Below are 116,177 nucleotides of genomic sequence, written 5' to 3'. Positions count from 1 at the left end.
GCCGACAGCCACAACCAGGACAGCAGAAGCCTACTACTACTGGAAAAAATAGTGTGAGGTTCACTTTTTCCCTTTGTAAAGAGAGGCAGAGTCCACCCATATCTACCTCCTACCGGATGGAGCATCCTCCCAGAAAATGGAAGATAGGTGGGAGGTTTCCAGTTTCTTTTCCATTTGAGTGATCTCAAGTCCATGTTTTCCTTTTTCATGTCCCACATGATGGAGGTGTTCATGCTTTGAGCCCTCCACTAGGAAGAAAGGAACAAAAGAGTCAGGAGATCAGGAAAAAAAAGCACAAGCCTCACTCTGTTGATTAGTATATTTACTGAGAAAGGAATACATATATTCTAATCCAACAACAAAGGGTGTCCCTGTGATTTTTTTATGATTTTTATTATATTAAAATATAATTAGTAAGTAGTGCTGGGAGCAGGAACTCCATCTCAGCCAGGTCTACTTCCATCCTGAATCACTGACAATACTTCAATGGCTTTTAAATTTAAAGCTAATGAAAGCACCCCACAGCTATTACATAGATGCAGTCAACAAGGATCAGGCAAGTTTATAATGTTTTACAAGAAACTTATATCTGTCCCAACTGCCATTTTAAGATCCATCCTCTGGAGGGGGTGGAAAAATTCTGAGGGCTCTCCTTTCAGTCAGCAGGGAGAAGAATGCTCTTCTAGAGGTGACCATGAGCAGAAAGTGTACCTGGCATGTCTCCAGGGCACTCTGTCAATCTCCAGCTTCTCAGCTTCCCAGCTTCCCAGGGGTTAAGTATTTTTGAAAGAGACTTTACCTGAATGAAATAATTATAACCATTTGGTTATTAACAATACACACAAAAATATGCACACACCTAATATATCTATGTGAAATAATTGTGGTTTTATATTAGAATTTCTGTAGCTAGAGAAAGGATAGACAAATAGCCATAAAACAAATAAGGGACCTATAAGACCTATGCTGTGTTCTCTGCTTTTTTCTATTTGACCCAGGCAAATATGAAATATACCATCCAGCTCCCACTGGTCTCCATTATTCCTTTTCTCCCAGAACATTAAAGATCCCATCAGGCTTAGACCTTTGTGATCTTGCACCTCTTAGCAGCTTTTCAGTCTTCAAACACATGCTATTATCTTCCTATCTAACCTCAGTGAGTTATTGCTATAATAACTATGTTAAACGATTGTAAGGTGAACAAACACTATGTTAATAGTTGAAGGCAAGTGAAAAAAAAACCTTTCTTTTTTTTTTTTTTTTTTTTGACAGAACTCCTTTGTAGAAAGAAAGATTTTAAATTCCATTTAAGTTAGGGGAAACTGTGACTAAACCCCAGCCAATCAAAAAGAAATAAATTGAGTTCAGAACGAGTTCTTTAAAAGAAAAAAATATAAATTAAATTCAGGCTATTTCTTTAAAAAAATAAATTAAGGAGATCCACTAAAATTTTTTAAAGCATATTTTTATAGTGAAGAAAACTAGAGATATTCTGGTTGAATTTTTTTTGACAGAACGTCTTTCAGCAAAATGCAGTTTGTTAAAATCAAAGTGCTGATTGTGGTGGATTTTTCAAGGGAAAGGTGTAAAAATGATTCATTTGACATCTGCTTGTGCTGTAGGACTGAAGTACATGCTAATAGGAAACAAAATGTCTCTTAAAGTTTTCTAAGTGGCATTGGATTAGATGTTAATTTTGACTCTTCTTGCTGCCTTTGTTAAGGTCACATCTTGTTGCTCATAACTAAAAAATGGGAAAGAGAACTAGTGTTTTATAAAATCAAATTTCAAACTCTTCTGCGAATGTGTTAAATTAGCAACTGTCTGTAATACATTAATGCATTTTATATAAATTTTATTATATTCCTTGGTATCCAAACATGGATCTAGATTTCTCCCACCCAGTATATCCGTTGAAGTGGGACAACTAAATTAGAAGGTAACCTGCTGGGGGGAGCACACTTCCTGAGGACCACTTTTGGGTGGGTTTTGACATAAATAGAACTTGGGCAGACGCTGTTGGAGATGGCAGTTTTGGTCAGAGGGCCTTATGCCCCACCTCGGTATCAAACCAGGCATGTAAGCCCTCATTTGGATCTGGGCCACGTTTTATCTTTAGGCAGAGGTATAATAGTTTTTCACCAAAGCACAAAACAGCTCTGTCGAATTGTTTTCTTCCATCAAGAGAAAGAGGGGTTTTTTGCCCTAAAGACTCAAATAATTTTTCAAGGGCTATTCTGCATTCAGAGGAAGGCCTCAAACTCCAGGTTACACCGAGAATTGTAATTCTTAATTATTACAGCCCAGGTAGGCAAACAACAAATCACAGGCCACTGTGCTTTGCCAGCACAGGCCAGTTTCATTAAACTGGGCTTTCAGATATTCCAGAAGATTCTGTCAAATTTCAATCTCTCTCCCTCTCAACAGTATTGGCAGGCCAGATGATTTTGTGAGAATAAAGTAGCAAGGATCTTCAGCGTGGCAGCGACCACCTACAGGATGGTACACTGGTAAATTCTCAAACCACAGCAGGGCACCCCTAATGCAGAGTCTGTTCTCACAGGGAAAGCTGAACCAGGTGCTCCTTCTGACTCCCCTGCTAGCACTCCTCTCCTTGTGAAGCTGGACACTCAGGCTATGTGAAATCTTCTGTAGATTCACATCAGCTGCACCTCTAAGATCAAACCGCCTCTCCTGTTCTCCTGTGAGGAGCATTACGGATTTCCAGTTTTATATCTTCTTTTTTTTGTTTTGTTTTCTTCTCTTTGTGTTTTCTGTTGGCTACGTTTTATGATCCTTGACTGATTTGCTGGTATTTGCAAATTTATTTCCTGGGATCTAACTGTCGTAGAGCATCCTATAAAGAATTAGACTGCTTAAACTTTGGACTGTGGGTTCCCCTCTGGTGTCCAAACCCTTAAGATTTAGTCATGCGAAAACTGAGCATTATGGTGACTAAGTTATTTTATAGATTTCAGTAGGAGTTAGGCACCTAAACAGGCCTGAGAACCCATGCCTGGGCTCTCAGCAGCTGCTGTGGTTAAAACTGTCACACATGGTATGTAGAATGTAATGCAGCATGTCATAATAAAACTGATGGTGGAAAAATTTATTCTAGTTGTGGACTTTTTCCCTGCAGGGGATTAGAGAACATATTATGTTATTACACCTACTAAATAGTGATAAAATTAACTAACCTCTGTAAATTCATGAGAATGGATGCTTTTAAGTATAATAAACACGCTTTCCCTAATTATAGTACAAATTGGGAATCTTCCTTTCATGTTTTGAGAGTCTGAACATTTCTTAATAATATCATGTGAAAATAATAGTATAAAAAACATAAAGATCAGAGGAAAGTCAATAAGCGCAGAAATACTTTAGTCAATGCTTTTGATGGTCTGATGCAAAGCCATGTGAAGGTCAATAGTAAGCTTCCCTTGGTTTCAGTAGGCCTTGCATGAAGCCGGGATGCCTCCCAGGGAATTACAGCACAGGGTCTTGAGAGCTTGATAGGTGCCTCTTCCATGCTAGAACATTCCTAAAATAGATCAGAAGGCATGCATTAGAAGCAAAAACAAGTTTTGAAGAAGCTTATGTAAGCACCTAAACACAAAAGATCTGTAAAAAGCATCTAAAAGACCTTATTATCTAAGTTGTTAAAGGTTTTGATAAGCTACTAAGCATTTAGATAACCAATAAATATCCTATGTGAATCTGTATTTAACAATATTTATTGGTATAAGGTATGAGAATAACCTTAAATGTTCTTTCACCTAGCCAAAAGTTTAACAGTCAGCCAAAAATATGCCTGTATCTCACTAATAATTGAAACCATGTACAAATTTCTGTCTTTTTGCAGAGGCAACCAAAGTTATTGAAATGGTTTTGTAGTTGTGAATGAGAACAGGACATAAGGAATACTGCTCTGACATTATTGCCTGCTGATCGCTCTCCTAAGCTCTTCCATGAGTCACTTTGAAATGGGAAATCAGATACTAATTATGAATTTCACATAATTTGGAGCCTCCATTTGTAGTATTCTCTGGTATTGACATACGGTACCACAGTTCCCTCTGGCTTTATGTTGATAAAGATATCTTCTCCTTTTGCTTCTATTTACTGCCATCCTGGAAAAGGACAGATATTTGAAACTGGCACCTGGTTGCAGTCATACCATGAAGTGGATGGAAAATTCATGGCCTTGTTCCTTCATCTAGATCCAATCAGGCAAACCCCATCTGCATGTGTAGCCAGTTAGGAGGTACAGATCCAAATGACAGCAAGGTTAAGTTAGTGTTTCAAATTAAATCAGAAATTCTGAGCTGGTGTAGGCAGCCCTTGTCTCAATCATTCCAACTTATTCAGTACTAAACTGTTTTCCTCCCATTACCCTCGAGGCAGCTGAAGGGTGATGCTGCACCTTCTTGCCCATTTCTGCTGCTTGATCTTACAGACAGGAGTTTTTCTTTATCACTCAACCAGTTCCAGATGTCAGGTTGTTGATCTAAATCCCAGGCTGGGGCTTTGCTATAAATCAGTTTGACAGCCAAGTACAAAACAGATTTGCCTTGGCATAATTCAGGTGCCTAACTCCCTGAAATGATGGTTAAATTCAAAGCAATAACACTATTAAATACAGCATTTTTAACACTGTACAGATTGTATTGCGCATTCATTTTTAATTGTATTTTGTATTGAAATTGATGGCAATAGGGCTCCTAAATGCACTTAATGAGTCAGATTAATGGTTAGGAGTTTGTTTCTATTATTCTCATTTCAATGTAGAGGGGATTAAAGAGAAACTGCCTATCTGTGCCCTGGTACTCTCAGTTATGACAGATTAATTTATGCTTATATCGAATAATTTAATCACCACTGTCATTGTATTGAGAATAGCGGAACAAATTACAGATCTCTTGTGTATTTTTGCATATACTTCTACCTTGTGCTCCACTGGTGGTAGTCTGAGATATGTTGTTTTCTGAAAATTACAGAATTACATTTAAATTTTAATTTATCTTGAACCCTAACCTGCTGAATTAGTACTTGAATTTTCTACTGGGCTCCCACTTTATCGCAGGATTTTCTGAACAGGCCCATCTTTAAAATAAAAAGGCTCTAAGCAGATTCAGAGGTATTGTGGCTTTCGTCTGCTATGTGAACTTAGTCAAGGGGGTTGCTTACTCAGATCACTTTTCAGGGACTGGTATACCCTATGAACTCCCTACAGAAAATGAAGTCTCAGCTACACATAACTTCCTCAGTAGTTAGAAGTGAGTTATTAAGTGTTTTTACATACTCCTGTTCTGATTCTTTGGGAATTTACGTATGTGTTTTGCCTACAAATGTGTTTTGAGAGGGTGGGAAAGGAGAAATACACTATGAACTAGAACATCTGATAATCACCTATTAACACACGTGGCAGGACATTTGGAATGAAGTTCTTTCCTTGCTTTGGCAGAGGTGTCAAACCACCATCCTATTCAAAAAAGACATTTCAGAATCTTACTCAAACAAGATTTGTAGTTCAGCCCATGCCTGTCTATAAAGTAAAGGTAAGCCTTCTGAACAGAAAGTCAGCGCTCTGCTATTCCAAGGATAGTAAGGCCATATGTCTTAACGATGGCAATGAATCTAGTTTCAGCTAGAACTCTGGGTAAACAGTAATTCTTGAAAGCAGGAGCTTGTTAGATCTTCCTGAAATCCATGCTTCTGTAAGGATTCTCTTTCAGCAGACAAGCAAGATTATGTTGAAATCTGCCAGGACTGGCTGCAGTTACACATTAGACGTGACTACAGGAAATGTGGCTCGCTCTTTAACCCTCACTGGATGTGGTCGGCAAAGGCTTGAGCATTGGTCCTCTGAAGATTTGTGCAGATCTGGAGCAGCTCTGCAGTTTCCTGCTGCATGGGGAATTTGCTCTTCAGCAAAGAGCAGCCCAGCCTTTTTCCAAATCTTCAGGCACAGGCCATTGAAACGATCACTGTACTGAAGGTAAAGGCTTTCCTAGTCATCGCTGCATCTATTAGAGCCATCTATGTTAAACAAACGGGGCACTGGCTTGTTTCTCCCAAGAAATGGGAGGAGGGATAGCAGCTGTGCATTTATGGGAAAGTCGTCCTTTTAAACGACTGGATCTCTGAAATACAGACTGCTACCTACATGCTTCTGCTACCAAGAAAATCACTCTTTATTAGCAACACAGACTTAACTAGCACTCAGTTAAGGCAACACGAATATAGAAGATTTACTTGTAACTCCTGGGAGGGAAGATGTGGGTGTTTCTATAGGTGGTAAAACCCTTTTCACTTTCTGAATATACTGCTTTTATTTTAATAATACACATTTTCTTACACTTTTTTATATTCTGCTTTGTGATTTATTATATTCTAAAAAAAATCGGATTCTATTTAAATCAGAAAAGGCTTTGGTCATGTTTTAAATTAATATAGGATACAAGAAAATGTGTAATTTACATCCTGGTCTTGCCTTTATCTAAGTGATTATTAGAGTTTCTGGCCAGTGAAATGAAATATCACCACGCTACATCACAAATATCATGGTCTTAACTCGATAAAATAGAGACTTCAGTAGCAGTGACTTGCTTGCACAACAACGTGGAGCAGATGGAGAAAACTTAGTATGGCTGTACTTATGTCCAGAAAGAAGATGCATACACTGAAAAGCAGCAGTCCCAAACCAGTTCTGCTTCTTTAGGCAACTGAAGGAAACATAGGAAAAACCGCAGTCAGAATTACCAAGTTTAAAAAAGTTTCCTAAAATATATAGATGTTAGAGGCAGGCCTGACATTTGACGTCCCAGAAGTTATGAAACAAGTCAGGGCAATGTTTATTTTTCTCCTAAGACAAAGTCTTTGTCTGTTACCAGAGAAAACACAGATTCTGGAGCTTCCCTCACCTTCTTTCACCACCCAGATTCTCCCAAAGCCATTCAGCTCCCAGGCCTTTAGTTTCATTAGAACATTTGCCTGGGACAGCAGTGTGTTGAATGTTTTAAGAGGCAGAACTGAAAAGAGAAAGGGAACAAAAATGCAACAACTGTGCTAAGCACATAGGCGATATCCACACCTGCTGGGGAATTGGGCTTCACAAGGGAGCCAGTCCACTCCCGAAAGCTAGCAAAATCCTTCCAGCCACTTTGACAGGAGTGTCAAACTTCCATCCAAGAGAAGTGCAGGACTGTTAAAAGTTAATTTTGATTCATTATGATAACTAACACACATCTGTAAAGGAAAATAAGGGCTCAAAATGTAAAAATTTGGTTCCACATCTTGACTCATTCCTAAAACTTATGTTGATCAGGTCCATATTTTTTTAGTTGTGGGTTTTTTTTTTAAATCTTCAGAATGTTCTCTCTAGCACTGGTATTGATTATATCTGGTCCATAAGGAATACTTCATGTCAAAGAGCATTACAGAAAATGTCCTATCTTTCTGAATTTTAGCCAGACGTTTGATGTATAACATTGGCAACTTAAAGCTCCTGCTGAATTTTTAAACCATTTGGAAAATAAATCAGAGACTTCAGTGGGACTTCTCCAATTTACACCAGCTGGGAATTTGACCCTGAGTGGTTTAGAACAGGCTAATTGCCAATCAATAGGAAAAACTTTCAGTTGGTATGTGAAAAATAGCATTCCACTGCCAGTTCAGTCCCTGGCTTTTCTGGTGGAATTTTTGCAATGAAAATTGGCTCCACAGTTTCAGTGGCTGCTCAGGTAGCGGTTACAGGTCCTGCTCAAAGCAGCTGCTCTGGCCTCACATGCTTTTGGGGTGGGGGGAAGGAGTCAGGAAGTACGTGAAAGGGGAAAAATGGGAATACAGCCATATGGACTTGTTTGCTGGGATCATTTCTCTCAGCAGATGGGTAGGGAAAGGCAAAGGATTGACTGTCAACACGGAACTAAAAGAAGGAGCCTGGGTGACTGTGTCAAACATGTCATCCTAGGGGTTGCTATGAGTCAAAACAGGTCTTACTTATCATAACAGTGTGCCTAAAATTAACACCAGCTCTTTAATGCTAACCAGATTCCTACATAGGCACAAGAAGGGTAACGCCAGTGAAGGCTGATCTGTGTAAGATGTAGAGGTACTAATGCTCAGTGTGTGGACCACGTATATAACAAATAAACAGCAAAAGTCAAATACCCAACTCGGACAAGTTGGCACAATGCTGGCCAACACGTGCCCCCACTGAGGGTCCACAGCATCACCTGGGTACGGGCTCCTACCGGAGGTGCTGACAAACATCTTTTGAGTAACAGCCTCAAAAGCATTTCTAGCATTTGCTATAAATGGTTATAGCATTTGCCAGCAGCAAGCTGTAGAATTTAGCTTTCTTCTTGCTCCGGCTGTCTATAGTCCTAACATTTTATCTTGCTGACTTTAGATTAGGCCTATGATTGCATGATATTTTGGGTAAAACAGAATGTTCAAGGGCAAAGAGAAGACCTAAAATAATCTTAGGCCTTGTTTTGTAGTTTTCTCCGATGCTTGTACATATGAGGCTGCTGGTGAGCTGCTCTCATCAGACACCCCAAAACTGACACAGTAACCCAGTAATATTGTTCATCTGTTCTTGTTAATATTTTTTTTTAGTCATATGGAGGATGGATGGAAAAGACCGTTTGAAAGATGGCACATTGGCATCTCCCTATCTTGGATTCCTACCTCTCGGCAGCTTGGCTTGTGCAGCAGGTCTGCTGTTCTCGGCCGGGTCCGGAGCAGCAGGCCCAGAAATGGCCCAGGTGAAATTATCTGTTTTTAAACTGACTTCTGCATCAGCAGAAATTGGAAGCTGATCTATAACTCCAAAAGAGCATCACATCTCTCTTGTACCCACTCCCACATCAAGCTTACATCCTATTTCCCTGAGGTTAAAGATTTACTCAGAAACATCAGCTCCAGGTAGAATGTGCCTTCATTAGTTACTGCTGGCATAGCATACTGAAAGTGGAGAGTGTAACACAAGCAAGTAATAACATTACTAATATCTACTGTTATCTGCTATTATTAAGTCTATTAAAATACCAACTGGCATTGCAGAAAATTTGTTGTCATTAAATACATATTAGGGCTTTATAATGAACTATCAGCATGACCAGTCCTGTGCAATCTTGGCAGACAGAGTTTTAGAGGAACACATTCACTTCACAGCTTTGTAGCACTGGGATTGTACTCTGTGGTGGGATTTGAAGGCAGAGCAGCAAGGGCAGTGACGAGCATCACCATGGAGGCAGGCATCAGGTGCAGTGTGACAAGCAGGCTGTGCTCCGCGGGACTGCCCGCACCCTGGTCTGCCTGTACCCTGCTCAGTGACACTGCCACCCTCCATGTGCCAGTGAGCCCCTGAGCAGGGAAAGGAATGGCCAAAACATGCACCTGAGCTGTGTCCAAATGGAGCAGCTGAAGAGTGCAAAGCTTTGGAGGAAAGGGGAAGGTGAGGTGCGACTGCTGGGCTCTGTGGCCCCGACCGCTCTGCACTGGGCTGAAGCACCGGTAGGTGAGTTGCGGGTTTACTTGGTGGATGCCATCAGATAACTCCTCAGCTGGTGTATTGGCATCCAGCTTTGCTAACTCCTGCACATTTACTATTGTTTGCCAGTACCTGGAGGATTTCCTCCAGTGCTGGCTGGCAAAATATAGAGTACAGAAGAAATAATAGCTTTCATTTATGAAGGAGAGCATTTGGCTGGGGTTAGCTTACAGACAGGCTTCTCCAAGCATGCTTTCTTTTTCTGGCTGAAAATTTTGTCTGGGATTTCTCTTCATGTTCATGGCTACGGATGAGAACAGATAAGTGACACCTGAGCATTGAATCTGACCCTTTCAAGAAACAGCACATTCATTTAACGCATGCTGCAGATCCAATGTATCTCAAACACAGTATGTGTTCTCTGCAGATCAACTATAAAACTTCTGCCCAAGAAGGCCAACACTTCCCAGAGGCACTGGGTCACTGCTCAAGCCACATTAGGTTTAACCTATGTGGTGTGGAGAAAGAACTGAAATCTCATAAAGCCAAATGTCAGTAAGAGCATAATGCTTATTGTTTTTAATAGTGGTTTTTAAGTCACTTGCATAATGATTCCTATAAATACCTGCTCTTTTATAGTACATCCAACCTATGAATCTTGAAATGCTTTGTAAAGGCCAGAAACAACCATTTTACAGATATTCAAATTATAGTCCAAAGAGACCAATTATCTTGGTTCATCTCGCATCTGGCTGGTAGCTGAGCCAAGACGAGGACAAGAGCCCCTGGACCCCAAATGAATGTGCTACCCCCAAAGCCAAAGGATGAACAGGATCCCTTGTTAACACAAACTATTGCAACTGTACACCCTGCAAAAGAAGACACCCCCAAGCACAGCACAGAGAAGACCCAATAGATAAATGGCCCTTTCTTTGCCTCAGAAATCTATAATGATTCCTCTGGGTTCTTGCTCATGCTTTTTTCAGTGCTTGCTATTCAAAGCACTGGCATAGTTCTTGTCAAGTTCATGCAGTTGTAGCAGTGTACATCTGTTGAACCCCTGATCCTATCTGTTCTCACCAAAAGCAGCTAAATGCGAGGAAAGGTTCCAGAAATGACCTATGGCCTATCTCTACTGGGCACTTTCATTTATTCATTAAAAAAAAAAATCACATACAGGCTTGTATGAAACAAGAATTGCAGTCAGCAGGGGGTTTCAGACTTTGCCAAGTGAAGCTGTGAGCAGTTTATCTGTCTTAACTGGTTTAGCTAAACTACATCATATTCTTTCCTGAATACTTTTTAGCTGGTAAAAGTAGCTTTAATTCATCCTGTCTCCCTTTACTCCTAGAGTGACTTAAAGCAACTTGAGCAAAGGCCCTTACTTTTGACTAGAAGTGCCACACAAGGGTTTTAATGCAGCCAGTCCCACTCATTTTAAATGCACAACTTTAGCAAGTCCACAGCAGCATTCCCAGCTCCCCGCATTCGTCTGCTCCCAGTTCCAGCCACTGACCAGAAAAGTCCTAAATTACTGACTCCTGAGCCTGTGGAAGCAAGCCTTAAAGCATGGTGCTCAGGCTCAAGATCTAGAAAGGAAGGAGGGACTCAACTGAAAAGCATAGCTAAAATCTCTGCTACACGAGTGGCTTTGGTGGCCTGCCTCGCTGCCACAGGCTGTTCACAGGGACCAGCGCTGCTCTTGAACAGCTTGGTCTGTAGCGGTGGCGTCAAAGCCTCCCTGGGCACACATCTTCAGGTGTACGTCACCACGGGAGAAGAGCTGTGAATCTTCCACATGGTCACATGTTAATGTTTATTTAGTTCACGGTATTAAAACTCGAGTTATAGACAAACAAGCACTCTGAGAACTGTCTGAGAACTGTCTGAAAGTGTTATTGCGTATAGAGAAATCAACAGAAAGAACTATGGCTTATGAAAAGATATTTTTTTATGGTGCCACCAAACCTATGAAATAGAAATGTCCTTTAGCTGTCGCAGATTAGTTTTATTTACATGGTTTGCCTGCTTCTTGAGTAAAACCCAGTATCCGAATTTTACATTAAAATCTTTAAAATTCTTTGTTCTGTCCTTTTTCAGGGTAAGTTGACGAATAATACCCTGAATAAAACCCACAATGTGATTGTGTTTTCTGAGTGACTTGATTTTTCTGACCAGATCAATCAAATTCTTTCAATCAAGCTTCAAGGCAACTGTTAATAGGGAAAAATGTAAAATTTACATTTTAGAAATTTTCTCTCCTTTCAAATAAAATTTGCTGTTTCCTCAAGAGGTTCTTTGAAGAAAACTTGCTCATTAAAATATTAATTGGAAACAGACAGAACAGGGTCATGAACAGTCACATATCTATTGAAATCTGCCTAGAGGAATGTGATTACCTAGTTTCTCAAATAGATTTTGTAGCACTGATCAATTCATTGCATTGAAAAACATGGCAAAAGAACCCTTCTGATCTCCTCTTTCCTCAGCGAAAGATTTGATGGTGTAGAAATGAACAAATATAGTGAGAGTTATGACTTTTTCATATTATTTCCTGGGAAAGGACCACTTCCAAGATAAGCCAAACATTTCTGGTGGTCAAAAATAGAAGAGTGGCATCGCCTTTCCTTAATCCACACTTTGCTATGGAGTATATATTTTCACACAATGCAATCCAAATCTTTTGTCAGGATGACTCAAGTGATAGGAAAAAAAACTTGTTTTCTGATTTTGCTTGCCTCGGTAACTCTGCATCCCGCTGCTGGCTTCCAGGGCTCTGCGTCCCTTCCTGCACCATGGCATTGCGGGCAGGAGCCCGGGCAGCTGGTGAAGCAGCACAGCAACAGGGTCAACAAACCAAACTCCTCCATGCGATTAGGCTGGCCACACAGGGAGAGGGAACCCGAAATGCAGCCTGTTTACACTGGCAGTGGTGGGCTCCATTTTGTTTCGCTCCTGCTATGAGGAGCAAGATTTGTACAGCTCCTTGGCAGCTCTGCCCTGCTTCTGCTGGACGGGGTTTCAGAGTAATCAGAAAAGAACATTTCTGGGTCTGCAGCAGCATACTGGCTCACGGGCAGAGCTTTCATAAATGTGCTAGGGCTGCCCAAGCATCCCCATAGCCTGCTCTTCTGTAGCACTTCTTGCCAGTGAGCTATGTCTGGCTTGACTAGGGAGGCCTGGTGCACTAGTTCAAGAGAAGTCCAGTAAAGGGTACAAACACACTCACTTCAAGTCTCTGTGTGTCCGTCACACTTCTGACTCGTGCCGATGTTTCAGAAACTTGCAGATTTTCCAATGGCTGGTTTTCATTCTCTTTACATCTCTGATCAGGGACTTCAGTTTTCACAAAGCACCGAGGGCTTCCGTCTGCATACCAAGAGCCCTCACATCTCCTGATTTCAAACGCTGGGAGGAGGTTGGGATCGCTTTGTTTACTGTGCCAAAGAGTACATGCTGTAACAAGTGAATGTGGGCATAAGTGGTGTGCCACAAACTTCACTCCGTGCCACTTAGGGAAGGACTGGAAGAACTGGATTTCTGCCAGCCAGTATAAAGGTAAGGTAGCCTGGGAACAAGCAGTTCTGGTAGCTCTCTCCTGCAGAGCCTTGTAAGCAGCAGATCTCATCAGAACCAGGTAAAAAAACTATGCATGAATTTGCTTATTTTGGTTTAAGCCTGCTACTGCTTAGGGTCATTCCTAAGCCAAGGGTGGTATTCAGCTATCTCTCACCTGGCCTCCAGCTGCTGTCCCAGAGGGACATGGGACTCCTGTGCATCCTGTGTCATACCTGCCAATCCCATGGAGATACCTGGGATAGAACAGGGTAGTTATGATGTACTGTGTATAGACAAGTAAATAGTTGCCAACTGTTTTTACAACTGTTTGCACTGTTGGTTTTTTTTTATTTTAGTCTGCATAAATTTGCATTTAGAAAAGAAATGGCTGTGTCCTAATGCATGGGGACACTCACAAAGATGGCTTGTTTTCCTATGCTTACTACTAGATGTGGACTTGTAGCAACCACAATAAGCCAAGATGCTTACATCTAGCATGCAGATGTTACCAAACCGCTAAAAAAACCTCTGCTCAGGTATTTCCTAGAGGTCTAGACTGCTACATTCCTTCAGCACATCAGGCTTTCCTAGTAATATCTCATCACTACTTGACCCCTCTTGCTGCCTGGCTACTTGGAGACCTACCTCTTTCACATTTACAATTTGGTGGGATTCTCTGGAAGTCTTATATATCTGACCAGAAGAGTGATTTGCTAAGTGTCTTGGAGCAAATCTCCTGGATACCTGAGGGAGAGCCAGCTGATATTGATAAACCCCGACTCTATCTCATTTTATTCAACAGCCTAGTATTGTAGGAAATGCATTTGAAAGACGGGTTTGCTGATCTTGTTTGGGAGCAGAGACTTAAACCCAGGCCTCCTGCACTTCTAACTAAGCTTGGTGAATCTTAATTCACCAAGCTGATTGGTGAACTGGATCAGTTCATTCTCAGTGATGCAAAAAATAAGAAGTACTTTTGCTGAAATGTTACAGTGGAAAAAATGGGGAGCTTTTGTTCTTTGTACATACAATATGATTGTTTTCTCAGAATAGAGAGCCAAAGATGAGGGTGTTGGAGCTGTAAGGGCTGGCTGCTCCAGGAGGGACAGGCAGCTGAGAGTCACCTCAGCATGGGCCATGCCCTCACCAAAAGGTGCAGTCCCATGGGGGCTAGACATGGTGGGCAGAGCCAGGTGCTGGTAACGGGGACCACTGATAGACCCAGACAAAGCCAGGTCCAGGGGCTGTCCAGAGAGCCCAGTCAGGAGTAGCAGGAGATCGGCCAAGGCACCCACCCAGGAGACAGGGCCAGAGACAGGGCTGGACAGGCACCCCTGCAACGTCTCTTGGGAGAGGACCGACAGCCCCAGGCTGAGCTGAAATGGGTCTCCTTGGCTATGGGCTGGGGTGGAGGGAGGCCCCAGGGGAGGCTGGGCAGGGACAGAAAGGCCATCAGTGCCTTCAGGATTACAGCAGAGAAATGTTTGAACCCGTTTTGTCAAACAATCACCAAGACATGGAAGATAAGGGCTCCAGGCATGAGATGAGACAGATCTATGAGGAGCTTTTGATGCTGTGACATAAGTACCTCTCCTAACATCTTGGTGCAGCAGGAAGAAGGCTCAAGTTCCCTAAACTCCCAGCAATGTGCTCTAGCAGGGTGTTTATTATGAGAAAGGCAGGGCAAGAGAGTTTTTTGAAGCCTACATTTAGTACACTTAAAAACAGATCCCCCCCTGTAAGGTGAGGGCTCTGCAGGCCATGGATGATGTGCTGGATTAAGACCCATTGTAACTGCTCTGGCTTCTATCCTTAACATATTTTGTAGCCATATGAAAGTATGTGATTGTTTTTCATCTTCAAAAAGTTTCTTAATTCATCATCTTCATGACATCTGCTGTGGAAATACTAGTACCAATTAATCCTAATACAGTTTCTTTTTCTGACTGGAATGTACGTATTTATTAAAGCATTGTCTGCCTCATTTAACCTTGGGATTGAATAGAGAGATATCAGGAATGTAGAGAAACAGAAATACAAAGAAAATGAAAACAGATCTGAGGGAACGTCCTTTGTTAACAAGCTAAATTAAGCAAAACAGTAGCTCTACCACACAGATTCTCTGCTGACAAGCTTGGAAAACCCTCCAAATCAGTTAGCATCTAAAATGCACAGTCCCCTCATTTTTAGCACATTTTAGCACAAAGCTTCTAATATCCTAACTAGCAAAAAAAAAAAAAAAAAGAAAAAGGCAGGGGGGGAGTTTTATGCACAGAAGTAGCAAGTAACTTAAATACACATTGCTTCCTGTGGGAAAAAAAATAACTGAACTCTGTGAGAAGTATCTACTAAAAGCTGTTCTCAGAGGATACTGAGCATCATTTCAGAAATATATTGCTCAGTCTGTCAAATTTATTTATACACACACAAACAGGCCTGCTATAAACATTACAGCATTGGTTACTGCTCTTAACAGTGTTAGTGTTGATAACAAGACTGTGTGTTTGAGTTTTATTGTGTACATTAATTCCCTCCAGTCTGGCATTGTCTAGGGTAAAATATCTACTTAACAGACATAAATTGGGGATACAATATAAAAAATAACCCCCACAATTCACACATACTCAAGATGATGTCTTCCTACTAAATTAATGACAATAGTAATAGTAGTGAGATTTCAAATGTCACGTCCTTCTCAGAGAGACACAGTTAGGGAAGGAATGTGATGCTGGCAGACTCCATCAGTACAAAATGGTAGAGCCTGTTAATCTTTGCCAGCTCACTGTGTTTGCACATGCTAATGGCAATAAAAAAATTGCTGTCACTTGGAACTATTTATATCAAGGTACTACAATCATCTTTTATGCAGTTGAGCAATATACAAAATAGAATTGATTTTCAGCTGTTATTACACCACCTGTTTTTGATGTAAGAGAACACCTTACAGCCTGAGCAGAGCCTGCTGTACCCCCATTTACCTGCACAGTGGGGGGCCATATGTTACCACAAGGATGTTTTACCATTAGTTCAACTCGTAAGCAGCATAAAGCTGCCCATAAAACAAAGCAACAAAACAAGATTTTAGGAGTAAGAATGCAAAGGGGTTTTTTTTATTAAACCATAAATAAAGTTTCACCTGTCAAAATATACCTCCTCCTTTTCCTAAAGAGATGAGTAGCAAAAAAATGAAAGTGCAACACAGAGGGTAGAAATGCAGGCAACGGGTTAGGAATTCAGTTGCTTTTCCCTCGGATTAATGCCCTGAAGGGAGAGGCTCTGGCCATGGCACGACCCCAGCTCAGAGCACCCACCAGCTTCAGAGGAGCACCCCAGAGCTGGAGCTAACCCTGCGCCTGCTAGGGGTGAGGTGTCAGTGCCCTGGGCCAGGTCTGACCCTCAGAGCCAGGGCAGCGCCAGGGCTTCTGAAAGAAACCCACAGGCAAAAGGCAAGGCCTGGGGAAAACAAGAAAAGATTTTGAACAACTGTGAGAGATCTTTATTTTCAACTGCATTTTTCCAGCAGTTATGTCCCCTTATTTCCAAGGGATTCAGATAATGCAACCCAGATGCTTCTCTGGCTATCAATTTAAAGACTCCAAAGTTTTTTTTTCAGTCAGGAAATGAAAATATCCTTTTATAGCTGTTTCATTTCAACAAATGATTTTGCCTTCAGCTTTTTAACTTCAAACTAAACACAAAATCTAAATGAAAATGAATAGTCATTTTTAAGTTACAAACCAACTTTTTTCCCCGAATATTTTGATATTGTTGCAACTTTCCCCTTTTCACTGAGATTTTATATTGGAGAAAAAAGTAAACAACTTAATACATCTCAGAAATATGTTTAATTAAAGGTAGTGCCTTTTTTTAAAATGCAAAACAGCATTTCTACCTGCTCTACCTCTTGCACTTTAAATACTAAAGTCAAACTACTCTTCAAAACATTTGCTCAATGCATTCTGCAGAATGCTAGGTATCATTTGCTTGTTTCCACCCATGCAGAGAGTGTTTAACATCTTAAAGCCTCAGATATTTAGAATGGAAATAAACTGGGGATGGGGGTATTTTTTTCTAACATTTATACTGTGGGCTCTATGATCCATGTTTAAGAACGTATTTTACCAACCAGTTCCAACTGATTTAAATAGAATTCAGGCTTTGAAATACTTTAAATACTTAAGTGGCTCTGTGGGCCTAAACCTTACTCCCTCTGGTCTAATGTATATTGATAATGGTAATTCAGGGATTGCAGCACTGAAAATAGGCATGAGAAATACCACCCAAATCTGAATAAGAATTGGGGCTAAAGAAGAAGGTTCAGTAACAGTCACCTGCACCTTTCAGTGATCCTTGCCCAAAGCCTAAAGAAAACTAAGTTTGAACTCTCAGGGAAAAAAAAGGAGAGCGCTTTGTTTCAGCCTGTTGTCACAGTCCATGCTCTTTGCAATAATTTAATTTTTTAAACTGGAAACAGAAATAGTACAAAATGCCACAAGATATCCTACGCTAATGATCCTACCAAAATCAGGACAGAGAAATTACTGGAAATTGCATTAGAAAACCTCACCTAGGAAAGCTGCCTTGTTCCAGAAACTTAGATGAGTTTCAGTTGCAGCTGGACAGCTTTTTACAAGCTGAACAAAGCTTCTGAATACTCTGGTCTCTGAATTTCTTCTAATTTATTAAAACATTGGATTTTTTATGTATATAAAATCAGATTTTATACTTTAACCAACAGTTTAAGCAACATAGAAAGTCTAGCATGTAAAAAGGTCACAAACCCAGCCACTGAGTTTACTGGCTTTGGGCAGAATTGAAGGTTCTTCCCTTTGGGGCTTGAATGTTGTTAGTTTTCCACACTGCAAAGTGCAAATACCTCAAAAAATGTCTCCTCTAAGGGTCACAGGCCAGCTGTTCCTTTCTACCACCTATAAGCTGCAAAACCCAACAACACATTGCTATCCCCTGCTCCTGTTGCATTTGCTATTGCTTCAGCAAAACTATTCTTCCCCCTCAATTTTCTGCTTTGTTTCTGCAAGAATTCTCTGTACCCCCTATCAAGAGGTTACATCCAGCCGAGTTCAATGATAGACATTCACCCATCGGCAAGCACAGCTGCTTCTGAAATTCTGCTTGGCTGAAATATGTCCCTGAGAGGTGAACAGGATAATAAGGTTTTCTTTCTTGTAGCAAAACCTTTGTGTGAGTCTGTTCCATATCGTCCTGCAGGACTAAGCTAGTTAAGAATACCAACAACAGCCACAATAGCTAACAGGCTTGTAAGCGGATTTGCATAATGAAAAATCTGATTTAATGTTAACTAATTAACTTGGAAAAATTACATTTGAAAGAAAACAAATTTTTCCCTTTGGAAAAATAGTAAAATATGTGGAAAGTTCTTATGATCACTTTATTGCCAGAGAGGCTGAGTATCAGGCTAAAAGTGGGGGAAAAATTAATATTATTGTATCATAAAGTATGGTGATCCAAAAGAAAAAGGTAGGTCAAACGTTAGGAAAATTTAACCACGGAACCAGTAACATTGTGAATTCTTTGTGCAGTTCTTTAAACTGTTATTTTCCATCCAGACATGTCAGAGACATGGCTATCAACTGTGCAGGGAATTCAGCTTACTCAAGACTGCAGGCTAGTACGGCCAGATTTCTAAACATGGAGCTAGCACAGAGTGAGCACTGGGGACAGGACAAGTAGGCTAATCCCTTGCACCAGGACACATGCCAGCCTATACCTATATTTGAGGGATTTTACACACTGGTGCCCCATCACTTCCCTCCATAAATATAAATCACACACTATTCAGCAGTGGATTAATAGTTGGGATAACTCCTGCAGTTGTCCACAAGGACAAAGATGGAATAATGACAAGACTGGAGGAGGAGTGGAACCAGAAAGTTGGGGTTCAAGCAAGTTTGGAGAGATTCTCTTCAAAATATCTTACACTTTGGACCCTGAGAGGGCAGGAAAGAACAGGGGTTTTGTCTGCAGCCCTTTTGTACGTGACCATGTGAGGAGGCGTGAGTTTACCTGCTCTGCCTGCCAGTTCGTCTGAAGGGAGACGAAGGAATGCAATTACAGGATGGGTTGCACTGTATACCCTGGCTACCTGATCGAGCATCTGGGCCATTAAAATATAGCAGCCAAAAGGGAGAGGGAGTGGTGCTCTGCCTACTGCCTGCATTAGTTGTCTCTGAAATTGGTACTCCTGGGTAGCCTCCTCGTTGTGGTAAAGCAACTTCAAAGAGCATCCTGTCTCCCCACCCAGGGGCAGCTGGCCAGCATGGACTGTGAAAGACTCTTGAATCTTTGTGGCTTTAGGCATTTTGCTGCCTGACACATCTCATTTTTACTGACCTAAATTAACGTTTTTTGCAGTTGCTTCAGGGCATTCACAGAAGGCTGACTCCACTTTGAAGATGGAAATGTTATAAATGTCAAACATCCCTGTGATTATTTTCATGCAAATTTACAATGTATCAGTCATTTACATTATAGCAATCAAAACAATAAGGTCAGAATTAAGCAAAAGGTCAAAAGTCAGCATTTTCTGCCTGAAAAATATTTGACCAACTCTCAGCTGAGCTCAGGTAAAATGATTGATAGATATTGCACCGCCTTTCCTCAGATATTGGACATGAAGCTTTCAAAATTACAGTGAAGTTGTTCCACACTGCCTTCCTGTGGCTCCTGAAAATATTTTCACTCCAAGTTTCACCATAAAAATGCAACACTGCAGAGCAGTTGATCCATTTACAAAGTAATCCCCTCTCTCAGCTCATGTCAGTTTAACAGCCCTATTCCACTAAACTCTTTACTTTCTAAATCTTTAGGTAACTCTAGAGCCTGGTCCTACTCATAATACAGTCAATGAAAAAACAAGTATGTTAATTTTGATGGCACAGGATCAGATTCTTAGGCAAGGCATTTTATCAGCTTTTTTTTTTTTTTGAGAAACTGTAATAAATGCAGTAAATAGATATATTTACCTGACCTCCTCAGTCAATACATATTTCTTTTCTTTTTTTTTTTTCTATTAGCAACCTATAATTTTTTTAGCATTCGGTTGCCTTTTTTATCCTCCCATCCTATTTCTGAATTTCTCCTTAATTCTCCCATATAAGGCCAAGTTCTCTTCCTTTCTCCCCTTTATTAAGAAAATTTGTGGTAGAACAGGGCACTGATACTTTTCAACCTATATTTCCATTCTGCAGTGTTTTAGTTTTACCTTGCATGAACAAACTCAGAGTTATTCACAAATAAAAGCAAGAAAAGATCTGTCTCTTCTTGATATTCCCTCGGAGACAAGAAAAGCCACTGAATAAGTAAATTGTAATTGCTGGGAACCAGAGTACATTTTCTGCGTTAGCAGCCGTTCTCAGGGAATTAGTTGTAGTAAATTGCTCAAGTTTCACAAGCTGGTGGGCACAGGGTAATCTTAGCCGTAGCAATCGGAGGAAAAAATCTTTCTCCCTCAAGGAGCGAAAGATAGTTGGAGAATTATATAAAGCATTTTCTCAGTGAAAGAGCTGTGTCTAGGAAAAGAAATGCTAAAGAGAATAAAAAGTGTCAGTGGCTGACTAACTAGTGGCTTAATCTAACTCGGGAAAAAAAATTGAAATTTTATGTGGCAGTGTGACATCATGAAGCAATATCCCTGCATTTCCAATATTGCACACTGACCTGAGCAGGACCCCACCCCAAAAATATGGTAAGCATTATAAGTAATTTAGGGAAAAATAACATGAACAGGCATTGAAGAGACCACCATATACATAAAAACAAGATAAAAATCACTGATTACAAAATGATTCTTGGTAAAAGAGGACAAAATCATAGCTATAAAAAAATTGCTGTAGATACAAGGAAAGGGAGGATCTATCTTGCGTGATGTCAAAGGTCATAAATAAAAACAATGGACTAAACCTAGGAAAGGAGGTCAAGTCTGGTGAACGGTGAACATTAGGGTAAAATGAAAGTTGTAAAATTATTTTGTTCTATGGTAAGTATTGAAAAAGATATTTGAATTGTTAAAGAACAGAACAGGTGACCTATTAAACTTTATCTCACTTCTAAGACTCCGACAGCTCTATTCGGAGAATGAAATGTCATTAACCTCAATATCATTGACACTTTCAGTATAAGAAGTTAATCTGGCACCTTGTTACTGTATAAGAAAAACAGAAAATATTTAATTTAATATTCAAGTTATAATTGTCTGAATTATTTTGGATGACAGCTGAAAGAACTGAAGCATTTTAGGCCATCACAACTTATTCTGCAGTTTCCTAATCCCTGCTATGTGATGCAGAGACATTCACTTGCAACCGTAGCGCCATTATCTGCAAAAAGATGCCAGGTCATTTCATATCGTCCATCTGAACTCTACCATTCTCCCTTTGCAGGAATGATGGAGAGAATGATGCTCATTGTCAAACGCACTTCCATGTGCTGGGCCAAAGTTAATTACACGTGACTTAGGCTGGCTTAGACCTGCTTAGGATCTAGCACAGGACAATGCTCACCATGTCGGGAAATGAATGATGGGCACTACCCTGCTAATGCAGGATGTAACCATTAACTCAAGGGCAGTCACGGAGAAAGCTATAAAGGAGGTAAAATCAGTAGAGCATAGACACTATTTGCTAAGTGCCAGCTGTTAATCTGGGGTAGTGAGTTAATTTTTAAAGGAAGAATTTGCCATAAGAGAGTCATGCATGCTCCCGCAGCTCCCAGAAGGATTGCACCTTGCTGGGGCATGGAATCCAGTCTGGGAGCAACGGCGAGGATGGTGCATACAATTTTTCTTCCTGAGCTTGTCTGTTGTCATTACCTATTTTGCTACATTTTATGACTCCTGCTTCCAGATGGCAATTTATAGCTTAGCTGAATAAAAAACAAAACGGTAATTTCTCTCCCTGTTTTGCAGATATATTCTTCCATTTTGAAATACAATGTATATCACAGTAAATGCATATTGTGTTTCCAAGTACTGCTGAAAAGGCATGGGCAGTAGTGATTTTTCCCTATGGTGCAGAGAACAGACTGAAGAAATGCCAGCTCCTTTCTTCCTCCTCCTGCTTTATGACTGGCTGATACAACACACATTCATTCACACTCCACAGCCATGACTGTATGGAAGGGCAGCCACCCCATATGGAATCATAGAATGGTTTGGGTTGGAAGGGACCTTAAAAGTCACCTAGCTCCAACCCCCCTGCCATGGGCAGGGGCACCTTCCACTAGACCAGGTTGCCCAAAGCCTCATCCAACCTATACTTGAACACTTCCAGGGATGGGGCACCCACAGCTTCTCTGGGCAACCTGTTCCAGTGCCTCACCACCCCCACAGTGAAAAATTTCTTCCTTATACATAACCTAAATCTACACTTGTTCATTTTAAAGCTAATATCCTTTGGCCTATCACTACGTGATCTTGTAAAAAGTCCCTTTCCAGCTTTCCTGTAGGGCCCCTTCACGTACTGGAAGGCTGCTATAAGGTCTCCCCACAGCCTTCTCTTCTCCAGGCTGCACAACCCCAACTCTCTCAGCCTGTCTTCACAGGAGAGGTACTCCAGTCTTCTGATCATCTTTGTGGCCCTCTTCTGGGCTCACTCCAACAGGTCCATGTCCTTCTCATGTTGGGGGCCCCAGAGCTAAACACAGGACTCCTGGTGTGGTCTCACAAGAGCAGAGAGGGAGAATCACCTCCTTCCACCTGCTTGTCACACTTCTTTTGATGCAGCCCAGGATACGGTTGATCTTCTGGACTGCAAGCACACATTGCTGGGTTGTGTTGAGCTTCTCATCAACCAACACTCCCAAGTCCTTCTCCTCAGGGCTGCTCTTAATGCATTTTCTGCCCATGCTGTGTTCGTGCTTGGAATTGCCCTGACCCATGTGCAGGACCCATCTTTGGGTAATCAATCTGTTACGCAAACCAATTCTGAGCCGTTTGCTTTAATTATGTTATGGGGAGATGAACAAGTGCTTGGCAATGGCATTCATGAAGCACTCAAGATTTGTTATCATTCCTGATTTTCTAAAACTAGTTTTCTAGTTTTCTAGGCCCACTGGTATAACTAATTAAAACCAAAGGGTTTGTACATGTGCATGCTTGTAGTGGTGTCTGCATTTGTCTTCTTTGAGTCACTCATTGAATTTGGCCCAGTTGCTGCTCAAGCCCTACAGATGACCATGCTGATGTCCTATAGTTCTTTATACAAATAACTTTGCACAGTGTATTACTGCAGCAATTTGATAATATTTTTTTACATAGTGGACATCTTTAGAGCTAACCTGGTACGGGCAATGCTTTGATTAAACTGTCTAATGCTGTATGCTCTTTGGAAAAGTTATCGATATCCAGGATTTCATTTTACTTTTTGTCTTGTTTTTTCCTTTTAGGTAGGTAATTATTAGAAATTATCTTTATATAATTTCTAATGAAAATTAGGCTAAACATCAAGTAAACATCAGTTATGCAGTATCTTGGAGAAGATGTAGACGAGCCTCTACACCAGACAGTTGCTACTCCAGTGGGACCCTAGCACACCTTCAGACTGTGTACTGACTCAAATTGAGTAATTTTGTATGATGATGTTCACATTGTCCTTTATCACATCCTGAGTAGTGCAATATAGCACAGAAAGTGCTTCCATCTCCTAGGGAGAGAAATTGCTTTCTATTTTCTGTGTGAATGACTGACTATTTAGGTCTTGAATTCATCTACATACCTTACATTTCAGGTGCTAATTAGAAGCCTGCTCTCATTAGGTACCATCTGCAGGCAACGGAGAGAGACAGGCACTTCTGCAGGGCAACTCCTACCCCCTCAGCCACCTTTCAGGATTTCAGAGGAACTTGAGAGGTTCCTGCAGAGCAAGTCTGTGATGACTGCATTCCTGAAGTAGGCACCTCAGTGAAATGCCTGAAGTTACCTGGGTAAACTGCACTGTAGCATTCAGTCCTTACAATTTTAACCATTGATGTGTTAGGTCTGTGGACCCAGCTATGTATCCATGATTTTCTCAGTCATTAGAAGAAGCAGGTATCTCCTGGCAAAGATATATCTGGTAGATGGATGTTGTACATAGATTGGATGGTCATGCTCTAGGGGCTTCTGTCTTTTTCTGCCAATGATAAAGAGTGTCTGGAATAACTGACTACCTTGGAGCAGAGACCTAAGTTTTAGATGACAGAGAAATCCCATCCTAAGTGATAAAGGAAAGTATCAATTTGGCAGCCCAACAGTAATCTTTTAGATTATCCAGTAGGATAAAATAGGCAACAGGATGCAATTTTCTGTGTAACATTCTGTATCATTCAAGGTTATTAGGCTCTGATTTGCCTGAAGAGTGGGAAAATAGCTCAGTCTTCATTACCATTAACTCAATTACTTTCAGCTGTACTGCAAATTTTATGACAGAGAGCTGAGCAGTCACTATAGCAATTTTATATCATGCAGCAGGTAGTTAAGATACTAACCAGATAGACTGTAACTGAACTTCCAACTTAGTTCTGATGCCATGATGGAGGGAAGAAATAGATTTAACTGTAGATACTTTGGATCCATTAAGAGAAGGGATGGAGAAAGAACCCGTGTTTTTAAGTACAGGATAAATGTTATAGATTTCAGGAAGATTTTAATGTTCTCAAGTCTTGATCATCTATTTTTGGTAACAATGCCCATGACGAATTCTTAGTGATTTTTATATCTTATGTTTATAGAATTTAAAGTACTTTAGAAGTCCTAATAATTATGTAACCATATTGCATGCAAGCATGAACAACTGGCTGCTAGACTTTAAGATGCCTCACAAGGCTACACAGATCAGCCTTGGACAAGTTGCTTAGTAATTGGCTTGTGCAGTCTTGGATGAATTCTGCAGTGCAGAAGCAAGATCAAGTGTGAGTTTAAAGTTTCGGTCATTCTAGTGTTACTGGCTGCAGTGTGCAGAAATTCCAAGTTTTGATCAAGAAGGAAATAAATGACCCTAAAACCGATGCTTTCATCTGGGCAATTGGGAAAAAACATGGGCCTATATTTTTAAACATAGGCATTAATTCTGTGTGGTGCAATGTCTAAGTACCTGTCTTGAGACTCTACAAGTTAAAATTTCTGAATTAGGCTTATACTGACTAAGGCAGTGTAAAGAGCTTTTAATGCTTCTGGAGAAAAATATGTGGCACCAGAAATTAGAAGCAGCTTTCAAAATGGGGACTTCAGTTCTCATATTTCTGTACTGGTTTGCAGTGAAAATATGACAAGCCTTTAAAGGCTTTATCTAGCAAACAATCCTGCAGTGTGTCTCATCTCATGAATTATAATGTTGTCTGACATATCTGCAGCCTAGAGGTATTATGTATCAACCAAACTAAAGAAAAAGAATTCTAAGTCAGAGATGTTTAAATGCTACAGAATTCAGAGTACACTCTTCAAAGAGTCCTCCGGAGATCATCTCATTATCCCTTGCTTTCCAAAGTTAGGATTAATTATACCTATAACTTCCTTGAAAGATTTCCTAACTCTCCTAGACAACACACTCTACGGTTTATCTGCTCTTCCTGCAACAAAATTTTCTAATATTCAATTTAAGTCTTTGCTACTGTGGTTGAGATTCATTAGTCCTTGCCTAACCCCTAGTGGATGTGGAGAACGTGAGTGTTCCTTCACCCCTTTTAAATCCTTCCCCCCGCCTATTAAAACTATTACCATGTTTTCCTAATAATCTCTAAAAACTAAAAAAAGGTCCTTCATTCCTTCAGTCTTACTGTGCTATATTTCCTAGGCCTCTATTGATTTCCATGTTCTGCTGCATCTTTGGTACTCTACTCAGTTGATTTCTCAGTATTTACTTTACTCAGTACAATTTTTTGTATATCTCTACTTAGCTGAATCCAGCATTTTCCAGATCATTCCTTACGTTTCAGAATTTTTTTTTTTTCCTCATCCTAGGCCAGACCTCTGGCAGACCTGTAGGCCTGTCCTGGTCTCAGCTGGGATAGACTTAAATTTCTTCACAGTAGCTAGCATGGGGCTATGGTTGGGATTTTTGCTGGAAGCAGTGGTGATAATGTGGAGATGTTCTAGTTGTTGCTAAGTAGCGCTTACACTGGTCAAGGGCTTTTTCAGCTCCCCGTGCTCTGCCGGGGGCACAAGAAGCTGGGAGGGGACACAGCCGGGACAGCTGACCCCAACTGACCAAAGGGATGTCCCACACCATATGGCATCATGCTCAGTATATAAAGCTGGGGGAAGAAGGAGGGACTTTTGGAGTGATGGCGTTTGTCTTCCCAAGTAACCATTATGTGTGATGGAGCCCTGCTTTCCTGGAGATGGCTGAACACCTGCCTGCCCATGGGAAGGAGTGAATGAATTCCTTGTTTTGCTTTGCTTCCACGCGTAGCTTTTGCTTTACTTATTAAACTATCTTTATCTCAACCCATGAGTTGCCTCACTTCTACTCATCTGATTCTCTGCCCCATCCCAGCAGGGGGGAGTGAGCGAGTGGCTGTGTGGTGCTTGGTTGCTGAATAGGGCTAGACCACGACAAGGCCACACTAAGCAAAAAAACCCCCACTTTTCTGAAGATACAGGTAAGCCTCTAGTAGGATTTGGAAGAGGCTGTACATGCTGAGATGGCAAGTAATTTTAGGACACACCACTACACACATATATGAACATACACACCTTTCTGCAGTTTAACCCGTGATACATACACGTACATGTCACACTAACTAGAGTCCTATTGCTGCATGCCCCTAACAAACAGCAGCTACTAATTGGGCATTCCCATCTGAGGGTTTTTTTACATCTTTCTAACGCCAGAATATTTTCTTGATAATTTTTCTCTATTTTCTTGGCAATAAATTGCTTCAGCATAATCTTTCTGCTCATACCTCACCAGTATGGAGATATTTACAAGCAAGAAGCAGCTGTTTTAGGCCAAAGGAAAGCTATAAATTAATAATCTCATAATTCAAATGAGCAGCATGTTTTGGATTCACAATTACTCTGTCCCAAAGAAGCTGACAGACTGAGTTTACGCACAGTAAGTCAGTAGCTCCAGACAACTTCTAATAAAAAGACCACAAGGCAAGACTTGGCTTTCTCTCTCTGCTATGGATAGGTGCTGCATGTGTTAGTATTAATCATGTAAATGCTTTCTCCTGTAAAAAGCTGCAGCAGATATTTAGGGCAGGATCAGAGCAAGAGGTGTATTAATTGACTCTAAAACTATCCCTGAGATATCCAGCATTGGGTTATAGAGAATTATGTGTTATAAAACCATTTGAAGTAGTGAATAAAATGTCATCTACTAAGTATGGTAGCAAAAAAATTGTGTATCCTGTGGAATTGGAAGTGATTGACTTTGAAAATTGATTTTGAAAATGAATTATTATTTCCATAATATTTCCTTGAAAAATTAGTATGGTAAAATCCCAGTTTAAGAAATAAGAGACTATATACTGTCTCTCATTATTACTATATTCATTATTAAGTTCCTCTTTTATCTGGGAGCATGTGAATTCAGAAGTAATGTGACAGGAGAAAAAGAGATTCTTCCTAACATTTTTACATTGCTGATATAATACTCAGCGTGGAGCTCCTACATTTGTAGGATTTCCCCAGCTTGCAAGATCTTTGCCCTTTTTCAGTAAACATATCGTTTCCTTTATGTTGAGAGAAACACCTCTCCTAGATGATTTACGCCAAGGTCGCTCAACATAGAGACAAGAAATCAGCAAAAAATGCCACCATTTCAAATAATCCTACATAAAGCTTTTGAACTTTTTAATCTCCATCTCACTCTCCTGTTCTGTTTGTTTCATAATGATCTAATTACAAGTAGTTTTGTTACCAACTTCAAATAACTGTAATAGGGGTCTGAAAGACAGAATTGAAAATAAATGATTAATTCTGTTTTATATAGGCATTCCAGAAGTTCATATATCATCTTTATACAGACAGTTTTCACACAGAGTCAAGCATAGAAGAAACTGTAATGGTTCTCAAATGACTAGTTGAAGAATATAAAAAAATATCCTCCAGAAATTCTCTTTCTATATTGTAAAGAATTAAACTTCTGAAAATCAAATATAGTCTAGACATTAAATTCTCATGGAAATTGCTGTTTCCCAGAGCTATTCCTTTAGGGCCTAAAAATACTGGGCAATGCCATGTTGAAGTGAAGTGTAATTTTTATAACATTTTAAGACTATGCAAGATAAATAATCCACAAACACTGACACTGCTGCCCAGAACCGCCATTTCACTTGCCATGGGTCTTCCTGAATTTGTTTTGGCACTGGTCTTTATGACTCCAAGTAGATCTTTTTATGTCTTTAATATGTAGATTGCTAGCCTGGGAAGACACTTACCTTTGCTATACTGCTTTGCAATCCAAATGAACTGCTACGTCTGCAGCTTTCAGAAGTCATTTAAATTTGTTTCACAAGCAGGTGAAGTAGTTCAGAGGCAGTTTATAATGCAGATTTTCTTTAAGGCCACATTCCAGCTGTGTTAAGTGTGGAAACTTGCTGCTGTAAGAGCTAACTCATAAGCAACCTTCTATCCCAGCCCCTGTGAAAAGCCATGACTTCTTTGGTTTTAATTCAAATTCAGGTAGTCATCTTCACACAGAACGTTTATGAGCTACTTTAATTAGCACTTTTCTCAGCAGAATTAGTAAATTTGGTTATTTTTTGTTGTTGTTGTTGAAGGTAACAGGCAGGTGGATTTGTTTCTTCAAGCATTCTAATAAACAAAGATTCCTATTTTTTCAGAGTTATTTTACAAGTGCATATAAACTTTGTCAGACTGGAATTACAATTACTTGTACTATTGTTCTTAATATGGAAATTACAAGGAAAATTCCCTGGGTCTGATTCCTCTATTGTTCTGGCACAGACAAGTAAGGAATGCCCTCCGGTAGTTTGTGCAAGATAGACCATTTCTAGATAGATCCAGTTAGGCATGGGTACTATTTCTGATTTCTACAGAAGTGATATGTACGTCAGCAACAGGTAAATAAAACAAAAATGTTAAGAGAGAGGCTTCTGAAGCCCTTGAACTTCTTGTAAAACAGGGTAAAGGTTGATGGTAACCTTTTAGTACCTACATTTCACAACTTCCTTCCAGTCCATGAAGTACTGGTGTGCCTGCTCGGGGCTGGGGCAGCGCAGGGCCTGCCGTGTTTGGGTAAGACACGGCTGAAGATGATTTTGGCTGAGGCATGCTGCCTACAGCTGTGTTACATGTCCCAGCTCACAGTAGAGAGCTTCCAGCTGAGAGGCAGGAGGGCAGTAGGGGACTGTAACACCTTCAGTAGTCCCAGCCAGAGCTGTGAGCTCATTTCCAGGCAGTCATCTCCTTCCTCGGCTCTTGTCTGCCTCCTTTTGCACACGTACAAAGCAATAGCCAGGAACCAAAGCCTCCTCCCTCATGAGCCTTGCATGTGCCTTTGCCTGGGGCAGTGATATATGTCTCTGTGTTTGGGGTGAAGGTCAGCGTAATTTACCAAAGATGATTTGGTAATTTATGGGGGGATTTCATAAATACCTATAAATATCTAAAGGGTGGGTGTCAACAGGATGGCACTGGATTTTTTTCAATAGTGCCCAATGACAGGACAAGGGGCACAAGTTGGAACACAGGAGGTTCCAGCTAAACGTGAGAAAAAACTTCTTTCCTGTGAGGGTGTCAGAGCAGTGGCACAGGCTGCCCAGGGAGGATGTGGAGTCTCCTTCCCTGCAGACATTCAAAACCCGCTTGAATGCGTTCCTGTGCCCCCTGCTCTAGGTGTCCCTGCTCAAGCAGAGGGGTTGGATGAGATGATCTCCAGAGGTCCCTTCCAACCCCTACCATTCTGAGATTCTGTGATTTATTCCTGGTCAGTATCCAATGTAGTATTTTCTACCCCATATTATTCTCTGTGACTGTAGCGTGGTTAATAGAAACATCAGCGTTTTAGAAAATGTGGGTGGAGAACATTAACATGGATGGATTTTGCATGTCTTGCAAATGTCACAGAAATGATTTCCAGGTGGGTTACTTTTCCATAACAGGAAAAAGGTTCTGGCCCATAAGACACATTCTAGCACAAAAGAAGTCAAGCCTTGCAGCTGAGCACAAGAAGCAGGATTTCCTGGGTTCCGGTGGTCCCAGTATCCTAAATGGCAAGAACTTGGGAGCTCAAGGAAGGCTGGTAAGTGCTCCTTGTACACTCTAATGGCAAGAATGCAGAGTGGTTTAGCTCCTTTTCTGCGCCATTGTGGTGAGCATGTGTGCTCCTCTCTGTTCTCCCCACATGTGCTTTGAACCTGCCCGTGTGGAAAGGATCACTTTGTAGATGTGCACATCAATGTATATGAATAGCCCAGTGGGCTTACTCTTGCTAAAGGCATGATCCCAAGCGTCCCCTGTATTAATGAATGTGGGCTCATTGGTATAAATTCACATAGATGCACCAGAGCTACCTGTGCTGCATGGATTTTTGTTGGTGATAACTGGGGACTAGCTAAGCTTCAGAAACATCCTGTGCTATTGCCATTGGTTTAATCTGGAGTTTAGTTTCCCAAACCTTATTGCACTTGGGGCGCGTGAGAGAAGGCTGTCTCTTTCTGTACTCTTTTATTAAAGCTGCTGCTCTCTATATGCACACATGACACGCAGGAGTATTATCTTTCTTGACATAAAACCATTTCATTCAGATTACTTTTAGCTTTCACTTTTGAAGATATAACTTGAAAGTGCCTTGGCATAGATTGACATAAAAGACAATGAGACATGAAAGGCAATCAGGTAAATAAGAAAATTCTTATTTACTAATTTTTACAGCGCTTATTGTCATGGCAGCTTGGCAAGGGATTAGAAAGATTTAAATGTAAATTATATATGTCATTCTCAAAATTAAAATGAGTTAGTTATTCAAAATTGTAGGGGGAAAAAAAGTAAAGAAAAGGTAAAAGAGCCTTCTGTGTTGCCTTTAAAAGCCTACATCTGAGTCCTGGAAGGCACTGAGCGCAAGCCACATTGTAGGAGGCCTCCCAGGGGAGTGCCACGCTGCCCATCACAGGATTTCTTTAGTCTGCACAGAGGACCGCAAGGCAGAGGTAGCCTTCTGTATGCAAGTATGCCAGAACAGGAAAAATCAGAACTGCAGGAGTGTGGTGCTGTATCCAAACTAAAAGCTCTGCAGAGACAGCAACAGCATAGCTGCTCTGCAGAACCCAGAGTGGGACTGAAACCTGCCGGTTTGATCCATGTGGGCTTTTAGGCTTAGATGATGCAGTACAGAAAGCGCAGAACTATTCCACGAAGACACCAGCTCAGGTCCTAAAAGTAGTCCAGACAAACTAAAAATGTTCTGTGCTGAATAAATATGCTGCATTTCGTTGCAGCACCTCTGCGTTGCGTTGTACTGTGCAGGTAAACTGCTTTATTTGGAAATAAGAGGAACCTCTTCTTTGGGCTCCATTACATGATACAGACATACCCACAAAGTATTCAAATGCCACAGTGGACAAGGGGAGTTTTCAGAATTACTTTAACTGCTGTAATACATAGGGAGCTCTGGCGCTTAGACCCCCCTGTCTTGCCAGCATTCAGGAAATACTTCTACCTGGAAACTTTATGTACAGGTAGGAAGGAAAATATTCTCTCAGTTGAAACCACAGTATGCTCCTGAGCTCCCTGTTTTTGTTATATGCTTAACCGACGTCCTGGGCAAGGCATGGGAATACACAGATTTCCATGTCCCTTCCTCAGTGCCCTGGTTTCTATGGTAGGAAAACCTGGTGACAAAGGCCAGAATGAGACCTTGCAAATTCAGGTCAGATCCCTGACACAGGATGTCTGTAGTACCTGCTTGTTGATAAGATCTCATGCAGACCTCAGCCTTAGAAAAAGTAAGACAGCGTCACTAACACCTAAAGTGGGTCCTTCAAGCAAAAGATGTTTATGATGGCCCCCATTTGTGGATAGCTGAACCCTGTACCAGATGGGGGGCTGGGTGGAGTTAAGCCATAGTTCTCCAAAAAGCAGTCTGAATTATTTAGGCTGGAGCTGACAAAGTACTGTGGAAAATACCTAGAAAATCCTGACTAAAGAGAAAGAAGTGGTAAATTGTGACAAAGGCACATGACACAGTCATGTCTAAATGGGGAAGGCAAATCCCAGATGTGCACAGGGCATGCCAAACACATGTGGTGCTAACCAAAACTACCAGTGCGATGCGAGCTCCCATAGCTTGCCTGCGGGGGGTACAACACTGCCCGGGTCTGGCTGCGGGTGAGGGCAATGCATGCCGACATGAAGAATCCTGGGAGTGAGTTAGGGAAGTCAGCCCCAAATTGTGACAGGTTGAAGGAAAACAGCATCCTGAGGGATGTAAATTGGAGGACAGGCTCTGTCCCATGGATGTGGTGGGTGAGCATGCTAGAGAGTAGGTCCTTCTGCCTGGGGAATGCGGAGGTTAAGATGGGCACTTTGGAGAAATGAAGGTTGGAGGTGGGGAGTCCCAAACTGTGCTGGAACAGAGAAAAAGAAGGGGACATCAGTGAAAGGTGGGCTTAAGAGAAGGGGATATGGTGTGTGCAGGGTAGGATCTGACACGTGTGACTGAGGCTCAGAGGACAGGTGCCTTAATGCCTTGCTCTGCCAAGGGATGAAGTACCAGGGAGGCAGGTCTCATCTCAGTGGAATCAGACTGTCTGGAGAGCAGGGGAGGTGTGGAGAGAAGGGAGCCTCAGCTCAGCCCCATCTCCCTTCACTCCACCGAGCGCCCTTAGCTTTGCAACCCGCTCTGCCAAAATGACAATGTTGAGTTTTGCCATTGATTAATAATGGGATCAATTCTTCCATGCTTCATTCTCGGGGCACCAAGAGTTCAGTTTTTGCCTACAACGGGCCACCTCTGCTTTTGCACATTATACACCTATTTTTTTATTTGTAACATTCAGAGATATAAACTGGGTGGTATCTGCATATCTTTACCAGCTTCTCATCTGGCTTCAGACATCTCCTCGCTTATTAGCTGCCAGCTGTGGCTCTTCTATTTTTCGATCTTCTCCTGCTGCCCCACAGCCAGCAGGAACACCTTCCAATTTGTGTTATATCGAAGAGAAATCAGGAGCCACACAACAGCCATACCCTTATGGTTTGGAGGAACACAGAAACATTTAGCACCAGGTTATTGGGCTGAATCCATCTCATTGAGTAGCAACTGGAAATGAGTATCTGCTGATGGGCTGGCAGCTGTAGGGTGTAACACTGGTGGCTCTTTTCCAGTTTCTAATGGACAGACAGATGTCCACATCATAAAAACACAAACAAAATTAAGGCTTTTGCTGGCAGCCTCAGCAGGGGATATATTCAGCGGGCAGTAAGGCTGTTCTTAAGGCAGGACAATGCCCACAGGGAAGCCCAAGAGTACTGGAGTGAATAACTTGCAGACTGCCCCCCATGCTGGGCTTGTTCTGGGCATGGGAAGCTTCTGTACCAGCGACTGCAAATCTTGTTTTAAAAGAAATAGTTTGATGATAAAAGCCAGAGGGGATGTTGATGGATGTCCGAGACAAACTAGTAGGTTAATGAGGTGTAAAGAATGATTTGGTCATAGTTCTCTGCACCTCTTCTCTTTCGTTTCCCATACCTCTGCAGACCCATGTCCATACCTCCTCAGACTCCAAGACTTCTATTCCACACCATCACTTCCACCAAGCATGGTAATACCTCCTTCAAATGTTGAGAGTGATTTATTTAATACTGCAGCCAGCATGAGCTGGCTTATTCTGGGAGGAAATTCCTGTTTGACTAGGGAAGCAGATGCTAGACCACAAAATGAGTGCTAACGATGCTGGACGAATTCTGGCTGTAAGACTCCTGTGGAGTGGATCCCACACCACGAAGATGCCATGTTACAGGAGAGAAAACCGCTGCTACAGGTCAAGTGGAAAAGCCTTGTAGTCTAGAGCTTGGGCTGAAACAGCAATGGCTTTTGCTACCATGAGTCTCTCAACAGTAATTTGACCTACATAGTCTCATTATTGTGTATCTTATTTTCCTTGTTCTTCTGGCACATAAAGTTGGCTCCATATTATCCATGAAGAAGGATATTTTCTTTCACAAAAATAGCAGGTGGAAGAATTCAACCCAGGTGAAAACAAAGTTTAGCATTAACATTTAAAATTCCAAAGCTTTATTCTAATTTTTTCTAGACTTTTACCAATCAATATTGTTTTAAAATTCATATGTAAAATAAGAGTAACGTACAGTAGTGTATTACTGAGGAATGATAATGTGAAAATATATATTTTGAAAAATTCTATTCCATCTTCTTTCTTCATCATAGCAAACTGCTTTAGAGTATTTTTTCCTCATAATTTTAGAATAGCTTTATAAACTATTATTTTTGAACATTTTTTCGAAATTTTTATTATAAATAATTATTTTAAATCATTGTTCTACAGCTGACCTTAAAAATAAGATAACTGAATATTTTGACTATTTTGTCATTTTCTGGATTTATCATTATACATATTTAAGAGGGATATGTCATGGAGTACTAAAAACTTAGTAAAAATATTACACAAGAAAACATGTATTATGACATTTAAAATTATAAAAGTGTTTCAATATTGAAATGAAAGTCTTGAGACTGAAATCAGCTGCAAGGACAAAATTGATTTCCTGCTGAGGATGAAAAGAGACAGATTTTAAATTGCCATATTGCAAATATAACAGAGGGCCCACAGCTCAAAACCCCTGCACGGCTCTAACCCGTGGCACCTCCTGCCACCCCATTGCTGTGGGACGCCCTCAACTCAAAGCCCTGTGTGAGCGTGGTCAGAGCTAGGGGTTTAATGACACATAGTGGAAGGTTGTTCAATTACCTTTATTTCTCGCATGCATCCAGAGAAGGGCAACAGAGCTCGTGAAAGGGCTGGAAGGCACGTATCATGAGCAGCAGCTGAGGACTTTGGGCTTGTCTAGTTTGGAGAAAAGGAAACTGCGGAGCGACCTCATTTCTCACTACAGATTCCTGAGGAGGGGAAGGGGAGAGGGAGGTGCTGAGCTCTTCTCCCTTGGATTCATTGATAGGATATGTGGGAATAGCTCAAAGCTGCACCAGGGGAGGTTTAGACTGGGCATTAGGAAGCATTTCTTTACCAAGACGGTGGTCAAACACTGGAACAGGCTTCCCAGAGAGGTGGGCAATGCCCCAAGCCTGTCAGTGTTTGAGAGGCATTTGGACAATGCCCTTAACAACATGCCTTAATTTTTGGTCAGCCCTGAACTGGTCAGGCAGTTGGAGCAGATGATCATCGTAGGTCCCTTCCAACTGAAAATATTCTCCTCTTCTCTTCTAATGCAGGTATTAACAAAACCTACATCAGCATCCGCTAGGGATGCTCCAGGGTGGTCTTGCCTGAATCTCTGTGCAAGCAACCAGAGGGCCAAACACGGTGCTTAGTTCAGTGATGGCCAAGCTTAGCCACCTCAGTATCCATTCCAGTGGAGGATCTCCTGAGGCCTTGCTTCCTGCCCAGCACGGATGCACCACCGGGGGGGTACGCTACGCTTTGGCAACGCGGAATGCAGTTTTGCCCCTCCGCCTGCCCCTGCCCTATTTCTTCATAGCCATAAAACCCCATTTTACCTCCAGTGGTCAAACTACTTCTGCATCAAAAAGCAAAATTAAGTCATATTATAAATATTTCTTACTTTAGAAGAAAAGAGATCTCTTTCAGAGCATTTGTTTGACGTTTGTTCAGCAGACTATAAAACATGGTGTAAGATCTCTGACAGGTAATGTGTTGCTACGCTACTTACTGCAATCAGCTGTGACAGGAGACACCTTTAACCAACTACCCTATAATTATGCTGAGGTTTTCACCAAATGACAAATCCCAATTGGCTGGCCCAGAGCCCTGCCTTTCCAGACAAGGCTAATTATTTTGTCCACTCACCTGTTCATTCACTCCAGCAAGCCCTCACCTGTGGAATCATGTAGGTAAGTATTTACTGCTTATTTTTATGTTGCTTAAATTTTTACTATTTTGAAATGTAAATCTTGGAGAGGGAAGGTAAATTTTGGTAAGGCTTCCTGGAAAGGTTGTCGGGGATTGTGAGGTGTAACAACCACTGTTAAGAACCATGTGTGATACTATCACTTACTTCTCTCTCAGCATGTTTTAACTTTTTTCTATTCCAAGTGATTCATCGAACTCTTGTAACACACAAAAGATCACTTATAAAGTGTAACTATATAGCCGTTATAGGTATCGAGTAAAATCTATTTCTCCACATCAACAAAACTGCTCAAACAATCTTACTTTAAATAACATTTGATTTAAGCTTCTTATGTTAAGTTGTTAGTCTAGGCAATTTTTCTCTGGGAGTGGGAATAGGGAAGAGTAGTCTAATATGGATTTTTGTTTCTTTAGGAGTATACTGGAATAAACTTATGCTTGGGGAAGTTTAATAAGAAGTTATTTGCCCCTAGTGAATTCTTCTAGTCAGGGGTGAAAGACAAGTCACCTGAATGTTTTCAGCCTTTCAAATCAGCTAAATTATATGTTGCAGTGTAATAGTTATTTTTTATATGAAGCTATAGATGGGAAGGCAATCTACAAAATGTCTGAGGCAAGTGGTTTGAATCACAGTTGCTTATAAACAATTGAGCACATGCTGGGCAGCCCCTGCACAGGTGTGGTTGGTGTGGGTCTCTAATGAAGCCTCCAAGGGTGGGTCTCTGAGAGGGTGAGGATGTGGGCAACAAGAGCCAGGCCTGAATGCCACATGCTGTCCAAGTCCCAGCTCCCATGGCAAGTGGTCCACACTCTCGCTGCATGCAAGACATTAAGGACTTCTTCCTTAAAAATAGTAGACTTCATTGTGTCTCTCAACTTTAATCTTTAGCCAGAATTTGTGAGGGTTTGCAGGTTATTTCAGTTAGAAGAAGACACAGTGGTGAGGCTGAATATCCTGGCTGTCTGTTCGTAAGGACCCACACCAGCTCTGCTTCCCTAGCAGTGGCAGGTCCAGACTAAGAGAAACTGCTGTTTGCTCAGAGCTGCAAGCCTCTGCCTTCCAGCTCCCTCTCTGCAAATCCTTTTCCAAGGGTTATGCTAATGTGCCTGCTCAGGCAGGTCCAACTGCACTCCTTCTGCTTTTCAGATGAAACTGTTAATTCTTTGCATAACCATTTCCCAAAACAGTGCTCGATAATGCAAATGTCTCCTTTATAAATCACCAGTGTTCTGCATAGCTTTGTAGTCACCTTTGTTTTGAGACTTTGATATCTGCTTACCCATCTCTCTCGCTTATCTCCAGGGATGGGTGGCAATTACACTGGCTCCTCAGTATTAGTAGGTTTATCAAACTAACAAAAGACTATGAGGATTGTTAAGAAACAGCAGGTGAAAAGGGACACAGCAAGAAAGAGAAGTTATTCTTGAGGGAAGGTTTATTACTGCAGTTTAATATTTTATTCAGATTGTATTTATTTATACACAGTCATGTGGGAGAAGGTATATGGAATGAATTACAGTCCCAGGAGAGGAAGTTTTAAAAAGAGACCATTCAGGTAGAGCACAAGAGAACTTGAAACCACACACTGTGAAGACAGATGTTAATACATAAACTGGTACTGAGGTTAATAATTCATGTTTATTTCCAAGGATAATTCCATTTGAGGACCGCCCCCCTACCTCTGTCTCCTGTTGCTCTGTCTCTTCTGCAGACGCCCTCTAGAACAGTCTTGCTTCTTTCAAAGGCACAGCTACTTTTGTAGAGTGTAGATCACTTTTTTCATATTAATCCCTAGAATAGGGTAATGATTTGCTGGGGGGAAAAAATATTTTTAACGCAGATATGAAATGCCATCTGCTTTGACCAAAGAAGTATGGGCTCCCTTTGATACTGCCTATACACTTGTAGGTATAACATTGACTTGTTTGCAAGAGCTCAGTGAAAAGTTTTAGTAAACTGCTTAGGAAGCCTGTTTTTGTACTGTAACTGTGCACAGTGATTTGCACTACAGCTTTTTGTAAAAGTTGTTGTCCAAAAGAGTTTAAAATGATACTGGAATGCAAAATACAGTTACATCAAAAACAACCCCAACCAAAACCCACACAGGACATCTTAAGTGGAATTTCAAAGCATTATCTTGATGAAACCATTCAAGGATTATTTAATTTAATTTACTCAGTTGATGTTCCCACAGAATAAGGGGATCAATTAAAATTTTGCCTACATCTTTGTCAGGTGGTCGAAAGAAAGAACAGGTTAAGTATACATGCTAAACCAGAGAAAACAGGGGTTGGGTTGTTTCTTTGGTTTTTTTTTTTAAGGCTTCTAATTAGAATTCTTCAAGAGTGTTCAGTGGGATACAGTGAAAAAGTATTTGACTAAAAATAAACCAAAGAAAACCACTAGCTGCTTTTAAAAATTGGGCTGTGATTTGCCCAATGTTCTACATTAGGGTAGCAGCAGTGTAGTACAGAAATGTGATCCAAGTATACTCCCAGGTTGATCTGTGCTTTAATTAACTGTATACTAATCAATATTAGTGGTAGATATATATTTTTATATGATATTGACAAGTAATGCGTATTTTTATTGATTTCAAATCTTGCTATAGAGAGTATGTTTGGGCTCTTTTTGCCATAAAACTCTGGAGATTCAGCAGACAGTGAACATTTTGCAGAATAACCTTAGCGAGATGGAATACTCTGCAAAGCGACACGTGACAGATTCTTTATCTTGTCCCTGATTCCTCTGCAATGGAAACTGTCATTACAGAATCTGAGTTCTGCCAAGCCTAATTATACACAATACAGCACAGGAAATTTTCCAAATACTCTTGGAAATGTGTTCAGACAGTTTATTTGGCTAACTTGCTAAAAAACAAATTAGAATGTCAATAAACAGGCTGTTAGGATATTGAGAGTTACAACTTGCAAGAGTAAAAAATGAGAATGAAGAGGAGAGAGTTTTTCCTAACGTGAAATTAGTCACGGAACACTGCAGTGGTCTTCATAAGACCATAAAAAATAATTGGGACATATTACTAAAAACATATAGTGGATTCATGTTTAAATATCTGAACACTAGCTTGACTAAATCTTTTGCATGTACATTTTTAAGGGGGACCGTCTACAACCTGGATGCTCAGCTCCTGACCTTTACATCATTGGCATATTTTGATTTCTTCCACAGGCAACAGTCAGGAATGCCAGTACAACAACCTCTTTGAAGGTTTTCTCAGGCTTCAGATCCTCATGCGCTCATTGCCCTCTACTCGGAACAGAACTCAAGAAGGGGAGTAAGCAATGATGAAAGAGATGGTTTGGCAGTTCTTGATGATAAGGTTCTGATTTCGGCTGGGACAGAGTTAATTTTCTTCGTAGTAGCTGGTACAGTGCTGTGTTTTGGATTTAATAAGAGAATAATGTCAATAACACACGGATGTTTTAGTTGTTGCTAAGTAGTGCTTACGCTAGTCAAGGACTTTTCAGCTTCCCATGCTCTGCTGGGTGCACAAGAAGCTGGGAAGGGGGAGGGGGCACAGCCAGGACTGCTGATCCAAACTGGCCAAAGGGATATTCCATATCATATGACGTCATGCTCAGTATATGCACTGGGGGAGTTGGCGGTGGACAGCAATCGTGGCTCGGGGACTGGTGGTGTCGTTCGGTGGGTGGTGTGAGCAGTTGCAGCACTCTCCCCACCCCTGGGTTTCGCCTCTCTCATTGTTTTCACTTTCATTACATTATTATTATTTATTATTATTATTACTACTACTATTTTATTTCAGTTATTAAGCTGTTCTTTTATTAGCCCATGAGTTTTCTTACTATGACCCTTCCGATTCTCTCCCCCATCCCACGGGGTGGGGGGAGCGAGCGAGCGGCTGTGTGGCGCTCAGTTGCTGACTGGGGCTAAACCACAACAGTCCTTTTTGGCGCCCAACAACGAGCATGAAGGGTTTGAGATAATAACAGTTGTTGGTCACAGCATTGATTCATCTGCTTTCAATATTAGTTTATCTGATCTGCACCATGCTCTTGTTTGTGCTGTACATGTTAAAGATTGGTGCTGGGTTTTGCAGTTTTGCTGTGCTCTGCAGTGATTAGCTGTGTTTTGCCTGGGAGAGTTGTTATTCAAACACCGGCCTTGAGCTTTATCTGGTATTTGGGTTTTGTACTGAAGCCATTACTGTACTTCCGGTACCACCTCATGGAGACAATTAGCAATTATACCTCCTCCTCTGAGAGGCTTTTTATGGAGGAAATACAGAATGGCATCTTAGCTACCTTCTATGATGTTTCCTCCTTCATTACAGTAACTTCTCAGTATCTTGAACGTTCTTGGGTAGTTAAGATACTCCTATTGGTATTTCTTGGGAATAGCTTGGGAGTATTGTCTAAGTTTAATAAGCAATTTAAGAATATCATCCAGACATCTGCCCCAAGGCTCGATAGTTATGAGTGGCAGGGTATGTGGGGTGGTATGGGCAAATACCTAGGATAGTTGGTACCTCCAGTGTTTTGGGACTTCACCCCTGAACAAGTGCGGAATCCTGAAAAAGCAGAGTATTTGGAGAAAGCATGTTGTCACACTGGCAACTCCAGAGAGCCACAAACCACTGCAATGTGCTGGGGCCTGGGCCAGCACTGAACACTATTCAGAACCCTCAAGGGGAAAAGATGGTCTCTGGATCTGAAGATAAAATGACAGGCACCGAGGCCACTCCAACCTCGGTGACAGGCACTGCAGCTGAACCAGAGAACCAACCCATTTTGGTATCAGTCGCCCCTATACACAAGAAGTAGTTTTGGAAGTGAAAGTCAGCTTGTTTAGAAAGAGATGATGGAAGAACAGGGCCATCACGAGGAGAGGAGGAGGAAGAGGAAGAACTCATAAACGAGCGGAAACCACCTGATCCCTATCCTTGAGTGAGCTGTGAGATATGCAAAAAGATTTCAGCCATCATCTAAGTGAGCACATTGTCACCTGGCTGCTCCGATGCTGGGATAATGAGGCCAGTAGCCTGGAATTAGAGGGTAAGGAAGCCAAACAACTGGGATCCCTTTCTAAGGAAAGGGGAATTGATGAAGCAACTGGAAAAGGAACACAAGCCCTCAGCCTCTGGAGGCAACTCCTGTCCAGTGTGAAAGAAAGGTATCACTTCAAGGAAGATGTTATAATTCGCCTAAGAAAATGGACCACCATGGAGAAGCGTATCTAGTACCTGAGGGAATTAGCTATGCTGGGGGTGATTTATGGTGACCTGGACAATAAGCAGTCATCCAAAGATCCAGATGAAGCCCAGTGCACATAACCCATGTGGTGGAAGTTTGTACAGAGTGCACCACGTTGCATGTAAACTCATTGGCAGTAATGTCTTGGAAAGATGAAGAGGCACCACAGGGGATGTGGCAACAGACTCCAGGATTACAAAGCAAATATTTCTTCCTCCCTTGTCTTGGCTGTGGAGAAACTGTCCTGGGAGGTTCAGCAAATCAAAGAAGATATATCCTACTCCCCACCTGTATGGACCAGCATCTCAGCCATTATGAGTAAGTGTCCCCCTGCTCAAGAGAAAGGATACACACCATGGGCCACCCTATGGTCTTACCTGTGTGACCATGGAGAGGACATGAGGAAGTGGGATGGAAAACCCATCTCGACCCTAGAGGCATGGGTATGTGAGTTGCGAGGAAAAACAATCACAAAAGGGGGTTCTTCCAAGAAAATTGCTGCTCCAGTTTCCAGTGAGCAGTTCCCCAGACATAGCAGAAGGGCTGATTTTACTTTTGATCTTAATAAAGGGGCTTTTGATTCACATTTACAAGATGTAAGTAGTGAATACTATGATCAGGAATAGAGGGGCCCTGCCTCCAGCAAGGCGGAAGAAAGGGGCAACTGGGTTTACTGGGCTGTGTGGATTTGATGGCCTGGCACATCAGCCCACAGAAGTATAAGGCTTTAGTGGACACCGGCGCACAGTGCTCCCTAATGCCATCAAACTATATAGGGGCAGAACCCATCAGCATTGCTGGAGTGACAGGGGGATCCCAAAAGCTAACTGTATTGGAGGCTGAAGTAAGCCTAACTGGGAATGAGTGGCAAAAACACCCCATTGTGACTGGCCCAGAGGCTCCGTGCATCCTTGGCATAGACTACCTCAGGAGAGGGTATTTCAAGTACCCAAAAGGGTACAGGTGGGATTTTGGTGTAGCTGCCTTGGAGAGAGAAGAAATTAAACAGCTGTCTACCTTGCCTGGTCTCTCAAAGGACTCTTCTGTTGTGGGGTTGCTGAAGGTCAAAGAACAACAGGTGCTGATCGCCACCACAATAGTGCACCGGCAGCAATATCGCACCAACAGAGACTCTCTGATTCCCATCCATGGGCTCATTTGTCGACTGGAAAGCCAAGGAGCGATCAGCAAGACTCACTCACTCTTTAACAGTCCCATATGGCCAGTCCGGAAGTCCAATGGAGAGTGGAGACTAACAGTAGACTACTGTGGCTTGAATGAAGTAATGCTGCTGCTGAGTGCTGCTGTGCCGGACATGCTGGAACTTCAATACGAACTGGAGTCAAAGGCAGCCAAGTGATATCACAGAATCACAGAATGGTAGGGGTTGGAAGGGACCTCTGGAGATCATCTCATCCAACCCCTCTGCTTGAGCAGGGACACCTAGAGCAGGGGGCACAGGAACGCATCCAGGCTGGGTTTGAATGTCCCCAGGGAAGGAGACTCCACAGCCTCCCTGGGCAGCCTCTTCCACTGCTCTGGCACCCTCACAGGAAAGAAGTTTTTTCTCATGTTTAGCTGGAACTTCCTGTGTTCCAGCTTGTGCCCATTGCCCCTTGTCCTGTCGTTGGGCACTACTGAAAAGAGCCTAGTCCCATCATCCTGACACCCACCCTTTAGGTGCAGGACCTTGCACTTGCTCTTGTTGAATTTCATGAGGTTCCCCTCGGCCCAGCTCTCCAGCCTGTCCAGGTCTCGTTGGATGGCAGCACAGCCTTCTGGTGTATCAGTCACTCTTCCCAGCTTGGTATCATCAGCAAACTTACTGAGGTTACACTCTATCCCATCCTCCGGATCACTGACGAACATGTTGAACAGGACTGGACCCAGCACAGACCCCTGGGGAACACCACTAGTGACAGGCCTCCATCCAGACTCTGTTCCGAGTTCTGTTGTTGAGCCAGTTCTCTGTCCACCTCACTGTCCACTCATCCAATCCACCCTTCCTTAGCTTGCCTGTGAGGATGTTATGGGAGACAGTGTCAAATGCCTTACTGAAATCAAGACAGACAACATCCACTGCTCTCCCTTCATTGACCCAGCCAGTCATGCCATCATAGAAGGCTATCAGGTTGGTCAAGCATGATCTTTCCTTGGTGCATCCATGCTGACTGTTGCTGATAACCTTCTTGTCCTTTACATGCCTAGAGATGACCTCCAGGATGAACTGCTCCATCACCTTTCTGGGGATGGAGGTGAGGCTGACTGGCCTATAGTTCCCCAGGTCCTCCTTCTTGCCCTTTTTGAAGACTGGGGTGACATTTGCTGTCCTCCAGCCCTCGGGCACCTCTCCTGTCCTCCATGACCTTTCAAAGATGATGGAGAGTGGCTCAGAAAGAACATGCACCAGCTCCCTCAGCACTCATGGGTGCATCGCATCGGGGCCCATGGATTTGCGAGGATCCAGTTTGCATAGGTGATCTCTGACCCAGTCCTTCTCAACCGATGGTAAATCTTTGTTTCTCCTGATTTGTCCTCTCTTCTCTGGGGGCTGAGGTGCCTGAGGGCCAGCGTTAGCAGTAAAGACCGAGGCAAAGAAGGCATTCAGTAACTCCGCCTTCTCTGCATCCTGCGTCACCAGGGCCCCTTCCCTGTTCAGCAGTGGGCCCACTGTATCCCCAGTCTTCCTTTTACTGCTGATGTGTTTGAAGAAGCCCTTCTGTTATCTTTGACATGCCTTGCCAGATTTAATTCCAAGTGGGCCTTGGCCTTCCTCATCGCATCTCTGCATACCCTGACAACATTCCTATATTCCTCCCAAGTGGCCAGTCCTTTTTTCTACATACTGTGTACCTCGTTCTTCCATTTGAGTTTCTCTAGAAGCTTTGGTCATCCATGCAGGTCTCCTGGCTCCTCTGCCCGACTTCTTCCTCCTGGGGATGCACCGATCTTGAGTTCGGAGGAAGTGGTCCTTGAGTACTGTCCAGCTTTCTTGGGGTCCCCCTGCCTTCCAGAGCCCTAGCCCATGGGATTCCTCCTAGCAGGTCTTTGAAGAGGCCAAAGTTGGGCCTCTTGAAGTCCACAATTGATATCGCTAATGCATTTTTCTCAATCCCTCTGGCAGCAGAGTGCAGGCCACAGTTTGCTTTCACTTGGAGGGGCGTCCAGTACACCTGGAATCAACTGCCCCAGGGGTGGAAACACAGCCCTACCATTTGTCATGGACTGATTCAGACTGCACTGGAACAGGGAGAAGCTCCAGAACACCTACAATACGTTGATGATATCATTGTGTGGGGCAACACAGCAGAAGATGTTTTTGAGAAAGGAAAGAAAATAGTCTAAATCCTTCTGAAGGCTGGTTTTGCTGTAAAACAAAGTAAAGTCAAGGGACCTGCACAGGAGATCCAGTTTTTAGGAATAAAATGGCAAGATGGACGTCATCAGATTCCAATGGATGTGATCAACAAAATAACAGCCATTTTTCCACCAACTAGCAAAAAGTAAACACAAGCTTTTTTAGGTGTCGCGGGTTTCTGGAGAATGTAGATTCCAAATTACAGTATGATCGTAAGCCCTCTCTATCAAGTGACCCAGAAGAAGAATGATTTCAAATGGGGCCCTGAGCAAGGACAAGCCTTTGAAGAGATTAAACAGGAGATAGTCCATGCAGTAGTCAAGGACTTCTCCACTTCCCATGGTCTGCCGGCTGCACAAGAAACTGGGAGGGGACACAGCCAAGAGAGCTGATCCAAACTGGCCAAAGGGATATTCCATACCATATCACATCATGCTCAGTATAGTAACTGGGGGGAATTGGTGGGGGTGGGGGTGGTTGAGGGGCAGCAATTGTGGCTCAGGGACTGGCGGCATCAGTTTGTGGGTGGTAAGTGGTTGTAGCACTTGGGTTTTTTTTTCTCTGGGTTTTGCCTCTCTTTCTTTCTCTTGTTGTTTTCCTCTTCATTACATTGTTATTATTATTTATTTTTAGTATTTTATTTTAGTTATTAAACTGTTCTTATCTCAACCCACAAGTTTTCTTACTTTTGCTCTTCCGATTTTCTCCCCCATCCCACAGGGGTGGGGGGAGCGAGTGAGTGACTGCGTGGTGCTCAGTTGCTGACTGGGGCTAAACCACAACACAGCACTGGGGTGTAGTCTGACAAGCATTTCTTGAATCAGACATGCTGGCTAAACTAGCCAGTCTTGCTTGTTCATGTACTTAGTCATAAGAAAACCCTTCCTCTCTTTTCTTTTGGCTGAGGTATTTTTAACCTGAGCAATTCATTATGTGGCCTCATAAACAGTTGCCTGAGCCCAACTGAGAAGATGATACTGAAGTGAGGGTGGAGTTTTTGAAACCACTGTCAAAATAAGCGCTTACCAAATTCTGACTTTACAGACAAGTGCAGCTTAATGCATTCATAGAAACAATGAGGCTAAATCCTACTATGCAAGGACCATCCTTCACACTTAATGTTTGATCTCATTAGACTTGCCATCAGCTGTGCAGCACAGATGGATCATAGTTCCAGAGGTGGACCTTCTTTCTGAGGAGCTTTCTATTCCTCAAAAGTATTAATGTTATCCTCACAACACCTGTGTGTGTTTGTGTTAATTGAATATCATTGCCTTCTTTTTTAGAAATGCCAAAATGACCGAAGTGGGGAATGCCATGTAACTACCAAGTTATTCTTCCCTTTCTTCTGTGGCTGTTTCATGGCTCTGACACCTGTTTGTAATGAACAAAGAGCTTCTATCCCAGGACATGCACCTCTAAAAAGAGCAGAGGGTTTAAAACCTTAAGTTGAAGTTCCAGCAGTGATACTGTTCCCTTCATCTAGAAGGACCTCCTCAGAACAGAATGTAGGAGAATGGGGCCATTTTTCACAATAGCACCATCTGGGGCACCCAAGGACAGGGCAGGAGGGATGTCAGATGCATTAAGTATTTTCCACTGATCTGTGAAAAATACAAATGTTGACCTCGGACAGCTCTTTGCTAGCAGTGCAGGCTGCTTTGATCCTATTCAGTGAAACTAAGTGTATGGACTGCATCAGTATTGCTGGTACCTTTTTTTCTTTTTTAAAAAAAAAGCTTTGGATTCTGCTTCAGGTTCCAAGTCTAGGTATGTTAACACTTAATTAAACATATCCTTAGTCTGTTCCTCTGCTCCTTAGGAGTCTATTCTGTTTCTCTGTAGGACTTAATCAGTGCTGATCTCTTCACAGAAGCTGGAGTTGAGTCTTTAGACATCTTTCACAACTTTATATTTTCATAGCTTTTAGATAAAAGAAGATACAAAGCAGCTTGACCTAAGAACTTATAAAGCTACACGGTCTAGTGCTACATTTTGTGTATAACGTTGTGAGTTATTTTTACACTTACATAGCTAGTGCTTATATGAAAATGAAAGAATAGTGACTAAATCCTCAATATTGCAGTTCCATCTGCATATTTGACCACATATTGTATACCACAGCTTTACAGGGATTTAAAGACTTAAATTTAAAGAGCTAGATTTTTCCGCCCCATCAAAAAAAAAAACAAAAACAGTTTCACATGCAGACTTCTGTATCCATATTTCCCTCAGCACAGGGAAAAGACCAATCAATTTTCACATTAGTATTTTCTGTTACGATTTTATGTCATTAATTAATAGGTAGCAACACAAACATTGCGATGCAAGAAACAGTTTATAAAAACTTGAAAACTATGTCATCTATAATCTAAAATGGTAAGTACACTCATGATCTCAGGCTTAGAAGTATTGCTCAACCAGATACCACAGATCAGTAAGGCTTGTCTCCTCCCTTGGAAGTCACAAAGGGCGCCCCTGCTTTCGCAGTGTTCAAACTAAAACAGAAGTGTGAGATTTTATAGACTTTTGCTTGAAATTTGAGAAGTGTGGTTAAGACTATTAACATAAGAATGTCAGATACTGGTTGTGCTTATTGGCTTAAGTATAATGTTAGTGGATCTGACTTGAGTAAACGATATCTAATTATTTCAAGGCTAAACGTGGACTCTCATGTCTAACTTTCATAAAAAACCCAAAGCTGAATTCTTCTAACATTTAGTTACACTTATTGAATATAAGCCAAATGGCATAATGAACTATTTTTGATGGGACACATCATCTGCATAATATTTGTGTGAAGTTCAATAATATGTATACTACTCCCTTTTATTTTCTAACTGTCTTTGGCCAAGTGGGGCATTTTTTTCAGGGACACGTGGCATGGCCCAGATCTATGACTACCAGCTACCAAAATATGGGAGCACCTTGCATTTTCAATTCTGTGTGTTTCTGCAGTCCAGTTTATGCTGGAAAAATGATGAAATAATTAAACCAAGAAAATTAATATAATTTCCTTTAATATGTAACTTTTACAATGTAAAACAGAAGCTATTTCCCTAGATTCTAAGGGCATTTAGATCCATCAGTGCATACTGCTTGTCAGGTAGCCCCAGAGCAATTAGTGTCAATATATTGTAAAGATATTGACTTTTTGACAAAGACAAGGGCAACTTTATGAGTCAGCTTACTTACACCAACATTCAAGGAGACTGAAGACAGTAACATTTATCAGAGCTGTCATCGTTAGGCTGGGCCAAAGGCAATTCTTTTAACCAGAAGCTATCAAGTATAATAATCTATTAATTTATACTCAGCAGAGTATATTACAGCAAGATTTAGAGGAGAACCATTTCCCCACAATCAGTTAAACCAAACTTTTCAAGATTAGCCAATAATAAATGAGTTCTAGATAAAGCAGTAAATATAGTATTCAAAACAAAGCTTTCCTCTTTTCTTCTACATCAAATCAGCCTATTAGTGAAATCCACTTATAAAAAAAGCTTACAAATCAAAAATTGTGTACTGTAGTTTTCTGACTTTGATGGAGGCAAGAAATCTTTCATAACCAGAGCCAGAGACATAGTAAAAGCTGAACTAGTCCTACAGCTCCTTCCTGAAGTGATCACATTTTGTTGTGAAAAAAACAATTACATAAAGGATCGCTGTCCTGGCAAATAGCAGTGTATCTCAGCTCTTTATGTGTGATAATTTTATTTCATTTCAGTAAGCTGGAAAATATTTCCCCCCAGAATTTCTGTATGGGATTCTCTTAGTTTGTCTTGGACGTCTGTCTGTCTGTACTATCTCAGGAAATCTCACTTTGGAAAATGTAGGAGCCAGCAAAGGGAGATGTTCTGTTGGACCTCATTGTTACAAACAGGGACGGTGAAGGTTGGGGACAGTCTTGGCTGCATTGACTATGATACGGTGGAGTTCAGGATCCTGATTAGAGGGAACAAGGCAAATGGCAGGATCACAACCACTGACTTCAGGAGAGCACGCGTTGGTCTCTTCAGGGATCAGCTTGGAAGAATCCGATGGGAGACAGCCCTGGAGAGGAGTCCAGGAGCTGGCTGATTTTCAAGAATCCCCTTTTCCAAGCCCCAAAACAGTCCATCTCCACATACAGGAAATCAAGTAAAGGCAGGAGGAGCTCCTGACAAAACTTATTACATAGAAAGGAAGCACATGAGGTGGAAGCAGGGACACGTGAACTGGGAGGAAAACAGAAACACTGCCTGACCATGTAAGGATGGGGTTAAGAAAGCCAAAGCCCATCTGGAGTCGAATGTGGCAAGTGATGTGAAGGGCAATATTTACAGCTTCTACAGGTCTATCAGCAGCAGAAGACCAGGGGAAATGTGGGCCCAGTGCTGAATGGGGCAGGAGATCTAGTGGCAAAGGACATTGAAGCGGCAGTGGTACTCAATGGCTTTTCCACCTCAGTCTTTACTGGAAAGACTGGCCTTTTGGGATCCCAGGCTCCTTAGACCCATGGGAAAAATTGGAGGAAGGAAGACTTACATTCAGTGGGGAAGGATCAGGTTAGGGAACATTTAAACAAACTGGACATATACAAGTCTATGGGGGCATGATGGTACGTGCCCATGAGGAGCTGTATGTGCTGAAGAAGCTGATTGATGTCATTGTAAGGCCACTCTAGATAATCTTTGAAAGGTCATGGTGATTGGGGGAGGGTTCTGAGGACTGAGAAAAAGCAAATGTCACTCCAATCTTAAAAAAGGCAAAAAAAATGAGGATCCAAGGAACTATAGTCTGGTCAGCCCAGCCTCACCTCAAACCCTGGGAGGCTGACAGAGCAAATAATTCTGTAAAACATTTCCAAACTCTAAGGACAAGAATGCAACTGGAAGTAGTCAGCATGGATTAACAAAGAGGAAATCATGGCTGCCCAACCTGACAGCTTTCTACAAAGAGATGACTGCCTTGGTGGACAAGGGGAGAGCAGTGGATATTGTTGATCTTGATTTTAGCAAGGCTTTTAACACTGTCTCCCATAACATTCTTATTGATTATGTACAAGCTAGATAAATGGACAGTGAAACTGAAAACTGGCTGAACCGCCAGGCTCAAAGGGTTGTGATCAGTGCCAGGAAGTCCAGCTGGAGACCCATCAAAGTCCAGCTGGAAGCCTGCTTCTAGTGATGTATGCTAAGTGTTTGTACTGGGTCTAATACTATTTAACATCTTGATTAATTATCTGAACAATGGGACAGAGTGCTCCCTTGGTAAGTTGGCAAACAATGCAAACTTGGGAAAAGTAGCTGATATGCCAGACGATCATTTTGCCATTTAGAGGGATCTCTACAGGCTGGAGAAACAGGCTGACAGGAACCTCATGAAGTTCAACAAAAGCAAATGCAAAGTCCTGCACCTGGAGAGGAATAACCTCATGCACTGGTACAGGCTGGTGGGCCAACTGGCTGGAAGGCAGTTGCAGAAAAAGTCTAGGAGATCGGGGTGGACACCAAGCTGACTAGAGTCAGCAATGTGTCACTGCAGCAACAAAAACCAATGGCCTCCTGGGTGGCATTAACAAGAACATCCAACACCAACGGGTCAAGGAGTGTGTTTATTCTCCTCTATTTAGCACTGTGATGCCACGCCTGCAGTGCAGTGTCCACCCCTGGGCTCCCCAGTACAAGAAAGAAATGGACATACTGCAGCAAGTCCAGGAAATTGCTACAAAGATGAATAAGGGATTATAACATTTGTCATATGAGGAGAGGCTGGGAGAGCTGAGATTGTTTTGCTCAGAGGAGAGATGGCTTTTTCCTGCTGTCATTTCTGGGCAGCTGAGGGAAGTACGTGAACTCCTTTTTGCTACAAGTCTCATCAAGCAGATGCCATGCAAATTGCTCTTGGAGCAATTTAAATGAACAGATCATACCTTCTTTCCTTGTGACTGGATCTATGATCTAAGTCTAGCTTATGAAACTGCTTTTTGGCAGGGTTTCTTTAGTTATCACATCAGCATCTGTGGAATGGTGAAATATCTGTATGGTTATTTAGACTTCAGTCCAACTGCTGCTTCTTTAACAAGAACTTGTCTGCCTCTTGTGATTGATAAGCCTTTTGTAAGATAAAAGTGAAATGGACCATCGAAGGCCAGGTGAGGGAATCCAAAACAGAACGGTGAGAACTCCTGTCTACTTCTGCTTGTTCATAGTCCCAAAAGAACCAAAGAGCTTGATCATGAAAGAGGATCCAACTTTTTTTTTAAATTAATATGAAAGCAATAAGCAGTCATCATACACACCTCTTGATCCCAGGGTATCTGCAGTTTCACTTTTCCTTTACAGGTCTTGGCCTTTCTGACTGGTAGTTTAACCTTCAAACCATTGGTTTCCATTTCTTCCAAAATGTTGATGAAAATCTGTCCATTGAAGAAAGAGTGAAAATCTTTACTGTGAAGGGCAGGGTCAGGGGAAGCTAAACCAAACAAAAAGGTGCAGAACTACATTTGACCAGGGCTCAGCTATTTGTGAAAGGCCATGGAGAACTCTTTGCAGATACGCACATAACACTGTGGACACTCAAGTGTGGTGCAAAAGCAATTTCTATTAATATGCTGAGGGAATGAGGATGACGGCCAAAATCCTAGCTGAAGGTTTGTGCTGGTCTGTGGAATAGAGGTGCTGATGGCATTCCTGGTAGAGAATGTAGAATGTACTTTAAGTTCCTTAACTTGTAGTCAAGGGACCTGGGCCCAAGGGGCTCGGTGGCAGTGCAACTGAGGAGACAGGCACTGTCATGGTTGGTGGGAGGAAGCTGTTGCAGTTCTAGCTCTGCTGTATGTTGCACCTCACCACCTATGCTACATTTTACTTCCCTTCCTCACCTGTCTTTCATATACCTGCAGGTAAGTTCTGAAGGGGTGTCTAATACTGCACAGTTGTACTTTCTGCTCCTTCTGCTTGCACTTCCTACTCCAGGACGATAAGGTTCTGTTTTGAAAAAAAAATTCCTCCTCTGCTGCCAAACCCTCTTCCAAGAATCCTTGCTATTGGTGCTTGTTTGCTAGTCTTTCAGCTGTGCGTGCTTGTGTCTTTGAGTAGCCAGTTTCATTCACATGTGCTGGTACCTCTAAGCCAAGAAAAACTGAATTGGCTGTTGTTCCCTCCTCGGCTGGGTTGGTGACCCAGCACACGGTATGGCTACCAGCTCTGTGCTTCTCCACTGACACAGTGACCAAAAGCTGGCAACATGCCCAGGAAGAAAAAGAATAAAAAAGGGAAAAAAAGGAAAACATCCTTACTGCCTGCTGGCATCCGAAGTGATGGAGGAGGAAGAAGTAAAGTGGGGTCTGCTAAATAGAATTGCTAATCTGAGAAGCTAAAGTGTCTGGGTTCTGGCATTTGTTGAAGGGCCCTGTAATGCAAACCCCCTCCTCTGGGAAACTTGACCCCTAGAGATCTCCTCCTTCTGTACAACTTTTCCGTTTGTCCTTGATTTCCTTCTAGTCCTCAGAAGAGGTAAGCTACTCTCAAATGAAGAATTTCAGAATCATCTCTAGGCAGTGTTATGTCCGTGACCAGAGGCAGGATCTAGACCATTTGTTGACATAAGTTCTTTCATTATTTTGGTCCCTCAAAGGTCTAGATTTCACCTGGAGTTTTCAGTAGATTCAGATGTGATCAAACTCAGTGAACACACAGGAAATCTCATTGTACTACTACTACTATCCCTGCTGTGAACCTGGCTTGAGGCTGGATTTAGGAAGGTTCAAGTCTCTGTTAACCTCTCATTATACTGCCAAGGTTTTCTGGGTATGCAACAATTTGATGGATGCAGGTGTTCTGCCATTTTATTGAAACAGATCAAAGAAAAATCATGCAGCCAGAGGGATGATGAAAAAAATGCAAATGGATAATAACTGCAACCTGTTGTCTGTATCCACTGTTGGGTGAAGAGAGGTTATGATTCTGTGCCCACAATGCTTACAGATTTTACACTAAGTAGTCACAGAAAAGATAAACAGCCAGAGATAATTCAAGGTGTAGGGACCAGAGATTTGTGGCTTCTGCTCCTAGCTGAAATCAGTAAATGCAAACCAAAATCTTGTTTGCTTTTTTTAATCTGTCCTCAGAGATTTTAAATTTCCAGCCACCCTGTGGCCCACTTCATGGTGACTCCTATATTTTCCTGCACACTCTTACATACTCCTCAGGTACTCTATGGACTCATCATGAGGTCTCTACCTCTGCTGAGGAAAGTGACAGATCCAGGTTTGAACCATTTCAAAATCAGGAGGGAAGTGGATTCAGGTGAGTTACTGCACAAAGGAATGTTTCAGCTACTGGGCTGCTATGCAAAAGTTGTTGACTGCACCATGACTACCACCCTACCACTATGTTCTCGAATAAAAGTGTGACTGCTCACTGTGGGTGTGTGGACAACCTCAGCTTTCCTAATGAATTACGCTCCTGGGCACACTTGGACTTGGGGTGACTTAATCTGTAGATCTCAAAAGGCCTCAAGTAACATACAGATGGCCATATAGTCAGATGATACACAGCTTTTGAACTGTTTAAAGGAGCTCTGGACAGAAGAAAGAGTACCTATATTTCAGATACCTCACTGAGTTAAATGAGTGTACATTGATTGTTTTCCTGCATGTGTAAAACAGTCCAGGTTCCAGGTCTGTGTTATCTTGTATTTTCTCTTAAGTGCTCTGTAAAATTAGTGAAAGACCTAGAACTTTATTTTGAGATAGGTGAGAAATATTACATATATATACACAAGATTACTGTTGATTAAGAAAAGACATTGTGAGACTCCTCACGTTTACAGACATCAGTCACTGGCGCAATCAGGACTACTACTGAGCATACTCATTCTGATCCATGACTCACTGGATACCATTGCACAGTCAGTTTTATATCTACTTTTTATATACATACAATTTTATATAAAGAGAGTTTATTTTCTCTATGATTGTACATTGTGCTTTTCCTTCAAAGGGGAGTTTTATTCAGACTACAATGTATTCAAAATCACAAATCCTGTTTTCTTGCCTGGCTAGAAATGAAATATTTATCATCTCTTACTTTATCTACATTTGTTTCTTTTTCTCCATTAGGTCTCAGAAGTTTTTGAAAGGCTTCCTGCAGTCTGAAACGACAGAGAGCCTCATGTAAAGGACACCACTCTCTTTCACCTAGGGAATATTGCTTAATAGGTTTTAATCTGAAGAAATATATTGTATGGAAAAGCTTTTGACAGACTACCAACCTTCTGAACACCCACAGAGCATTTAATTTTTGTCTGATCAGAAGCACCTAATGTCACTGCACATGCTACAATGGAAACTCTAACACAAATACAAAATTTTGGTATCTGTATTACCTGTATGTATCCTATAGCATCTGGTATGGTATTTGCCACCCTTCTAGTCTCTTGCTGCTCATCTCTGAACGTAAGAGCTCGTCCACTTCTTTCTAATTCACCTTTCCTTTCCATTTGGAATGCTCCTACAGAACTTTGTACTGAAAGGACTGGAGTGCAGCTGGACATGAAAATTTTTTCTTTCATTGGAAGCACACTGAAGACATCCATTGGGCAAAACATCACTCTCTTCTATCCAGACAGGCTTGGTTACTATCCTTACAAAAATGAAGTCACAGGAGAGGCATTCAATGGAGGGCTCCCACAACTCTCGCTGCTGGAGATACATTTAAAAAAAGCCAAAGAGGACATCCAGTTCTATATTCCTTCAGATGAACAGTTTGGATTGGCTGTCATTGACTGGGAAAACTGGCGACCCGTGTGGATAAGAAACTGGGGATCAAAAGACATTTATAGACAGGAATCCATTGAACTGGTTCAGCAGAGAGACCTCAGTCTATCAGAAGCCGAAGCCAGGACTATAGCTAAAATGGAATTTGAAGCTGCAGCAAAATCAATTATGTTGGAATCTTTAAAGCTGGGCATAGAAATGAAGCCAAATCGTCTGTGGGGATATTACCTTTATCCAGACTGTTATAACTATGATTACAAACAAAACCCACATAATTATACAGGAACCTGTTTAGATATTGAAATAGAAAGAAATAATGAGCTTAACTGGTTGTGGGAGGAAAGCACAGCACTTTATCCATCTGTCTATCTAGAGACAGCCTTAAGATCCTCCAGAAATGCCCAACTCTTTGTTCGCAACAGAGTTCAAGAAGCCATTAGAATTTCGTATGTCTCTAATTCTACTCATCCCCTTCCAGTTTTTGTATATACACGTCCAGTATTCACAGATGTCTATGAGGAATATCTCTCCCAGGTGAGTGGAGCTAGACCTGAAATATTTCAGATTTAAGTGGAAATAAATTACCAGGTGACACGTACTTAGCAAATATGCTAACTCATATCAGAAGAGAGATGCATAGATTTTGTATAAAAAATTAATCTGCCAAAGAAATTTGATCAAACAGAACCCTAAGAAGTCTACTTTCAAACCTTCCTCATGATATTTATCAAACAGTGTTTTATTCTCTGAGTAGTTCCTACATGTAGCAAAATATTACATAGCTAGAAAACATATTAGTATATTAAGTCAGAGGAAAGAAATTTGAGTAACTTATTCCAAAGAGAAAAAGTAAAACTGGGCTAGACTAATGTCTGCTTTTTAGGTTATAAGAAAAAACATTAAAAGGGATTCTTTCTTTTCCTTAAAAAAGGGTTTAAAAACTTGTGAGAAATTTCTGTCTAGTTGTACGCAAGTAGCTTTCCAAATGGTATTTCAGCATCTCACGGGCTAGTCAAGGTTAGGGTCTGATTAAGATCTGATCATCTTATTGCAGTTCTGGCCACACTCTTCCCTTCACGTTTATATATACACCCACGCTGTCAGAGATACCACCAATCTGGGGAATCTCTTCCTCATCATCCAGGCCATGAGGAAGGGGAAGTTAGAGGTTGTGGTCCTGGTGACTGCACTGTGTCTGGTGTCCTCTCACACCCTGGACAGGGCACCACCAGGCATTGCCCTGCAGCTCTCAGGGAGCAAGGGGTGCTGCCAGGGTCCTTGCTGGGCTCCTAGTTAATAATTTAAATCCTGTAATCCTTACATTCTTCCTTTTCATGTGTTGTGCCCTACAGTAAGTTGTTCTTCCCTTATTCTTTTTCTACCCATAGTCCTCTCCCATCTCAGATGGGCTTTAAGATTTTGTTAGGGCTGGGCTAATAGCTGACCCTAAAAGGAGAACTGAACAGAAACAAATTTCCCAAATCAATCTCTGTAAAAGACCAGAGCCATTCTCTGGAGAAAAGAGATTCCTGTTGGTGAAAGCTCTTTCTCTTGCTACTTTTCTGCTTTAGCACTTTCTGGTAACTGAAATTAATTTTTTTTTAAAAAAAAGCTATGCTTTCCAGCCTGTTTCAGGCAGCATTACTGAAACCAGTCACTACCAACTCTGAGCAGCCAGGAGGCAACGCAGCAAAATAAATGCTTGGAGGAGTGTATGTCATATGCCTAACCACTGGCTCAGTTTTACAGCCTTGTTTTTCTAACCAGATGACATTTATAAATTGGATATAGTTGGCAACATTTTCTGGCATCACCTGTACAACCCAATCCTAGAATAAAATGGTGTAATTGGGAACAGAATGTTTGCGTTGTGTGTAATTGCTTGCTGTTTTCAAAGTAGTTATTCTGGATATGTAATTTACTATATATGTATTACACCTTATGCCCTTATGTTATAGCTTACTGACATTAGTATGATTCTTTGCACATTTCCTCTCAGGATGACTTGGTAAACACCATTGGAGAATCTGCTGCACTGGGTGTTTCTGGAATTGTGATCTGGGGTGATATGAATTTAACACAAAATAAGGTATGCCAGATTAATTATTATATGACATTTTAAAAAAGCAATAAAGTGAAAAGGATATAAAGCATCATGATTACTTACATCATATCTTCTACTTTTAAAATTATAATTCCATATTGACAGCAGTCTTCTCTAGTTAAGAAACATGTACATTTGAGGCTTATGAATATTGTCATTGACTACACAGAATAACAGTTCAATCTTTTAAAATACGAGTGTTGGCTCTGAGTAACGGGACAAGCTACCACGATAACTGTGGGCAAGTTAGCACCTGTTTAGTTAATTTAAGGAAAGAATTCCTATATCTTCATTACATTCCAGTCATGAGGTACAGAAAAAATTACTTGTGCTTGCCCAGAACAGTTTTTAAAAGACCCTTCTGCTTTTTAAAGTGGTGCACTTAGCAATAACATGTAAAGTGCTAGGAGGCGTCAGTCTGTGAAATTTCAGCTGTAGCCTGTTCTTTGTGTTCTAAGTAGTACTTTGATTAATTTCATTGTAAGAAAGATATGAGTCAGAAGAGGAAAAAAAAATCCAATTTGTTTTAGGAAGGTCAAATACATAGTTTGGGAAACAGTGTTATAAGGATGTTCGAATAAATCTTTTGAAGTAGCTCCTTCATACTCTGGCAAGTTAGATACAATAAACTGCTATGCGGGAAGACTCTTCTGAAGCCTTCTAAGAGCAAAGAACTAAAACTCTTCAGCACCGTTGGGCCTCCTGTCACAGAAAGCATGGCCAAATAAACCTGCACAGCTCTGGAAGGGTCAAATTCCCAGAAGCATCCCACTTTGACTCTTTTTTGTATGTGCCTGCCTTTAAGAAAGCGTATCAGTCGCACCTGAAGCGTTTTTGCCCATTGCCCCAAATACCAGAACATACAGGAGCAACAAGTTTTCTTGCTTGAATTTTGAGATTTGTGTGAGCAAACAGAATTTTCCACAGCCCAGTCACACTATATATTTGTGAACTAATCAGAGTTCACTAATCACAGTTAGTAGCCTTTCAGCAATGAAATATTACTGTGAGCCTCACTTCTGCAAGAATTGCATCAACCAAAATTTACAGGCAGGGTTTTTATATATACCTAAAAGAAAAACAAAAAACCTACATATACCTCAGATTCACTGAAGTGATGTCCATGGGTGTAAATATTAGTTGTATCCATGTGTGGTTATTAGGCACATGCCCTAAGGAGACATAGTATCAGAAGAAGGAGCTTGCAAAGCCTCTGGTTATTAATCTGTGCCAAGCACACACAGAATGTATGCCAACTTCATGATCAATTAGAATGATCAATTCTCTTGGCATACCTTCCATTTGTCCATCCTCCCAAAATGCCTTCCATTCAAAAATGCTGTGAAAGCTCCCTACTCCTGCAGCCTAGCTATTCAGGTCATGGGAAAATTGAGAAGTCTTACAGAAATGATTGATAGAAAAATTGTTTGTTCAGGCTGGAGAAGCGAGATTTTTTTCAAGATCCATTCAAACCATTCAATACATAAAAAGGAACTTTGATCCTTCATGTATCGTCTTTAAATGCATCTGATTCAAAATGCTACATGAAACATACAGATAAAATGGAAGTTTAAAAGTTGTTTGCTTTCTGACATAAATGCTTTTCATAACATCTCCCGCAACCACCCAACATAAATTGGCTGTGATCCTTGAACTATATAGCAACTTCTCAGATAAACTTGCTTCCAACAACCAGTTATAACCATTATCAAAACCTCAGGAGAAACATTCATAGCTATCCACTACAGTACCATTATTAGAATGACAGTATTTTAATAGTGTCCATACTAAATACTGCAGATATGATGGTCTTTTCACAGAACACCTGTAGGACTCTGGACAACTACCTTAGGAGGACTTTGACCCCATACCTCATCAATGTCACGATGGCAGCCAGAATCTGTAGCCAAGTGTTATGCCAAGACTCTGGTGCTTGTGCACGGAAAAAATGGAATTCCAATGACTATCTTCACTTGAACCCTGAGAATATTGTCATTCAAATGACAAAGGATGGAAAATACACTCTGCAAGGGCAACCAGCATCTCAGGATCTGCAAACATTCATAGAAAAATTTGATTGCCACTGTTATGCAGGGCACAGTTGTGAACCTAGAGTCGATATAAATGACATCCATTACCTCCATGCTTGCATTTCAGAAGATATTTGTATTCACATATCCTCAAATTCATTTTCTAATATAGAAGCCTCTGAAGAAAAGGTCCTGTCTAACAGAACTCCATTTTCATTCACCTCTCAGAGTAACGTGACATTATCTACACATCCTGAAATAGAAGATTTTCAATCTACCTTTGGAAATAATATACTCAGTATAACAATGGCAGAATATAGCACTGTCACAGCTGCCACTGGATATGATTTAGAAGCAAATGAGACTCGTATTTTCAGCAGTTCTTCATCCTATAAGATAAGGATGTTTACTCTGTTTTGTTTAATTCTAATTTTGAGAACCTTAATATAAATGACCCCAAAAGTGTGAATATTCTTTTCCCTGGTTGTGTTTGAAATTCTAGGTTTTATTTACACAAAGAAATCATTCCTGAAAGGCATAAACCAGCTGCAACTCTGTGGTCTTATCTGTATGAGGAAACCTTTTCTATTCCATATGTGACACTTCAGCTTGAATGTATTTCTTCAGTTTAGTTCTATAAACTGTTTGTGCCAAAGGTATACTGGTGTGTATATACTGATTTTACCATATGAAAGGATAATCCAGAATAAGGAACTTTTTTTATATACAGTTTACATTTTAGAGAGTTATATTAAAAAAAAAAGTTGTTGGTAATGCTGTTTTGAATACTTCAAGTTAAGGCAGTTAAATACATCTCAACCTGTATTTCATTGAGTCTCGGTCAACAGGTTTGATGCTCTATGCAGTAATTAATTTAATTCCATGTGAAAATTATCTTTTAAAAATATTTGGCTTAACATTAGATCAGTGGAACTCTACAGCATAAAATTTATCAGATTAATGTAATGTTTCTCCACTTTTCACAATATCTACAGGGACGCTGTGGTTTTTATTTTAATTATTCATAACTCTTCAAAGGGTTCTAACTTTAATGTAAATGTTGACTTCAAATATTACAGCTTCATTATTTAAAATTTGACCTGGAGTGCTTTATCCTTCCTTCTTCTCCTCTTCTTCCCCCAAGCCTTTCCCCTTATTTCAGATGTCCCTTCCTTGGCTTTCAGTTGTTCTGTCTGGCCAACAACTCACAGAATCACAGAATCCCAGGTTGGAAGGGACCTCAGGGATCATCTAGTCCAACCTTTCTGGGAAGAGCACAGTATAGACAAGATGGCCCAACACCCTGTCCAGACAACTCTTGAAGGTGTCCAATGTGGCCGAGTCAATCACTTCCCTGGGGAGATTATTCCAATGGTTGACTGTCCCCACAGTGAAAAATTTCCCTCTGGTGTCCAATTGGAATCTCCCAAGACCAACTTGTGTCCATTCCCCCTTGTCCTCTCCATGTGACGCCTTGTAAAAAGGGAGTCTCCATCTTTGTAACTGTCCCTGAAGTACTGGTACACGGTGATGAGATCCCCTCTAAGCCTCCTTTTCTCAAGGCTGAACAAACCCAGTTCTCTCAGCCTATCCTCATATGGCAGGCTTCCCAGTCCTTTGATCATCCTGGTGGCCCTTCTCTGGACCCCTTCCAGCCTGTCCACATCCTTTTTGTATAGAGGGGACCAGAACTGTACACAGTACTCCAGGTGTGGCCTGCAAGTGCTGAGTAGAGTTGGGTAATGACTTCCTTCTCTCTGCTGGTGATGCCCGTTTTGATGCAACCCAGCATCCTGTTGGCCTCCTTGGCCGCAGCACCACACTGTTCGCTCATGTTGAGCTTCCCGTCCACCAGGACCCCCAGGTGCCTTTCCACAGAGCTGCTCTCCAGCCGGGTGGATCCCAGTCTGTGCTGCACTCCCGGATTATGTTTTCCCAGGTGCATGATCTTACACTTCTCCTTGTTGAATTTCATAAGGTTCTTGCTGGCCCACTCCTCCAGCCTATCCAGATCTCCCTGCAGAGTTGCTCTCTCTTCTGGAGTGTGTACTTCCCCACTCAACTTGGTGTCATCAGCAAACTTCATCAGGCTACGCTTGATCCCATTATCCAGATCACTTATAAAGATGTTGAATAACATTGGGCCCAATATCGATCCCTGGGGGACCCCACTTGTGACAGGTTGCCACTTTGAAAAAGAGCTATTTACCACCACCCTTTGGGTGCGGCCTGTCAGCCAATTCTCCACCCACTGCACAGACCACTTGTCTAGGTCATAACACATTAATTTCTCCAGGAGGAGGCTGGGGGGGGACTGTATCAAAGGCCTTGGAGAAGTCCACGTACACAATGTCCATCGCCCGCCCCATGTCAACCAGGCAAGTCATTTTGCCATAGAAAGCCACCAGATTTCTTAAGCATGGTCTGCCCTTAGTGAAGCCATGTTGGCTTTTCCCCACTCATCTGATCTGTCTCTGCACTCCCTACCACCACTGGTCAGCAGTCCTAGTTTCTCTGCCCAGCCAGCCCTAGCAACAGGATAGGGCTGTCCATGCCATTTGGACAAAAGCCTGTGAGTGTGGGACTTCCCCTATGCCTGAATATTTACTGAGCAGTCTCTTTGGTGGAAACCAGTTTATTCCTTAGGAATACTCAGCAGTTTAGGCTGCAAGATGCAGTGATGCTGGGAACCTGGGGCTCCCTTTCTTCACTTCAGTGCCCCTGATCCCCAGTCTCAGGACCACCTTTTCCATCCAGTATGCTGATGGAACTAAGACTGTTTGCTTAATGTTATTTCATTGCCAAAAGCAATGTTAAAGTAGCAGAGATACCTCAGAAGAAAACCACTCCCAGTTTCATATTGAGAGTCCAGTGTATAGTCAGTTTAAGCATTTAGAAGCAATTAACTGTAGCTCATTTGATAAAATATCCTTTCCAGATTATTATGTCAGATGCTTAATGGACAGCTGGACTTCTGATGGGTGAAAAGTGGCTGCTGGCATGGACAGATTAAAAAAGTCTTCCTAAAGCTAGGCATGATCTGCTTAAATAAATCACTACCTCCCACAGATACAACCTGCCTCACTAATGGATATACCAGGGATTTCAATATAGTGGCCCTTTATGAAAAGTTAATGCCTAAATTTAGCAAAAACCAGATATTATATCCACTGCCTTTGAATTTGCAGGTTGTCAGTTGTAACAGACGTGCAGAAAAATAGGTAAAGGCTTTAGATTTAACATGGAGAAATAATGTTTTATTGCTTTTGGACAACAAGTTATCAAGAGGAAGTGACAATTTTCTCATCGCAGTTATGGTGTTGAGTCCACAAGTCAAAGCTGTTTCTGCTATCAATGTTCCAAGCAGAATAATGAATAAAAGATATATATGTAGCAGACTGTCCAGCACAAAAGAAGCCAGCTGGTTTTGATCACCTCCGTAAAAACATAGTTTCTTCACTGCAGCTTTGATTTTGGTTATTTGATCTTGGATAAACAAAAGCCATGGTATGTCTTCCGCATAATTCCTGTACCTGATGTCCCTTGCTTTCACACTGGACTTGTGGTAACTATCAAAGAGTTTCTAAAAACTGGAAACGTCACTGGTAGTGTCTTAGTGTACTTTGTATTACTTATATGAAGTTTTATGTTTTCAGCTTTAACACGGTTAAAATTTTATGTTGTTGCACAGAGTTCAGTTCAAACACTGCACTGCTTTGTTAAGGCACAAATTGGCAAAGTTTCCTGAGGTTAGGCTTGTTTGTATCCAGTGTTCTGAAAGACACTGGTTCTACAGCACTTTCTGACAAGAGAGCTTGTGGGTTCACAAAATCTACAAGTCTTGCCGTAAATATTTTTGACTATCAGCCAAGCAATACCAAGCAGAGCATTTGTGATGAGGAAAGCATGAAATCACCAGCAAAGGAAGAATGAGAAGTTAAAATCACAGAAGAGTTGAGACAGAGCACCCAGGACCCCGCAGTGAACGCAGAGGAAGTGAACTGCGCAAACGAAGGAGTGAAGCAGTAGGGAATGTGGACAGACCAGTCTCTTCCCATTCAAGAGTTTTTATCTACCTGGTATTTAATACAGACAACTTTCCCCTGAGGCTCACTGTAAAGATAAAGGGACTCAGTAACTGTTAGATTAGACCTATCCATGTGATCCTATCTCTTTCTTCTTGAGAACAGCCAGGACCAGAAAAGTAGAAGGAAGGTGAAAGGAAAGCAGACTATTACAATAACCTGTCCACAGAAATGTGTCTTCCTAGGTTCCATCCATAAATATAATTTGATGTATTTATGTTACCTCTGTGTATCTGCAATTCATACTTTAAATCCTACAAACTTGTCATAGCAAGATTCAGGCCAGCTACACGCTGTGCAAAATTACAGTATTTCCCAAATATATTATTTTGCTTTGTATTATATTTGCCTTGCCTATATTCTATGCTAAAGAGTCACCATGGAGTGAGTGAGTAAGGAAGGAGAAAAGAAGGAAAAAGGGTGCCATGCCTTGCATTGCTGGTGACCAGCTCATGTTCAAAGCTAAACTTGTTTTCTCCTAAAGCAACCCCCCCCGCCCCCCATATATTCACCTTCCATTCACTGCATTTCCTGTAATCATTAGTTGTCTCTGTAGCCTTTTAGTTTCAGTTTCTTATATTCTTGTATTTTTCAAAATATTAAATACTAAAGGAACATTAATTTTGCTTTGATTGCATTCGTTATCTTGTACTTCTCCCTTCTAGGTAGAGTTCAGGCTGGGAATACTTAGGGCCTGGGAAATGCTAAAACAGGTTTGATGAAGTGGTCTAAATGAAAGCCGTTTAACAACCTCCAGTGCCCTCCTTCAATGTCTAGAAATTCTGCTAAAATTTTAATTGAAATTCTGCTTCTCTATCTGAAGAATCTTGATCTGGTTTATTTTATTGCTTATGCTGGGACACGCAAAGATATTGGCCCTTTTAAGAGAGATGGCTATTGGCACTTATAGACTCTGAACAGAACTGAAGTCATAGCCTAGTCCCTGCCTTACAGTTTCTTGCTTCTCTGTATTAAAAATAACAACATGGAGAGAGATTTTGAGACAGGTCAATAAGGCTGCTTTGTAGACAGCCTAGGACATGACTAGCATCCCAAGGAGTTGAGCAAAATTTGCCTTAATCCCTGCATCACACTGAGACACCCTGTTGTATATATATCAGCAACGAACTGTGTGGAAGATTTCAGACCTGTGCAATATGCACTAGACAACTCCCAGACACAGATTAGATTTGTACACGTACCTATCCATCACTTTTCAATACAAACAACAAGAGAGCAAAGGCAGTTACATAATTTTAAAGCATATTCAGTTATCGAGCACTGATGACCTTTTTAGGAAGACAACTAAATTCCATCCTTCAAGCATACACACCTAAAGCTTACTTGAAAGGTCTTTGCAGTGTGCCTGTGCACTGCAGATACCTTTGCACTGGCAGATACCCATTCTGCCAAAGCAATATGGCCTGCAAAATTAGGGTCTGGGATTTCAAGACAGGGTCATGAGTTTCATTCCAAAGAATAACATTGATACAAAACAATGTTTATTGCACGGCTTAAAAAAATTTACTGCTTTACTAAACAACAACTTCATCTTTCTTAACAAAATTTCTTTTTTGTTGTTCTTTCTTGGCAGTTTTTTTCCTGTCTTATTGTATAGGTGGCTGGAAACAAATTCAAAAAGCTTATTGGTCTAACGTCACCCCTTCACAATTCTAAATGTTTCTTGATGTATGGTTATGCCAGACTCTTCTGTTTGTTCTTTTGGAAAGACTCCACTGAAATTTAACCCAGCATCATGGTATTTTTCTTAATGATGATAGTCATGTAAAGATAACAGTATTTGAGATCAAACCTAAGTTTCTGCATACACCAGTGAAGGATCTGGATCTTTAGAGAACAGTTCTTTCATTGTAGGTGTCCTGAACCTTTTGCAGCTACCTTTCACTGTCAGTAGTACCCAGGACTGCAAGGTCTTCCTGCATTTGTTGTCCCTTTGTTACATACAAGAAAGTAAAGGGCAAGGAGGTAAAGGGCACCTCTTAATATTAGCATCCTTAAGGGCATAACTTTGGATTTCATTATGTTCATTAATGTGTTACCACCATCATGGTGCGTTATCATTCTCCTTGGCCAGTGGTAATTAGATGACATTTTTCAGTGTATATTTGTATACCCCTTAGTTTATAACTGATAAGGTATTTATCAATCAGTAATCAGACACAGACAGTATGAAAATTTATGTGAATCACTATTGTTTCTATTCAGCCAACATTTTCTTTCTGTGCATGTAATTCCATAGTGTGATGTTCAGCTTTATATATATGATGACATCAGACAATATGCAGTCACCCTTCTCTGCCTCTGTTTTCATCTCAGAAAATATATTTATTCAACAGAACTTCAAGATCCTGCAGAAGAAATAGACCATATGTTAGCAGTCTCCTTCTGGAGCACACTGCTCCCTCAGGCTACTAGCAGGATGAGAGAAGATGACAGCTTGCCAGTTTCAAGTGATGATTTCCTGAGGCAGGGACCTAACAGCCATCCTTTCAAAGGGAGGCTAAGGGCACCCTGCAGTCCCATAATGATAATATTGTTAATGTCACAACAAAGCATGAAGTACCTTACTGCTGGGATTAATAATACAGACTTAGGCTGTCTGTAAGTCCGATGCATTGTTTCAGTTTTCATGCTGCTTATACCCAACTTAGGTATCCAAACTGCAGAGTTCTTGAGTTAAGAACCTTAATCTGCCCCATTCTGTCAGTGTAACAATCCTTACAGAGATCCTTTTTCACTCTTTCCTTCACTGGAGTGTGAGGAAAATTAAGATACATACCAAAGAGTCTCTGACACTCCAGCCAGCAGAGGGCACAGATGATGCACATAGACACTGGCGGGTACATTACAATGCCTTCACTGAGAAATTCAATACAGACTTTCTGTTCTCTTTAGCAAAGCAGCTGCTTGACTCTGACCTACTAACAGAAAAGACAACCAGTGTCTCACCAATGCAGTGCCTCATTAGCAGAAAAGATGTATGCCTTATTCTACAAGGGTTTTTTCCCAAGCATCTGGTATATCAGGACAAACCTGAAAATACCGGAGTCAGACATTACCTCTTCTCATGCTCTCTGGAGATTTCATTCAGCTGAACGCTTCTTCTCATTAAGATCTTCAGCTATCACTAAAATCCATGCTTAAACTACAGATAGAATCATAGAATCATTAAGGTTGGAAAAGACCTCTAAGATCATCAAGTCCAACCGTCAGCTCAACACTACCATGTCTCCTAAACCATGCCCTGAAGTGCCATGTCTACAGGTTTTTTTGAACACCTCCAGGCATGGTGAATCCACAGCCTCTCTGGGCAGCCTGTTCCAATGCCTGACCACTCTTTCAGTGACGAATTTTTTCCTAACATCCAATCTAAACCTCCCTGATGCAGCTTGAGGCCATTTCCTCTCATCCTATCACTAGTGACTTGGGAGAAGAGACCAGCACCCACCTCTGTACAAACTTCTTTTCAGGTAGATGTAGGGAGCAATAAAGTCTCCTCTCAGCCTCTTCTCCTCCAGAATAATGTAATCTGATCTCTTTGGTAGTACTCCAAACTAGAGATGTGGGTCCCAAACATCCTGTCTCTACCCAAAAATTGAAATATCTGGATATGCAGTGTTGGTTCAGGTCAAGTTTTGCTGGCTAGGTATTTATAGCGTCACTACTATCGTCATCTGAAATATAAGATCCATTGTTATAATTTTTTTAGCACAAATAAGTCTCTGCAGTGGAGTAAGCTGCTTTACTTATCCCTTCACTTTACTTATCCCAAGAGCACTTGGAGGACTCCATATACTGAGTGCTACATGGCCCTGTTACAATGCTAAACTGGTCCTAAAGTGTGTAAATCTCAAGAGACAAGACAGAAGAGTGAAATATTTTATCAGTGGTTAAAGGTTTCCCAGAAGGATTATGTGGCTTGTCTACAGTCACACGAGACAGCGAATTGTGGCCTTCTGTGCCCCAGCTCAGACTTTTAGCTACAAGAACATACGTCCTTTGAGCTGCTAACTGTAGCAAAGTAGCAATATGTATACATACAATATACTATACCAAGCAGTGTGCAAAATAAAGAACTGCCTTTCATAATCATATAGTTTCGCAAAAGATGTAACAGATTTTAGAACAATATTACAGATCTTTGGACTTGGACAAACCCTCCAAGACTTTTTCATGTATTATATTTGACCCCCTAGAAACTGTAAAACACTTCAGTCAGTGTATAGCTGAATTCATGTTTTAGAATTTATGTTCCCATCCTCTGCTGGCCTGTTAGGAGGATATGACTGAAATGTACTTTTTTAGAATATGTTACTGTATCTGCATTATATTGTTTCTTTAAGCTTCCATCACTATGAACCTTAAGAACTACTGCAGAATTTAAAACTTCCGGTAAAAATTCTTGCAGAAATAGAGACTGCTCTATTTTATGTGAGTTTTCCCCTGTGCAGTAATCGGAACATCTTCATTCACAGAAACCACTCTTGCAAATGGACTGTCTTTATGCCACACATCATCATCTGGGTGATAGGTGGAGATGGGAGAAATTCTTATATTTTTCAGCTTGAAGGCAGCCAGAAACATTTCACCTCTTCACTCAAATTTCAGTAATTTATTTGGCTGAAACAAGTTTTTAAAAATATCAAGCTACACAGCAGAAAAAGAATAGTGTTTTGCCTGTGAATTATTTCCTGAGGTCCTTTCACCCATCCAACAGAATTACCCATTTCTTCAATGTCAACTTTTCCACCCATGTCTTCAGTGACTCCTCCCCCCACCCGCCCTGCCATGTTTAGGGTAAATGGTAATCAGTCAGTAAATTTGTGATGGCTGTCTGAGCTGCTACCAAGAGGCAAGTAAAACTGCAGCAGAGTTCTGCTACACTCTCCCTCAATGCAGGACCTGACCACGTTCCTCTCTTTCACTGTGCCATCAATTTTTAAGAAACTTTGAGAGCTGTAATGTGCTCTGAAACTGCTGAAGACACCATCAATGCCTCAGTTTCAAGAGTAGCATCCAAAATTCTGACTCTAACCCAAACCACCAAAGCTAGGGACAAAGGGAGTATCTGTATCAAGAGCAGCACCGTATGCTACTGGAAAAAAACCAGACAACCCCAAACAACAAACCTCTTTTTGTTTGTTTGGGACTCAGCACTTAAATCTGCATGCTTTCCACCAGGTTTTATATTAAGAGAAACAATGAAAAATAATTCCCTAACATTACCATTGGGTGGCAGGACCATCTCCAGTGTCCAATTTCCTTCTGGAAATGTTCAATTAAATTTACAAGGGTAAATAAATGAGTATCTGTAAAAAAAAAAATCTCAGAATTACACTATGAGTCATTTTGGTATCTACAATGCAGGCATGAAAAAGCATAAAGTTTTTCAACTTTACAGCTACACTTGGAACCAATTGCTCTTGACAGCAGTGTCGCAAGAGCTTCCAGTCTTTGTGGTCTGACTTGACGTAACCAATGAGGCTTGTCACAAATTGCATTCTCTAAAATGCTGAATTATGTCTCTAAAAAGAGCACGAAAACCAGATTTCAGAATGTTTTGATGAATTTGCTATGTTTCAACAGTAGAAATATCAATACTAAATTTCTGAAGTGCCTTGTTTATTCCTGTATGAAAGTCCTTCATCAGCCAATGCCACCGGCATTGCAACCTTCTAAAGCATCACATATAATTTCAGTGACAACTTCTGAGACTGGCAGACAGATACAGCTTAAGCTTTACCTCTTTATTTATGGGGAAAAAGAAGCCCTTCTCTAATGCAGTCTGGCAAGGCTGTACGCTAAATGTTGCCTATCCAGCACAGGCAGGAGATTCCTGGTGAAGTGGCATCTCCCGTCATTGCCCACTATACAAAACCACTGTCACAAGTGTCTCTTGTTGAGGCAGGGAAGCATGCTAAGGCAGACTCTCCACAAACTGTCAGAGAACCCAAATAAAACCAGGCTAAGCCCTGGATGTGAAAGGCTGTCCTTACACGATGACAATTCAAGAAGAGTTTCATGGGAAGAGTGGGGGTCCTAGGGGTGTGAGAACCGCCACCACTAGAGGTGAAAGACCTATCAAATCGATCCAAATCGATCCTGTCATGGAGACTAAGTCCACCAACTCTCACAAGCCCGTGCAGCAAACGAGCCCTCGGCCACCGCTTGCCGGGCGCGGGGTGCCGGACAGCCAGCCCACGGAGGCAGACGGAGGCCGGGCCGCCCCGTCCCGCCACGCTCCCGCCGGGGACCAGCCCTTCACCTCACACCACCCCTGCGGAGCCACACCTGCCCATGACGGTGCCCGGAGACACCCCGCTGCTCCCGGGGCTGCCGGTGCCTTCATCCGAACGCCTCAGCCCCTCCGCCTGCCGCCCGGCCCCGCCCGCCATTTCGTGTGGGCGCCGCCCCGGTTGCGGAGGCGGCTCCGTCACCTCACCTGACGGGCGCCTTCCCACCCGGCCGCCCGCCCCCGGCCGGCGCCCGGCCCCGACTCCCTCTCGCCCGCCCGGGCCCTCCGCAGGGCGCCCCTGCTGCTCCCTCCCCGCCCCCAGCCGGGCCACCTCACCCCACCCCCCCCTCCCCGGTCTGCAGCAAGTGGCAGCGGAGAAGGGCGGTGGCGCCATCACGTGAGGCTCTGCCTGCCGCTCGCCTCCCGCGCAGCCTCGCCGCCGCCGACCCCCGGCCCCGGCCCCGGCCCGAGCCCCGCCGCCGCCTCTCCTCGTCTGGCCTCGCCCGGCGCTCCCATGCCCAGCAGCGAGGCGGTGCCGCTGGGGCTGGGCGCCTGCCGCAGGTCGGGGGCGCTGGCCGGGATGCTGGCGCTGGTGGCGCGGCTGCTGGAGTGGCTGCGCTCGCTGTTCTGGAAGGAGGAGATGGAGCTCACCCTGGTGGGGCTGCAGTACTCGGGCAAGACCACGCTGCTCACCGTGCTGGCGGTACGATGCCGCGGCCCGGCCGCCCAGGGGCAGGGGCAGGGCGGGGGGCGCTGAGGGCGGCGGCCGGCGGGAGGGGGCTCGCCGCGGGGCGGTGAGCGGCGGCCCTGCGGGCTGCCGGGGGCGGAGGGGAGCGGCCGCCCCGAGCCGCCCGCTTCGCCTCGCTTCCTCCGGCAACAAGTGCGGGCTTTGCCTCCGCGGCCTGCGGCGAGGCCGCCTCCTGCCGGAAGGTCCTGGGGGGCTGCAGAGGGAGGGGGGCGGGAGGCACCGGACAGCGCTTTCAGCTTTTACAGCCTCGGGAATTGCACAGCAGGCTCAGGTGGGTGTGAAATTGTTTTAAGAGGGCAAAAGAAAATGTCTCCTGTGTCTAACTGCAAGGGGTGCCCACCTCAGAGCAGATTCCTGAGCACGGATTCTTGCCTGTGACTCAGAGTTCGCTTTTCACAACCAGTGTATCCCAGAATAACGTGGAACATATCGTGCATCCTCCAAGGCCACAACTCCCCTGTCACTGAATTCTCCCCTCCCATCAGTTGCATCAATATTAATGCCTCCCACAATTCTTTGACAGCTCTTTCCCAGCATTCAAGTCTTGAGTTTGGCATTCCCTTCCCGCCATGGCGATGGCCTTGCAGTCTGGGTCTTCTAACGCTGATGCCTACCGTGATGTTTTCCATTTTGTTGCCATGCTGAAATACATCTTTGTTCACTATGCTCTCTGTCCTTCTGCAGTTGGGTCCATCCCAAAGATTTACTTCCCATCAGAAGATGGAAACAAATATATATGTTAAACGTCGTTAGTACTAATCATGCAACTTCTCAGTGCATACATTTTTCTGTGAGGTGATCACTGCTGTTAGATGTATTGCAGCTTCACCTGCCATGAGGTATGGACTTCCCAATGTTCTTCAGTCCTTATCCTGAAAAGTTACTGGATCAAGAATCAAAACCACACTGGGAGGTATATGGCCTAAAGTCAAAGAGATTGAGACAGCGATGAACATGAGTTTATGAAATGTCTTGTTTGCCCTCATATATAGCTATGGATTAAGGGAAAATTAAGAGATTAGTGCAAGTGAAGAAGTAGAGAGAGAGGAGGAGAAAGGAATGGGGTAGCGAAAGTACAGAAAGCAATGAAAGCATGCATTGAGGGACATTACCAATCAATAAACAGAAAATATCTGGAACTGGTGGTGTAGTTTGTTTGGCACTGTGGTGGTCTTGGTAACATGGGCCTCAGCACTCCTCATGCCTGTTGCTAGCGTTCATCTCCTGAGGGCGGGCTTTGCTGAGGAAGGGGGAAAAGGCCTGACAAATTCTATTGCTTCTTGGATTGATTTCTTAAATGGATCAAAGAAGAACACAGCAGTTCAGAGACCTCTAACAGCAGTGTGTGGTATTAGACTTTTGTGTGTGTAAATGTTTGCCCACTCATTTATACTATACCACCTGTGGAATGGCATCATAAGGTGTTTGTCTCTCGTGCTAATTAATATCTTGAGTGCCAGAGCACTGCTGTTACTGCAGGTCTGATCTTGCCAGCAAACATACCATGTAAGAATATGCTACATGTTTTCTGACATGGGGAGTACCGCAGATTGCAGGTTTTGTGGCTTTTGGATCTTTCAGTCTGGAGGTGACACACCATGATAATCACTGAAGAAGGGTGGCTGAAGAGTTGGGAGTAAGTCAATGGATAATAGTTTACTCCTGAATACAGTTGATATGGGATGGCAAATAGGTTGAGAACTCTATGTGCGTTTGTGTGTATGTGGTTAGAGTGTGACAAGATGAAAATAACTGTCACAAAATAGTGCCTACTTAAAACGCAAACTGCTGTGGATCATAAAAACAAATGGTAGGAAATTACTATTTTTTCCACTTTGCAACAGTATTCAGCAATCCTGTCATGCTAACACTGAATAAACACCCTTTGAGACAGTATCCTCCCTGAAGGGCTTGAGCCATATTTAGTCCTCTGTTACTAGTGGAAGCCTTGGGTAGCGTCACTGCCTTTTACTGTGGATGTGCACTGATGTAAGGGAGTAGAATCTGGCCCATGGTTGTTATGGTAAGGGATTACAGCAGTATTATCAGTTCAATATTCAGCAACGTTTAAAAAGGACATTACAAACTTCTTAGTATCAGTTGTTTTCACATGTGTTAGGATGTAATATCTTTTTTTTTACTGAGCTACAACAATAAACTTGTTTGCACATCTTGAATGGTCACAAAAATAGGTAATTTGTCATGTAAAACTTCATTAGAAAGCAAAATGGAACAGGGTTTTTACTTTATGGTGCTTACAGTACTTGAAACAAAACACAGTAATTGGAGTTCTTGGACTAATGCGAACAAAAGATTCAACATATTACTTTCTTTTCTTCATTGTATAGGAAAAGAAAGAACTGTAAACATACTACTTTCTTTGTGGCTGGTTCCATTCAACCAGAATGAAAAGGTTTTAGAAGAGAAGACCCATAAAGGGAACACTAATTCTTTGCATTCTATCCCCAATACCAGAGCAGTTATGATGGTTTATTTTTTATTTTTGTCTTTCAGTTTACCATATTACATAAGGTGTATAATTTGCGAACAAAAGTGGAATCCTGACTTTCTGTGAGGTTGTTTAAACAATAGCCTTTTGAGTCGGCTGGCAGTTCTTTCAGGCATTCCTGTGCTTGAGTAATGATGTTACATTCTCAGGGTTTATGTGTTCGTATGTGTTTATGTGTCTGTCCTCCACAAATAAATGTACTAAATATTTTAACAAATTAGGCCGCTGCCTGCTACAAGAGATGGTTACTGATTGGCTCTGTCTTACTCCATCCAATAAAAAACTTCTGTCACTGCTAGGTACGAGTATTTATATGAAACTGCAGGTGCATTCGTCTTCACTGTTTTTTCCTACTGCTGTTGACAAGTAATTGAAGCAAGAAAAGAGGAGGGAAAAAAGAGACTAACAGAAACAAAAGATGGGGAAGATGTATAGTACAGAATTTAGCAAGAAGGTTCCCATAGGTAAGGTTGAACAAGTAACTGATGGAACTTGTTTCTTGCCTGAAGGGTCTAATTCCAAAGCCCAAAATCTTGTGAGGGGATCAAGAACTGTCAAAGGTTATACAGCTTTTAAAGTCCCAGATAAAAAATAAGTAATCTTAGTTTGTGAACACAAACTGGAGGCATGCTCTATTCCCACCCCACCATAAACTGCAAAGAGGAAGGTTGCAGAAAGCATATAGAGACCAGCAGTAGCATTAAGGGCAGCTGGTGGCAATGTGTGCAATGTGAGGCACGTAGCTGCTCTGAAGCCCTGATCATCCACTTCTCAGATGGGAGGGCCCTCTTGAAACATGCCTGTTTCAGTCCTTGTCTACATGTCTGTATTTTCTTCCAAAAAAACCCCAGGGCACGTGGCATGATGAGATGGATGAAGGTAATATGGGCAGATGGATATGGAAGGGCCATGGCAAGTCCAGAAGGTCCTGCTCTCCTTTCTGGATGACTGGAAAACCAGGTCTACTGTGTATGTTGCAGAGAGTGCCTGGGCCTCCCGTGTAGACATAACTTTTAAGAAACCATCTGCATATCTTAATGCACCACTCCTAGGAGACACAATACCATATTACTAATACATTTTGAAAAGGAAGATTGAATGATGAGTTATCTATTTAGATGTGAGTTTCACCTTTATCCTCAAAAGCTGTCTTCTGTAGTGGGTAGATGTGTGTAAGGTTCCTTTTGGCATGATGACAAGCGTCTGTCTTGTGAAAATATTTCTCTGAGCTGGGGAAGGAGGCAGCAGTTTGGTTTTATGTTTTGAGTTTATGGTGTGCTGAGTTAATACCTTATATTTTTCTTTCTTAATGATGTTCTCTTAGCTTCCACAGCGGGACTCCTCTGCTGTCACCTACTCAGAAGGAAAGGGTCTGCATGTAATACTCTCCACATGAGTAGTCCTTCACCATTTATTATATTTGGAGTTAGACTATTGGTAACAGTAGTGAGAAACTACAGGGAAAATCCTGGTATAGTGAGTTTTGTCATATTGGGGGTTGGACTAGATGGCCTTTAAAGGTTCCTTCTGACCCCAGTCAGTCTATGATTCTGTGATTCTGTATTTTGACCATGCTGCTCTCTGGTTCGCTTAGGGATCAGATGAAGAATTATCCGGTCTCGTGGTTTCTGGGGTGATCTTTGTTAACGGAGGAGAATAAAAGAGTGTTTAAAGGGACGGAAATAACAGCCTTCCTTGGCTTGACAATGCATTAATTGAAGTGCTGGCCAGTGCTTTTGTAGAGATTTGTCATATTTTACAGTGATGTAAAATAAAAATTTTAGATTGCAAACAAGAAAGTAATCTGCTGTGTACTATTTTATAATAAATATAATTTTTTGTTTGTTTGTATTCTAGTCAGGGCAGTTCACAGAAGATATGATTCCTACAGTAGGCTTCAATATGAGAAAAATAACAAAAGGAAACGTTACCATAAAGGTAGGTGTGCATGTTTGAATTAATACAGAGTGAATAACCAATAGACAAAGTGATTTCAGCTTGGAATGTGAAAGCGTAGGAAATTTCTGATGATAGGATCATTTATCTATTTTTCTAGGTCAAAAATAACTTTTTAAAGGCATATAGTTCTGTATTTGCATTAACCTGTTTGATTTCATGATATCCATGCCAGGCAGAAGCTTTGCTGCACTCTTTTGGGTTAGAAAGGTCATAAAATTCTGAGATATTCAGGGAGCTGAGTTGACTCTTGGAGTTGCCTCTCTCTCCTCTTCTTTCTCTCTCTCTCTCTCCCTCCCCCTCTCGTAAGTGTAAGTGAAATCTGCAGGAACTTCACTCCTAACTTTTGCATCTCAGTGAAGAGTGCAGTTTAGCTCACGTAATGTCAGCTATGTGGAAATAGAACATCTAATATAAGTCAGTTGTCAGGGAACCATCTCTTAGGCCTATAGAGAAATATAGGTGAGGCCGGTTCGGTTGTGATTCATGCCGTGGGCTTCAATATAGAAATACATCACTCCAGTAGCATTAAGGCTTCCTCTGGTGTTTGATCATGAAAGGAGCCTGGCTGATTAGTCTAGATTGCATTCATAACTTCTGTGAAGGGAATATAAGTTTTTGCCTTTACCTTGACTTTTCCCTCCTTTGCCTTCATTTTCTCTTCTTTCTCCCTCAGTTCTAAAGTTATTCTTTTTCTTCTGGTTTGGTATGACTCCTAGACCTAGGGACGATTTTCTGTAATGACTTGTAATGTGAATATAAGCAGTTATTAACTGTCTACCCGCTCGCTCTAAACAGTGAGCAAGTAAAGGATGGTAGAAGGGATGATTGACTTCTGTTGGCTGGGAGATGTTAAAGCTGAACTAAAGAAACCTGAGCTTAAAATGACCATAGGGATATAGATACTGTGACTGCCTGTCTGCTTCTGGTCTTAGTATCTTGCTATACTTTTTCAAGATTTTACATGACCATAGGGCTTTCAGCTGTATGTTTCACTTGTGTGTCTACTTCCCTGTTATAAGCTTGCAGAATAATCAATAGGTTCCTCTACAACTGCTTGTATGTTACAGTGTCTAATAAGCCCTTTGAGATCTATTGAAATGGAAAATCTAATGTCGGCCAACTATTTCCTCTTATCACCCCAACTCTCCTTCCTGTATACGCTCTTGAAATCCATGTCAGGTTTGGCTGAATAAAAACTCCTAACAACGCCCATGATTTGGTCTGATTTTAATGTCCCAGGAAATTTTGGTAGATTGCCAAAAATAAATGTTGGTATCTTAAAACTAGGTCCACAGTAAAGACTGTAAAAGGCTTGAAAGGAAAATGGAATAAAAGTGAAGTAGAGGAGAATCATTATTGCCTTAGTAACCTCAACTTTCTGACTTTGTGCACGATCATTATGATAAGTACATGATTAAAGCCTACTTAGGGAGCGAATTTGACCTCAGTCTTACCATAGAGCAGGGGAGCGAGAAGACAAAGTAGCATCATATAAGCTTATTTAATTCATGCATTTCTTGAAAGGTAAATGATTGATAGAAGCCTAAACTTTTTCTTCAGTGTAGATGATGTATATGTGTTTGTGAGTTTTAAAAAAACCAAATTGTCCACGATGAGCACTACAATACTCATTGCAACATGGCCAAACTCGTCTTTGAAGTAAAAAGTGTGTCCTTCCAGGATGTAAAAATTTCAGCAGAGAATTTTTTTCAGAAGGGAATGCCTTTCTGTAGCCTTGAATAACTAGCTTTTGTGTGATACTAGGAGAAAATGTCCAATTTAATATTTTAAAATAAATACAAATTATTATACCTTTATTATATTTGTTGTTAAAATATATTGTAGCAAGAAAAGCACATGCTGCAAGAGTTACAGGAGTGAAACTTGTGAAATTTTGAGAGAACACCTTCACTCTGCACAGGTAATGGAAGCAGAAAGAATTTTTGTCATGATTTCTTACTTTTTATAAGCTCTACAGGGATGAGTTGAGAGCTGCTTGAATTGCCAACATCTACAAATCTGAATGTGTGTTGGCTCTCATTTTACAGTTTATTCTCAAAGATCAATTTTTTCAGCACTGTTTTCATGGAATTCACTATTAGTGTGTCTAACAAACCCTTATATTCATCTGCTGCTGACTAGCGTGAGGTAAATATGTAGGAGCTAATGGCGTCAGGGTAATGAAATTCAGTTAAACTTTGGTGTTTGTCTACTGGAATAGGTAGTCAAGACTAGCATTACTTTAAACAGTGGACAGCTCTCTGAAAACGTGGAGGAATTTATACGGCAACATGAGTAAGCCTGCATCAGTCGGACTTTATCTGGGTAAAACATAGGTGACCAGAATCAAAAGCCTGTCATCACTAATTCTCACAGCCAACCCTGTACACTCAGTTTATTTTAGGGACACAGGAATCAGAAAGAATAAAAGGTAACTGAACTGTCTTTCAGGAGAGAGAAGGAGGGCACAAGGTGTGCGTTCTGCTGAGTAACAGTTACACAGCTTTCTCTTGTAAATGGAGGTAGTTATTTCATCATGCTTTCTGTTAGTTCTTACGAATGCTATGTTTGAAACTGGTGAAAAAACCCAAAATGTCACCGATGATGAGGTTTAACTTCTGGTGTTGGCCCTTCTTCACCTCTTTTGTCAGTATATACAGGATCATCCAAGGTCTCCCTCATCGCTGCTGGTTCATTTCTCTGTGGCCAGCTCTGCTTGTGTTAGTGTGTACACTACATGTAAGGTAAAGAAAAATTTTAATTTACAGGAACATCTGCTTTGATTGCAGTAGGGCAGTATTCATGCTGCATAACAGGAAGGTGTACTGATAGGCACAGAACCATTTCCTCTCTTTCCTTGCTGTGGAGTTTCCCTCCAACTCTCCTCAAGCCCATTAGCCTGTCCTCATCAAACATGTTCTCCTCTTCTACTGCCTGGTTTCTTTGTGCCTCATCCCTTCGCATATACATGCAAAGGCCAAACCCTGAATACCTCCGTCCTCAAAATACCTGCTCTTGTCCCTTAAAGAGGAAGCAACAAATGTCCTCGTTTAGTCCACGAGCATGTTTGTCAGTGGATGAGAAAACAAAAGAAATGCTAGTCTTGGGTCCCTCTGGTGAATGTGTCTCAACAACCATCCACGTGTTGCTAGGCAAAGAGCTGAACTCTGTTATATAAAGAACATACTTCATCCTAACAGTAGCTTGGTACATTCCTGTTTTATCTTCTCCCAAAAGAAGAGGCTTTTTAACCAAAGTGAGAACTTCTGAATATTTTTGCCTTTGGGGCCCAAATTCTGCTTTCCAAACAGAATCTTTCTTGTAAAGGAAGATAAAACCAGCCTCTCTTAAAAAAAAAAAAACCAAAACAAAAAAAACCCACAAAAAACCCACCTCATAAAATAACCTTTTAATACACCTGGCTTTCTGCCGGTGGTAGCACTTCTAAACCTCAGGATGACATTCCTCATGCTGGGGACAAACTAGACTTGCCTTCTGGGAAACCTAAGAGGGAATCAGGTCAGACTAGCGAGGGTGGCAGAGATTAAAGGTCAGCTTTTACAATCAGTTTAAGTAGATCATGATGTGAGGTTTTACATTCTACTTTAAGCCTGGTCATGCACCCTTGCACCCCTCTTCCATCAACACCAGCGATCACATGGCAAAGCAGTAGTCAGATCAGTCAACTGATCTAAATGAAAACAACCTCTAAAAAACCCAACAACCAGCCAAACCAAACCTGCACCCATGCTAGTTTCTCCCCAGTTGAATTACCTAAGTAGTGTACTCCCCAAACAGCTGCCTGATTGCTGGTGCCACCACAGTGTGGGAAAGCAGGATACAGACGCAGGCAAGATAATGCATTTTGGGGGCACCCTGGATAGATTGATTTAGTTGCAAAACACTGTATTTAGAGCACAGAATCTCAACAGGAAGAAAGCACTCCGTCCCTTTGGTGAGAAAAATTAAGTTTTCCTTCATCCTTCTGCTCTGGTAGCTGCAAACATTTAAGCACAACTAACGTAGCCTGTTGCTAGAGGGCTGCCAGAGTTATGGGTTCAATACACATAGACTGATAGTGGATTCAGAACGATCAGTGACAATATTTTAAAAAATTAAATGTTTAATGCTATATTGCTAGGATTTATGAACTTCGGATGGTGTTAAGTTTGCTAGTCCCTAAGAATAATTAATGATTCATTAATATTAGTTATGAAGCTGGAACACAGGAAGTTCCAGTTAAATATGAGAAAGAACTTCTTTCCTGTGAGGGTGCCAGAGCAGTGGAAGAGGCTGCCCAGGGAGGCTGTGGAGTCTCCTTCCCTGGGGACATTCAAAACCTGCCTGGACGCGTTCTTGTGCCCCCTGTTCTAGGTGTCCCTGCTCAAGCAGGGCGGTTGGATGAGATGATCTCCAGAGGTCACTTCCAACCCCTGCCATTCTCTGATTTTGTGAGAGTTGATGGAGAAGTCATATGGGCATTGATATCAGAAGAACAGTCTGATTGATGTGCTAATTGTATAGATTTTCTCCCTCAACATTCTGTTTATAATACACAAATTAACATGTACGGTAGCTACGACAGCCAACCAAATAGTGTATTTACAGCAGGAACGTCAGAGGTACTGCCTTACAAGTGCAAATGCATCCTAAGGCTATCGCATGCTTTCTTGACCTCTTATACATCAATGGCAGATGTGCAGGAGAATGGGACCAGTGGAAAAATTGTGATTAGCATTGTGATATGAAGCAGCAAATGCAGACTCAGAAGCAAAAGCTGTTTTTTCAGTTTAAGTAGTCAAACTGTCTTAAGTTTTCACTTATTCAAAGATGTATTTTTTCTGTTCTTTCAGGCATGCAGGTGTTCTTTTTCCTCCTGCCTGAGCCCTCCCTTCTATTTCAGAAGAGTGCATTTGTACTGAAGCAGTACCTTCCATCTGAGCTTTATCAATGCTTCCCAATTCATCCAGGAGAGGACTCTATTTTAGTTATTGCTAAATGTCAATTTCATACATTTTTTCATCATATCTGCCTTGCTTTACCACTGATGAAAGAAGTCCACAGATGCCATCGTCAATAAAAAAGTTAGCACATTCCACCGTAGTTCATAAATAATCCACAAGATTAGGAATTTCCTTTCCTGTTATTAGAGTTGTTAAGAATAAGGGGGTAATGCTAACATTATTAATATGTTTCTTAGTTTCAAAAACGATACTTGATTTGGAAGCCAATCTGCACAGGAAAATAATTTACCTTAACCAGTTCACATGGTCTCTCTGCTACAACAGCATACAGTGAGAGAGATGTAAGGGAATATGGCTCTTACGTATAGATGCTTGTTTCCTTAAAAGCCTGTCAAGGTGAAGTACTTGTATGTCACTATTGCTGTATCTAGGTAAGCTGTTAAAATCTTACAGCCTAATTGCTAGATAAAGTTTCCAAAACTATTTCAGTGTGAGAATGCCATAATTTGTTGGTAAGTTGATGACTGGAGAGAGGTGAGGGGGAGGCTTCCTGCTGGAATCCTTTGATGACCTATTTGCAGCTCAGTCAACAAGGATTCGGAGTGAAATTTTCTTTAACCTTTTTATCCCAACAAAGCAGGTTATCTTTCTCGTAGAAATATTATGATATCCAACTGTCAGCTACTATTAAAATTCCTGGATAAAGTGTTACATTACTAAACCTGTGCAGTCTTTAGCCTGTGGCAGGAATGTTCTTAATGGTAAGCGGATAGGTCTTGCATCTAACCTTTTTCAAAGGTCCCAGGGGACACTGCAAAACAGAACCCCTTAACCTTAATATAAGACTGAGGCTGAGAAACCATCTGAGTCAAAAAGTCATCAGGTGAAAAAATGGCATTCCAGAAGGCTAGGACTGATCACCTTAGGCAAAGAAAGTTGCAACACCAACAAATAGGTGATACTAATCCTTTATCTGGTTTTTGCCAGAGTTTGGGGTAGGCCACTAAGAAGGCAGTACTATGGTAGTGCATTGCAGCATCACTGCCAGGTTTCTTGACTACAGTTCTACGTCCATGTTACATACAATTCCAGAAAGCGACAAGAACTAAGAGGCCCACGGTCTTCTTTACTTTCTTCCTATTTTGGCAGTCGTTTCCAGAAACTAGCGAATTTACTCTCATATTTAGTCTCTAATCCTAGAGTACAAAAGTATCATCACTGGCATGCTTGTATGTATTTATTTGAACCACACTGAAAGAAAAACACTGATTCATGCAAGCCTAAACATTTTGTAGGAAGATGCCAATTTCACATGCTCTTTAATTAAAGTTGAGCGTGATCAGAAATGTAAAGCTCTCAGCTTTAACCATGAATTATCAAATTTTGGCTTGTCAGTGTATTTTATAACTTTGTTACCTATTATTTCCAGAAAAAAGAGGAGGCAAAGAGAAAAGATTTTACCAGGCAGCATTTGAAGTCTAAGCAGGAAACTTCATAAATTGGTAGGTTGTGGTTGAGGTATTAAATTACAAGATGATTTCCAGTATCAAAATACCTAATGTACTACAAGTTATGGAGCGGTTACAACTATTTTGATGGAGTTCATAATGAAACTGATGGTTATTGCTTCTTTATGACAAAAAAAAATAATCTATGAGTGAATTAATTTGGGGTTTTAATTCCAAGCAGGATTTGCTTCCTGAGTGGTCTGATTTTGATGGGATTGCTCTGGTTTTAGATTAGCTCAGTATTAGTCATCTTTTTGCTTTGCGGAGATTTACTGTTCAATAAGCTAAACAGCGGCTAAAAAGTTTCTTTTAACAAACCAAATAATCAGAGCCTCCGAAGACATGCATCACAAACTGTTATTTTAAATGATTGTGAGGCTCCCAAGTAATCAACTGTTGATCGTCACAGTGGTGGTTTTAGGATAGCCTCAGGTATGAAAAAGAAATAGAGCAACACAAGACATGCATACAGTCAGGCAATGCAGCAACTTCATTTTCCTTGCTCTTGCACTTCGTTTATGCTTGCTCTCTTAAAATAGCACTGCCAGCCAATTTCTGCACCCCCCCGCGGATATTGCAGTCCGGAGGGAGCGGGCCTGGAGCTACGGAGGTTGGACTCTGGTCACCCCAGCTGTCGCCACTAGAGGCCAGCGTCCTTCCACGGGAGCTGCCGCCCGCGCCAGCGCAGGCCAGTCTGCTGGAGGGCGAAGAAAAGCTGTTTGCTCTGATGTGGCAGAGTGGGAGGAGGAGGATTATCCCAGCTCTGTTCATTCCTCTTCCAGCTGTCTTCATTGCAGCACCCCTCCCTGCTCTGGATAGTAGAGTTTCCAAGTCTCCAAACATCCGCATAGAAACAGAATCCTCTTGCTTTGTAATACTTCATCCTGCTATTCAGCAGCAATTAAGAAACATTATACCTGTCATGTCACCATCTCATGTGTCATGCAGTAATACAAGCCTCTGTGTGTACTGCCTCAACCTCTTGTCCTATCACCTGTTACTTGGGAGAAGAGACCAACACCCACCTCACTACAACCTCCTTTCAGGTAGCTGTAGAGAGCAATAAGGTCTTGCCTCAGCCTCCTCTTCTCCAGACTAAACAGCTCCAGTTCCCTCAGCCGCTCCTCATCAGACTTACGCTCCAGACCATTCACCAGTTCGTTGCCTTTCTTTGGATGTGCTCCAGCACCTCATGAAGAAGCTTCTACAAGATCCCTTGTTTTGTACAATGTTCTTTCACTCTAAGTGTTAGAAAGCTTTTTTTCCTAATATCTGACATGAGTTGCCATCATCACAAATTGAGCTGCTTTTTATTTCTCTTCTATATCTGGCAGCCGTTTCCTGGGAAACCTAATGGTTTTGCTTCCCCCTTTATAGGTCACATTTTCAAGATCTCACCATTTCTTTTCTCATCTGGACTTTTTTTGATTTGTCTGTGTGTGTTCTACAGACTGGTGCTCAAACACAGAGCCTGCCTGACACTGAGGACAGGGCAGTACGTACTTCCAAAATCATACATAAGATGCTTCTGCTAGTACATGCTGATTTAAGATCGGCAACACTGTTGAAACATGTATTTAGTTTGTGAACTGCTCAAGCTTTCTGTCCTGCACCTCTACCTGGTTATCCGTTTTGTGCTAGTCCATTTGGTTCCCTCTGTCCAAATGTAGCATTTTGAACTTGTGTGTGTTAAATTTCAGCTGCCTTACTTCAGACCACCCCTCTAGTTGGTCTGGATACTTCAGGATTCTGATTTTTTGTCTTTTTATCTGCTCCCAGCTTGAAGTTATCTGTAGTTTACATACACATATGTTCTATTTCAACATCCTGTTGGGACACGTGGGAAACGTAAATGCTGCCCCTGGTTAGCTCTGTCCTCAGCAGCTTTGCCTCTTTGATAAATGCTGGGAATCTGTCAGGATTGCTCAGACTTGAGAGGTAGAGGACAAGGAGGACACACGAGGAGAGTGCCAGGGAGCTGCTCTGAGGGGTTAAGTCTGTCCTGGGAGAACGTCCTTTTCTTGTCTAATCTACCAATATTAGATTACCTTTTCCCAGAATACACACTGTTGCACATGATCCTGGCTTTTCTCTCATATTGAGCAAATACTTATTTTTGCTTTCATTGTTACATGTTCTTCAAGGACAAGCAAAATTAATAATCACTACAGTAGTTATTGATTGGCTGTTTTGAGCTAGCAGTGTCCTTGCCTCTGGTGTCCTCGCCCTCAGTCTTCCAAATGCAAGTTCTGCCTACAACTTACAACCTCTGTATGCCTACTTTCACCAGAATCTCTTGGACTTTGAAGTCTAGAGGCTGATTCGTGATCATATGAAAAGAGGGCACAAAGGACTGCACGTGGTCACACAGGATCAGGGCTTTTTACTTTTGGGGAGGAGACAATATTGAGGCTAGGATGGATTGGCTCCTTCTATTTAGAGGTGTGTTACGTTTTGATTGGAGGGATTACAGGCTTATCTCTAAAGCTGGATTCCCTGGTGCTCTTCTGCCTTAGATCACAATGTGGAGGTAAGGAGCATGAGGTTCAGAAAACAGTTTCTGAGAACAGACTTTGTTTTTGTATCCTTTTTAAAATCCACCTGTTGATCCTTCCAACATGGTACCTTGTGTCTCTGATAAAATGGCAAATATACTCTGATCACTGAGAAATACACCCTCCCATTAGAATGCCTCTGTGCTTGTTTTCAGGAGTTGAAGATACTCATCCATTTAGTGTTGCAAGTCTTAAGTCCATTTCCAGTTCTTCAGTGAAAGTGCTACGATTAAATTAAATAGCTATAAATGGTGAAGTCTGCATATAGCGTTTTTCTCCTGTCTGACGTGACTAATATACCTAGTTGCAAAAAAATGTTTAAAAGTTGGACTCTATCGCCAGTGAGGAGTGACAACAAGGTTCTTTAAAGGACAAGAATGATTTCAAAGAACACAGTGTTCTGGGAAGTATTGCCTGCAGGAAATGTAGCCACGTGACATATTTTTTCAGCTTTAAGACCAACTGTAAAGTCGATTCCAAAACATAGGATAATAGATTTGAAGGTTATTTGATTTAGTTCTTTTTATTCTTCCTGTTTATTAGACGGGGAAGCTGAATATTACTAGTTGAAGATTCTAGTCTGGAATAGGTGGCTGTTTAGGATTTGTCTCCCCTGAGCCAGATCAAAAGGAGGAAACCAGCCTGAGTCAATTGTCTAAACTCGGTGGGAAGCAGTGGGTGCTTTGCAAGAATGGTTCACCTGGTAGGCAAGGTGGGTAAGACAGATGCAATCGTTTCCTGCTGTGGGTGCCCTCTGAGCTCTTCAGTACCCACAGAGGAATTTTAGTCACTTGGATTACATGCCTACCTTTTAGGTGGCTGAAGTGGAGGGAAATGAATCCCACCCTTTCCAGTTACTCCCTGTCATTACAGATTGAGTTGGCTGTGAATGCTGTGACTGCTTGCTGTGTATGCATGAACTCATTAGTCACATCTCAGTATACGTGGACTTGTCTGTGTACAGCATGGTGTTGGATGTTGCTGGTGCTACATTATTCTGCCCGCATACTTATGTGTGTTGAGAATTTCCTCACCTGTTTGTTCAGGTTAGGTTTTATGGCTGATATTTTCTGAATACTTCCAAGCAGAAAGATAGATTTCTGAGTTCAAGTATTTGAAATGTTGGATTCAGCTTGCAAGTTAAGATGCCTGAATTTAAATAGCTGTATGTCTACAATGAGGCTTAAGCTCCTTTAATAATAGTCAGAGGAACTCTAGTCAGTATTGTCAAGCCTAGAGCATCCTAAAGACAGCATTACATTTGGTCAGCGGAATAGCTGTCTAGGCTTCACTGACTACTGTGAGATCGTAGGTACCAAACCCATGCATTGACATAGGGATACAAATGCGTCATTGTACACACCTCTGTCCACAAGAAATATCCTACCCAGCATGTCTGAAAAAAAGCTGTGTAAAACTGATGTCTAGGAAATACTTTTTCTGCAACCTTCTCATTAGCTGTCAGGCCTTCCCACAATATCAGCTAATTAAAAGTAACACAGCTAGAGTGTTAATGAGCCTTCCTGTAACTGAAAGCTTTAGAAAATCTTTGAACCTATTCTCGAGCTACATTTTTGCTCAACTGTCATGATACACCTCTGTGCAAAAGAAAAGGATTTGCTCTTTAAACATAGCTGGTAGCTGCAGTCTTAAGAAGGAGCCTTAGATCCACATGAAGAAATTGAATAAGAAACATATCCAGAGAGATTCCTGTTTTAGAAGAATTTGATTTAACAGGTAAGTATAAGCACTATGGTAAATGATGGTTCCAAAATATAGTGATTAATCTAGTTTACAAATTAAATTATTTTATGAGAGTTTAGACCTGCAAGCACTAGAAGAATTACTGCTCTATAGGAGTAGACAGGAAGAAATAAAATAGTGATTTATAATATGCAGTAGAAATAAGGTGTATGCCTTTGAAATTGAGCCTAAAAAACAACTCCTTGAGATTTTAATCTCCTGTAAGGCAATGGTACTGGGTATCAAAGAAACCTTTTCTCTGTTTGGTTTGGTAATTCTGTAGGCATTTTCTGATTCTTAAAATCTACTGCTCTTCTGGGGATAAAATTACCTCTTAAATATTATGAAAATTTTATTCCTGAGGGGCTAATGAAAGCCATGAGAGCAATTTGAAGTCTAGTCTCTTTTTAAAAACACCTAGGCAAAATAAACTTATTTTCATAGCTAGCTGCATATTCTGCTGTTAAGGTGTAGTCTCCTGCCTCTCCCAGTTCACACCCAGAATATGCTTTTTAGCTGTGTACTAAATACTGGGATACAAAAATAGGTGATGTACAAAATATGCAAGGCTCATGCAAGAAAACTTCTCTGATGGTGAGACTCCTCCCCTTTCCTTTCTGGGTGACTTTTGTATTCTCCCAGTTCTGTCCATTCAGTCGTACAGTGGAAATGGTTTGGGGCAGAGATTTGTGTGTTGAGTAGTTAACTCTGTCATTGGCTATTCAATATAATGAAGGGAATTCGAAAGTTACTACTAGCACCATTTTAATTACATAGGCAAAGAGGTGAGGGTTTTTTAAAATTCATGCATTTATTTCCCTATTTCAGATAATTATAACTTAATATATTGACTTAAGCTGGGTTCCCAAGCACTATTAAAAACACCTAGTCTATTTTGTCCTTCATGTTGTACTTTAATGAATAGCTGTAAGCCTTATTAGGGAAACTGACGGGAAATTACTTATCTTTCCATTGTTTCAAGGTGACTTTTTCTCCTAATGACAATAATACTTGTTCTGCAGTGCAATTTATTATAGTATAGATATAGTATATCATCAAACAAGGATAAACCCAGTATTTCTTTATCTTGTATTATTTCTTTTGTGATTAGTCGAGGCTACATAGTCTTCTAGATTTTTGTGGCTACCAGGAATAATCGCTGTCAGTCTCAAAAAATCTAATCTTACTACTGGACCTCCCTGTTCTCTTTCCCCTTCTTTCTTCCCTGATCTACCAAGAAAATAATTTAGTTTCTTTTTCCAGACACACAGATGTGCACCAGATGGTTACTGGTTGTTTCAAGGTCCCGATGAGTTATTGGAATAATTAGCGTTGGTGTGAGGTTTGTCATCTCACTGTAATACTGAACTGTGTACTCATCTCTTTCAAACCTTTAAAATAAAAGGTTTGTTTTGTTAAGACTTTTGAAACAGCGCTTCAAAGGTCAGTGCAGAAAATAATTGATATCCAGTTCATGGTCAGAAGTTCGCTCAACTCTTTTATGTGTAAAATTCTTGATCTTATAAATGGGATAAAAGGCAGTCTACATTTAGGTGATATACTGATTTTATGCCAGAAGGTACAGTAAGATGTCAATCAGGAAATGATTTTAATGGTGAATGGGGAAATATCTGTTTCTAAAATATGAACATAAGGTGTTGAAAATGATAGAGAAATTGATACATGAATGTGATTTATAGATTATGGAATTAAAAATATAGTCTACATTAGTTGAAAAAGGCCTATCCCAAAGGTCTATTAAGTGTCGCTCTGTCGTGCAAGTCTTTGTTGCCACGGCAGGTTTAATATGTTTGGATTTATAAAGTATACGTATAAAAACAACTCTTAAGAAAATTTTGTTTCTGTGTATGTTACTTCCAAATTTAGTTTGTGCTGTAATGGATATGCCGCCTAGATCTGGTAGATGGTACATATTGTTTTAATAGCTATATCTGATTAAAGTAAGAACTAATTACTTCACTTTGTCCTTGACATAGAAACAAATCCATTCCTTTTATTTTTCAGTGTTCACCACTATTTTAATATGTGTGTCAATTGTAACACAACTGTCTTTGGATGTTACTGCAACAGCTACATCATCATGCAGCCCTTGCCTGCATGTTTTAGGTCCTTTCCCTGGTATTTTGATCTCAGAAACAGTTTGGAAACAAGGTTATTGTCATCCATCAGAAGTACTGAATTTTTGCAAGCAAAGCAGAATAACTCCTGTACGGGAAAATGATGTGCTAGTCTTTTAATGATAAAGAATTTAGCGGGATTGCTGGACACTAATAGCATGCATAAGTATTTGCAGGATTGGGGCTTTATAAAATCCCAAGCAGGATCTGAGCTTCCTTGCCTTAAGATTCACTGATTAATCACTTCAGGCCTACCCTACACTACTGTTTCCTTTCTGGTTCTGATCGGTTAATCCATGTGTCTTTTCAAGCACATCTGATGAACAAATGCTTGAGAAGATTGGGAGAGCTGTGGAAGTATTGGAGATCCCTAGAGTATATCATCCTATATGTGGACTCAATCTGCTCTCTGGCCAACTCTTTATTTACTTAATATCCATCTTTATCCTGCTGAAGGCCTGATGCATTCTTAACTCAGGTCTCCCTAGCCCCGTAGAAAATGGAACATCATGACTGTTCTCATACAATGATGCTATTCTTTCTGGGTTTTAGACTGCATTTGCAAGGATTCACTTTGGTATCTGAGTAAGACTTTTCTTGCAGTGAGTGGGAAAGGGTAGTGTTCTCCAGAGGGTCATTTGGAGCTGTTAATGTCACAGGACTGATTTGCCCTGTGAACGTGCCTGTCCCCCTCCATTGGCTGGAAGGGGCTGAGAAGACCACTCTCCTGAGGAAGGTCCCTTAAAAACATGCCTGTGTTCAGGCATTGTCAATATAACGTGCATGCTGCATGTAAGAGTTCTTCTGTTCTGTTAGTACTGTGTAGTTCAAAAATGTTTTGGGATTGGGGTGTTCTTACTTCTTCCAGGTATGGGACATTGGAGGGCAGCCAAGGTTTCGAAGCATGTGGGAGCGTTATTGCAGAGGAGTCAATGCAGTTGTGTAAGTTTTCTTGTGTATGCCCATACAAAATGTATTTTAATGCTTTTCTTCCTGTCTACCTCTATCACATAAGAAGACCCAAGATGATAAAAGTAGTGTGTTTTACACATCCAGCAACCCAGATATATGAGATTTGCATGTTTCAGGCCATTTTTTTCCCAACTGCCCGTATTTAATTCTGTATCTTCCTGTATTAATAAATGCAGGACGTATACAACTCGGGACTGTCTATGCAAACATATTTGTCACATTTCAGATGTTTTAACTTTTTGCAAGTAATGGACAATATCATAAATATATTCCCATTGCAGTTACATGGTGGATGCAGCAGACTTAGAAAAAGTAGAAGCTTCAAAGAATGAACTACACAGTTTGATAGATAAGCCACAATTGCATGGAATTCCAGTAAGTATTTTGATCATTATTCTTACCTGAATGTAGACAGTGTATGTAGACCTCATGAATTGGTTCCTCTGGAGTCTTGAAAATACTAGGTTAAATTTGATGCAGCCTTTATACTCTTGCAAAAATTACTGTGCCATTTTTTCGGAGGACTCAGCATCTTATCAGTGCTGCAGTATGTTTGACGTTTTCTCATCTAAAGGTCAGAGTAGATTTGGAAAAAAATTCATTTTCACATGAGGCATTATCAGACAGTAATTACTTCCAGTCAGTCCCCTTGTTGGCTGGGTTTGAACCAGTGACCCAGACATATTTCTGGCAGTATCTTAAGGCATGTGAGATTTGGCTTTCTGAAGGTTGGCAGATGCTAACATCAAATAGTGCCCTCTGCTTCCAGAGATTGTGGGAGCTTGGCTTTTTGTGTGTCCTGACTTTTTCTTTTTCTTGACTTCTTGGTTTTTCAAACCGAACTGCGTGGAAAAAAATGCAAATATGCATCTATTCTCCAGTAGGAAGTGTCAAAGAATAGTATATTCTGCTGAAATTCTGGTGAGGAATTATGGAAGTGGAGACTAATGTTTAACTGAATGAAAACTGCCAATTTAGACCCAGTAGGAATCCATTAGGTTAGCATTGATCTTTGATGCTGACATCACCAAGCAAGATTTCATACCTTCGATCATAAGAAAGAAAACAGTGGTACATACAAATTAGGAAAAAATTACTCACAATTTGATGGGTCTTGCTTGGCCCCTTTTTTGTAAGCAGACGTTTGGACACTTGGCGAGTGCAAGTGATCAGAGTCACCTGAGGATGAGTAGACAGCCAGCCAACATGAAACCATTGTGAGAATAAAGTTCTCACAAATCTGTTCTCGAAAGAGAGGTCTTCAGGTGACTCCCTATCTTTTTTATAGGATTTGCTATTATTGTTTTGGTTTTATATGTTAAGTACATAATTGAACAAATCCTACAGAAATCTATAATCGTGCCATTCATGGTGAGTGGCGTTGCCTGTCTTTTGTACTGTCTTCACATCCTGTTTTACTTCTCGCTTTTCCTTCCTGGAAGAACAGGTCTCTCATATCTTCAGAAGTATTTAATTAAGTTCCTTTCCTTTTACATGTTATAATATCCCATTCCAATTGCCCAGCCTGACCAGCACAGTAATTTCCGAGGTGCAGTAATGTATTTTTTACTTACTTTATTTCACAGGTAATAACTAGTATTGAACTTCCTTCAATTTATTGTACACAAGCTTTGGCAATATAGATTTTAAGGTAGTTTTATTAATCTGAGACTGCAAATAATGAGTTTTAATGCATTCCAGATTCACAGGAAATAATAGGACAGTCTTGACTCAGAATTGTAATGCGTCTGGAAAACAATAATGCAATCATAATTAGAAAAACCTTCCATTGCTTACTTTATCTTAGGGTGTGCTCAACCCATTTATCTGACCATAATTTATACCTGAAGCCTTAAGTACTGCATAATGCAGCATCTATTCAGTACATTTTCTGCATTTCTCAAGCTTAATTCCTAATGGCTGACTTTCTGATTTCTACCATGGATGCTCAAAGTGGAAGAAGTCAGTCATTTGGATGATGCTTGGGTGGTATGTGGTTTGGGTGCCGGTCTGTTTAGTATGTCAACATTAAGAAGCAGGAGAGCAAAACTGCAGAGAGAGTCACATCTGGGTCTTGAGAACCAAGCCTCTACTGCTGGGGCCCTACTTTTGATTCATGTTCGTCTGGTCCTTGAATTGAATGAATTAAATGTCCATTGGTGACTTGAGTGCACCTGGTACATGCTGTCCTTCAGGTTTAGTTGCATACAGTCTGACACCATCCCATAATGCCATCCAGAATAGAGAGATTCTCTTCCAGAGGAGCCTTCTGATACTTATAGATACACCTGGAAATAATTTGATCCAGTTTTCAGAGGGTGTGCATCCAGCATCTGACCCTGACTAGGGGTGGGATTTCCACGATGATCCCACAGTCATTGGTCATTTTGAATATGTCTACTGTAGCGTTCTAAATACTTAGCTGCAAGATCCAAAATAATGCCAACAAATGGTTAAAGACAAAAATAAACTTTTACTGCTTCTGGATTTAACATGAATATGAATGATTTCTTTCAGGTGTTAGTCCTTGGAAATAAAAGAGACCTCCCAGGTGCACTGGATGAAAAGCAGTTAATTGAGAAATTGTAAGTAGCTGGCCTGTGTAAAAAGCTGAGACACTGTGAAATTTGATATGTAAGAGAAAATCGTTGGTAGTCTGTGGCAATAACCAGCTCTAAGAGATTCCATTTTACATTCTCAGATACTCCACTTCGAGCTCTGCTGGCAGCTGAAATAGCAATCTAGGCTGATAACTGACTGCAGTAGATTTGAACCTCTCTTATTATTTCTGTTATATAAAGTTGTTTCAGACAATCCTGTTTTCCCATCATTGAAGATAACACTGCTATAGATAGTAATAGGCTCACAGACACTTTTCAGAGTACATTGTAGTAGCAGTTTAATGCTCAAATGGCATTAGAACAGAACCGTTTCAAACTAGTGACTGCAAATTTAAGCAATTCGGGTATTTTTGGCATGTTTCCAAAGCATATACTTATGGATTACTGAAACTAACTTAAACTGATACATTATAAGGGTAATTGTAAAGGAAATACACAATTTTGTAAAAATGGCCAGTGTAGCACTGATTTTGCAGAATAGGATTCTTTGTCTCAAATCACATAATTTTAATCAGTGGGAAGTGAAGTTTCAGTATAGAAGGATGGTTCAAAGGCTAAGCAACTAAACTGGGACTTAGGAAACACAGAATGGCTGAGGTTGGAAGGAACATCTAGATGTCATCTTGTCCACCCACCTGCTCAAGCAGAGCCACCTAGAGCTGATTGCCCTGGACTGTGTCCAGACAGCTTTTGAATATCTCCAAGGATGGAGACTCTGCAGCCTCTCTGAGCAGCCTGTGCTAGTGCTTGGTCACCCTCAGAGGTAAAAAATGTTTATGTTCAGAGGGGCCTCCTGTGTTTCATTTTGTGCCCATCGCCTCTGGTCCTGTCACTGGGCTCCATCTTATTTACAGCCTCTCTTCAGATATTTGTACATGTTAATAAGATCCCCCCACCCCGAGTCTTTTCTTCTCTAGGCTAAACAATCCCAGCTCTCTCAGCCTTTCCTAGTATGTGAGGGCTCCAGTCCCTTTAGTGGCCCTTCAGTGGTCTCTCTCCAGTAGCTTCACATCCGTCTTGTACTGGGGAGCCCAGAAGTGGACACAGCACCCCAGGTATGGCCTTACCAGTGCTGAGTGGAGGGCAAGGATCACCTCCCTTGACCTGCTGGCAACACTCCTCCTAGTGTAGCCCAGGATACCATTAGCCTTTTTTGCCACATTGCTAGATCGTGTTCAACTTGACATCCACCAGGACCCCCGGGTCCTTTCCTGAAAATCTGCTTTCCCAGACGGTTGGTCCCCAGCATGTACTGGCACACGGGGTTCTTCCTTGCCAAGGGCAGGCCTTTGCACTTCTCCGTGTCGAACTGTGTGAGGTTCCTGTCAGCCCATTTCTTCAGCCTGTGGAGGTCCCTCTGGACGGCAGCACAACCCTCAGCTGTATCAGCCACTCCTCCCAGTTTTGTATTATCAACAAACTTGCTGAGCGTACATTCTGCGCCATTATCTTGATCATTGAAGAAGACATTGAACAGTATTGGATCCAGTATTGATCCCTGGTGTACACTGCTAGTTACTGGCCTCCAACTGATCATGCCACTGATTGCCGTGCTCTGGGCCTGACTGTTCAACCAGCTTTCAGTCCACCTCAACGTCTGCTCATCCAGCCCATAATTCCTGTGGAGGTATTATGGGACACTGCATCAAAAGCCATACTGAAGTCAGGGTACACAATATCCACTGCTCTCCCCTCATCTACCAAGCTGTAGATTTCATTGTAGAAGGTTATCAAGATGGTAAAGCATGATTTCCCCTTTGTGAATCCATGCTGATTACTCCTGATCACCTTCTTGTCCATCACATGCCTGGAAATTGTTTCCAGGATTAGTTGCTCCATCAGCTTCCCAGGAATCAAGGTGAGGGTGGCTGTCATGTAGTTTCCTTGGGTCCTCCTTCCCGCTCTTTCCTCCACTCTTCAGGCACCTGTCGCAGTTGCCATGATCATTCAAAGGTTATCCTGAGTGGCCTCACAATGACATCAACCAGCTCCCTCATCATTTGTAGGTGTATCGCACCAGGGCCCATGGACTTCTCTATGTCTAGTTTGCTGACATTTTCCTTGACCTGATCCTCTTCCATCAAGGGTACAACTTCCATGCTCTAGACTTTCCCCTTGGTCTCTGGGGCCTGGGATTCCTGAAGGCTAATCTTGCTAGCAAAGGTGGCATTTGGTACTTCTGCCTTTTCCATGTCCTGCGTAACCAGGTCCCCCGACTCACTGAGCAGTGGGTCCACATTTTCTCTTATCTTCCATTTGTCACTTAAGTACTTACAGAAGCCCTTCTTGTTGCCTTTGACATCTCTCAGCTTCAATTTCAGTTGGGCTTTGGCTGTCCTAACTGTCTCTGCATGCTTGGACAATGTTTCTGTATTCCTCCCAGGTTACCTGTCCCTGCTTCCACCTTCTGTATGCTTCCTTTTTGTCATTGGGTTTTGCCAGAAACTCATTGTTGATCCACTTTTGCCTCCCGGCTTTTTTTCCAGACTCATTAGGATGCTCTTGAGCTTAGAGATGATCCTTGAATATTAACCAGCTTTCTTGGGCCCTTCTTTGCTACAGGGCCTTATCCAGTGGGACTCCCAAGCAGATCCCTGAAGAGGCCAAACCCGCTCCCCTGAAGTCCAGGGAGGTCACTATTTAGTTCTCTTCTTTATTAGAGTCTCTTCTGTGATCTGAAGACTCTTCCCTTCTCAGTGCCTCCACTCCCCATCTGCTCCAGGAACGTAATCTGTTTCCTGCATGTCTGCGTCACTTGTGTGAGGATAAATAAATGAAAAAATAACAGAGTGCTCAGAAACTCTGAGGGGGCGAGGGAAATTCCCAGAAATAAACAGAGTTAATTAAGAATCAGTTTCTTCCTAAATGTAGAGACATCCTTTCAGTAGGAATCAGATATATTTAATGTGTCATATAGAACATAATATATTAGTTATAGTATAGACAATATCTTTATATATTTTATTAATAAAATATAACATATTTATATATTTTATTACTATATGGAATTTAATAAACATCTTGAAGATAATGGTGTGATCACTCGAGTACTGTTATTTGATTAGAAGAGTTATCAGAGATAAAGACTGAATTCTAAGTGAAAAGAGGAAAAGGTGAATGCTAAGACGTCGTAATGTTACTCGGTTGCCACTACAAAATGTTACTTTCAGCTCACGGATTTCTGTGTTCCTATTTGTTATTACACTGACTTAATGAGAAATTTGAATTTTTGTGAAATGACTTTATAACCTTTTACTCTTTATAGTTTAAGAAATATGGGGGGTTTTGTGTGCAGTAGCATATTTTAGAAATTTAGTATCTGAGGGTAGGATGGAACCCACTGAGTAAAAAGCAGAAAGCATGTAATATAATGGAAATTTATGTTGTCAGTTTTTGTGGAGTTACAACACTACCTATTTTATTATTTTTGTTTCTGTAGAAACCTTTCAGCTATTCAAGACAGAGAAATCTGTTGCTATTCTATTTCCTGTAAAGAGAAGGATAACATTGGTAAGCTTTTTTTTACAGCATCATCAGTGTATGCTTTGTACAGATCAGATCAGATGTTAAAAATGTTAATGAGATTTTAATATCGAATTCCAATATATAACTGAAAATCTCAATTTACTTTGAAAGATTTTGTTGCAAATATTGCATTCAATTCAATTTAACACAGAATTATGTGTAAATTAAAAGTTCTTGTAGAATTATTTAGTTCCATGAGAAGTTAAGAAATAAATTTGATGGGAGTCTTGGAAAAGCGTATTTAAAATCCAAAGTAACTGAATCCCTCACAAAAACTGTTACTTTTGAAAAAATAGTAACTGGATATGAAGGCCTTCCAGTTATTAGGTGGTACTTAACAAAGTTTGGCAAGTGTTTCACTCCATACACGATTTTACTTTGTAAGCAGGCCTTGCATGTGGCTGTATGGCAGTGTTCCTCAAACTGAGGGACTAGTGGTTTTGTCCTACTGGAGACATGGGTAGTGTATCCTGAAGGCAGTGAGGACCTATAAAAGCCCCATGAAGCTGTCTTCCATCTGCCTTTCCTTTTTGCCCTTTCCTCTCTCCCCCTTTTCTTCCACTTTCCTGTCCCTTTCCTCTATCATGTTGTCCCCTTCTCTCCACAGGGCAGGAGGAGGGGGTGAAGCACAGGCTGAGCCAGCAGCAGCAGGTGCCTGGGGGCACGCTGTGTCTGTGCCACCCGTCTTCCCTGCACGCTGCTAAGACAAGTCGTGCTGGATGGGATGGATACAGCCTCAGCAGATATTTTTAGCTGCTTCTTTAGGAAGCCAGACTCGTTAGAAGAGCTGGGCAGCTCTGTAGGTCTCAGCTGAATGAGAGACAGTGGGAATGGGAGGAAAGCCAGTTTCTCTTAGCAGCAGGGGAAATTTCCATCCTAGGCAGAGACGACCGGGCAGTGGAGGTGGTGAGGAGACCATACCATGGCACCTGGGCTTCAGAGAGCTAGGGAAGATTCCAGCTGTGTGCAGGGACGTGCTAGGCAGTGGGGGCTTCTCTTGGAAGTGGTGTACATGATTCGGGTACTTGGTTTGAAGAAGACCAGACCCAGCTTTGCTGCAGCTTGGGGTGCAACAGTTATCTCAGAGTGAGGGAAATACACAGAACGTACTGTTATGCTGGGGAAGATCAGACTTTGGGATATAAGGACTGGGGAAGACAACAGAGTCAGGATTATCTGCATAGGTGGAGGGCAGCAAAGGTGACTGGCATTTTAGAAATGCAGTGTTGATCCTCACCAAATTGGCAGGCTGCAGTGGAGGATCTAAAAGTGGTATTGTGACTAGAAACTGGTAAAAACAACTTAATTTCTGAAAGGATCCTGGAGGAAATAGGTTTTGATCCTGGTTCATTTAAATGGATGGCCTGGAGGAGAAAAGCATGCAAAAAAGGTATGCTAAAATTTGCAAATGGGAAAACAATGAAAAGAATGATCACTAATGCAGAACCATGTAGATCACTTACTTGTTGAAGTCCTGGGAGCAGTGATGATAAAGGCTCAATTCCTAACAATATCAGTCAAGTGTCTTCCAGTGTAACACTGTGCCTGGAAAGGCTAACTTGGTTCCTGAATATTTGCTCAGAGAAATAACAAATGGGAGGAGACTGCGTATATCACCTCTGTTTGGAACTGTGGAGGCATTACTGGAGTACTGTGTGCCGTATTTTGAGGAAGACCTTGAGAAGCTGAAAAGAGGTTGGGCAAGACCCTAGGGAGATCAAGGAACTGGAAAACATCATTTATAATGAAAAACTATGATGAAAATATTTACCTTATTAAAGTGATAAGACTACTAGGCTGTTAAGAAGACTGGGACCTGTCTTCTTCCTCTGCATTTTTGATTGATGTCAACGCAGTTGAATGAGATGATAGTCGTTTTTCAGTGCAAACTGCAGCTTAGCTAGCTGGTCTCATCAGTAGGTGTAGGTGTAAGGCTGCCAGTTTCTGTATCCTGAGAGACTGTGGAAGATTAGTATATCATTATTAGCTTTGTTTTAGATGCCGAGGGATGCTGTTGTCTGCAGTCTCAGTGCCGAAGCTGCTCTGCCAGGATATTCATGAAGCGCTGTCTTGAACTTAGGACAGATGTGGCAACAAATTTAAATTTGAGGTCTAGAGCTGTTGCTGCTCCCTGACATCCTTCCTACCTCCCTGATAGATGTTACTGCCTTGAGGCAAAAAGATCTAATCTGCTCATGAATCAGTTTGAACCTGCCGCAGTTTTCAGCCCAATGCATTCGGTTGTATCCGGAGGGGTGACATTTTTAACTACCAAATTTTAGTCCGGTGTTGCATGTCTTTCAGAGACCTTGGACTCCTACAACCTGCCTAAATGTCTTCTTAATGCTTTGTCAGATGTTTGCCCTTCTCTTTCTTCCTGGTTGTGTTTTCCTGCCTTTGTTCTCACACTGCATTTCATTCTAGCGTGGATTTTACAGTTCATTTTATGGTCACTTTAAATCTTTGCTTTTCCAACAGTTCTTAGTATGTGGCTTAGAGAACTTGATGTCAGTCATCATATTTCAAGAATACAAAACGCACATAATTTAAAACCAAACAAAAAACAACAGCAAAAAAACCCTCCCTGGAGTTTTAAGTACTGATTTTTTAATTAGGTGTAAATGAGAGCCTATGGTTTCTGGGTTTTGTTTGTTTGGGGTTTTTTTGTTTGTATTAACCTGCTGGTGTTCTATTGTCCTTTTACACTCTGCAAACAGGCTGTTGAGTTTTTCATTTTGTTTTATCTGTCCTGGCAGACATAACATTACAATGGCTTATTCAGCACTCCAAATCAAGACACTGTTGAAGAAAACTTTTGCTGAAGATAACTCTTTCCCGATCACTTTGACTCCTCTCAGCTATACACAACTGAAAAGATAAAGAATGCAACTGCGTACTACCAGGACTCACTTTGGTCGTATTTGTTAACAGAAGTAAAACTGAGTTATAGCTTGTCTCTCTATTTTGGTTCTTTTTTTAAAAAACCAGATGTTTGTCTGCCTAGGTGAAATTCTTGAATGCCTTAATACAAGACTGAAAGAAATCAACACTTTTTTGGGCTGAAATGTTTGAGTTTATGCATGTGAATTGTCAAATACTTAGTAATTTTTTTCTAATTTGAAACTGAATAAACTGCACAGTGGAAACAGATATGACTGGTTTTTTTTGAACGTATCATATAATTATTCATACAGAATGTTTTCCTTGCAAACAGCTGTAGTTAAGTATCAATAATCAATTAAAACCATAATTAAAAGCATCTTATTTGAACAAAATGCTGTTAATCAGAACACTTCCATATACTCCGGTTGGTGAGAAGTTATTTCCAAAGTCATCTATATGTAGTTATCTAGATTTTCCAGTCACTAATGTAAATTATTCATATGAATATTCTTTGGGAATTGAAAAATAAAACAAATTCTAGACAATCCTGTCCTCTGTGGGAAGGGAGAGAATCTGGAATTGCAGAGGATGTTTTTTCTCTCTTAAACAGAGAACAAAATACAGAGAGCGAGCAGCTGAGATCACGTGCATCTTTTCTGACATTATTACCCCCCAAATTAATGGATTTCCTAAGCATTTCTATTGTAAATGAACTAATTTTCACAGTGCTTCTAGCCTACTCTTTCTACTCCTGAACCTTGTGGAATTTTCGAGTGTACAGCCTAATATGGCTGGGCTCTGAAGTAGGATTAGTTCTTTTGAAACAGATTAAAGGAGCAATTCACTTTTTAAATTTTGATGCTTTGCTAACGTTACAGTTACCTGCTTCCCAGTGCTTCACTTAGAAGCACTCTGATGGGAATTCTTCTGTGAGCTTGGAAATTCTATAAAATATGGAAAGTTCATGTCAAGAAATAGTAGCTAAACTTAAAACTTCGGAAGATAGATGCTCAGGGGCCAAGTCTTTCAAGCACATTTGCAGACCTAGGAGGCAGAAATTCTGGGATGCTGGTTTAAAGATGTGGTAAATCAACTGATTGCTATAGTATTAAAAAGGTTATAAGTCATTTATGCAGTTCTTGCACTTAAGTACATGAACTATAAAAAGAGCAACTTTTTTTGTCATGTCTGTTTGAGGATGCTTTTAGGCTAGTGTCTCTGATAAGCTGCTTAAAACATATACTGCAGAGATGTGATAAAACCTTTCTCGAGTGTCACAGGAATGCTGTGATGATAGTCAGGGTATAGCACTTCTTCGTACATGTTTGCAGTATTACCTGCCGAAGTCTGGCCAGAGGGGCTAATTTTACTATGGTTACATAAAAATGATTTGACTGTGTTAAGTGCTGAGTGCTCAGTAAAGAGGTAGATAGTGGTTGTTCCTGAAATGGGATGTTGGAAATGACCTTGCAAAATCTGACATGTAATCCACGTAATGACATTTTGTGTGCTGAAAAACCAGCATTAGAAGGCTGAGGTGATGAATTTTGAACGCTGTTGTTGCTAATGGACTTTGGAAGTAGTAGAGCTGTTGCAAAACGCACTGGAATCACAGTTGTTATGCATACAACACAAGAGGAGAGCCACTTCTCTACGAGCGGTCTCAATATCCTTCCTGTAGTTGTGCTTTTTGGTGGCAGTGCCTCGGCCTTCCAACCTACTACCACGGCATGCAAGGTCGCACTTCTGGTATAGGAGCGCCATATCAAATGTTAGTCCATCACTCCTTAATCTGGACCTCTCTTGCCCCTTTGCAGCAGGTTTGTGGGAGTGGATGCAACCTCTTTGCAGGTTGATTGGAACCAGCCAGTTTTCTAAGAGCGCTGGTGAGAAAAGCGGTGCTGGCTCCTATCCTTCCCATGCTTCGCTCAGTGTAGTATTTCCTTGTGTACTCTACGTATGTATGTATGTATACTCCTGTATGGGGTGTGCACATCACCAAGTACCAATGCAAGCTAAAGACAACCTGTAGAGGGGGGAGGTAAGGTTCCAGGTTGGCTGAATGAATCTCTGAGTAAGAGGTAAGAATGAGCAATTTTGTTATTAAAATTATGCCATTATACAGCATATGCTGATTTTTTTCCCTTGTTTCTCCTACTATGTGACCTTGTATCCAAACCTAAGGCAAATCAGCGCAGACACTGGCCTTGCTGCTTCCGTTTGAAACAGCCTGTCTTTTTTTCAACAACTTGCCTTCAAGTAATTTTTCAAAATGGGTTTAGCTGAAGATGAGTGTTTACTGTCACACTCTATAGCCTTGTGGGAAAGATGAATTGTAGCTGACTGACAACTCTTGACATCCTATTTCTGAGACTGTATGTGGCCATAAAGTCATACAGAGATCTAGACCACTGGAGACAGTATTGCAGCAAAGTTGTTTGGAGAGGTCACAGACCTCTGCAAAGGAGCCTCTGTGCAGGGAGTGTCCCCTTGCTGAGACAGCAATACATAAGGCAGTGCCTTGCATGGATCCCATTTAGGTGTGTTTCAGAAGCGGGGAGGGCATGGAGATACATGGAGTGACCGCACTGCGATGGCTTCCCGCTTCGCAGCACTCCTGAGAGGCTGACTGCAAGACAGAGCAGCAGAGGCTGATCTCGTGCCGGGGCTTTGCTTGGGAGGGGGTAGGTGCCATGCTGTGCTTGGAGGTCCTGATCCCTAGGCATGCACGATGGTGGTAATCTGGCCTATGCGCACAGTGTCGTCCAGGCTGTGGGAAAAGAGCAGTGTTAGGGGATGTGAACAGCTGAGGAACTAGGACTAACCTTCAGTTTTGGCACAGCTAGTAACCCCAGACCCCCAATGGCAAAAGCCCTATAACAGCACAAATGCAACAGTGGTACGGTCATGTTTCCCTTCCCTTTTTTTCCTTCTCCAACCACAGGAACAGCTTCACTGTCACCCAGGTCTATACAGAGCCACCAGGTGCCAACCATCTGTTTTACTTCCAGCCCATTTTATTTATTAATTTCTTTTCCTGCTTGCAATGTAGTTTTCCCCATATTTCTTTTCCATTGGCATTGCATATTGTAGAAAGCAATCACGAACATAAAATTTTAGTTAAATGATATTAAAAAAACCAAATCAAAGTCGAGTTTTTTATCAAATGCACTATAAAACTTTCTACATTTATTGCAGAGAGCCATGACACGTACATAATTTGTTCTTGAATAAGCTATTTTGTAAAATGCTGGTACTTCAGTCACCTGAACAGCATACTGAATTGAATGCCTCTGTTCTGTGCTTTAGGACAGGGTGTACTTATCGGCTGTCACAAGACTTTCAAGGAGGCTGATGGAACATATACAAGAATTGTGTATAGTGACCCCAAAATTGTAAAGCTTGTGAAACACAACAGGCTGTACCCTTGGCTGGCATCTCCCATAAGGCTCTCCTGCCTCTTGCTATGACCCAGGCTGGTCTGTAGCGCACACACGGTGATCCTGCAAGGGCCCGCATAACAAACACTGCCTGGCTCAGGCTGTAACATCATGGCTTAAAAGTATGTAAGGGAAGTGGATTACGGGTGAAGGGCTGGCTTCTGGCTGTGAGTTTTTTGCACCATGGTTTCCAGGCCAGTGCATGCCTTGGAGTCAATATGTGGCAGTCCATACAGTATGTGCAGCACTTCCTAGGGATTTGTCTTACTCAGATGCCTTCAAGGAGTAGGACACATTTATACTTTTCCCTTCAAAGATCCTGGGGTGCACTGGCAGGAGCCATGGTATCTCTCCATCATACTTTTGTGCTTGGGACCTAAGACACTGACACCCTCTCTTATGGGGAGTGCCTGCAAACCTGGTCTAGAGCCACAGGTTTACAGCATGGAGTGATGCAGGGCAGGATTGTGAAAGCAAAGAAGTGTGAGGAGACATGTCCTTACATCCTCCTTACTTTTGGGGAAGGATGGTTTTTAGATCTGTGGGGCAATGAATGAGAACAACATCATGTGTCGTCAAATGTGATATGATCAGATTTTATCCCTGGCAAGAGAGATGGTGTTGCATTATGGTCTGAATCAAATTATTCTTGTCATGATGCAGTCAGGCTAGAGGCATAGACTGACCATCACTGGTAAACAAAAACAAAACAGTATTGCAGGTTCTCAGAAGCTACGGTCATCTAAAAGCCATCAGGGCATGGGACAGGGTGGACCAACTTTCTTCCTCCACTGCAGAAGACACTCAAATGGGACATCTGTGAGGAGTCATACACCACTCCCTCAACACAGAAGCAAGGTCTCCATGAGAGATGGAGTCTGTCATGGACTCCATGACAAGACTGTAGGCTGTAAAGTCTGGACAGACTGGATGCTGTCCTGTTCAGCTTCAACAGAAGCCTTTCCAGATTACTTGTGACCTACTAGCAATGGGGTTACCCTCAAAACTACTGAGCTCTGCCTTTCTCAGTTGGTCCCCTGCCAAGACAGCCATCTTCTCTTCCAACTCAGGCAAGTGACCTCATACTTGTCTGTCCTGGCTTTAATCCTTTTCAGGAGCTGTTCGCAGCACTAGCAGGACGTAGCACATTTCACATGGCTTGGCTTGTGTGAGAGTCAGATTTGGACTCAGAGTCAGTTCCAAAGTAGGTCTGGGGAGGTCTTGGACTCATTTTTGCACAAAACAGTCTGTTCTGTTGTCCCATTCTGTCTGCACTTAAGTGTTTCCTGGCAAAATGGGCATAGTCCACAGAGTCTTCTCAGTGCTAAAGCCACCTTTAAAGAAAACATCATGTCCCACTTATTGAGGGCACTCTGTATTCATTGTGGCATCACATTCAGGATCCCAAGAAGAAAAGGGAGTTTGGAACTGGGCTAACAAGGAATGCTGAAGAGGAAATACAGTCCAAGTGATATGGGTACGTGAGAAGAAATGAGATTGCAGTATACTGTCAGAGACGGTCCCTTCACCAGCCCCAGTTCTGCCAAGGCTATTGATGTGCCTCATGGCATGGCCTGCAGCATTTTTGCTCTTTTCCAGAATGTGGGCATTATAAACTCATAGAATCACAGAATTATTTAGGTTGGAAAAGACTCTTAAGATCATCAAGTCCAACTGTTAACTTAGCACTGCCAAGTCCACCACTAAACCATGTCCCTAAACGCCACATCCACATGTCTTTTAAATACCTCCAGGAATGGTGACTCAACTGCTCCCCTGGGCTGCCTGTTCCAGTGCTTGACAATCCTTTTGGTGAAGGAATTTTTCCTAATATCCAGTCTAAACATCCCCTGGCACAACCTGAGGCCATTTCCTCTTGTCCTATTACTTTTTACCTGGGAGAAGAGACCAACACCCACCTCACTACAACCTCCTTTCAGGTAGTTGTAGTGAGCGATAAGGTCTCCCCTCAGCCTCCTTTTCTCCAGGCTAAACAACCCCAGTTCCCTCAACCTCTCCTCATAAGACTTGCTCTCCAGACCCTTCACCAGCTTTGTTGCCCTTCTCTGGACACGCTCCAGGACCTCAATGTCCTTTTTGTACTGAGGGGCCCAAAAATGAGCACAGCATTCAATGTGCGACCTCACCAGTGCTGAGTACTGGGGCACGATCACTTCCCTGCTCCTGCTGGCCGCACTGTTCCTGATGCAATCCAGGATGCTGTTGGCCGCTTTGGCCATCTGGGCACACTGCTGGCTCATGTTCAGTCAGCTGTGTGAAGACTGGGCAGGCAACAGATCCTGTTTTAGTAGCACTATTCTGTCACAACAATCTCAAAATGGATAAACAGGAGCAACACAGCTGACCCATGGCATGAACTGATAATTATGGATGTTCTCAGCCTGAATATAGAGCATTTCTATGTCTCCCTTGCCTTGGCCAGCACAGTCAGTGAGTGAGAAGATACATTACAAGATACATCCACGCAATATGAGCATTTGCAAGCTGAGTAGCCAAATGTTTCTTGGAAAGTGGACTTTCTGTGGAGGAAGACTCTCATAAATAAATAAATAAACATGGGGATGTGGAAAAGCCATGTGGGAAGTAGCTGTGAGGCAGCAGGCAGAATGTTGAGGTGAAGAGGTGCCTTATGCTGGCTTCCATCCCCTGAGTTCCTCTAAAAGGGGCATAAAGCCATACCCTGCTGACCCAAACTGTTCTGCCCTGTTTCTGGTGTGGTCTGAAGTAGTCAGTACTTGCACTGGAAGTGGAGCACTTCTGTGGGGGTTGTTCATGGTCATGGTCTCTGTGGCCAGTGCTGAGCATGTCAGCAACTTTGGCCTGAAGGAGAATAGTGGGAGCAGGGTGGGAAGAGCAGACTGAGATGTGGGGCAAAGCCAAGCAGCAGGCAATGGCAGTGCCTATGTGCTGCATACAGGGTCCACACTCCGCCCCCACCCCCTTTTCTTAGACTTTTTTCTACCTGTGTGATTGTGACTTCTGTGCTGACTGGCTCTGGCAAATGCTGCCTCTCTTGCCTTTCCAGGTGTGGCTGCTGAGCACGTCTCTGCTGCTGAGTGGGGAAGGGAAGAAAGCTAATGCCACCACAGCCATATGGCAGCTAAGAGGATCGGGGCCAGCCAGCCCTTCGAGGCTCAACTCTTGCTGAGGCTTGCAAGCCTGCTGGCTTGAAAAGGCAAAAGGGCAGGAGATGTGCAGCTTCTGGCAGCCATCTGTGGGTCTCTGCTCTTCACTTGGGAGGAAGGGAGGGAGGAAGGAGAATGAGGAAAATTATTGCCTGCTGTATCACCCCCCTGGGGTGAGCTGGATGATGGGCTCTTTTTGGCATGGTTTGGTAATCTTCCTTGCAGGCACCTGCTGCTGGCATGGGAGCACACTTGAGCTGATGAAGGAAGGGGCTGGGATCACTGGAAGTGTCCAAGAGCTTTTGAAGAGCACAGCTTTCAAGCAAGTGGACAGGCAGTCCTGTGACATCCAGTGGTACAGGCTCTGCCCTCCTGCTGTTGGGTGTGGACTGGTGGCCTTGGTCCCTCTGGAGGGGGCTGTGTCAGCATAAGCATTTGAATTTGCATTGAAAAAAAAACATTCAGAAGGGTTACCTGCCTCCGCATAGTTTTTCCGAATGGGTCTCCAAGGCCATGATAGCATGGACAAGGTATGGGACCTTGTAGCAATTCAAATGTTTCTTTGGGCACCTAAGCCTTTGTTTGAGAACGGCTGCTCTGGATGATTCTGCTTTTCACAGGCTCTTAATGTGGTGTCCAGCACATCCTCTGGTGTAGTCAAAGCTCTGCCCTTGTGAGTTGAAGAAAGAGGGAGGTGGTTTCTCTGCCGTCTCTGAATACCTAATCCTTGCTGCCAGAGACAACTCATCCCTGGGGCTCACAGATAGGCATTTAGAAAATGCTTTTGTTTTTTGACTGAGTGGACCAGATTGCACCTAGAGCACATAATTTTGCAAAATGGTCCCCAAGGAGGGTATCTCATCTGCCTTCCAGCTGCAAAAATTGAAGCACTGTGATACATCTATGTAGGCACTATACTTTTTCAGGAATAAGGTATTTACAGATAAGTGCACTTAAAGTAAGTGGGTTTGTTAAGCAGCATTGCCTGACTCTTTACTCATTGTTATCTATAGATTGCATGGAAAGTGTTTCCACTGAAGTGGAAAACAAGTCAATACATTTCCCTAATCCATCCTTCAATGCAAAAGCAGGCACACACACTGCTAGTATTTAAACTTATTTACTAACTAAGAGACAAGGAATGCAAGTTTCCAGCATATCACTCGATTTGGAGGCTGTGTGGTACAGCCATATTGGACCAAGAACCTTGTTACAGGTATTCAAGAATTAATGAGCTTCCATGTTTTGAATCCAACTGTCCCCCCTAATGCTGACAGTGTTACAAGTAATCCCTAAGCAAAGTTGTCCCCCTTACATGCAGAGGTTGTCCTCCAGTCTGAAAAAGAGACTGGAGTAGATCCCAAGGCAATCACGATGATTTATGCAGTATCTTATACCTTCCTTCAGCTGTCTTTCCCCACACCAAGTTTCACAGCAGTAGGATCTGAATGGAGTATTTTAAACCACTCAAATACATGTATTTTGGTTTTGATGGGTGTGGTGAAGCCTAGTGGAGATATACTGTGTGTCAGCTTTTCTTTCCCTTTCTACTCACATAGGAACACAGAAATCTTTGGGATGAGTAGATTTCACATGGAGAAAAGAGTTGCTTCTGTACCCAGAAGTTCTGTAACCAGAACTTTCTGGCTAACGAAGAGGTGATCTAATGCCTCTACAGTTCAGAAGACAGCATAGAAGGATATATATTAGTACATAAAGTGGCAGAATATATATCAGTTATAGACAAAAAGTATTTCTTGACATCTGTTGGACAATATGTAAGTATTCTTCAGAAAAAAGCTAAAAAGACATCTTTAGGAAAACAGTCATTCATTTTCAGTCCCTAGAGAGAAGTAAACTTGAAGACTTATGCTTTACCTTTATTTTTAAACCTTTAACCCAAATCCACATACTAGGTCTTGATCCGTACACAACCTCAAATGCACATGCAGCTACTTTGATTGGATGTGCAAGTGTACATCCATGCAGTTTATATGTAGTTGTACATGCAGATGGCTACTTGGCTACCTGCCTATTTGAATAAGGTCAAAATTAATCAGATTTTTAGAAGGATAAGTCATCAGTCATAAGGAAGAAAGAGCCCAACATGTCGTTTCTTCTGTAGAGATCAGTGCGATTAACTCTAAGTATTTTTGCTGTACTCATGCTGTATGGAGGTCGGTAAGTGCTCCACAAAGAATCTGTCAAGATGTTCCTAGTAAATGTCAATATTTGTTATACACCGTGCCACAAAATTCAGCTTCCAGATCAGAATAATTGAAAGCCTGTGATACCACTCCACATCTGACAGCCTTCTGTACGTGCCACCTTGGATCAAAGTCCCATTCCTCTCCACTCCAAAGCTCAGCTCCCAAACTATCACTCTGCCCATTTCCTTGGTGCTTGGTACGCAAGCAGATGGAAGATGCCTTGGGCATCCTAGGCTGAGTGTTAATCTGAAGACTGCCACATTAAGACACCTTTCATATTTTTACAGCCTCAGCTTCCATATTGAGTGAAGGAAAACAGTTTTATCATGCATCTGTTATCAGCCAGTTTATTTCCTTGTACTATACAGAAACTCCACTGATTTGCTGGAGGACCTCCTGAGGAGTGGATAAATGGCTTGGTCAAAAAGTAAGTTTTACTTGCCATACAAAACTGCATCATCTTTGAGAAGGTGAATTACCGGTGCTGTAAAACCAGTCTGCCATGAAATTAAATGGAAGAAAATATATTTTTATTATAAACTACTTGGGAGGGCTGTCGCTGTCTTCTATTTCCAGGACCTGAGAGCTTGATTTTGTTAGTTTTCCTTGTGATGTACTCAGATATTCCAGGCAGCGAGCCTTTTAACCTTTTATTACATCAGGTCCTACCTCTTTGACTCTACACAATCTTCACTGCACTCCACGATTTTCTCAGTGTTTGTGGCCCACCGGTACTGAACTTCTGAAACCTTATGAATTGTGAGTTTCAACCTTAGGGTCTAGCAGCTGCCTCTTTTCTAAATGCACTAAATGAAGAAGAAATGGATAGAACATTAAACCTCTTAGTTAATATAGCGATGTTTTAATATGTGCCTAACACCCAGAAGTGCTTTGTGTTTTGCACGCAACCATCAGCAAATGCACGTGACCTATTCTAGATATCATTCCTATAGCTGCTAATACGCTCGGTCTATTTGTTGGGTAATCTAGGAAGTAAAGGTATTTTATCTGCAAAAAGGTAAGGCTAGCATATCCATTCAGTCTTGGAGGTAGACAAGTCATAAGTATTTTTGTGCATCGGAGGAATCAAATCACCTAACATATTCTTATCCTTCTTTAACTTCTCAAATTGTCTTCATTCTCATTTCTCCTATAACTAGAAGGTCCTAAAACCATTTTTCATGCATTTGACAAAACACTATTACATGCTTCATTTGCATCAATTACACAAAAATCAGAGTTGAATGGCCTATAAGTGGAGGTAGAATGGAACCTTTAATGCTTCAAGAATGCAATATTTAATAGAGACTACTCAGAAAGATCTATAGTGCTAGAACCACTCTTTCTGGAAATATTTTGTTTTGGAAATAGGAATGGAGAAAGAGCATGGAATACATTTATGGCTTACATTTTAAAGATACTGCTAAAGAGATTAACAATTAATCCTATACACATTTGCAATTTCATTGCTTTAAAACTTCCTTTAGAGTATTTGTTTGAAGTCAAATTATAGTAAGGTCACCAAAGCCCTTTTTGCCTTTATATGATCATCACGAAATATTTTACAGGTGGCTTTATAGGTCTCTGAAAAAAGGGAAATTAAAGGGATTGTGGAACAAGGAAGGCTTTATTGAGGGGAGGGATTATCATTCCGCAGGACTTTGTTTTTCTAAGAATATTCTTAGTGGTGTGTATGAATTAGTTTTCATTGAGAATACAGTCAAAGCTGTCACACTGCCTTATATGTACCAAAGCAAAATTCAAAATTGTGGTTCCATCTATGGTGAACTAAACATAAAAGAGGGAAACACTAACAAAATAATGCTGCTGTAGTTGAACTGTTGGAAAACTGATTACTAATCAGATCTAGCATAACTGTCAAAAGAACTGTGCAATACATTTGAGAAATGAGACTCAGAAGTCACATGTAAGAAGTCTGAGCATCAGGCTTTCTCAATCTACTGAAGCTGTAAAGAAATAAATCAATGTCTTTAAAATAAGAGATGAAAGATGAGGGAACAGCAAGAGATATTTTCACACTGTACAGAACAAAATGTATTGATATTTGTAGTGGATAGTTTTAATTACATTTAATTGTTGTACTTTAAGTCTTTAACAGAGGATTTTAATGGGCACAGTAAAATCTTTGCCATTAGTTTTTAATGCAATAAATTTCAATGCCTGATGCCAAGCTCTTATAAATCACTGAAGTCAGTGGAGTGACAGATACACTGAGGCTCGAGTCTCTTATTTTGCATCAAGTGCAGCCAATCTGCTCTATTAGACAGTATAAACAGTGAAACATGCTGTGTAAAACCTGAAGTGCAGGAATGGCACCTTTCGGGGAGGAGAATTGGAGGTCATCATTGCTGGCTGAGGTTTGCTGGTCCAGGGGCTAATGAAAACTGACAGATTACTCCTCAGGAAAGAAATATCTCCTCACAAAAATAACAACCATGCAAATTAATATGATACACAAAGGGGGTGAAGATTTATGTGGCTATTTCCCTCATCCCTTTCATCTGCCTTCTTTTTTTATGCTGTTCCCTAATGATGCTCATTTGTCTGCTTCACCTGCCGCTGCCTGCCCTCCTTCCGATGCCGCTCCCGTGTGCAGGGCTCCACTAGGGCTGGGGCACATGACGCTGCACCTTCCCAGCCTTTCATTCTTGATCCCCACTGATTTTATTTTTTTTTTTTTGATGGTGGCTGTGCCATTGCAGCTGAAGAAGCTCTTTTGCCCAGCTCTTCACGCCGCCCCTCTGCCAGACTTGATGGCCTTGCAGCACAGGTGGTAGCACAGGTGGCAGCCTTGCACTGCAGCCGCTGCAGATCGTAGCCTCAGTATTGCGTTCAACAGAAATGGGTGGCAATTTAAGGTAATATACCAGGCTGTGAGGTGACTGAGCCGTGGGTGAACTGTTTTGCTGCCTCCTCAGCTAGCCTCTGGCTGCTAGGCCTAAACCCAACAGAAACAGTGAGGCAAAGCCAGTCTGCTGAGTCTTCAGCCCAAGTCCATGGAGATCAGTGGGAAGATTCCTACTGCTTTTAATGAAAATAGGACACTGGATTTAGATTATCCACAAGACTCAGCTATGCTGTGACATTTGCAAAGAATAAGGAGAGACACTTTTGCAAAACTGGAGTCAAACCCTCATTTCTGTCCCACCACATTGCACACAAAACTCTGCTGAGAAACAATGCAATTACCTTTCCTTCCATCTTCCCTCTTACAGTCCTTCCCTTTCATCTCCGCTCTGCTGCATCTGAAACAAGATTCACACTTCTCAGAACAGAGTCCCTGGCTTTCCATTTAGAGTGCAAATGTTAGCCTTTTTGAATGTTGTGAGATGATAAATATGTCACAGAAAATGTGTTTTCTGCACTTAACTGGAGAGTAATTAATTCTAGAGCTTTTTCCTTCCTTCTGGGAATGGTACTATCAACTACTTCCTGAGAACGAGAAGCAATCGGCAACAATTTCCTACTTGATGGAGTGAGATGGATGGTGGATTTCTCTGAAGATATTGTTATTTAACGGGTCTGTTTGAGAAAAGAATGAAGCAGAAAGGAGGGAAAGGGAGGAGAACTGAGGAAAACCAGGCCATTGTCCCCTTGTCCCTCAAAGACAGAGTCCAGGGACAGCTCACCCCAAAAGTTGTTCCAAAGTGGTTGGTTGCTGTTGTATCTGCTCTCAGTCTAAAGCAGCAGAACATACATAAAAAATGCATGTGCAGGTATACACACATGTACACATACATATATATAGTATGATAGCTGATGCACTTTTTATTTAAATGTATGATGTAATATATTAATGAGCCCCAGCCTGAAGTTTGAGCTTTTCACAGCACAGTGTGAAGGGCTGTTGTAGTAAAAAACATTAGCATTAGATAACTTGCTAAATTCCTTACTCAGGTATGGGAAAACTATTGCAAATTAGTGTTCATTTATTTTCATTTCTGCACATTTGTGGCTTTGTGTTTTGCAAATGGTGTTTTCTGCTTTGCGTTTAGCAAATAAGCACTTCTATTTGCTTTCACCTTAGCCTGCCCTGAGATAAAGCTACTTTTAAGGTCACTTTCAAATGTCAAGCCATCCCTTCCCTGCATATGTTACCACCTTTTGAAGTAGGAGACTGGGAAACCTAACAACTCCTTGACTCCCCAGAGCATTGCTCCAGGTTGGGAGCAATGTTTTTTTTTTTCAGAGTGATGGACATGTTTTTGCATTAGCTGCACAGGTAAGTTTGAAAATTACTGGTGTGGGAGTCCAAGAGGTAAATGTGTCTTCCTGTGACTCGTGGGGTGCTGGGAACCTCACTGACCTATAGCAGGGTGTGAGGCATGCTTATGAAGTGCAAGAATTTTCAAGGTGTTATGGCAATCATGGTATTGTATGTTTGAGGAGGCTTGTGAAATCTGCTGTTGAATAAACTTGAAGAGTTTGTCCATATTCACAAAAGATTTGGGAATGTGAAAAGTATTGTAAGCAAATGTCACCACAGTCTACAGTAGAGACCTCTAAAGTCTTCCATGGGCTTGTGTCCACTCTCTTTGCAAAGACTTCTATTAAATACTGAGTAGGTGAGAAAAAAACCAACCTACCAGTCCACAGAAAAAAGCTCTTATTCATTAATCTCACCAAGTCCATAGATTTTTGTCATAGAAATGGAAACATTAACAATCTATGTGTGTGGGATAACAGTTGCCTGGGTCCTTGGCAGGTCTGCCTCAAGGAAAATGACTTCAGAATCGGCAGATTGCAAAACCAAAATGTGCATAAATTGCATATGCTTTTTACAACCAAACCATCATTTGGTTTCAGAAGTTTCAGCAACTCAACATAAGCTGTTTTTTATACCTTTGGGGTTGTTATCTGACAGTCCGTTGAGTATTATCCACTTGATTCAGTCTTTTTTTCAAAAAGTGATGATCCTTTTAACATACATATAACATGGAGTTGATATAGGCAATGACTCCTTTCAGTCTGTTGGAGAAACTTCTTTTCATTGGCACCTAGAGACATTTGTGTCCTGCTGTGTTTATTAAACTGCTGTCCTAGATATTGCTGAAATAGATAGCTTTGGGGTAACTAGGGCATATATATGTACCAAAGATATTTTTTACCACTCATTTGCTCTAGCTGAGGTTACATGTAGAGACAGGATCAAAGAAAACTCAGCAGATATTATTTTGCAGTCACAAAGAAATGAAATTTGCTTTGTAAGTCAATGGACTGTTAGTTTGATTGCTTCTTTTTCTTTCCCACTCTCTATTAGAAGCTGAATATTTAAAAAACATAATGCAAAACTTAATCTGTAGAGATTCTTCTGATAAATGCACTATACCAAAACCAGTAAGAAATGCAATGTGTGCTCTGCTCTCCTTTCAAGAGGAGAAAAATAAAATAAGGCATTTTGAGAAAGCTATATATATATGTGTGTCTCTGTGTGTGTCAAAATACAGTAGTTACGCAAAGCAACCTTCATCCTGCTCTTGATAATGCAGCCAGCACTGAGGATGGATCGTACTTGCAAGCTAGGAGAGCTGAGTGGCAGAAAGATAAATTGGTTATCCAGAATCATTCACTTTTTCCGTTTGCCACCAGCTGATCTGCTTTCATCATTCTCCCCTGAGACTAATAGTGAGATTTGCCATTGCCTTTGTGCTTGTGAAAGACCCTAAGCTAAAACGCAGGTACTGCAAGAAGATAAATCTATTTAAAACAACATAAATCTATGGTAAGGCTTGGGGCCACTTTTTTTTCTGTAGGTTTTCCTGGACTCTGCTTGTCAGTTAGAGTGTATGCTATGTCTATTACTGGGCAGACCAGTATGTTTGCTGAAACGCTGCCTCTTCAGCGAAAAGAACAGGAACCAGCCATCCAAAGTTCTGTATTTAAAATTTGGGAGAAAGAGAGAAAAAGCTGAACTCTTTGTACCCTGTGGAAAGCCTATTCCTATCTTAACTGAATTGGATAAAAGCAGTGAAAACAGGGACTTTGTTCTTCACGGTTCCTTGAAAATACTAGATTATTTTTTATACATAATCTTAGAATGGTGGCTTTTAGCAAATGCCTTTGTAAAATGCAAGTTGTCCCTCTGCAACACGAACTAGGATCATGCAATACTCAAAGAAGGGGAAAAAGAATAGCTTTGAATGGAGCTGACTTCGTCTGCAGTGTGACGGTGACAGACAAGTTTGTTGTAGGATGTAATTGATTTTGAGGCAGACTTTACGGGGCAGGTATCAGGCAGATCCTACCGGCGCTTCAGGCATAATGGGATGAAAGAGCCCACAGGTTTGGGATGGATCAATACTGTCTCTGTTCATGCTGTTTCAGACAAAGCAGTGAATCATTTATTTAGAATAGCTCTAGCACATTTTGGATGAACACAAATCAAAAGTGGGGAATCTTCTTTATTGCCATTTTACAGACTATAATCACTGATGTAGTCAAGCTAACAAGCTTCCCTCCGTCTGTTTTATCGTGATAAAATTGACATCCTTTAGTCAGGAAATAGTTGGGCAAAGATTCATTTTTCTGTTAAATTCCATGGCTTTTTTAAAATTTCAACCTCCTACCCCAGCATCTCATCTATTTTGGTTTTGGCTTTGGTTTTGCTTTTTTTTTTTTTTTACTACCCAGAGAGCTGTAAATTCTCTGAATAGCTGTCAGGGCCACATACAGGATTTTGGAGGCCATGGGGCCATGGGTGCAATAGTCCTGGAGGGGTGTCCATCATCCCAGACAGGGACCCTGTATGTGCACAGGATAGTTATATGACATGCACAGTAAAATCCAGTCAGAGTCTTTGAACATATGGCATAGCAACAACTGTCTGCCTGCACAGATGGAGTGAACTGGGTGATTTATCTGTTCATGTGCAGTAGCTGCTTCTGAGATGCACCACAGTCACTATGACCATGGAATTACATGCAAGATGCTAGCTGAGCTGAACGGCTGTTCTGGTACTGATTAATGTGTCCTCGTGACCATTCTGAGCAGGCATTCAGCCTTATACCGAAAGATAATATTAGCACTGTTATCTGCATATATGATGTCTGGCATAATAGGGACCCCTAGCCAGGTTCACAGGTGTTAGCATGATAGAGGGAAATACTAACTTATATTCAGACAGTCTTGAAAGTTGCCTGGCCATGGGAGCCTGGCATCAGTGTCTCTTTTTACAAGCCTTCTCCTGGAAATCATTGTTTTATTAAGAGACTGAAGAAGGGAGGGAACTCAGCTGTCTTAAGGGTATTTTCTTTTGTTGCTTTAGTCAACCATTTTCCTCTACTTGGCAATCTCCCCTATGGGCCAAGAGCATTTGTATCTCCTTATGTTTTATCATAATAGAAGTAAAAAATTTATTATTAAGAATAATAATGGCAACTGTGTAATTATCATGTTTCAGGAGACCAGTATAGATTTCAAATCTATGGGTTTCCAAACTGGTTTTTCAGGAAACCAGTGAATGATATTAAACCTCGAAGGGGTAAGTAAGAACAATAGGGATATAGGTGAATAATTGTTGCGTATTTAAATTCCAATACTTTTTCCAGTTACTTACAACCCTCCCAGTTGTGCAGATGCTCAAGAAGATGCAATGAAACCCAGAATTATACTGTGATCAAATAGCCCTTGTCAATATTTATAATCCACAGCCTGAAAGCTTAGATTCTTCCAAGCTTTTCTTATTTAACTAAACTATTATGGATATTCATACCAACTTTATAACTATTCAGTAATTTCCTTAAGTTCAGCACAGCCTTGTAAGGTTAAGTTCCACAAACTGATGGTGGTGCTGTGGGAGGGCCCTTAAAAACCTGTGCATCTCCCTCCTGTCATGGGGAGCTTTATCTCAAAAGCTACTGCATGTTTCAAAGACCTGGACTGTTGAGTAGGGGAGAAGATTTATCTCTGATGAAAGAAATGAACAACTTTAGTTTTACTATAAAGCTCCAGGCATTATAGACAGCCAGGTAATATCCTGACTCTGCTTAAATCACTGGCAAAATGCCTGCTGACTTCAATAAGGCCAGGATTTCATCCACAAGCATCTTTAATAATCTGTGTCAAAATGAGATCAGTTCTTTGCTGTGGGTGGGAAGACGTGAAATTGTTCTAAAATGGAAAATGGACAAGTTGCCAATAACTAAGAGACATCAGAGAATTTGAGAAGCTTCCATCTGGGAAACATCTTCAGTTAGTCTTTCATATATATTAAAAATATGTTTCCTGTTTTCTACATCTAATTAACTGGGAAAAAAGTATTCTCCTGGTGGGTATATGCGGTGATCAGCCTATGAGATAAAATCAGCTAGTCTATCAGTGCCAGAAATACTGCTGAAATTTTGACTTTTATTGAAGTATCTTCATGCCCTCTTTTTCATTATTCTATACATCAGGCTCTGTGTGTTGAAGCAAAATCTGAACTGCTATTTAGAATTAATTCATATAATCTAATATTATGGCAAGATATTTTATAGAATAATTAAGGTTAGCAGATAGGACTTGAGTCTTCCTAAGTTTCCAGTAACTTGAGCTCCAATCCAGAAAATACAGTATATACCACTGTTATTTTTGGCCCAGATGAACTGGCAGTGAAGTACTGACAGACAGGCTATGATATTTTAAAGTTCTGAAAGTGGGGAATTAACTTCTCTGCCTTCTCTAAGAAGTCAGTGAGACTATGTTAATGTTGCAAGAGGGGACAAATCTCATTTCAAAAAGGTATGCACCAAAGTTCAGTGTTTTGCCATTAATTATATAAACCAATATCATCAAAGATCTTCAAGGATAAATGAGGTTCTCCAGTCTTATTATATTAATCAAGTAGTTATTAAATTATCAATATATTTTATATCAATAAAGAAATTAGGCAGACTCTGGTAAGTTTTTGTAATTCTGTAGACTTCTGAATATATATATATTGTTAATATATATATATTAACCCCAGCAGCCAGATACCTTTTCAACTCATGTTCAAGATTAGCCCAGGAAGTTTTACTTTGCATCTTTACTTTTTAAGCAATGGCTGGTTATCCATCTGTGTTCCTCTGCAATAATCACAGCTGCTTTTTTTTCTCTGTTTAATGGCAGTGATCATAAGAAAGTAACTGTTTTCTTTATCAGAGTGTCTTTCTTTCCAATCCCTCTTCAGCAGAGCTTCTAAAAAGCCAAGTCAAACACTCTGTTGCATGAAGGAAATATTTCCAGAGAGGTATTATAGCTACAGGTTAAACAGAGAGCATATTCTGCTAAAACTGGAGTCCTTCTGAAGCAATACAGTGTGTAAAAACAAAAATGAAACCAATATGGCCTCTGAAAGAGATGAATTGCTTTCTGCTCTGGGGTAAAGGGAAGAAAACAATGCTACAGTGGTCTGGAAAAAAGGAACAAAATATTGGTTTCCTTTATGTGCCCATTTATTGGGGTTATCCCTTCAGCAGGAGAACCACAACATTCAGAAGAGGAAAAACAGCATCTCCACCTACTAGTTTTATAATAGCTGCTAATACAATAAAATTTAAAGCCATGCAAAAGGGGACCTTTACCTCATCTACTGTTGCTCAAAATCAAGGTTTCTGTAGTGCCATCAGATCTTTATGCCCTTACTGGTCTTGCTGTACCACAGCAGAGGCAACCAAAGATCTTGTTTAGACACACAGGCCCAGATACTGCAAATATGCAACTACTGAAGTAATGTTGTATGTTGAGGAAAGACACATTATCCAGTAATCAGGCAGAAGCGATTGAATGCATAGGGTTATTTCATGCATATGCTTGCATGTCAGTCATACCTGCCCATAAGACTCTTTATGCATCTGACACCCATAGGACAAAAGCAGGAAATAACCCAAAGAGTGCAAGACATCACATGACTTTGCCGTCTTCTAATAAGAGCGTAAACTTCTAGTAAAAATCAGACTTTCTCAAGCTGCCATCCTGCCAGCCCAAGTCTTATGCTCTCCAGCTTTATAGCGGTCTGGACTGAGCAGGGGGATGGAGGAATGTTCCCACCATGAATGCACCATCTTCAGATGCGTGGGTGCCCTCCCTGGACCAGAGAGATTGGACAGAAGCTCTTCCAGGCTGTGAGCAGCCCAGATTCAGAGCTCGCCTTTGCTTGGCAGGGGTCCCTGGACAGTAAGCTGCAGTGCGGAAGGACAGGCAGTGACACTGCTGCATTTCATATGGTAAGAGAAGGGCTGAGGGCCTGTGCTTAGTGTTTGCTATTGATCGGCTCTAGCTGGCTGCCTGCTCAGCATGTGGGGACAAGTGCCACTTTGAGTCTTTATGTATACTGA

The 116,177-nt window shown here is 41.5% G+C and overlaps 2 protein-coding genes across 3 annotated transcripts; both read left to right on the top strand.

The window, feature by feature from the left end:
• The first annotated feature begins 53,679 nt into the window (after positions 1-53,679).
• Positions 53,680-60,312, top strand: SPAM1 (sperm adhesion molecule 1). The gene is made up of 3 exons (XM_009500878.2): positions 53,680-54,999; positions 56,465-56,554; positions 58,390-60,312. Exons 1-3 carry the CDS (start codon positions 54,031-54,033, stop codon positions 59,047-59,049), a joined length of 1,719 nt encoding a protein of 572 aa, XP_009499173.2. The 5' UTR covers positions 53,680-54,030; the 3' UTR covers positions 59,050-60,312.
• An 8,884-nt stretch (positions 60,313-69,196) lies between these two features.
• LOC104048632 (ADP-ribosylation factor-like protein 8B) lies at positions 69,197-97,330 on the top strand. Of its 2 annotated transcripts, XM_064455100.1 has the most exons (7): positions 69,197-69,643; positions 74,055-74,135; positions 87,933-88,006; positions 88,318-88,411; positions 90,554-90,621; positions 94,097-94,167; positions 96,939-97,330. In XM_064455100.1, the coding sequence occupies exons 1-7, from the start codon at positions 69,455-69,457 to the stop codon at positions 96,986-96,988; spliced, it is 627 nt and encodes a 208-aa protein (XP_064311170.1). In that variant the 5' UTR covers positions 69,197-69,454; the 3' UTR covers positions 96,989-97,330. The 2 variants fall into 2 exon arrangements, with proteins under 2 accessions (XP_064311170.1, XP_064311252.1); XM_064455182.1 differs by lacking the exon at positions 94,097-94,167.
• Positions 97,331-116,177: the final 18,847 nt, after the last annotated feature.

The sequence above is a fragment of the Phalacrocorax carbo genome, chromosome 1 (genome assembly GCF_963921805.1).
Source record: "Phalacrocorax carbo chromosome 1, bPhaCar2.1, whole genome shotgun sequence".
Lineage (NCBI taxonomy): Eukaryota > Metazoa > Chordata > Aves > Suliformes > Phalacrocoracidae > Phalacrocorax > Phalacrocorax carbo.
Note: the sequence above shows the minus strand (reverse complement) of the source record. Positions and strands in the feature narration are given on the sequence as shown.

Coding starts and splice junctions, on each gene's coding strand:
- SPAM1 (XM_009500878.2), top strand. CDS start 54,031: ATGGAAACTCTAACACAAATACAAAATTTTGGTATCTGTATTACCTGT. Junction 55,000..56,464: donor ATGAGGAATATCTCTCCCAG/GTGAGTGGAGCT, acceptor ATTTCCTCTCAG/GATGACTTGGTAAACACCAT. Junction 56,555..58,389: donor TGAATTTAACACAAAATAAG/GTATGCCAGATT, acceptor GTCTTTTCACAG/AACACCTGTAGGACTCTGGA.
- LOC104048632 (XM_064455182.1), top strand. CDS start 69,455: ATGCCCAGCAGCGAGGCGGTGCCGCTGGGGCTGGGCGCCTGCCGCAGG. Junction 74,136..87,932: donor AAGGAAACGTTACCATAAAG/GTAGGTGTGCAT, acceptor TACTTCTTCCAG/GTATGGGACATTGGAGGGCA. Junction 88,412..90,553: donor CACAATTGCATGGAATTCCA/GTAAGTATTTTG, acceptor GATTTCTTTCAG/GTGTTAGTCCTTGGAAATAA.